Genomic DNA, 124,106 nt, shown 5'->3' on the forward strand with positions numbered 1-124,106 from the left:
CTCAATACCACTAATCCCTCTATTATTGGCAATCTTATCAGCATAACTCCTTCAACCAGTACTCAGAGCTTTGTCACAAAGGAAGAGCTTGAAAAGTTGCTCGATCAAAAGAACAAGAGTCTTTAACTTTTTAAAGTTGGACCTGAAGTTACCTTTTCCTGCCAAAGTAGTGGGCAAGTTGTCTCCTAAGGGCTACACCAACCCAGAATTGAAACAATTCAAAGGCAAGGTTGATGATGCTAAGGAACATGTCATGAAGTTTGTGAAAACCTTGGGAGTAATAGGTTTAAATGACAATTTAAAGTTGAAAGAGTTCTCTAAGTCCCTCATTGAGAAAGTTTACAACTTGTTTGTCAATCTCACTCCTGGTTAAATTGACCTTTGGAACTAAATGTGCAAGATGTTTAGGGAAAATTTTTTCTCTACCCAAGAGAATATGACTTTCATTTATTTAGGAAGAAAACATCAAAAGTCAAGAAAAGATCTTATGGAATACGTTCAATGATTTAAAGAACGAGTACTAGACATACAAGATTCTCATAATGAAAAAAATCTAGTCAAAGTCTACGTCGAGGATATGTTCGATGAATACAAAGTGCATTTGGAAAGCTTACCTCTTTCTATTTTTTCCACTTTAGTCGAAGCTGCATAACGGACCAATAATATGATCTTTGGGCAAAAAAAAGCCAATCGTTTCAATAGAAAGAACATCTTGACTATGAACGTAATTGAAATAGGAGGTAAGGAAAGAAAAGGTCCTTAAGAAAACCTAAAGCCAAGGTGGGACAACTTCGAAAGAAAACAAGATAAAGAGATTGACGCACCCCCTGCATTCTTTATTCCACTTAACAGAGTAAGGGTACTCATTTAATAATGGATTAGATATGGATAGGTAAATTTACCTTAAGTATCGTGACCACTAATGACAAAAGAGAAGTCCAGCCAGAGGTATTGCAATTATCATCACACGATTGGTCATCCATTTGCTGAATGCATAAACCTACATAAGATATTTCACAGGAGAACACAAGTAGAAGAAGTCCTAATTAGAAATAACAAATTCAAAATAACCCATTCCTTACTTATCCAAATGCCCGAGGGCATGTAAGTATAGTTATCAATGTTCAGGAAAAGCCTTCCCCTTCCTCCAATCAAGAAAAGGACACGTGTAGCTACTATGGTTACCTTTTTCATTGTCAGCTCACTCATGAAAATGCCTAACTTCAAGCATTTCTTTGATTTACTTCACTTTTTGAAAGATTCAAAGAGGAAAACAGCCACATTGTTAGTACAAATAGCCAGAGCGTAACATGGGGAGTGTATCTTGTTAGGACTACCTATGAGAAAAATGGCAAGTGGATAAGGGAAAGCCATAGTATTCACAAAAGTAGACATGTGTGCATCACACCCCTATCACAACAAGCCACTCTATGTGAAGAGCAATGTCAATGGATACCCAATGCGAAGGACATTCATTTATGATAGATCCTTGGTAAACCTCATGCCATTGTCTACTTTGAAAGCTATGAAGATAAACCTAGAAAGCCTGCACCATCCCATGACTATTACATATTTCGACAATAAAAAAATTACAACTATAGGACAAGTCATAGTGAGTTTCAATATGGGACCTATTCAAGACTGGACTTGCTTTCATGTTATTGAAACTAATGTGGCCTATCATCTCTTCATAGAAAGAAAGTTCCTACACACTCATAATATCATTCCCTTTTCGCGACACCAATGCCTTAAAGGCTACTAAAAAGGGAAAGAAATCTTCATTTTAGTGACCAAGACAACATTTGAGCGCCATGAATTAAGTTACATTGAAGCTTCTTTCTCTAAGGAGCTAACAGAGGGAGGTAAAACCACCATACTAGGCTTATAAACGTTCCACTTCCATAATAGAATGAGTACTTTTAAAAAAAGGGAGAAATCATATCAAAGAGGAAGAAGCATGGAGGAAAGAGAAAACGTTGAAAAAAAAAAGAAGAAAAACTTAACTGGAATAAGCTTCTATACCCACGAAGATGGGAAGATGGTTCACTGCTTATGATGGGGTATAGGGTTTAGAAAAGTATCCTCTCCTGATCGCATATCACATGAACTACTTGATTTATCATCATCTTATCTTCAAGTGGAAAAAATAGTTAAGACACATAAAGCATCACTTGTAGGGGAACAACTACAAGAACAACCAAAGCCACAAGGTGATGAGTTTGAGGACTTAAACTTAGTTGAAGAAGGAGAAACTCTAAAACCACTCTTTATAAGTAAAAGCCTTTCGGAAGAATAGAGAATACCAATGGTTCAGCTATTAAAGGAATTCCAAGATGTGTTCACTTTGACATATGAACAAATGCTCGGATTGGATGAGAAACCCATCACTTATTAGTTGTAAATCTTTCTTAGAACCGAGCCAATGAAGCAACATGCACGAGTATTCCACCATGAAGTAGAAAACTAGATAAACGAAAAAATCAACAAACTTTTTAAAAGCTTGGTTCATCAAGTCAATGCATCACCTAACTTAGTTAGCTAATGTCATTCTCGTAAATAAGAAGAATGGAGTAATTCGAGCGTGTGTGCACTTTAGAGATCTAAATAAAGCTTGTCTTAAGAACAATTTCTCACTTTTGAACATTTATACTCTTGTGGATGCTACAACTAGCCATGAAATATTCTCATTCATGGATAGGTTCAGCAGATATAACCATATAAAAATGGCACCTAGTGATGTAGAGAAGATAGCCTTTAAAACCCCATTTGATAACTTTTACTATACAATCATGCCATTCGAAGTAAAGAATGCAAGTGCAATTTATTAGCATGTCATGACAACAATTTTCCATGACATGATGCATGATTGCATGAAAGACTATGTGGATGATATAGTGGTGAAGTCTAAGAAGGTTTTAAATCATCTTGGAGACTTTAGAAGAGTGTTCAAGTGATGTTGAAAATATATGTTACACATAAATCCCTTGAAGAATGCCTTTGGAGTAACAGTTGTTAAGTTTATGGGTTTTGTGGTTCACAAGAAAGGCATAGATGTAAACCTTGCAAAAATAATAGCTATTTAGTCTATGCCACCCTCATTGAATCAAAAGCAACTCAAAAGCTTGTTGGAGAAGGTTTTTTACATCTAGAGGTTTATTATAGCCCTAAAGGAGACCATTATACCTTTCCAAGCTCTTATCAAGAAAGGAGTTCCATTTTCATTGGGTGAAAAGCAACAACAAGCCTACGAGAAAATCAAAGGTATTCTTCTCCCATGACAATGACCGTACCAATCCAAGGGGAACCAATGATGATATACCTCACTTCAACTCCACATTCAATCGGTGCTCTACATGTGCAAAAAGTGGAAGGGCAAGAACAACCTGTGTATTACCTGAGTAGATGTTTGAATGGGAGTGAATTGAACTACCCATCGATGGAGAAGTATTGTCTTGCATTGTTGTATGCAACTTAAAAGCGCCGCCATTACTTCCTGGCTCACAAACTTAAAATAGTAACCAAGCTAGATCCCATCAAATTCTTGCTTTCCTAGCTAGCTTATTTGGGAGAATAGTAAAGTGGCTCTTCTTACTCGGAGAGTTTGACATTTCAGTTGTGCAACTTAAGGCAATCAAGTCTCAAGCTCCCTCAGATTTGTTGGTGCATTTCCCATCTTAATTTGAAAAGTAATACTTAATTCTATTCCAAGAGAACTTCATATGTTTTGTTAACTTAAAAAAAAAAAAAGAGAATGGGACTTGTATTTTGATGGTTTTTTCACTAAATTTGCTGGAAATTCTGGGATAGTCTTAATTCCCCTCAGGAAAGCTCACTCGAAGAAGGAGTCATCCTTTAATTCTCATAACAATCAAACCCATTCAGAAGAAATGGACAAGGTAAGCATACAAGGCAGAGAAAAAGATATTTTCAATCTAAAAATAGAGCTTCACACTCTACAATTAGGAATGAGACCTCTTTCTTTAGCCTTCAAGTTGGATTTCCCATGCACCAACAGCCAAATAAAGTATGAAACATAAATCCTAAGTTTGTATGCGACCACTATTGCGGGAGTCAATAAATTTTGTATCCATGGAGACTCCAATCTCATTGTAAAATAGAAAAATGGTGAGTTTTGCTTTAAAGAGCCTATGCTCACATCTTACCTAAATATTGTCCAATCTTTTTTATAGAAATTCCAAAACATGAAATACGAACATAATTCAAGATCGAATAATAGACATGCAGATGCATTTATTACCCTAGCTTCCAAGATACAGATACGGGTAGAAGATCAAAGTACTATTTCAGTGTTGAAGAGAAAACTCTCATGCCCATCTAGTGAGCTATTATAACCTCTCACTTATGAAGAAGAAGAAGACTGACGTGCACCCATCATAAGAGATCTACTCAATCCAAGGTCCATCGTGAGACTAAAGCATTTCATCCTTATCCATGTTGTGTTATACTGCAAGAGAAGCAATGAAGTGTTAGCTAGATGCATTCCAAGCATGAAGCAGAAGAAGAATTAAAAACAGTACATGGACAATAGTGTGGAGAAAAAGGACCACCATTGCACTGATTACTTCAAAGAGTAAGGTATTTTTAGCCGACAATGTCCAAAGATGTGCTTCAACTTCAACAGTCATGTCTCATGTGTCCTGAACCTAGACCTGACAATTCGTATTTTTGTGTCTTAAACATGTTAGACAATATTGACACGAAACACGTTAAGGTTAAACATGAACACGACATAGATATTATTCGTGTCTTAAATCTAAAACAGTACATGTATACATTTAATAACTGTGTAACACGATACGACATGATTAACACGTTTGTTAAATATGTCAATATATGACACGACACAATTAATAACACGTTTAACACAATTAAATAAAAATATTTATAATTAAATATAATTTTATTATTTAAATTTAAAATCAATAATTATAAAAATAATTATAACAAAAAAAAATAACAATAACATCAAATATAACACAACAAAATTTAAAATTAAGGTTTGGGCATGACATAATTACATTATTATCTTTATAAAATTTAAAAATCTTATTAAAATAATTATTTAAAATTATTTAAGTAAGGTTAAAATAGTATTTGACTATTAATTTTTAACAAGTTGATAAACGAGTTATGTATACACATTTTAACACAATAACATGATTAAACACGTTTATACGTTTAAACATGATTAACACAATCAATTAAACATGTTTAAACATGTTACTCATGTCTGACACATTAAGACACGAAAATTTTCATGTCTTAAACGTGTCAGACACGATTAGACATGAAACACGTTAAGGTTAAATCCAAACCTGTGTCGTGTTAACGTATTGTGTCTAAAATTGCCAAGTCTACCGGAACCTCCAAATGTGCATGAATGTCATTTTGTAGGAAGTGGTGGCAATTGGCGTAAACCCTACATCAATTTCCTTTCAAATGGAATTTTTCCAACAAATTTAAAAAACGTAAGACAATTAAAGAGAAAAGTCCAACGTTTTTTCCTTAAAGGGAATGAATTGTTTCAAGTATCATTTGCAGGATGTCCACTAAAGTGTGTTTCTCCTATGATGTAAATCACTTATAGGAAGAAGTTCATGCCGGAAGAAATGGAAAACATGAAGGGGGAGGAAACTTTATTAAAAGTTATTTGATCTTAGATACTATTGCCCTACCATCAAAGTGGATACGGTTAATTATGCAAGGAAATGCCATGAATGTCAAGTCCATGGAAACATCATACATGTTCCAACTATAGTACTCTATAGCATCATCACTCATTGGTTTTTCCACACTTGAGCATTCAACTTGGTTTGGCCTATCAGTCTCCATTCTAGAGGACATACATGGATACTTGCAATAACGAAATGCCTCACCAAATGGGTAGAGGTTGTTCCTTTGAAGAATGCAACTAGCCTAGCCATGGCTAATTTCATTAAAAAAAGCATCATATGCAAATTTAGAATACCCAACCGTATTTTGTCAAACAATGGCATTCCATTTATTAACTTTAACATAGAGGAACTGTTAGCCTTTTATGACATCAACCATTTGAAGTCAACCCCTTAAAGGGAACGGTCATGCTAAAGCTACCAACAAGACTCTGCTCAAGGTTCTAAGTAGAATGGTACAGGACAATCCTAAGATCTAGCATGATGTTATTCTAATGGCTATATATATAAAGAACTTCTAAGCAAAGACCTACCAATGCTACTCCTTTTTCTTTAGTATACGGGAATAGAAGTTATTCTGTTAGTGGAAATCTTAGTTCCATCAGCAAGATTGGCCTTGGATGCTGAAATGGACAATGATGCTTTACGAATGATGGAATTAGAAACATTAGAAGAAATGAGGGATAGAGTTAAGAACTTTTCCACATATTAAAGAAGATTGAGCAACACATATGACAAGCTAGTAAAGAAAAAAAGTTTTGAAGAATGTGACATAATAATCCATGCAGTAAGGCACATTAGAAGAAGAACATCAGCAGCTAAGTTTAGTCCAAAATGGGAAAGATCACACATTGTTAATGAGGTGAATGACAATGGATATTACAAGTTAAGACCAATGTTGTTATAAAACCAATCAATTTTCAATACATTAAGAAGCATCATGTATGAGAATATGATCCACTATTTGTCTCTTTACGAATGACTTCTCAAAGTCAATTTTCACTTAATTGTCTTGTGATATTTTAAAGTAGATGCATTTTTTGCAACTTTATCTTTCGATCTCTTAGTGAAGCCATGTGTGAGTCAATCTCTTTTATCTCAGCCTCCATGCTAGGTTTGTCAACCCTTGTCATAATGTACTTTTTGGCCTTGGCTATACAAACGTCAAGATATGTAATTTGGCAACCGAATTTGAGGACATCTTCCATATAGCACACCATCTGCTTCAATTCCTCGAAAGAAATGTCTACTCATGGGAAGGAAGCAATCTTTAAGACATTACCCAAGATGTCCATGATAGTTGTATTCAAGATTCTATTATCAAAAGGCCAAAATTCACCTTCTGTGTTATAGATACGCTCCAAAAACTCCAAGTTTTGTGGCATGACTAAAATGAGTGTCAGAAGCATTATCTCTATGTTTTATCATTGGAAAGAACGCCACACGATGAGTAGCAAAAAGAGTCATAACAATACTTAAAGAAATAATACTTGAGTTATTCAGAATACCTCTAGGAAAAGAATGAGCATTACAAGCAGTATTCGAAACACCCTCAAAAGAAAAAGAAGCATTCTGAGTTATATTTGAAACACCTCTAAAAGAAGCAAAAACATTGCGAGTAGTATTTGGAACATTTCCAAGAAAAGAACAAGCATTGTGAGTAGTATTCAAAACACCCCCCAAGAAAAGAAACATTATAAGTACTATTTGGAATACCTTCAAGAGATGAAGAAGAGTTGCGAAAAGTATTTTTGCTGCCATAATGAGTAAAAGAAATGTTACAAGTAGCACCAACTCTAAAGTTGTTTTGAATGCAAGTAACTCTAAAGGTTCCACCCGAAATGGTACTTGCATTGTTATGCTAAGTCATTCCAAAGCCAATATGAGAATTCATGTTACTTTGAATGGCCCCAAGAACACTCTGATCAACTCTAGTAGTGGCATTCACATCACCAACATTTTGCATAGTAAGAGGTAGAAAATTAATCATATCTATTAGATCATAAATACCCTTTGGTATAGTATTACCTTCCACCCTTTTTCCCAAGCTTAGATAATCATGGGAAGCCTCTCCTCAATTGACTCATTGTTCAACTCATAATCATTCACATAATCACATGACTCTTCTTCACCCTCAAAATTTGAGATATCTTGTCCCTCCACCTTTACACTCGGAGTTGACTCTCTTAAAAAAAAAAGTGAAAGAGTTCAATAACAGAGTAGGAATGTAATGAAATACGATAAAGAGAATAAGGAATAAGCTTACCTAACAAGAGGTTTTAATCCTTTTAGGAGGAATCAAGTCAAGTGACACATCATTACTACTAACAAAAAGAGCACACAATTACATCTTAGGATCAAGTATAACAAATGAGATCCATTCTTGAAGACAATCTCCCTGATAAGCAAACCAACTAGTAGTGTAGATACTTATTCTATCAAAGGTTAGGACAATGCAGTTTTGAAACTTATTCACATCATGATTAAGCACCCCCAATAAGAAATAAAAAAGTACAAATAGAGAAATTTTCAAGTAAAAGGAATCTAGATGGAGTTGGCTGATCATATCCCAATTGGCACGCCACTCTATAAAGAGAATATACCTCAACAGACAATGAGTCCCTATTAGCACCTGAACCAATCATCTTAATCATAAAAGGTAATTGAGAAGTAAGAATCCATAATAAGAAGTTCAATCCATGCGAGCTCAATTTTCTAGTTTCAATGGTTTCCTATAATAATAAATAGTAGGATCACCAAAGCTATTGTTTGATCGCACATAAGGCTTTGGAGTAAATTGATCAACTTCATCCAACACCTTAAGAATGTTGTCCTTGGAAGTTTGATCATGCCATGCCCAAGCCCTATAATCATCCCTTAAGGCTTCACTTATAGAGGAAGACATAGAAGGTTGATATATGTTAAATGTAGGGGCCGAACTTTGGAATCTCTCTCACAAACACATTTAAATGAATGATAAATCCACATAAGTCAAGACTCTATAGTGACTAACTGGTTTTACAGTCTTAGAGTGATACAAGTCTAACTTCTTTCAAATGCATAATGTATAAAGATGTTCCTAAGTGTGTAACGCATGGGACGTTCTCAAATGTGTAACGCATAAAGATGTTCTTAAGTGCATAACGCATAGGTACATTCTCAAGTGCATAATGTATTAATGGCATTCCAAGTGTGCAATGCATAAGGACGATCTCAAGTGCGTAACACATAAGTAATTTCTCAAGTTTGTAACACACTAGGGACGTTCCAAGTGCGTAACGCATTAGTGGCATTCTCAAGTACATAATGCATTAGTGACATTCGAAGTGCATAATACCCAAGTGATGTTCCCAAGTGCATAACACATAGAGATGTTTTCAAATGTGTAACGCCCAAATGACATTTCCAAGTGCATAGCACCTAAGTGACGTTCTCACATAGTGCTCAAATGACCTTCCCAAGTGCATAACACTCCAAGTGGAAGTTCCTAACCACACACAAATTTTGTAACTATAACAATAACAACAACGATAATAATAAAGGTATAAATTTGAAACATTGCATGTTTCCAAGTTTCTAAGAATGTACACAGGATTTGAAGCCTAGTTCAAAAGCAGTAAACGTTCTAATTAAAGAAGATATCACTTTAAAGGGGAATAAGTGCAAAAATGTGTTCTGACATTGCTTTATTGGCTATTCTTTCTTTTGAAGAAAAAAAACATGCCTTGCATTACTTATTCTTATTTTATGTGCATGACTTAAATTGCACCTTCTTATTTTATGCATAAAATTTTTAATAAGAATTCTTCTGCAATGGGCAAAATGTAGATGTCCAATTTTGGCTAATTATTATTTCTTTAAGTATTATCTAACAGAATAAGAACAAACATTGAATTGTCATGTCACACAAGAAAGTGAAAGTAACTCAGAACGAGTAATAGGATTCACGAGTTATTTTCACATTTGGAATGTTTAGAGAGTTTGGCTTGGTGATCAGATATAAAGGTAGTTAAGAGGACTTTCTCTTAACCTTTTTCTCAAAATACATGTGCTTGACCTTTTCCTTCTTTCTTAAAAGAGCACATGGCACATTATTAAGTGTCATTACTCCACTACCCAAAACTTATGCGCATTATCCAATTACGTACTCATTCTCTTAACATCCAATTAGCTATTCTTTAATGTGCTTTTCCCATAAGACTTTCTTCTCATAATAAATGTGTTTTTCCCATAACAAGCACGTTTTGCATTGTAGAACGTGTTCTTCTAAAAGTGTTCTTCTTTTATCAACTGTTTCTAAGAAAGTGCTCCTGTTTAGTATAAATATGAGAGTTTGAAAATTTGGGAGACATTAGAAAATCATCAAACTACTCTCAAAACTTTCTCAATGCTTTTCCAAATCTTCTCTCTACTCAGCTTTTTCCATTTGCCATACTTTGCCACTTTCATTACTTATTTTTTTATTTTTTATGCCTCATCAATTGCCATAAAAGCACTTACGCTTCAAAGACTACGCCAATATTCCTCTTTGTCACCTTAGTGCATTCCATTTTACTTGTTGTAACACGTCTTTTTTCCCTATCAAAAGAACCCTCCATAACTTTCTAGCTACTTTTAAATCATTGAACCACTTTTCTTGGATTTTTTTTTTTTTTTTGAAAAACCACCTTTCTTAAGAATTGTTAGTGCTTTGGAGAAGAGAGCACTAAAAAAAAGAGAAGAGACAATTTTCTGAATTTTTGAGGTGTGGAAAAATGTGAAATGAAAAGGTTATGTATAGTTAAGAGAGGATGGAATGACACGGTCAAGATCGAAGGCAACAAACAACTCATATTTGAAGAAAAATAAAAGATTTATCATTTGAAAATGATAATTTCGAAAGAAATTATTATGACAAGATAAATTATCAAGTAATTTGAGAAAAATAAAAAAGAAACTTATAATGCAAAAACTGAGTGTCAAATACTTCAAATTTTGACAAATTCATTGATTCTCAACATTTCAGATGAATTCATCTTTATCTCAAAAATTGAATCCGGGTTTATCAACAATGTGAAGTGTCAATCAACAAATATGAGTTTTCCAAATTCATTAATTTACAAGATTTAAGTTAGATTCATTTTTATCTCAAGTATCAGTTAATTTGTTGATCAACACACAAAAGTGACTATTGGTACAAAGAAGTGTTGGTTGATCATTCCTTTTATTTGGCATAATATCTAAAAAAGCTCTTAAATTATTTAGAAAAATTCAAATGAGCCCTTATATTTTTATTGTGTTCAATCAAGCCGTTGTACTTTTATTTTGAGCTAAATAAGCCCTTGTACTTTTATTTTGAGTCCAATAAGCCCTTATGATTTATGATTAAGTTAATCAAAATGTCCTTTGTCATTCTATATTGCATGGCACTAACGTGAAATGTTAACATATTATAATTGATGATGATATAACATGTTAATTTAGAATGGAAACATGATCATATGACATTTTTCACCCTCCACATCAACACCATGTCAATGCCATCTAGATATATAATGACAAGTGGTATTTTAATTAATAACAATTAATTAATCATTAGTTATAAAGGCTTATTTGATCAAAAATAAAAGTGCAGGAGCTTGATTGAGCATAATAAAAGAATAAGGGCTTCTTTCAATTTTCTGAATAGCTTAGGGACTTATTTGAACATTATGCCTTTTTGTTTTTATAAAAATTTCATTTTATTTCACAAAAAGTACATATTTTTTATTACCAATTCAAAGTGCAAAATTTGATACTTACATATCCCATATTTCACATTTAATAGAAAGGCCTTAAATAAACTATATGAAGAAGACAACCCTCTAATCTTTAATACTTGGACCAATTGAGATGGATGAGGCCTAGTGCATTGTGTTACACCAAGCTTTTCCAAGGAAGTAGGTAGGGTGCTTCAATCCTATATTAGGCAAGTAGGGGAATTTTGGAAAGCTTATAAGTATGGGAGCTGCACACCCTATCAAGTTAGCCTTTTGGAAAGAGGGTAATGACCTTGTGACAAAATAGTATTAGAACGGACACGACCTAGACTTGACCCACGCCAAGCACCTCTAAAGGGGAGGCAAGCAGGGTGTCCATTAGTGGCGAGGGCGTTGTAAGATAGATTATGGGAGAATGTCATGCCAATCACTTCAAAAGAAGTATACATAGTGCTTCAATCCCATATCGGATAAGTAGGGAGATTTTGAAAAGCTTATAAGTGTGGGTGTTGCACACCTTATGAGCTTAACATTTTGAGGAGAGATAATAATTTCGTGACATATTGAGCTTATTAGGACTATCCTAGTGGCCCAATATTGAAAATTTATTATTAAAGATGAGCACACTCGTGCCTTGGGCTTATTTGGTGAATGCATTTAATATTTTAATATTAAACTTTATTTTTGGAATTTCAATAAAATTAATCTAATTGATTTTATTTGACAGAAACAACTGTTTATAGTAATTGTATAACAAAAAAATTTATGTTTATACAACAGAAACTTATGTCTATGATCAATTATTTAAGGTTTTTTTTCAAAACCATTTTTACTAATTCTGTTTGGAGAATTTTGAGACTTTATTGTATTCTAAAGGCATAATATATAGCCTTTAAAAAAGTGATCTTCACATCTCAAAGCCAAATTTGTTTTGTTCTTCCTACTTCTTATATCTCGTATTTTCTAACATGGGATGAATACACGATTTGCGTAAAAATCTTGATAAGCTAAGTTCGAGTGTTGCTAGCACTTTTCTGTTATACAAAGGGAAAAAAAAAAGAATGAAGAATTTATATGTGTTCAATGAAAAGTTTATCCTACGTAAAAGTTCACTTAAGCGAATCATATATGCGATACAACCAATTAATCATTTTAGAAGTTTAGTAATATTTCCTCACATAAGTCTTGAATAATATTGGGGTTTGGTATGAAGGTGAGTGAGTAGGTAACAGAGATGAAAACAGATTATTTCTTACCGTATTATAACCAAACCAAGATAATTAATGCAGCTAAATACATTAACCATATAGAATTCAAGTACTGGATGCTTCCATCGCTTCTTCTTTCTTTTTGGCTCATGGATTATTCCATTGCTTATCTATAAAGGAGAAAAAAGAAAGGGAAAAAGAAAGAGGATTTTTTAAAACAATGCTAGCTAGCATAGAAAGGAATTGTAGATCCACTTGTTCAGTTGTTAATGCGGAAGTGTTGTGGTTTGAATACCGTAAAACAGTAGTGAGCTGTGAATTATGACAGCATTATAACAAGAAACGAAAAGGAGAGAATTAGGTCGAAAGGGGTTGGGGTTGGTGATAAGAAAGTACATAACAAAGGAAAAAGAAAGCTGCAGCAGAGAAAAGGGGTTGGTAACTTTGGGTTTCTGCAAAAATATGAGAAATGAAATTGACCTTTTCTCTTTTATCATCCTTGTATATAATGTGCCCATCACTATTTTCCCAGACACCAAAGCATATATATCTATATGAGTACGTTGAACCCTTTGTGGGTAATACTTAAAGCGCATGCAGCAGGTGCATGATTCATGATTCTCCTACGCCAATCATGCCTTAAAAGAGCAACCAGATTATTTTGGATCCTCTCTTTCATTTTTATTATTTATATTCTTGGTGGTCCAAAGTTCAACAAACTACTAAAGCTAGCTAGATAAGGCCTAAGATCCTACTCAAACTGTTCTCGTCCTCAGATTTCTTCAAATTTACTAAAAAAGAAAATCATAAACTGTTAATTTTTGGTGCAATTTCAGAATAAAAAGGTAATATGTTATTTCCCCTTTATACAACGCAAACTAAATCGACCCCAAGTCTTTCCATACGAAGTTTACACTTGTTGTAGCACAACAACCATTTAAATTAAAAAATCAGTTGTTGTGTATAAGTATGATGATAGTTGATATTAATTATGTAAAAATTTATTAAAATAAAATTTAATTTAATTTTGAGTAATATGACATTAAACCATTAATGGCAAAATATTTGGAAAAAATTTTTAATTATTCAACAAAATTTAAATAATTAGTCTTTATTCTATTACGTTCAATCAAGCCTATATTTTTATTTTGGATCAAATAAATTTTTATAACTAACGATTGATTAATTACCGTTAGTCAAAATGTCACTTATCATTTTATACCAATGTGACGCTGACATGAAGAGTGAAAATGCCATATGTTTGAATCATCATTCGACATAAGTATGTCATATTGTTATCCATTATATCATATTATGGTCATATTTATATAAAGTCTAATTTTAATTTATATTCAAAAAAATTCAAATAAATATATTTATATATGCATTTGATTTATAGTTATAAAGTTTAATTTGATAAATTTTATTTAATTAAATCTTAAAAGCGTATCTTTAAAAAAAAATCGCAAAAACGTATAAGAACTTGCTCTTACAAATTGAGCAAACTGATTATATTCATCATGTTGTTGCATGTTGGATTGTTGGTCGTAAAGATGAAGCTGAGCTTTTCAATCACAATCAAACATTTTAAGTTTTATATTAAGGCATTTCAAATTGCACTTTAATTCCTAGAGGAATTAACTCCATAAACAGACGTTGGAGTACAAAATTTCACCTAACTTTGTAGCCTCCTCTCCATTTTTACTGCTTGGTTAATTTTTGTATACGAGACCCAGTGCACGGTTAAAAGCTAGGTTATTACACAAGCCATAGTAACATTTCCACTAGTCAATTGTAATTACTGAACAGGGTAAGCCGGTGAGGTTAGGTAAAAATCGTAGGGTGTATAAATTTTTGCTGTTCGGTTCTGTGTACAAGACCCCTTTCAAGCCAAAGTTTTGCAAGCATCACAATACATGGTAAACTTCTTACTGTCAGATAAAGTTTACTGGGTGAGATTCATGCCTGAACTTCCCAATTGAAAATAATTAAATAAAATATAAATTTATTAATTAAACCGATGAAATTGAATACGCATACAAAACATTGCCAAAAAAAAAAAAAGACACACAAACAAATGCTTCTAGGCAAATCATCAATTCAGTGCATTTCATGAATATTCGATTTATCATTTTCTTTTAAAATAGTTGATTGGGAGGTTAGAAAATTTCATTTTAAGGTAATTATGTCTTAGTCGCTATCATAATTCACTTAAGTAAGATGTGATTTTTCTAATTGACTAACTGCGTTAGTCAAAACACTATTTGTAATTTTTTTATGTCTACATAATATTGATTTAGAATGTGAAAATATCACATTGTGATATCATCATATAACATAAATATGTCTCGTTTGTATTTATTAGGATATTTCAATATGTCACGTCAACATCGCATGATATGAAAATGATAATTAATTAATCGACTGTTAATTATAATGATTTATTTAATTAAAATAAAAATATAAGAGTTTAATTGATTATAATAAAAAAATAAATACTTATTTAAAAAATTTTAAATAATTCAAAAAAAAAATTAAAATATTTTGTCAGTTTAATTCTCTTATATTGATAATTATTTATTATCCATCAAAAATCATTTTACAAAATGGTGTATATATATATAAGCCGTCAAAAGTACCATGTGAAGATTTTTCAAGCAATGATCATAGCAGTTGCAATGATAAAGATTTATTCGCTTTTCTAATAATAATAAAAAAAAAGGTTCATTTAGTAAATGACTGAGTCAACGTGGGTGCATCAATTCTTCCAACTTGAAGAAATCCAAGACAACCATCCAATGGTGTGTATTTATTAATTCAGCATAAAATTTTACGACGAACATGGATAAGACATACAATATATATTTTCTTATCCTACCCACCCAAAAAAAAATGTATTTAAATCCAATATATCATAGTCAAAAAAATAAATGAAAAGGTTGAGGGGAGCTACATATATATCGGCATCAAAAGTAGCAGTAATAGTATAAGACGAATGAGAAGTTGACTCAATTAATAAAATCATCAATCTCGAGTATTAATAATTTTAATTTTGAGTTTAATCAATAGTTTGTTTTAATATTATATTTGTGAGAGAAGTAATTCTCAATATTTGTACCAATGTTTATTGTTTTACTATTACTTTTATCTCCAAAAGTAAAGTATTGACATAAGAAAAATGGTAATATTAGAAGTAAAGTATCAAAATTGACGCCCAAACCTGAAGTTGGAGTAGCTATTCTCCTCTCTCTATGTATATAAATATATAAAGTAGCAGCAAGGCGTGGGTTACTTATGCATAAGCATAGTTATTTATGGTTCGGGAGGGTGGCTAAACAGGGTGGTGGGAAAGGCATACAAGACGTTGAGTTCAAATATTCAAAAAGGTAGCCAGCTATATAAGACAAACCCTCCGCCCCCTCCTCCAAAAGGCAAGTCTGCCACTTCTTCTCTGTTTTCTTTCTCTCTTATTCTCTCTCTTTCCCGCGACCGTCCATTTTAATTCCCTTTCCTCTCCCAAAAAAAAAAAAGCCCTAGCAAATTTAATCAAGTTTGTTAAATCTAAATTCTAATTCTATAACCTAAGTTAACAATTCCCCCTCTTTTCAATAGAAAAAGAAAAACTGTCACCTTTTTCTCTGTCGTTTTCCCCAAGCAAAAGAATACAACCCTAACTGCCCTTGAAAAAGGGTCTCTTCGATTATATATATGCGTGACCGTGAGTGTTTTGCTATCTGAATTATGGTTTTTAGTTCTTTGGCTTGTTTAAACTTCGGGGTTTCTGTTTTTCTCTTTTGATGGTTCTGTTCTTTGTTTATTGCTCCATATTCTGAGTTGCCCAAAGTTCGTTTTTTTTGAAGCAAAGGTTTTCGTTTCAGTTTGAACTATCAAGTTCTCTTCTTGGTATGTTTTGTTTTCATGAAAACTTTTGTGTGGGCTTTAGTTTTTTTTATTTTTTATTTTTGATAATAAAGTATAATTCTAAGCAAGTTTCATCATGTTTGATTTGTACGAAGTCTTAGCGGCCGTTTTTATGTGCTTTGATTTGATTTTTTTCTCAATTATGTAATTATATTTGATACTACAATCGGTTGTTTTTGCTATCTGAATTCTGCAGTTGTTAAATTAATGATTCAGCTCTGATTTTGTTGTTTTTTTTTTTTGTTTAATGTTCGGTAACCTTGAAAGAAAATCTTTTGCTCATATCTTTCACTGAATTTTTGTTTTCGAAGTTTGCATTACAAATTGTTGTATTACTAACACAAAGTGTAAATTGTTTTGAGTTTTATTTTTCCCTTACTGCCTTTTCGCAGAAGCCATGAGTACTAATTTTGGAGGCAAGAAAGCTGAAGTGAATGGGAGGGATGATCTTAATAGGCCTTTGCTGGAGCCCCGGGATAGTGTTTCCATAAGTATACCTGAACCTGTTGATAAGTTGGATAGGAAGAGAACAGTGATGTTCAGAATAGGGAATATCAAGTGTGCATCTTGTGTGACTTCCATAGAATCCGTGCTTGGAGGGCTCAAGGGTGTTGAGAGTGTCTCGGTGTCACCAATTCAAGGTCAAGCCGCAATTGAATACGTTCCAAAGCTCATAAATGTAAGTTTTAAGAAATTCATTGAACCTTTGTCATATTAATGTGGATTATGATCTAACTTTAAAAAAAAATGTGGATTATGATTTATGATTACAGTAGACAACTTGACTACAGGGTCCTGTTAACTGCTTCCCTTTCCTGTTTTCCAATGTATTTATGGATTTCTTGCAATTTGTTGGAGCTATTGTAACATAATGTTGCTTGGATTTTGTTTCTTAACAGACAATTCTTAAATTTTTGTCTCTCCTCTTGCTAATAAATTCATTCTATAGCAAGCAGACCTATGCTTTAATTTGTGATACAAAGTTGGATCATAAACATTCTCTTTTGACTCCATTTTTCTTTTGGGGTTTTCCATTAAGTTGCTGAAATGAAAAAGGAAGAGAGAGGATATGTGAATCTTAATATTAATTTAGAAGAGGGTTTATGATAGAGTTGTCTTGTCCTACTCTGTGTGTGTCATGCACCCATGGCTATAAAATGCTGACAAAAATGTAGATAACTTGTATTACTGCACCCCATACTGCCACCACCATGGCACCAGACAGACAAACAAAGGTTGTGTGGGAAAACTAGTGCCAAATCATGGGCCTTATTCTATCTTTCTCTCATAGGATTGAACACTTCATACAGAGTTTAATGAAACTCTGGCAGGTTTATCTTCATTGTCTTAAATGGTAAATTATTTTGTGTTTTGTATTTCTTCTTTTATTTCATTAAAATTAGTTTATTTCACTTCATAATTGGGAATTCAAAGCATTTCCTTGTAACTTATTTTAGACAAAAAAGATTAAAGAGACCATAGAGGATGCTGGTTTCCCCGTTACTGAGTTTCCAGAGCAAGAAATAGCAGTCTGTAGGCTCAGGATTAAGGGAATGGCATGTACAAGCTGTTCTGAGTCCCTTGAACGTGCTCTACAATTGTTGGATGGAGTTAAAAAAGCAGTGGTTGGTCTAGCTCTTGAAGAAGCTAAGGTTCACTTTGATCGAAATGTTACCGATCCGGATCGCATCATTGAAGCAATAGAAGATGCTGGCTTTGGAGCTGATCTCATTAATTCTGGAAATGAAGTGAACAAAGTACATCTAAAACTTGAGGGAGTGTCCTCAGGGGAGGAGATGAACACTATTCAATCCTACCTTGAGTCAGCCATAGGTGTTAATCACATTGAAATGGATTTGGAAGAAAATAAGTTCGCTGTCACCTATGATCCAGACCTAACTGGTCCAAGATCTCTCATAGAAGGCATACAAAAAGTTGGTCATGGCTCATACAAGGCAAGCTTGTATATACCCCCCAGACAAAGAGAAGCTGAGCAACAGCATGAAATTAGTATGTATAGGGATCAGTTCCTTTCAAGCTGCCTGTTCTCTGTTCCGGTATTTATATTCTCCATGGTACTTCCAATGCTTCCTCCTTTTGGAAATTGGTTAGAATACAAGATCTACAACATGTTTACTGTTGGATTGCTTCTGAGATGGATTCTTTGCACACCAGTACAGTTCATTGTTGGCCGAAGGTAATGAGTTGATATTCATTTTTCCCTTTACAATAAATATTGGTTTCAGCATTTCCATTCCTCAGAAGTAGCATATACTGATTATAGACCAGTTGTTGCTGCGTAATAGTTCTTTGCCTCTTGATATCTCTGCCAGGTTTTATACAGGATCATACCATGCATTGAGACGAAAATCTGCTAATATGGATGTTTTAGTTGCCATGGGCACCAATGCTGCATATTTTTACTCTGTTTACATAGCAATTAAGGCTCTGAGCTCAGATACATTTGAAGGGCAAGATTTTTTTGAGACAAGTGCAATGTTGATATCCTTTATTCTCTTGGGAAAATATTTAGAGGTGGTGGCTAAAGGGAAAACATCAGATGCTTTAGCCAAGCTGATGGACCTTGCTCCTGATACTGCTCGTTTGCTAACATTAGATGATGATGGAAATGTTGTCTCAGAAGTGGAAATCAGCACCCAACTGATACAAAGGAATGATATAATCAAGATCATTCCTGGGGAGAAAGTTCCCGTTGATGGCATTGTGACTGATGGTCAAAGCTATGTGAATGAGAGTATGATCACAGGGGAGGCACGGCCTATTGCTAAAAAGCCTGGTGACAAGGTATTATTTTCTTGCCTATTTTTTACTTTTGATGTATGCCTAAATGTTTTAAATGCTGATTTTTTTTTCGATTGCCATGATTAGGTTATTGGTGGAACTATGAATGAGAATGGATGTTTACTGATCAAGGCCACTCATGTTGGGTCAGAAACTGCGCTTTCTCAAATTGTTCAGCTTGTTGAAGCTGCTCAGCTTGCCAGAGCACCTGTTCAGAAAATTGCAGACCAGATTTCTAGGTTTTTTGTTCCTGCAGTAAGTTCTTTTTTACTTCCTCAAATTTTTGTTTATTGCTTTTTCATAAAGCTGATGAACTTCTTTTTCTTGATTTTCTTTAGTTGAAATGTTTCTTTTCTTCTTTTTATCTTTTCAAAATATTAAAAACTTTTAAATTATTATCTGGAAATTTGAATGTATCAAATAGCTTTAAACATCCACTTCCCCATGTCAGGCTCTCAGCTGGAGTTTGGAAACTCTGACTTCTGTAACACAAATTTTTTTTTTCATCTAGAGCTTTGTCACAGATAATTGCGGACAGTTGAATTGTTTGTCAGATAGTTTACTCATTTGAACCTTTAACGAATCTGCTTGGTTAAGCCAAAATTACAAATTATTTTCTGCAGAATTTGGAAAAAATCAGAGAAAAAAATCTAGTGCTTTATGTGGTAGAATTTTATTTATTTGTGCACATTTATGGTCTATGGAGACTATTTCTGAGAGGGAGCCACTGATTTGTGCTTTTCAAGTGCTTGGGTGGAGTTCCAGACAATAAAACCGATATATTATTGACTGTTGCATAATACTGAAATGATCTTAGAGAAATATGCTGAATGCATAATTATTTCGTATTTGACAAGCAATAGGGACTGAGGTTATGGATGCTATTATATATGATGAGTTATTTTCTATATGGCACACAACTGTACTCATACTGCTTGATGAAGAGGCCAACATGGAAAAATGAATTTGTCTGGTTACATCACAGTTAGGAACGAGCAACTTTTTTTTATTATTATTATTTTTAACATGTTTTTACTTTGTTTATAATAGTTTAGGCTCACAAGTTATGCTGTATATATGGCTTTCATTTACTGCCCGCTTTCTCTCGTACTCTATTTGCCTTCACCAATGTGGGCTGAGAGAGTGTAGAACTTGTGCACCATGTCAATTCTTATGTGATTCTAACCATGGCACTCATTCTGCTGTTTTACAGGACTGTTCGATTTGTTACTTAATGTTCTATGTAAATTGCTGATAGAATGTACCATGTTGTTTTTTGTCCAATATTAGGTTGTTCTCTGCGCTCTCATAACTTATTTGGGATGGTTGATTCCTGGAGTTATTGGTTTTTATCCTAAACATTGGATTCCGAAAGGCATGGATAAATTTGAACTTGCACTGCAGTTTGGTATTTCAGTGCTTGTGGTTGCTTGCCCATGTGCTCTAGGGCTAGCGACCCCTACAGCAGTCATGGTTGCCACAGGGAAGGGTGCTTCACTTGGTGTGCTTATTAAGGGTGGAAATGCACTTGAGAAGGCACACAAGGTAAAACCAATTTTGTTTTGGAAACAGCTAGAATGGGACAGGATTGAAGTTGAGTTGATTATTTGGTATATATGAGCTTCATAATAATGGTTGAGCATCATTAGCAACTTGATATCTCTTAGTGCAGAATTTGTTTCTAGTGATTATTATACTTGGATAACAAAACAAATGAACTGAAATCTCAATATTGTTGTTACAAGAATCACAAATCCTTGAATTTCCAATTTTGAGTGACATTCATTTCAGTTTGAAAGTTATCTACTATAGGTTCATTCTAAGATATTATTTTTTCTTAGGAAAATAGCAATTTTTACTCATCAAAGTAGCAACTCAGCATTTGCTAAAAACGTAATTTCTTTAAAATAGCATCACCCTTTTAAATTTTAATTTTTATGATTGGTTGTTTGTATTGGAAGGTCACTTCTTGTTCATTTTATTCATTTCAAATAACCGGCATATCAGATCAAAAGGCCTCTTTCACACTGTTATTTACATCACAATCACAGATGTCTTGTTCGGAAGTATTCTTTATTTCCTTATGGTTTTGCATCTTTTAACAATAATACAAGGTGTACTTAAGTCTTGGAAGTTGGATATATTCAATGTCACAAGTTCCCTTTGCAGATGAGTGTTGTGACCTGAACTACCTTTTCCCTTGTATCCTATAGGTGACAGCAATTGTGTTTGATAAGACGGGGACGTTGACAATTGGGAAACCAGAGGTTGTAAGTGTCATGCTCTTTTCAAGTATGTCAATGGAAGACTTCTGTGATATGGCTATTGCTGCAGAGGTACGTGTCTATTTTCTGTCCTGTTCTGATAGTATTCAGTGAAGTTGCTATGGAAACCGATACCTAAAAAGCTTGGTGAGAAATTTGGAGAACCTGAATTATGCACCTGGATTTTTTGTTTTTGAGTTTTGGGGGAATTATTAAACCAAAGCTTATTTTGACAGAACATGCAATTCAATATATTAGATTTAACCTAAATGGAAATGTATTTTAGCTATAACTTCTTGAAAGGTGCAATATTGTTTAATGCCACTGAATGACTCAAGCTAGTTTTGTGAGCTTTTTACCATTAAATTTCCAGGCAAACAGCGAGCACCCAATTGCCAAAGCTTTCCTGGAGCATGCTAGAAAGTTGCATCAGAAGATAGAATCTAACAATCAACCCAACAATCAACATCTCAAAGAGGCTAGGGACTTTGAGGTGCACCCCGGCACTGGGGTCAGTGGAAAAGTTGGTGACAAAATGGTCTTGGTTGGAAACAAGAGGCTTATGCAGACTTATAATGTCACAGTTGGTCCTGAGATTGAGGACTACATTTCAGAAAACGAGCAACTGGCTCGAACTTGTGTCTTAGTTGCCATTGATGGAAAGGTTGTTGGAGCTTTTGCAGTAACTGATCCAGTGAAGCCAGAAGCTAAGCAAGTTATATTATATCTTCGCTCAATGGGCATTTCAAGCATCATGGTAACTGGTGATAACTGGGCTACTGCAACTGCCATTGCAAAGGAGGTTGGAATAGAGAAGGTGATTGCTGAGACAGATCCAGTGGGAAAAGCTGATAGGATCAAAGAATTGCAGGTAAGCTTCTTATCTTCTTCCTTTATCTTTTTCTTTATTACATGGCTTGATTCTGTAAAATGCATTATGAAATGCTATTCATTTGAAAGTAGAAACTACATAATTTCCAATATAATAACCGAATTCCAAGGTGGGGGGGGTGAGAAAGACGGCTTGATGTCCAGTTTGGCAAAGTAAAAATGTGCCCAGGTGTTTGAATGTAGATTCTTGTTTAACCTATCAGGCTCTCCATACGTTACGTGCATAAAATCTGATTAAATGTTTTTCTTGAATACGAAATGCAGATGAAAGGCTTGACTGTTGCTATGGTGGGAGATGGAATAAATGACTCACCTGCTTTAGTCGCAGCTGATGTAGGCATGGCAATTGGTGCTGGTACTGATGTAGCAATAGAAGCAGCCGACATAGTACTCATCAAAAGCAACTTGCAAGATGTAGTTACAGCAATAGACCTGTCCAGAAAGACCATTTCCCGCATTTGGCTTAACTATGTGTGGGCCCTTGGTTATAACATTCTTGGCGTGCCAGTTGCTGCTGGAATCTTATATCCCTTCACTGGAATTCGGTTACCACCTTGGCTAGCTGGTGCATGCATGGCCGCCTCGTCTCTGAGTGTAGTTTGTTCTTCTCTCTTGTTGCAGTTTTACAGGAAGCCTTTAGTAGTCCAAGATACAAAAGGACAAAGTCACTACTCCATATCCACCTGATGGGTTACATTTTGGTAATTCATATCTAACTGCATAATATCTGCTGTTCCCACTGCGGCAGTTATTAACCATGCAAACGAGGAAGGTCCTTAGATTATTCCACCAGATCCTAGCTTCTGAATAGGTTGATGTTATTGCTAAAGATTTCATGCGATTATCGCTCCATTAGAAAGGCTAATTTAACGTTCTCTCTAAAATGGTACTTGAGAGAGATGGACTACCATATAGTTATATTTCTTGTATAACTAAAAGTGTAAAGTTTGTCATTTGGGATAATGGATCATTTCCAATGAGAAGATTAGCTTAGTTTAAAGATCATGGATGTAAATCTCTATTAGATGGCATGAGTGGTTTCATCCCAATTTTGCTTTAGAGTGCTTCAGGAATCGCAAATGCATAATGCTACAAGTTTCCGGCATTTCATTAGATGTCCAAAAGCATTCGGGTAGCAAAGAAGCATGAGCAAGAAACTGAAGGCTGCTTCTCCATCTCTTTTCTAACGAAGCAACAAACAAAATAGGATCAATGGGCCAGGCTGAATCAAACCAATCATCCTGTAGCTTGGTGGAATCTTCCTCAACAAATTAAGGTGTGTCAATACATATCAAAAAATAAAACAAGGATCCTTCTCAACAAGTATCGATGTATTACACATTTTTTTGTGGACGATTTTAATGGTGAACGCTGCAGTAAGTAACCTTACTGTAAGGTCAATAAATAAAATTTTAAAAAAATAATAAAAACCTGTTCAACAGGTTAACTAGTAAACAATATATATAATTTTTAATTTATTCATTTTAGGATAATAACGTAGATAATTTTTAAATTTATTTAGTTTATTTTAAAAGTTATTTAACTTTTAATTTTATTTTATTTTTTACTTTAAACTATAAGAATATTTTTTTAATATTAAAATTATATTTAATTAATTAATTTAATAAAAATTATTATTATCACTTGTTACGTTAACTATCACACATTTACCTTAAGATTTTAAATTTGCTTATTCCACTTTTATAAGATTTTACATTAGTTCTTACAACTTTACACCAAACCTTTTCAATAACAACTTTTAACTATAATTATCTTTATCTTTATTATTCTTTATTTAAAATAAAAATTTAAATATCGTTACATACTTTTAGCCCGATAATATAAATATAAATGCTTATTTTTCATTAAAATTAGACTTTTTTACTTAATTAACTTATTATGTTAACTCTCACATATTTACGTTAAGATTTAAAATTTAGTTATTCCACCTTTATAAGTTTTTATGTTAATTGTTACAGTTTTACGTTAAAATTTATCTATACCAATTTTGAACTATAATTATTTTTATTATTATTATTATTATTATTTATTTAAAAATTAAAATTTATATATCGTTAAACACTTTTAACCAGAGAATATATTTTTGAATATTTATTTTTCACTAAAATTAGATTTATTTTTTTTTTACTTAATTGACTTGTTACGTTAACTCTCACACATTTACGTTAAAATTTTAAATTTGCTTATTCCACTTTTAAAAGATTTTACGTTAATTCTTACAATTTTATGTCAAGCTTTTTCAATAGTAACTTTTAATTATAATTATCTTTATCTTTATTATTCTTTATTTAAAATAAAAATTTGAATATCGTTACATACTTTTAGCTCGATAATATAAATATAAATGCTTATTTTTTATTAAAATTAGACTTTTTTACTTAATTAACTTATTACGTTAACTCTCACAAATTTATGTTAAGATTTAAAATTTAGTTATTCCACTTTTATAAGTTTTTACTTCAGTTCTTACAGTTTTACATTAGGGCTTATCTATGTCAATTTTAAACTATAATTATTTTTATCCTTATTATTTTTATTTAAAAATTATAATTTGTATATCGTTAAATACTTTTATTCTGAGAATATAAATTTAAATATTTGTTTTTTAATTAAATTAAATTTTTTTACTTAATTAACTTATTATGTTAACTCTCACACATTTATGTTAAGATTTAAAATTTAGATATTTTACCTTTATAAATCTTTACGTCAATTCTTATAGTTTTACTTCAAGATTTTTCTACGTCCATTTTGAACTATAATTATTTTTATCTTTATTATTTTTTATTTAAAAATTAAAATTTGTATATCGTTGAACACTTTTAGTCTAAAAATATAAATTTAAATATTTATTTTTTACTAAAATTAGATTTTTTTTACTTAATTGATATGTTACGTTAACTCTCACACATTTATGTTAAGATTTAAAATTTAGTTATTTCACATTTATAAGTTTTTACATCAATTCTTACAATTTTACGTCAAGACATATCTATGTTAATTTTCAACTATAATTATTTTTATCCTTATTATTTTTATTTAAAAATTAAAATTTGTATATTGTTACATACTTTTAATCCGATAATACAAATATAAATGCTTATTTTCATTAAAATTTGATTTTTTTACTTAATTAACTTATTACGTTAACTCTCACACATTTACGTTAAGATTTAAAATTTAGTTATTTCACCTTTATAAGTTTTTAAGTCAATTGTTACAGATTTACGTCAAAATTTTTTATGTTAATTTTGAACTATAATTATTTTTATCCTTATTATTTTTTATTTAAAAGTAAAAATTTGAATATCATTACATACTTTTAGCTCGATAATATAAATATAAATATTTATTTTTCATTAAAATTAATTTTTTTACTTAATTAACTTATTACGTTAACTTTCAAATATTTATATTAAGATTTAAAATTTATTTATTCCACCTTTATAAGTTTTTACGTTAATTCTTGTAGTTTTACGTCAAGATTTATTTATGTTAATTTTGAATTATAATTTTTTTCATTATTATTCTTTATTTAAAAATTAAAATTTATATATCGTTAATCACTTTTAACCCAAAAATATAAATTTAAATGTTATTTTCACTAGAATTAGATTTTTTATTTAATTAACTTGTTACGTTAACTCTCACACATTTACGTTAAGATTTAAAATTTAATTATTTCATCTTTATAAGTTTTTACATCAATTGTTACAGATTTACGTCAAAACTTAAAAATTAAATTTGTATATCGTTAAAAACTTTTAGTACAAGAATATAAATTTAAATATTTGTTTTTAACTAAAATTAGATTTTTTTTTATTTAATTAACTTATTACGTTAACTTTCACACGTTTACGTTAAGATTAAAAATTTAGTTATTCCATCTTTATAAGTTTTTACGTCAATTCTCACAGTTTAACGTTAAGATTTTTTTATGTTAATTTGGAATTATAATTATTTTTATCTTTATTATTGTTTATTTAAAAATTAAAATTTGTATATTGTTAAACACTTTTAATTCAAGAATATAAATATAAATGTTTATTTTTCATTAAAATTAGATTTTTGTACTTAATTAACTTGTTATGTTAACTTTCACACATTTACGTTAAGATTTAAAATTTAGATATTCTACCTTTATAAGTTTGTACGTCAATTATTACAGTTTTACGTCAAGGCTTATTCATGTTAATTTTAAACTATAATTATTTTTATTATTTAAAAATTAAAATTTCTATATTGTTAAACAATTTTAGTCCGAAAATATAAATTTAAATATTATTTTTCATTAAAATTAATTTTTTTTCTTTAATTGACTTATTACGTTAACTTTTACGCATTTATGTTAAGATTTTAAATTTAGTTATTCTACTTTTACGAGTTTTTTTGTCAATTTTTATTGTTTTATGTTAAGGATTTTTAATCATAACTTTTAAAAACTTTATGTTTAGGTTTTTTAATGACAATTTTAAATTACATGTGTTTTTATTTTTATTATTATACATTTTTAATTTTGACTTTTTGATTTATTATAGTGATAATCCTACTTATAATATGAAATTTCAGCCATTAAATAATAGAAATGAAAATAAATAGTTTCTATTAATAAGGCATAAAAAGAGTCCATCAAAAAGAGGATTTTTTGTTTACCAGTTTCTTTATGGGTTTTAAATCAATGACTGTAATTTAATTTCATTGATCAGATGGTCATTATTTTTAACCTTACTGTAAAGTCAGTTAATAAACACCGTTCAATTTATGAGATTAAATTGTGATCATTAATTTAAAATTGATAGAGAAACCTGTAAACCAATTCAACAGGTTAATAAAAAATAAAATTAAAAAAAATTAAAAAGTTAAGAGAGATGAGAACACTCTCTGATAGAGGAGTCAGGAGAGATAAGGACTCTCCTCGACAGACTGTGTTCTCTCTTACTGGATGAATTTTTTTGAATTATTTTATTGTGAGTTTCCTGTTCAAGTTTATTTTCCTTCACTCTCAATTAGCGGGCAATTTTGTTACAGCAAGTTTACAATAGCAAGCCATCCTTGGTCTGAAAGTTTCCAAGACAAGAGACTCTACCAAGGGCTACTTCTAAGGCAACGCCTACAGGTATGATATATTGCTTGTTGTGCCTCATGAACTGCCTTTTGTTTTTTCTGTTAAAAGAGTGTAAATTTGCATAGAGAAAGGACGTCCTGCAAATGCATCTAATTTAATGCCATTACTAGATTTTTGTTTCCACAGATACTTGCAAAGACAAAGTACTTCCCTCTTGTACTTTAGAAAGAACACAAATTGAATCAATCAATAGCAAAATTTTGTATTGAAAAGGTTAACTGTCGCGACCTCTAGTTTGAAGCACTTTAAGCAAGTGATGAAGATTCTCAGGTGGTCGAGTGGCAGCTACATCTTTAGTGAATGATATATGGCTTGCATTTGATTCACTAAACGTTTAAATACCCAAGTTCAACATGCCCAGGAATATTTGAAAGAAAAGAAAAGCTGAATCACTTGCTCAAGCCAGGTTCACAATTAATTGGAATTTAGTGTGACTGACTAGTTAGAAATCTGGTTCTGATTGTGCATCATTTATCACAACTACTTCCCTCTTGTACTTTGGACTTTCAACCTATTTTCTCTTTTTTGCAACCGTGTTTATCAAGGATATTTGTTCTCCAAGTTTGGGTGAGTAGTCTAAGCTACTTGATTTTTACTTAGTTGGTATGCTAATCTTTTTTACTATAATTGTCTCTCTTTTTTTGTTTCGTACAGGCAACACTAGGCATATTTGGACAATTTTTGGAGCACATTTAAATGACACATTTGCTTTAACTTTGGTACATCCTGGCGTTTACATTTTATTGATATTGGAGTTCAGTGAATATAATGCAATCTTAGTAGATGCACTTAGTAAATGCACAAAAGAAATGATACAATGTTCATGTTAGCAAGTTTAGAACCTTATAATTATACTTCAAAGTTGAAACGGAAAAACCTTGACGTAAAACTGGAAGAATTGAAGTAAAAATTTGTAAAGGTAGAATAACTAAATTTTAAATTTGAACGTAAGTGTGTAAGAGTTAACATAACAAATCAATTAAGTAAAAACAATCTAAATTTAATGAAAAATAAATATTTAAATTTATATTCTCGGGTTAAAAATGTTTAATGATATACAGATTTTAATTTTTAAATAAAGAATAATAAAGATAAAAATAATTATAGTTCAAAGTTGACATGGAAAAGTCTTGACATAAAACTATGATTGACGTAAAATTTTGTAAAGATGGAATAATTAAATTTTAAATCTTAACGTAAATATGTGAGAGTTAATGTAACAAGTCAATTAAGTAAAAATAATTTAAATTTAATAAAAAATAAATATTTAAATTTATATTATCGAATTAAAAGTGTTTAACGATATACAAATTTTAATTTTTAAATAAAAAATAATAAGCATAAAAATAATTATAAATCAAAGTTGACATGGAAAACTTTAGACGTAAAACTATAAGAATTGATATAAAAACTTGTAAAGGTGAAATAACTAAATTTAAAATCTTAACGTAAATGTGTGAAAGTTAACGTAATAAGTCAATTAAGTAAAAACAATCTAAATTTAATGAAAAATAAATATTTAAATTTATATTATCGGGTTAAAAGTGTTTAACGATATACAGATTTTAATTTTTAAATAAAGAATAATAAGGATAAAAATAATTATAATTCAAAGTTAACATGGAAAAGTCTTGCCATAAAACTATAAAAATTAACCTAAAAATTTGTAAAGGTGGAATAACTAAATTTTAAATCTTAACATAAGTGTGTGATAGTTAACGTAACAAGTTAATTAAGTAAAAACAAGTTAAATTTAATGAAAAATAAATATTTAAATTTATATTTTTGAGTTAAAAGTGTTTAACGATATACAAATTTTAATTTTTAAATAAAAATAATAAGGATAAAAATAATTATAATTTAAAGTTGAAACGGAAAAGCCTTGACGTAAAACTAGAAGAATTAGTGTAAAAACTTGTGAAGGTGGTATAACTAAATTTTAAATCTTAACGTAAGTGTATAAGTGCTAACATAATAAGTCAATTAAGTAAAAACAATATAAATTTCATGAAAAATAAATATTTAAATTTATATTTTTAGATTAAAAGTTTTTAACAATATACAAGTTTTAATTTTTAAATAAAGAATAATAAGGATAAAAATAATTATAATTCAAAATTGACATGGAAAAATCTTATCGTAAAACTATAAGAATTGACGTAAAAACTTATAAAGGTGGAATAATTAAATTTTAAATCTTAACGTAAGTGTGTAAAAGTTAACGTTACAAGTCAATTAAGTAAAAACAATCTCAATTTAATGAAAAATAAATATTTAAATTTATATTTTCAGATTAAAAGTGTTTAACGATGTGCAAATTTTAATTTTTAAATAAAGAATAATAAGGATAAAAATAATTATAATTCAAAATTGACATGGAAAAATCTTATCGTAAAACTATAAGAATTGACGTAAAAACTTATAAAGGTGGAATAATTAAATTTTAAATCTTAACGTAAGTGTGTAAAAGTTAACGTTACAAGTCAATTAAGTAAAAACAATCTAAATTTAATGAAAAATAAATATTTAAATTTATATTTTCGGATTAAAAGTGTTTAATGATATGTAGATTTTAATTTTTATATAAAGAATAATAAAGATGAAAATAATTATAATTTACAGTTACTATCAGAAGGGTTGGTTGTAAAATTGTAAAAATTGACGTAAAATCTTATGAAGGTGTAATAAATAGATTTAAAATTTTAACGTAAATATGTAAGAGTTAATATAAATAAATTTTATTGAATTAAATTAATAAAAATAATTTTAATATTAAAAATAATAGTATTTTTATAATTTATAATAAAAAATAAAATAAAATTAAAAGTTACATAACTTAAAATAAACTAAATAAGTTTAAAAATTATCTACGTTATTATCTTAAAATAGATAAGTTTAAAAATTAAATATGTTGTTTACCTGTTAACCTGTTATACAAATTTTTATTATTTTTTTAAAATTTTGTTAATTGACCTTACAATAAGGTTAAAGTTACTGTAGTATTCACCCACTTAAATAAGTATTTCATTAATTAGTAATTAAGGAACATTTAAGCCTAACCTGTTGTCTGTAAATAAGTATTTCAATTTATCCAAAAAAAAAAAGCATTTCAAGGCCAATACCAACCCAACACGTTGCTGCAATCAAGTTTTTTCTTTAACCGATTTGCCAGATTCCCATGCTTTCTACTCTTTTAACTTAAGCCCAAAACTCAACTCTCCCTCTCTCCTTTTCAAACAAATAACTCTTACCTCTCGGAGGAATTTCTCCATTTTTGATCATTCTCAAAGGTAATCCTTTCATGACATCTTCTCCTTCAATATTATGATGAAAACCTTTGTTTAATTTTCTGAACTTTCGCATTGTTATTCCAGTGATTGTCCAACAGTACAAGAAAAGTTTAAAAAGTTTCTCTTTTTGGATCTTGTTAATGCTTTTAATTGATTTTATGGGTCTTGACTGAATTTGAGTTTTGATCAGATGTGGGATTTTTTGGACGATTTCAGGATTATTGATATGATAGGTTGCACATAAATCTTTTAGTGGGTTCAATTGTTTCCTAAGCTTCTCAGTCACCCTTTTGTTTGGTGTTTTGGTTACATAGAAGATGGGGGAAATGTAAAAATTTAGAATTTAGTGTTTTTTCTGGTTGATTTGTGTCTATCAGTATAGAAGAAACTTGGTTTGACTGACTGCAACTAGTTGAATCAGGGTCAGTGAAGTTGGGTTTCTGTTATATTGAATATTCCAGTAGTTAAAAGTATTGGAACTTTAAGTTGTTATCCGGTGTTTTTCCTGCACCCAAACAGTGTATTAAGGGGTTTGGACTGTAGAGTTGATGGAAAATTCAGGTTTGGGAGGTGGGTTTTTATCAGGTCCAAATGGGGGGTTGTTTGACCTTGAGTCATCCATTAATAGACAGCAAAAGCCCCAGTTGGGTCAACCTTCATTGATACCACACCATAATATGGTCTTGATGAGTGAAAATGACCACCGTTCCACTGGAGTAATGGAGGCAAAGGGCTGTAACCCTAAGGGCTTTCCTATGAACTTTGGTAAAGGGAAGGGGGTTAGTCCCATTAGTGCTATGAATAATGGAAGCATGAGTGAAGAAGATGAGCCAAGTTATATTGAAGATGGAAATGGTGAGAACTCCATTGGGGGTAAAGGCAAGAAAGGATCACCATGGCAGAGAATGAAATGGACTGATAATGTGGTTAGACTTCTAATAGGAGTGGTTGCTTGTGTGGGTGATGATGGTATGATTGAGGGTGTGGAGGGGCCTAAGAGAAAATCTGGGATTTTGCAAAAGAAGGGCAAGTGGAAAACAGTTTCAAAGATAATGATTAGTAAAGGCTGTCATGTTTCACCTCAACAATGTGAGGATAAATTTAATGACTTGAACAAGAGATATAAGAAATTGAATGATATTCTTGGGAGAGGAACTAGTTGTAGGGTGGTTGAGAACCCTTCTCTTATGGACTCTATGCCTCACCTCTCAGCTAAGGCAAAGGATGATGTAAAGAAAATTTTGAGCTCTAAACATTTATTTTACCCTGAAATGTGTGCTTACCATAATGGACAGAGAATACCCAATTGCCAGGATCTTGATCTTCAGGGCTGTTTTGTACCTCTTGACAGATGCTTGAAAGACAATAATGGGTCGGATGAGGAAGAAGCTGAGGGAAATGATGATAGTGAGGATGATGATGAAATGGACAATGAAGATGATAATAATGCTGATGGGGATGATGAAAGGATTGGTGAGCTCAATAAGAGGAAGAAGGCAAGTGCTGAGGAAGGCCACTTCTGGTCACAATCTGCCGAACAGGATAGTCTCAAGGTGGAGATGGCTGGAATATTTCACGATCCAACAAGGTCATCATTGGAGCGGAAGGAGTGGATTAAGAGACAGATTTTGCAACTTCAGGAGGAAAGAGTAAACTTGCAGGTGGAAGGTTTTGAGCTTGAAAAACAACGTTTTAAATGGCTGAGATACTGCAACAAGAAAGGCAGAGAACTAGAGAGGCTAAGGTTGGAGAATGAAAGAATGAGGCTTGAGAATGAGCGGAGTTTATTGCAACTGAGGCAGAAAGAATTGGAGGTAGGTTTCAGGAGCTCTGATGCATCTTTAGACCCCACTTCACTTGGCATTGACAGACTGCAAAGCAGAGATCAGATTGATTTGGGCAGGCATCAATAGCTTATGCAAAGAGTTGTCAGTTTACTGCTGATTCTTGTGTCATTTAAATCCATTTGGCAATAAGACTTATATAGCTTAAAGCATACTAGGTAGGGTTATTCTTTTTGCCATGTAAATAAATAGAAGCACACCAAATTTGAGAGATAAGATAGCTTGGGATCAAATTATTAGCAAATGTATTTTTTCCACTTCCCTTCTTCCTAACAAACTTGACAATTTTCCCTCCTGAACTTCTCTTCATATACAGACCATAAAATAACTATCACTGCCATCATCCTTTTGAAGAAGACTTCATCATGTCATTTCCCTTCATGTGCACATTGTTCTAAGAATCCAAGGTTATGGATTGTATCATCTGTCCGGGGACAATCATGCAAGGTTTTTGCAGTTAAAAGGACAACAACAATTTGGCTAGGTAGAAAGAAAGCATGCCATGCATCTGTACTTGCCTCGGTTAATTCTTTTTTTCATTTCCGCATATTATGCTACATTGGTTCCAATTGTTTCGTATGTAATTATGCGCACACAATGTTTTTTTACCTTTGCGTTTGCATTAAAATGCTCTGGGAGAGGTGTGCATGGAATGTCAAACATGTTTGTATGTTTGTGGGACGAAATGACTCTTGTATGCCTGCGGGCATGGTTGTTCTGTATGCCAAATATTGTTGAAGATGATGACACCAAGTGCTAAAACTGTGTTTGCTGTTCGTGTTTATTAGAAGTGGTGCACCCTCTTGTTAGAGCAATATCGTAGTTCAACTTTCCTTCGTCTCCCCAAATCAGTGAAAATTAATCTATTTATGTTTTACTTGTCTCATCTTCGGGATGATTGGGTGACCTACAGCACTTTAACCAAGTTGTAGGGAGGTGTGCACAATGTTAAAAGTAGCTCATGCAAACCTGAGTTAAGCTTAGACTCACAACTACAGGGTGGGGGCTGGGTAGATTCCTACTTGACTGAGATTAAAAATGAATTGTATCTGCAAGCCCTTAATAAGCAACATCTCTTAATTGTTTTTAATAAATGAAAGACTGGGGACAATGAAACCAGATATCATGAAAGCTACGTAGTCAGAGCTGTTCTTGTTCTTTCTGACGTTGGCTATTCCACACGTGCATATCACATGACTGGCATGCAATTTCTTGGAATTAGGCTATCATGTGAAATATTGTCACACACTCTTCTTTGACTTGTCAAAATTTATGGTGCAAGCTTATAGTATTTATTAAGAAAAATGATTTGGTATCAATGGAAAAAAAATCACATCTTCAATTAATCATATGTTATTAATTAAAGTGATGCCAACACTATCACGTGTCAAAATATAACATAATCTTAATCAATACTTAAAAATTAGAAGGCATAATACTTCAAAAAAAACCGTTTAAACTGTTGAGAAAAATTCAAATAAATTTTTATACTTTTATTGCTTTCAATCAAGTCTTTACTTTTATTTCGAGTCAAATAAGCTATTTGATTTTTTTATTTTGTATCAAATAAACTTAATGATTAACTTAGTCAAAATATTATTTGTTATTTTATGTCTTGTGGCATCAACGTGGCATGCTAACATATCATAATTGATAATGATATGGCACCTTGACATATAATTATTGATGATAATATAACATGCTAATTTGACATGATAACATAATCATGTAATTAGCGATAACAACGGGTAGGGTACTTATTAATTTTGAGGTACCCAAACCCAAACCTATAAAAAGTAAACTACATGAATGTTTTTTAAAATTACTACCCTAACCCTAATCCTAATACATCCCTATTATCCTATAATTATTCTAATCCGTTTAAAATCCCGATTATGTAAAAAAATTATTAAAATACTATTCATAAGTATCCAATTACCCGAATCTGAATTCGTATCCATATACAATAATATTTCTCTTGCATATTTCATATAATTTACTAATAATTAAATTAATTAAAACACACAAATAATAAAATTTAAATTTAAGTAATCAAAAACAAATATCTCAAACATAATTAATAAATTTATTAGTTATAATTTTTGTAATGTTAGCACAATATAGAAAGTAAATATAAATAAATATATTTATATTTAAAGTGTATATATACTAAAAATATTTTAATATATATCATAGTAATTATATTTCTTATAACTGAACCTAATATATATAAAGTATATATATTAAAAGACATTACAAGTCAATTAATAATCATAGTTTCATTAATTAATTTAATTAACTATATGAGTTTATCCTTAATTACAAAAAATTAAAAAAAAAAAACTAAGTTTCCAAACTATTCTAATCTCACAACTTCCTTTTAGGTTTATATATTATAAGTTTATATAACCAAAGCTATATATATTATTAATAACTAACAATCTAATAATTTTTTAATTTAAATAATTAATATCATCATGTTAATAATTAGAGTAACAATACCTTTCATATATTTGTTAGTTTTTAACAAAAAAAATTACTTGTAAAGTTAGTAAAAATTGTATATTTTTAATTTAATTATTAAAATATTTATAAATAGTAATCGGGTTCGGGTAATGAGCACTCAAGAGGTGATATCGAAACCCTACCTAAACCCTATTCGGGTAGTGAAATCACTACCCAAACTCGTCCCAAACCCGATTATAAGATATCTTAACTCTATATAACCGGATTGGGTATCCATGGATATCTTGTAATAAGGTACTCATTGTCATCCCTACATGTAATATTTATTATTTTTCATATTAACGTCATTTCAGTGCCATATAAATATAAAATTATAAGTGAAATTTTGATTAATGGTAATTAGTTAATCATTTATTATAAGAACTTATTTGACTGAAAATAAAATATTAAGGCTTAACTGAACGCAATAAAAAAATTTTTTATTTGAACTTTTTTTATTAGTTTAAAGACTTATTTGAGTATTATGTCAAATTATAAATATTAAGGTAAAATATCCTCTTCGTAAATTTTAATCGAAATTTTAAACGAGTCCATTAAATTTTAAAATGGATATTTTGCTCTAAAAAAAAAATCTTTCACAAGACACATAGGTCCAACCGTTAATCAAGCATTAGTGTTTCTGTTAATCTGATAACGTGGTAATATTGAAAAACAAGTTTACCGTTTATTAATTTTAAAAATTATTATTATATGCTTTTTTTTTTTTGTAAAAAAAAAATAGGTGGGAGCCCCAGAGGGGTGCAGAAGCACCAGCTCGGTGTTCCTTTGGAGAGGGCTCGTTGCTCTCCTCCTTCCCTTGATGCTCTTTTCTCTTGGAAAGCACTGGATCCTTCCTTACGGAGTTGTAATAATAATTTTTTAAATTAATAAATAAGAAAGGATATTTTAATTTTTTCATATTATTTGTTAATGATGTTTATACTTTTGAAATGGACTGTTTATTTCTAACACTAATATACTCATGTAAATTATGTCTAAAAATTAAGAGATAGAAGTATTTTACTTTACATACTATTACCCGAACTCAAAACAAATTAAAAAAAAAGGCATAGAGGCAAACTTGGTCAAATTCCATTTTGGTTGTCTTTAAAGTAGAACGGTTGGCACCACTAATTTGAAACCAGAAATGATTGTCAAATTGAACTCTCCAAAATAATAGCAGCATATGTCAAGAGAAAATTCTATTCAAAAAGAGAAGTTTTGAAAGTTGTGGTAGCATTCACATTTCCTACCAACCCAAGCTAAAGTGATTAGTTGTCAAAATTGGACTCCCCCATTGATCAAGGACGAGGATCATGCACCACAAAACAAAATTCCCAGTAATGCGGCTGCTACCCATACATATACAAGATACCATTCTAATGTCCCCTCACAATTCCATGACAACTTTCCTTTCGTAAAATATTTTTAATATATAACTCTTATAGAATCTTTTTAAACTAATTTGATTTAATATTTAAAAAATTTAAATGAATTCGTGTTTTTCAATTATATTCAATTAAATTATCATATTTTTTTATTTTTAATTAAATAAACTCTTATTATGATTAATGGATGATTAATTGTTATTAATCAAAATACTATTTATTATTGTATACACACGTGATGCAAATATGAAAGTGAAAATATCATATAACCATATCACACCAGATCAATTTATCACATTACCATCTATTATGAGATTAACATACTATGTTAATGTCATGTGGTATAAAATAATATGTGATATTTTAACTAATAATTAATTTATCATTAATTGAACGTCATAAAAAAATAAAAATTTATTTAAAATTTTTTAAATAGTTTAGAAGTCCTTTTTTAGATATTATACTAATTAATTTTCTCTATAACCACTTAATTTACATGCCTTTCCTATCACAAAGGCAAATTTCCTTTGTATTATTTTTTTTTTCCTTTGTGATACATATAACTGAAGAGGGAAATTGATGGAGAGATCATGGATTCGATCATTTGAGACTTGAATCTATTGTTGTGCAAAAATCAAATACTAATTGTTTTGCAAAAATGGTAATACAAGTAATGAAGGGAAGTACATTCTCTAATTTGGCAAGGCCAATTGTACTCCTTTAACACACCACAAAAAGGCATCCCACAGTGGAAGCCTTTATAACCAACGACTCCGTCTCACGTGAAGTCTCTGTCAAAACTCCCAACTCCAAACTTCTACGTTTTGTGTTGCTTGCCTCCCTCATTTCTCTCTCGTCTAGTCTCTCCACATTTCAAGGTTGGCTTTTTATCTCTTTCTTTCTTTTCCTTTTCCTATGAAATCTGCTAACATTTCTCCTCCACTTACATCATTACGTGATGTGTGATTGTTTCACTGATAACTGTTTTATATTTGTTGGGGGGTGTGGTTTGGTTTTATGGGTGTGCTTTCATTTCGGCTTACATTTTGCTCTTGATTGGAACTCTACCTTCTTTTTCTTATAAACCCATTTCAGGGCTCTTTTACTATTTGCTTCTATTTTAGATCTTGTTTTCTTTATCTTTCTCTGCTCTCTTTGTTTCATATCCTTTTACAGGTCAGTCAGTTTTTAATCTGACATAGCATCTTTTTCTCTGTATAATGTATTTGTTTGGTTATTTATATGTTGTCTTTATTGTGTATATGTCTCATGTTCGATCTGGGGTCGGATTGAAGTCTGATATATAGGATTTTTGTTTCACTTGGGTGGAGGGTTATTTTCTGTTGTGTGTTTTTCTGGTGTCTTTTAGATCTGATTATGATAGGGAGTCTGGTATATTGGGTTTTTTAAAAGATCAAATAAGTATGTGGTCTTTTTTTTCTCTTAAAAAAAATGCAATTTTGAATGAGAACTCTATTAATATCATACTTGAGCCTCTGGCCGTTGGTTTGGCGTGAATTGATAGATGAAGCTTTTGGGGAATGTACCCATGGTTTAAATTCCATTTTAGACCAGAATCTGTGCGTTCGTAGTAGATTAATTTTGGTGCTTTTGGTTGACAGTTGACAGCTGAGCTTAAAATCTATGTGATGTAACTTTGCTTTCACTCTGTCCTCATGAATCTTCTATTATATTATTAACCTACTTGAATTTTTGTATATTAAACATTGATCTCATCAAAAAGATTAAATTGGTTTTTATCGTCAAACTCATTTCCTTATTAATTGTTCTTATTTTCAACTCAATCCACTCTTATGGATATGTGAAATTCAAGTTGGTTTTAAGTGCATGAATTTTAAGGGTATCTTTCTCAAAAAAAAAAAATAAAGAGAAAATTTTATGCTTATTAGATATTTGCTACATCTGTCGGTTTCCTATCCTCTCTGTTATAGTGTTGTTTGCTTGTATCTGAGCAATTTTCATTTATTATTTTAAAATTTTTGGGTCGAAATATTCATGTTCCAGCTATGCCCTTATGTTTCAGGTGGATGATATTGTTTAAAATTAGTCAGTGATAATAAGGAGAAAAGTTTTAGCTTGTAGATAGTGCAACCATGCAAAATGAAATAGAAAAAGATTATGAACCTTAGTGGCAAGAAAAGCCTCTACTTGTGAGCTGGGGGACAAATGCTCATTTTATTGAAATGGTTTTTATTCCAATTGAATTTGTATACATCTGGAAGCTAAGTGGGTTCTTGTTTATAATTATATAGGGCCACAAATTGTTGTCCTTTTTGAAGTTTTGTTTCTTTTGTTTTTTGTTTTTCTTCTAATTTTACTTGTCATCTTGATTTGGTGTGGTTTCACAATTTGAGGCATCAGGGTCATGCTTTGGTTTTCTCCAGCTCATTATAATCATAATATTTGGTTTTGTTGTGTAGGGTATTTTTCGTGAGAAGTGATGGCTGATAGGCACCAACACCCTTCTGTCATGCAAAAGGTAGCTGGACAACTCCATCTTACTCCCAGCCTTTCACAAGATGTTCAATATCGCTATGGAGGTTTCCAAAGGCCTGCGCTGCATCAGAGGCGTTTTGCATCTGGAAGTTGCAATGCAGCACTACGGTATCCCATGGCACAGGCATGCCCAGCAAATTATGATCTGTCAATGGTCGGTTCAAGTTCATCACCTATATGTGTCCAGGCTCCATCAGAGAAAAGCTTTTCTAGTTTTGCTGTTGATTTTCTTATGGGTGGAGTTTCTGCTGCTGTGTCCAAAACTGCTGCTGCTCCCATTGAACGTGTGAAGCTCTTAATTCAAAACCAGGATGAGATGATTAGGGCTGGTCGGCTCTCTGAACCTTACAAGGGAATTGGTGATTGTTTCAAAAGAACAATCCAAGATGAGGGCATGGTGTCATTGTGGAGAGGAAATACAGCCAATGTTATCCGTTATTTCCCCACTCAGGTTAGTCGTATCTTCATAGAAATAGCCCTATGTTCATTCTTATTTAGAGCTGTCTGCTCATTTATCATTTTTTGAATTTTTTGGTGCTTCAGGCCTTGAACTTTGCCTTCAAAGATTACTTTAAAAAACTGTTCAACTTCAAGAAGGACCGTGATGGCTACTGGAAGTGGTTTGCTGGCAACTTGGCATCTGGTGGCGCAGCTGGTGCCTCTTCCCTTCTCTTTGTCTATTCCCTGGATTATGCCCGAACTCGTCTTGCCAATGATGCTAAAGCTGCAAAGAAAGGAGGTGAGAGGCAATTCAATGGCTTGGTTGATGTATATCGGAAGACTCTCAAGTCAGATGGTATTGCTGGCCTTTACCGTGGCTTCAACATTTCATGTGTTGGCATTATTGTTTACCGTGGTCTTTACTTTGGAATGTATGACTCTTTGAAGCCAGTGGTTCTTGTCGGAAAGTTGCAGGTTAGTAGATTTTTGGGCTAGAATTTCTAATTTATTTTTGGCTTTTTGCGTCAACTAATATTCATACTGTCTAATGACAATAAGATCACTGCTGTTGTGCTTTCTGGATGTTGGTTAGATTTCTTCCCTGGCTAGAGGATTGTGCTCACGTGCATTTTTATTTTGGATAATATCAGGATAGCTTCTTTGCTAGCTTTGCTCTTGGTTGGGTTATTACCAACGGTGCTGGTCTTGCCTCCTACCCAATTGATACTGTCCGTAGAAGGATGATGATGACATCAGGTGAAGCTGTCAAGTACAAGAGCTCACTTGATGCATTCTCTCAGATCCTTAAGAATGAGGGTGCCAAGTCTCTCTTTAAGGGTGCTGGTGCGAACATCCTCCGTGCAGTTGCCGGTGCTGGTGTGCTTGCAGGCTATGATAAGCTCCAGATGATTGTATTAGGAAAGAAGTATGGTTCTGGCGGGGCATAATCATGCCAACTATCTTTTCTACATAAATACAGATGGTGATGAAAATCATTTGCAATTTCATTTGATTCAAGATTTTGCTAAGGGTGATTTTTTCTCATTTGAATAACTTAGTTTAGAGGGGTTTGTCTCCTATAACATTGATCCTTGGGAGGAAATTTTTACCCCATTTAATCCTCATTATTTGAGTTGTTGCAGCCTTGCATCTTGATTTTATTTTTTGGAATTTTACCCCTTTATAAGATTCCCCCTTTGCTTTCCTATTAATGGTTTATGGTTGCCTTGTTACACTGGAAATTGCTAAGAGACTGCAGAGCTTATAATTTTGGAAACTCCGAGGATCATTTCATTATCCTCTCAACGACTATATTGTAGTAGTCTTGGAGGATGAAGCTTCCATTCGCTGGTTTAAATTTTTTACACCTATTCGTTTAACGTTGAACGAACTTGAAACAAATGGAGATCTGTCTGACTAAATCCTTTGAGAAGCTAGACCAAATAATACATCAAAGCAATTCACTGGACTGTTCGGCTTTAATCAGCAAAGCATTCAACCACTCTGTCGGAACTAGCCGTCCTTCTTTCATTGGGAGGAGAGCTATACAATTGTTTTGATTCCATGGGCTCCCAGAAATCTCTCTCTTTTAAATTGTGCTAGATCTTTCCCGCCTTTCCTTCTACTCATTGCACAAACCGGCAAACCTCTATGCCGCTGTACACAAAAATCTGATGAGCCTTATTTATTCTTTATGTTATCATCAAATCTCAGATTGCTGCATTTCATTTCTAAACCTCTCTTCTTATTAGACCCTTCTCTGCTTTCTTCTTCTTATTGCTCTCTTCACGCACGTTCTCTTCCTCCTCTCAAAGGAAGAAAACCACCCGCCAACGGTAACAAAACCCATGCCCTGCTTCTCAGCAACCCAGTTCTCTCAATCCTACAAATATGCAAATCCTTGCCCCAGCTGAAACAAATCCAAGCCCAAATGACCATCAAAGGCTCAATGTCAGATTGGTTCTTTTCCAGCCGCCTTATCGCCTTTTGCGCCTTGTCGGAACACAAAAATCTTGATCATTGCATTAAAATTTTGTACAATTTGCAAAGTCCAAATGTTTTTTCATGGAATGTTACTATTAGAGGCTGTGCAGAGAGTGAAAACCCCAAAGAAGCAATTTTTCTTTATAAGCAAATGCTTAGAAATAATGGGTTTATTAGGCCGGATAATTACACTTACCCTTCTTTGCTTAAAGTTTGTGCCTTTTTAATGTTGAAATATTTGGGATTTGAAATTCTTGATCATGTTTTGAAATTGGGTTTTGATGCAGATTTATATGTTCACAATGGGGTAATTCACTTTTTGGTTTCATGTGGTGAATTGGAGTTGGCATATAAGGTGTTTGATGAAAGTTGTGTGAGAGATTTGGTTTCTTGGAATTCTTTGATTAATGGCTATGTTAGGAGTGGGAGAGCAAACGAGGCAATAGGGGTTTATAGGAAAATGCGGGAGGAGGGAGTTGAGCTGGATGAGGTGACGATGATTGGGTTGGTTTCTTCGTGTGCACAGTTGGAAGAGTTGAAACTTGGGAGAGATTTTCATAAGTATATTGAAGAGCATGGAGTGAATTTGACAATTCCATTAGCTAATGCACTCATGGACATGTATGTTAAGTGTGGAAATCTTGAGGAAGCACAAAGGATATTTGATAACATGGAGAAGAAAACCATTGTTTCTTGTACTACAATGGTAGTTGGTTATGCTAGATTAGGGCATTTGGATGCTGCTCGAAAGCTTTTTGATGAGATGCCCGAGAAGGATGTTGTACCATGGAATGCGATAATTGGAGGTTATGTTCAAGCCAAGTGTAGTAAGGAGGCTTTGACTTTGTTTCATGAAATGCAAGCTGGTGGTATAAAGCCTGATGAGGTGACCATGGTTTATTGTTTATCTGCATGCTCACAACTTGGAGCCCTTGATGTTGGAATTTGGATTCATCATTATATTGAAACACACAAACTTTATTTGAATGTTGCGCTGGGAACTGCTCTAGTTGACATGTATGCTAAGTGTGGGAACATCACAAGGGCTATTCGGGTTTTCCATGAGATGCCATCTAGAAATTCTTTGACTTGGACATCAATTATTGGAGGTTTAGCTCTTCATGGAAATGCACATGATGCCCTATCTTATTTCTCAGAGATGATTGATGTTGGGTTGAGGCCAGATGAGGTCACTTTTCTTGGGGTTTTATCAGCTTGTTGTCATGGTGGTTTGGTGGAAGAGGGTCGCAAACTTTTTTCGCAAATGACATCTAAGTTTGGTCTGTCTCCTCAGCTCAAGCACTATTCGTGCATGGTGGACCTTCTTGGTAGGGCTGGGCTTTTAGATGAAGCAGAAGAGCTTATCAATGGCATGGAAATTGAGCCTGATGCTGTGCTGTGGGGAGCATTGTTCTTTGCATGTAGAATGCATGGAAATTTTTTGATGGGAGAAAGAGCTGCTCTAAAACTTCTAGAACTGGACCCTCATGATAGTGGTATTTATGTACTGCTCGCCAATATGTATGGGGATGCAAATATGTGGGAGGAAGCAGGGAAGGTTAGGAAGATGATGAAAGAGAGAGGAGTAGGGAAGACCCCTGGTTGTAGCTCAATTGAGCTAAATGGCACTGTTTATGAGTTTATTGTTAGAGATAAGTCTCACCCTGAAACTCAACAGATATATGACTGCTTAATTCAGCTAACACGACATTTGGACTTTGTTGAATTTACTTATGGTCTTCCTAAATGTTACAATGACTTTCTCTTAGGCTTGGAACTTGAAACCCAACGATCTAATTCCATGCAAATTATTCAGTAAAGGCCTTTACCATATCAAAGGTATTCCAAGTTTCTAAGTTCTATAATTGGTTGTTTCAATTGCTCTTCCTAAGGTTTTCAAGCATCAAGTGGCAGAATGCTTTCCAATCAGGCTGTATTTTGCCGTTGAGTAACTGATGGTTAGAGCATCTGTGCTTGCCTCTGAAAATGGTTAAGATTATTCAATGTTTTCAAGGTTTAATTCAAAACTGGGATGAGACCTGGTCCCAAAATTGCAGATCTATTCACGATCTGAGCAAAATGATATGGGGTTTATTACTGTGGAGAGGGAACAGATTTGAACAAAATGATACTCCTTATATAATGTTCTTTAGTGTCTGAACTTTCCCTGGCTCCGAGTCTTACCAGGAGATATTTCACTTGCACAGAAGTTCAGGATTTCAAACAGGTGCCACAAATGTTCTTAATGGTAGTTTGGCATCTCTTGTGATGCTGCATTTGTTTTCTTGGTATGTATTTGTCTTGGACCGTGCTAAAAACATCAATAGCGGCTGCATGCTGTAATAGGTGGAAGAGGTAATTAGTTGACTCCTTGGATGCCTGCATGAAAACTACCAGTGGCCGGGTCTTACAGGGTTTGACCTTTGGATTTTGTGTTTCATGCAGAATTGTGAGATAATCTTAACCAATGATCCTTGTGTACTATGATGCGAAATTTTTTAAGAATTTTATTGGGACTAGTTACCGGGTCAATAAGCACTGATAATCTTTCTTGTCATCATTGTGCTTACGGGATTCATGGCAGAGCATGCATATGAAATTATTAGAGCAATCAGGAATCAGCACTACTCGTGGTTTAATATTTCACATTTCTATTATGGCATTGAAATAGCATGTCGATCTGTTGGCGGCTCGAAGGACATGGATTTCAAGCAAAAAGGTAATAAAAGCAATCAAAGATTGTTGATAGTATCCAGAAAAAGTGATGTATCGTAGTAGCTTTCAGACATGGCACCGAGGTGCAACCAAACGTTTTCAGTTGTGAAGGCCCTCGTCACAATTGAAGCAATTGATTGAATTCGAGAAACTTTTATTTCATTTATCAGTACACAAAATAGAAGTGTGGGTGTGGGTTAGTTGTCAATTTCAATAGGGGATGAAGGGGTTCTTTTTGTGTGCCTTAAGATTGGCTTTTGGTTGTATGTTCAAGTGTGCGAAGCACTTGCTTCTAAAAGAAATAAAAAAAGGAAAAATCTGAGTATAGCTCAAATTACATTTCAGATGTTATGTGAAGCAATTCAGCTTTCATATTTATCAGCCAATATTTGTTTGGAAGTTGATCAGGAATTATAAAATTAACAAATTAATCACCAATACTTACATTCCTAATCGAGAAATTGTCTCTATATGCAGCTATAAAAGGTGCATATATATGTTTATTTATGTTGCACTGATGCTAAGCTCTTCTGCATCTAATTATGTCTTGACTGCAACTTGAATGGAGATTTGCAATTCCAAACTCTGCAAATATAAGTCTCTCAGCAATGTGTGTCCCACATGTCGGTGCTGCCTGTCTATGTCTCAGGCAATGGAAAACTAAGCACTCTTGATCAAGTTTAGTTAAGGTGATATAAAATCTGACCCATGTTGTTGGGAGTTGAGACAGATTTCCTTTTCTAGGTGCCCTTATTGGTGTAGACTTATACTCCAGCTTTGTTGACCATATGTATCTTCCTTTTTTTCTTTTTATCTGGTGTATAGTAAGGATACATATGAAACACATTTGTGGATCATTGTAGGAATTGACAGATTGCAGCCCATCAATGGCACATAGTTTATCTTGGTTTTGATTGAGAAAGCCAAAGTTTATTCTTGAGCTGATGCATAAAGCGTGTTTATATGACTAGGCCTCCGTAAAGAAGCCAGAGTTGAGGGATGCTTTTATTTCTTCACAGGAAAGATGACATCGGCTTGCATCCTCATGGTATTTGAGACAACATCAATTTTCGGCTACCAGCCGAGCCAGGATTGATACTAACTGGCATCGTCATGGTCTTTGAGGACAACCTCAAGTTACTGCTAGCAGCAGAGGCAGAATTGGTTACTAACTGGGCATTTTATGATTTGAACAGAAAAACAAAATAAACATTTCGAGTTTGACATCTTGAGGAATGGAAGCACATGTTTTCATGAGTTTGGTTTTACTGTTGGAGCTTCTTTTTGGTTTACTTCGATGAATTTTGAATGACAAGTGTACAGACAAAAAGAATGTAGGAATATAATGATTCGTCCTTGCTTGCACGCTAGGTTTTGTTGGGTTTCACTCTCTCTCACTTATAATTCATGTATGCTTCTTTGCCATCTTTCTCTCTCTCCCACATGCCTTACAGCCTTTGCTCTTTTCATCAGGGCAGTGATTGCATCAGCCTAATTGGCTTTGGTAGATTGTGTTCTGAGTCACCTGTGATGCATGCAGCACACAACTTTTTTTGTGGGTCTGCCTGCTTTGTCATACTCATATGGATGAACCAGGAAAGCAAATCTCTTGTTTTTATTGGTTATATTCAATTTGTATAGAGCCTCACAAATTGAGCACCATTTCTTACTTTGGTGACCAAACTCAAGTAGTCTTTTTTGGTTTATAAATGATGCCTGCAAGGAGCGAACATTTATCCACAAATGTTGAAACCCATTTTGAGGATATCTTGGTCTAGCAGACTTGCCCAAAACAATCTAAATAGCACAATTTTGACAATTTTGGATTGGCATAAATACTTTCGTTAAACTCATCTTTCATCTGAGCATTAAGAAATGTGAAGAACTTAGGCAAGTTTCCTTTTTTTTAAGATGGAGAGAATAAAACTAATGTGAAGTTGTTGGGTAGATGATAAAACATGTCCTCCTCTTTTGCACCACATGGTAGGGAACCTAATAATAAACTAACCAGGGCCTTGCATGTCTTAGGAATGATATTCCTTGCTGCAAATCTTGATTCACAAGTCTGGGGTTGAATTCATTTTTGCAGGCCAACAACAAATGTAGGGGTCCCATTGAAGTAAATTCCAAAAAGTCTTGGATGATTATATTCTTTTTATGGTGTTTTCTTTTTGTTTTTAATACTAAAGATTAGGTGCTTAAGAATTTTTGAGATTATATGCTTCAACAATCTTCTTTTCCATCTTGATTCACAAACATTATGTAACATATTTACTTGCATTTGTTTTTACTGGTATTCCAAGTCCATTGCAACCAATGGATTAAGAAAAGAACAAAATCAATAGCCATAAACACATGTTTATCCATTTGAGGTTACAATTCACAGCTAAGCCAAATACCCGAAAGAAAGACTGTGTTGTATTATAGGTTGATTCCTAACTAACCTCAACTGACACCAACATCCTGAAGAGAGCATCAGATGGTTTTGGTGACCTCTCTTTTCCAACCAAATCACATGCTTCATTTTCTGCTCACAAGCCAACCACTAACTAGGAACCCCCTCCTCCCTTCACAACAGTCCCTAGGATCTGGCTGGGTCCATGGTTCAATTTTGGTGAGCCTAACTTTAAAAAATCAAAGTCATTTTTTGATTGTTGTTGCGTTCACCTGGAAAAAGATGAAAGCCTGGAATTGGCAAATGAACCAAAAAGCAACAAGTCCAGATCTGCCTGTTAGACAAAATTATCAGGTAGTTTTCACCAAATTGGATAGCGTTTAGCTTTATCTAAAAAGAGAGGCTTCAATCCGTGAATACCAAAAAAAGGTTTGGTGTACTTCAATACGTTTAGGATTTGATTCCATCCTATTGGGTTCCTGTGGAAAGTGACAGCACATTTTGTGCGTTTTAACATGGGATCAAATACTGCCAAGTAAGAGAGGGCGCGGGTTGGTTTCGATTGAGGTAACTGATCGCAACCGTTGATTATTTTTAATTGATGATTATAATTGATTGATTTCATTGGTCGATCCACTCGGTTATTGGAAGGATCCTCTCTCCTCTGAACCGATTGATAAATCGATAAATATATATATTTTGAGATAAAAATTATTTTATTTTTTATTAATCTCTTTTTAAACTAACAGTAATCAAATTTCTCTTTTATTCTCCTCTCAACAAAAACCTTAAATTTTCATTCCTCTCTCATACTAAACTCAAATCTCTCTTTTATTCTCCAATTAGTGCTTCATCATCACTCCAAAACCGATCAAACTAAAACCGATTAAAATCGATCAAAATTGATTTTTTACACGATTCAGTTCGAACGATTTAAAAGGTTATTTTTTTAATTGATTTAAAAAAAATTAAAAAAATCGAGCTGTACTCTCATTTACTATCGAGTGTCACTACACAAAATGTCTATTTCTTGATTTTAGAATAAGTTTAATAATAATAATAATAATAGGATTTACATTTATGCTAAATTAAGCTTTAAAAGTTGTTAAATAGACAAGAAAAGTAAACTAAATATTTAATTTACTCCTCGGGGGAAAATCCAAGGGCAAGTAGAGGCATTAAATTACCTTATCTGATACCGCGAGACACGCTATCATTTCCCCTCTAACGGAGTTCGCGTGTTCCTGAAACTACTGCATAAAGGCGCCATAAAAACGACTCACTAATTGCTAAATCAAAATTTAATTCCCCATTTTAAAAAAAAAATTTATTTTAAATTTTTTAAAAAATAGTTTATTTTGGAAAATTGATAAGTTCCTTTTTCTCATTATTTTTATTTTTATTTTTATAAAATTTAAATTCGAAATAAGATTCAAAATTTCAATTAAATTATGGATTAATAGAATAATAAAATAATTGGATTCGGCAGGCCTAGTAGTGTAGTTATTTGTTTAAAAGCGAAGGTGACTGTCGGCTCTTTAATCTCCCCTTTATTTCGCAAAGAATCTCTTCTCTCTTTCTTTACTTTTCTTTTTTATTTTCCTTTTAATAATTATTATTTTTATTATTTCCATCTGCGGTATATATTTCACTCTCTTCTTTATCACTCTCTTGATCCCCTCGATACATTTCTCACCCTCTCATTTTTCGGCTTTCCCGAGAAAATCTCGCATTTTCTCACCTGGAGATCCGAAGATCATCTAATGAGGTAGTTTAGTATTTCTCTCTCTCATTTTCCTGTTTGGTTGCTGAGAAAATTCTGGATGAAACGTGCTGGTAAGTAAGCTTATCAGTGGATTACTCATTGATCGGCTCAAACTAAGCTTAACGTTAATTTTCTTCTCTATTCTTCCTCATTTTCCTGCATTTTCTCGGTAACCAAACGGAAAAAATCAATCAATATGTTTTACACATTGTCATTTACTTGAAAATTTGCTAACACGTAACACGTTTTGTTGCAGTAACCCAATCTCATTGTTTCAGTTAACTTGTTCTTCTAAAGATATATAATTTAATTTTTTTTAATCTTTCTTTATCATATTTTTGTAGGAATCTTCCTTGAATGCCTGAATACTAAAATACGTAGCGGTTGGTGAAAATTTTGAGGAGATCAGGTTTACATTTGGGTTTCTTCTTTAATGATTTGTTTCAATTTCTCGTTGCAAATTCTGAAATGTAAAATGTAATGGCTTGTGGTGTTTTTGGTGTTTGTAGATTAGTCGGATTTTTGGAAATGAGCTGGAACCCACATATGGAGGTTCAATACATTAACAGTAGCTACCCTTATAATAGTGCTGGCAGCTTTATGGAATATTTCGAAGGTCTTACTTATCAACATGTCAATTTCATTTTTGACGGTGCTTCCCATGTTCAGGTACCATTTGTTTTCAAAATTATTGTTTTCTAATGTACTGAAATAATTTCCTTTGATGTCTATATGTGTTTAAGAATAATCAGATGAAAAATATGCTGATTTTAGAGGTGAGTTGATTGAGTTGATCCATTGGTTCATTGAGATATCTGCTTCACGAAGCTTGAAAGAATGTGTCTCTGGGTGTCTTTGAAGTCGTTGAATGTATAATATCTCGTATTCTATTTTTGTGTATTAGATGTTTTGTTGTAAATGAGTTGCTGCTATTGATCACAGCATAAATGGATTTTCTGTTTGCAGGAGAGTGTGTATCCATCAATGACTTCAAGCTTTTACAAGTTTGGATTATCTGATTCTGGCAATATTTCATATTATGATCATGGTCATAATTACGAGGTGAATAACCATGAACTATGTGTTGATGAATATAGAAGGGCATCAGAGAATTCCTCATCAATGAGTAATGAACAGACTGCAGCAATGAATATGGAATGGGAAGGAAATGTAAATACAATGTCACGTGAAAACCCAGTAGATTGTAAGTTTTCACTTCTGCTTTGGTCTTTAGTTTCAAATCTGTGTTTAACGTAACGCTAAGCAGGTTTATAGTGATGTCTATATTATAACATGTTGAAAGTTAAAATTAGGCCAAAGATTATGTCAATGATATCTTTCAACATTGTTTAGCTGTCAAAATACCCTTAATGCATCACTTATATCCAGCCCGTTCCATCTCAAGATTGCTTTTGCTAACTAGTATTGGATACTATGATGATTTAAAATATTCCCCTGGTTTTTAAGTTTCTACAATAATCAATGGCAAATTGTTTTGCAAGTTTATGCTTTTTTGTAATTTTTATGATTGGGTGCTATGGTTTCTAACAATCAAGTTGTTGACTCCCGGTATATTACTCAGCATCCCTAACTTTAAACCAAAAATGATTGAAGATAAAATCAAGGATTTCAATGACCTTCTTGATTGTTTGTGTTTGTATTTCCTTTGATCCCAATTAAAGCCCCAGTCTAGCAAATTTTCAAAGCTATCCAAAGTGTTTCTCCTTGCTGATAGGTTTTGGCATTTTGAAAATATTGGTCATAGGTAGAGTTGGCTGTGTTTTACTTTTGAGGTGTCATTTACTCATGTTTTTTTTCATCATGAAGTTCAATCAAGTCCGTATCACTACATGACCAGACCTGGACCTGGTGATACAATAGTAACTGAGATTTCTCAATTGCAATAAGCTATTAGTTTTCTGCTTTCTCCTTTTCTTTGCCCCCAATGTTGCTTCAGGATCCTTCTTTAAGATATTTTCATGGTTTTAAAACCATGTGTCAACACTCACATGATGTGTAGTTTTCCTACCTGGAGGAGTCAGTGGGTTCAGCTGGGCAACTTCTGAGCTTGTATATTTTTAGTTTAGCCATGTTAGAAGTTTTGCAATACAACGCTGGCCCTGATCCTGACCATCACATCTTATATCAGAGTGATTCTCAACTATGTTTCTACATTTTCTTGTGCTTATTCCTTCTGTATCTTCTTCTGGCTCTGAACTACTGAAACACCAATACCACCACTAGAAGACCATCGGCATTGAGATCTGAGACCCAACATGACCAAACTAAGATGCCAATATGACCAGAAGACTATCAGCACTATAATGGTGCTGCCTCCAGATGACATCATCACTAAGGTGCCAGTAGCACTGGGAACCCATCAATAAGGCCAGGTTCACCACCACTACTTTGCCACACATAGCAACACTGATCTTGAATTGTATCAGCTGTAGAAAAATTGAGATTGATTGAATTGAACTTCTCAGGCTTCATTGAATTGAAATTTGACCTTGTTTACCAAAGCTTGAATTTTTGAATTTTGAGCTTTTGTTGCAAGCTCAGTACAAATGCCTAAGTTTGGTATGGCTTGGCTTGTATGGCACCCTAGCTAACTTAGGTGGGCTTCAACAGAAACAACAGCTACTCATAAATATGCTCTTCTGTGCATGTCTTTTAGTATAAGGTACATATATGTTAAAGAAATTGACCAAGGTGAATTTGTTGCACTTGAATCAGTTGGTATGATTTGTTAAAAATAGAAGTTGGTTTGGTGGGGCTTTATTAATTTAAACTTTATATATTTATTTAAATTAATCACATATTTACACTATCATTTGGTTGGATGGCACCCTATTCTTATAACAATATTTATCCAGGACTTTTTGAAAAATTTTCCTCATTTCGATGTTTTCTTTAACTTTGTAGGTCCACGAAGACAGCATAATGGTCTTGATTACCAGGTATCTCTCTCTCCACTTATTTTCTTTGTTGAACACGTGCACAATTCATACACACTCATGTGCGCACTTCATGGTTCATCCCCATACATGTCAGTAGATTATGTGTATCAGCATCAAATATTGATGACTTGAAATTTCTAAGTTATTATGCTTCTACTTGTTGAAGAGTGTTTGTGCTTTTCCAAGAATAAATACTTGTGGAGTTAAGAGTCTTAAATCCTAGTGTTATTCAGTTTCATGGGTCAAAAGATTAAATATTGCAAAACGTTGTTAAACCATACAGGTCGTTTGGCAAGACAGTGTTGATCCTGACAACATGACTTATGAGGTTAGAGCAAAAATCTCCTAATTCTTTTTTTCTTGCTTATAAGTTACATCATTTCTTTAGTTTTCCTCGTTAGCATTTCAATTAATTCTTATTGTTCATTTGGTGCAAATATGAATTTGATAAAAAGAAGAAAAACATGATGAAGTTATTGGCCCAAAGTTTGTCAAGATGCATTTGAAGATTATAACCTTGTGCAGGACCTATGGAAAAGTTGTCTGTTAGAAATGCTATTTTATTTTATGTTTATTAAAAAAAACATTTTCTGGTTAATGCAAGCTATAGATAACTTGACTTATAAGATATGAGATAGATTTATTGTAAATGCTAAATTAACTGTGTTAATAATGCTTCTTACTAAGATAGGCTCTGAAGAAGTAGTTGATTAGGCTTGAAAGAATTAGGTCTTAAGGTCTTGGAAAGAAAGTTTGTGAATTGACTGCTATGTTATTAAGACAGCAGCAAACAGGATGGAGTCAGAACTCATCTACCTGTTTAAGTTGTTTGGGTTGTTAGAGGACTTGTGTAAGGCTGTATATATTTTGGGGTTTAGAATATATATCAATTTTTTTGAGGTGTGGGGAAGAGTGAGGGTGCTAACGTATTTTGAAAAATATGCTTAAAAGTAAGAGTGAATAAAAGTATGGCATGAAGCATGTGGGCCACTGCCCTCCACCCCCAGATTATAAAAAAAAAAAGAAAAAAATAACAAAGAGAAAATGGGAGTGGTTATTATTGGCTCTACCCTGCAGAAAATGAATAAGCCAGGTGCAGAAGATTAAGGGAAGAAAGAAAGAAAGAGCATCATACATTCATGCCTTAACCACTAACTTACATTCATTTGGCTTGTAAGGACTTTGACTGCTGAGGAGAAAACTACCTAATAAAACTTGTGCGCCAAGAAGCTAGACCGAAAGTCATAAAATCTAACTCCTACAGTACCCTTAAGCTGACTAGATGTTTCCAGAGCAGAAGAATTAAAGAAATTACCTTCTGTTAAAATCATCTCTTTAAAAAAATATAAATTCTAATTTGCTAAAGCTAAAGAGTTACACAATTGATAGTAGGATTTAGGGGCACGATCAGGATCACAAATAGAATGTGCTGACTTTGTTTTGACCAGCCAGAAACTATCAATGGGCAACCCTGATAGGTTATCCAAATATGCAGCATAATAAGTCTATAATATCGTTTAGCTAAGAGTTTTATTAGAAACTTCCAAACATGTTAAGAGCAGATATATTAAGAAAGATTGGGAGACTCGCTTTTGGTTGAGGATATGTGTTGAGGTACATAATGGCTATTGCTTTTGAATACTTCTAAAATCTGATAGATGCAGTGTCTTCAAATGTGAACAGTTGACATTGTTTTATGCAAGATATACAATGAACCCTCTTAATTTAACCTTGAGATAAAAAATTCTAATCTCTTGCAACCATTTCAGTCGATAAAAAAAAAAGATCAACCAACACATTGATTTGAACTGAACTCAACTGCAGAACTGTTGTTATATGTTAAGTGCATCTTTTTCCCTGATTAACTCTTCTGAAATAACTGGAAAAGGATTTTATAACTGTGCTCTCAGTAGATTACTGGTAACTATTCTATGGTAACTTAAATTAGAAAAAGAAAAAGAACTAATTAGTATATAATTATTGGTATTTATGAAAATTAGCCAGATATAAAGTAGTAAAATCACTAAACCATCCTTGAAGTTTGAATAAATCTTGTAGAAATGGAATACTGTCTGCTCATGTTCTTAAGTTATCTAGTCTAGTGTTATTTTAATAGACACTTTTTTTTTCTAGTTATGCCTGACTCACTGTGCTTCTGAGCAAAGAACTTTCTTCCCTCCAAAGGGCATATTTTTGATCCTTAGAACTCTAATTTTATTGGCATTATTTCAAAGTGCAGCTAGAAATACTGCATTAGTTGTCTTGGAAATCATGTAGGCAACATGCTGCATTATTTTGATTGTGCTCACTTAGAGACAGCTAAGGAAGCTGTCAGCAACTAGGTTATGGCACGGTATTCTAGCTGAAATTGTTGCTCAATTTTAATGTTTTTAAAATACTATAGTTGAATCCTTGTTTCTTTTACGGTCTGCGGCAGCAAACATCCTTGCAAGAAGATTCCCATTGGTTTTAATGAAAACAACAAGTTCTATTGAATAAAATTCTATTCAGTCATATTCATACATTTCCCAGAAATTTTGGATTGTCTATCGATGAAAATTTTTTGTATTTCCTTTGTTTTATTTTTGATTAATCATTCCTGACTATATTTTATCTCTGTAGGAATTACTTGAACTAGGGGAGACTGTTGGAACTCAAAGTCGAGGTCTATCCCAAGAACTTATTTCTTTGCTCCCAGTTTCAAAATACAAGTGCAGCTTATTCTCAAGGAAGAAATCAAGGAATGAAAGGTACAATGTGTGCTTCTTCACTTTGTCTCTGTTAAATTTGATTTGCTTTACCCACTGCTGGTTATGTTCTTCAATATAAAAGTCTGTTAAATTTGATTTGCTTTACACATTGCTGGGTATGTTCTTCAACAGATTTTAAATTGAAATACACAACCCTAGCTCTTCTTTGTGGTGTTGTTGATGTAGAATTTTGCTGGGCTTGTAAGGTCTTGTTTACATTTGTTATGAATCTATCTGGATTTAAGATTTGTCCTAGGTTTCTGTGAACCAACTCACTCTGCTAATTTTTTTGGTCATATAATTTTTGTTTGTTCTTGTTAAAAGGCTTCATACTGAACCTGTTGATTTATTAGCAGTTATTTTTTAAGCAGAACACTAAGAGATGCTTGAAAATGGTTGGGTGATTATAATAGGGTGATTTATCTAACTGGAGGAAATGCTTTGAGAGTGTCTGTAAGTGTATTTGCTTTCAAGGCTAAGTATCAAAATCAATCTAAGCTCTCAGTTGAAAGAAAGGTAAAAGACTGAACACTACTTAGATTAATATGTGTTCTATTAATGGGTAAGACCATCTAGGATACTTCTAAGACATTCAGATCAGCAACTTCATTGGGCGGATTTGATGTTTGAGTTGCATCTCTTGAAGACAGCCTCTAATGCCACTGTATAGAAACCTAGTATTATCAGGATGTGTGGGTAGGTTAACTACATAACATGTAATCTACTGGCCATTGGGATTTTAGTTCTTGAGTCAAATCATTCTGCTTTTTCTTCCTAATGGGAAAAGTCCATTTACTTAATGGAATTGTAATAAATCTGAAATGTGTTAATATATTGAAATTGATAGTGGGCATATAGATGCATATATGTAGATAAATGTTTGGACAGTTGCCTCCTCTATGCATTAACAATATTAATATTCATTGAAACTCTCTTAAGATTACCTTGTAAAATGATTGTGGTGAATTGGTGAAAGGAAAGATAACAATCTGGATACATGACTGTTCCTTCTCGTTCTTTATGCCCTTCTTTGAGTACGTGTGCATGTTCTTTTCTTTTCCAAAAATAATTCTAAAGGTCCATTCTTTTGTGCTATGGTAGGCCTAGCATGTAATTTTATTTGCCTCTTGGCTTTTGACTGGTTGGATCAATGATAGTGATAGGGATATCAGCTGTTGGTGTAAGTCATTCTAAAGTTTTCAAAATCAATGTCAGGATTTGTTGGTAATGCATGGTTTTAGTTGTGTGAATAATAAACATGCCTAGCACATCCCCCTTATACTCGAGAGTAGCTCCTTTTTTTAATGAATTTCCCTCTCTGTCTCTATAGGGCAAGACTTTTTGCTGGTAAACTTAACCTCTTTTGCTTTTGTTTTTTTTCTTTGACTAGATGTGTAATTTGCCAGATGGAATATAAACGAGGTGAGAGACGGATTACCTTGCCTTGCAAACATGTCTACCATGCTGGGTGTGGCAGCAGATGGCTTAGCATCAACAAAGTAAGCAGTTGATTTTCTTTTCTTCCGTTGTTCTTTTTCCTGATTGAATCTATAAGAAATGAAGTCCAAAAAGAAAAAAATTAAAAACATATATCTTTATATATTTATTATTTTTATTTAGGCAGCAATTTAAAAGCTGCTAACTGCAGTTTTATCTCTTCAGGCTTGCCCCATATGTTACACTGAGGTGTTTGGTGATGCATCAAAACCTTGACGTAAAGAAATATTCATATGCTTGTTTCATTTTTATTTATTTTTGGCTTGGGTTTGGGTATTTTCCCCTAATACGAAGATGTTTTAATTTAGTTATTCCACTTTGTATAACGGAACAATTGATTAGCATTTGCAATAAGTGAAAGGTATGAACATGGTAGGAGATGGATGTGTTAATTAGAAAGGCCGGAGATTGTATAGAGTTTTGGATGATGTTTTTAGTCTTATTCCAAATGTTAATTCTGTTTAAATTTTGGTCTTTATAACACAGTATTGAGAAGCTAGTTAATGGCAGGGCAAACCGGTTGTAGGAAGAGAAGGATGTTTGATAAAATTTGCCTTGGTGTATCTGGAAAGGCGTTGGTATACTGCAGAATTTTACAGGTCGAATCTATTCCAACCCATTCCATCTTACCACTTCAATCAAAGCCTAGTCTTTGAGGTCAAGTGTGAAGGGATGTAAGGCGTTGGGATGTTCTTTTGGGCCTGCATTGAACGTTATCAACAGAAAGGTGGGTTTTATTCTCCTAGCCAATAATCGTAAATCCCAAATGAAAGAGTGTTATTATTATTATTCCATTTAGTCATGATGCTGACACGAATCATTTCACTCAATGATTTGAAGAAAAGGAAGACAAAATTATTCAGTGATGAATATGGGTGACGATTTGTTAAAAATGAATGAAACCCTATTTTCAAACTCTAAACTATTAGTTTAAGAAGCTTTTAAATTGAGTGGTGCCTTTGACGCAGGTTTTTTCACTTCACAATTTCTCTACTCTAATGCTAATAGCTTCAATCTCATTTGAATTGATTACAACGTGATCTCTTTCCTTATCACAAAAGAACCCTCGTCGCTAGATGCTCAGAACATTTCGAAATTAAGATATCTGTAGTTCTAGATTTATCCCGAGATCAATGATTTCCATTATATGAAAATGTCAACTACTACTATAGTGTCAGCACGTAAGATCCTTGGGTACTACTACAATATAGAAGAGATGATATGTTCAATTTCATGATTTACAGGACCAAAAATTCACGAGAGTCGATATCAGTATCTCAATTTGGTAGTTATACTTTTCCATAAGCAAAAGTTTAGACCATGTCTCAACTCTGAACTCAATAGCAGGAACCTGCATCATGGCTCTCCAATTAATGGATTATCCTGTTCTCGGCAAAGCTATATTCAACCGATGTTGTTTTTTTTTTTTTTTATTTAATCTAAAAAACAGATAAGTTTTATGATTCAAATTTCAATTTTCTCTCAAGTTGTTCCAGGGCAGCAAGACCTGCTGATTAGATTAGACAAACTAAACAAAAGCCGAGGGTGGCTGTGCCGATATAGCGTTTCTAGGTAAAACTAGGCGTTGTTAACTGTCCAATTCTTACTATCAATACCCAACACGTGCTGTTCTCATCAGGCATGGACGGTCGGGATTAGACAATGATTTTGCACTTTGCTACCTGTTGTTAGCAGCCAGCCTCATCCTTCTGTCTCAGTTTGACGAAATGTCCATTTTGACTAGCATACGTTTTTTATGTTCTTTTTGGTTTTTAAGCTTACTGTCAACGAAGACTATAACACCCTAATTGGAAATTTAAAATGATATATCATTTCTAAAATCTTATAACAATTCAAATAATTGAGGCACACATATAGTCGCCTCTTAGTTGCCTCTCACTGCTAATTTTCAATGTCACCGACGTTGTATCTAGACTTCAAACAAGGCACCCTGCAAGTGTATTGAACAGCTTGTGCCCAAATTCTACAAAAGAAAAACAGATGAAGAAGCAGAAAAAAGAGGTGCCGAATCCAACCTTGTACAGAATAAATCAGCCATTTGTATTTTTAAAATTGGAAACAAGACCTCGCCATTTTCTTGAATAAGCCAAGTCTTGCCAGCTACACATTATTTTATGGCAAGGTTTCACTGTTGACTTTCTATCTCTTTTCAGACTCCTCTCCCATATCACCTCCTTCATAAGGTTTTGGCTATGTCTACTTGGAGACGCGCTTTTACAGTGAACATGAAATTGCTTATCCAGCCATGCATACAGCATCTCAACCACTCTATATTCTGACTCGTTCTTGGCATGTCATGTACAAACTTGGGCCAATTAGTGGGAAGCAACCAAAACAAAATTTACAAGTGGGAATAAATTAATGTCAGAAGTGGATGTCTAGAGCAATATTTTCAAAGTTTTAATCCAGCCTGTTATGTTCATGGAGTGGAAAAGTCTTTTTCAGAAATGATTGAAGAGAACACTATAAAAGGGCTTTGCAACAAGACTATTAGGCAAGTGAAACAACAATAGTTCTTAGGTCTATCTTCTGGCAATAGAGTTTCTTTGCTAGACAAATGGAAACCCCCGGACAGCGGGGGCTATGGCCTCATCTGGTTTATGCAGTTGCATTTTGCTTTATAGCCACTGCTGCTGTAGCTGATTACCATCCTTATGAGTACACTTCACCTCCACCACCAAGCCAGTACAAATCACCACCACATTTTAAGCGCATTTGGCACCCACCTCCTAAGCATTCTCCTCCTCCACTATATTACTACAAATCTGCTCCTCCTCCATATGTTTACAAGTCTCCACCACCTCCATCTCCATCACCCCCTCCACCTTATGTTTACAAATCTCCACCTCCTCCATCTCCATCCCCACCACCTCCTTATGTTTATAAATCTCCGCCACCACCATCACCTTCACCACCTCCTCCGTATGTTTACAAGTCTCCACCACCTCCATCTCCATCACCCCCACCACCTTATGTTTACAAATCTCCACCACCTCCATCTCCATCACCCCCACCACCTTATGTTTACAAATCTCCACCACCTCCATCCCCATCCCCACCTCCTCCATACTACTACAAGTCTCCACCACCACCAATACATTCACCACATCCACCTTATGTTTACAAATCTCCACCTCCTCCATCTCCATCACCACCACCTCCTTATGTTTACAAATCTCCACCTCCTCCATCTCCATCCCCACCACCTCTTTATGTTTATAAATCTCCACCACCACCATCACCTTCACCACCTCCTCCATATGTTTACAAGTCACCTCCACCTCCTCCATATAAGTATAAGTCACCACCTCCTCCTCCATATGTTTACAAGTCTCCACCTCCTCCATCTCCATCACCACCACCTCCTTATGTTTACAAATCTCCACCACCTCCATCGCCATCCCCACCACCTCCTTATGTTTATAAATCTCCACCACCACCATCACCTTCACCACCTCCTCCATATGTTTACAAGTCTCCACCTCCTCCATCTCCATCCCCACCACCTCTTTATGTTTATAAATCTCCACCACCACCATCGCCTTCACCACCTCCTCCATATGTTTACAAGTCTCCACCTCCTCCATCTCCATCCCCACCACCTCCTTATGTTTACAAATCTCCACCACCTCCATCGCCATCCCCACCACCTCCTTATGTTTATAAATATCCACCACCACCATCACCTTCGCCACCTCCTCCATATGTTTACAAGTCTCCACCTCCTCCATCTCCATCCCCACTACCTTCTTATGTTTATAAATCTCCACCACCACCATCACCTTCACCACCTTCTCCATATGTTTACAAGTCTCCACCACCTCCATCTCCATCACCCCCACCACCTTATGTTTACAAATCTCCACCTCCTCCATCTCCATCCCCACCACCTCTATATGTTTACAAATCTCCACCACCTCCATCTCCATCCCCACCACCTCCTTATGTTTATAAATCTCCACCACCTCCATCTTCATACATGTATAAGTCCCTTCCATCACGCTCACTCTCCCCTCCACCTCCATATTATTAAAAATTATCTCCTCCTCCTCATCATTACGAGTCTTCAGTACCTCCATCTCACCATGCACATCCTCCATACCTCTATAAATCATCTCTTTCGCCATCCAAGTCTCATATTCCTTATTATTACAAGTCACCGCCACCTCTTAAAGGTTACTAAGGTTGTGGTTATTCATCAATCTAGTTTCAATTCAAGCAAGAATAATAAATTGTTCATGACATTTTCTATGGATTTCTTGAACATATTTTTGTGAATAATGAGGGGTTTAAGAACCTTTTTGGAATTCAAATGTATGAGATATTTATTTGTATCATTTGTTGTAATTTCATTTTTGAAAGAATTTGTTGTTGTTCTAAATATGGTATAAAGCTACATAAGTGAAATTTTTTTTTGTAAATGGTGAATATTGAAATGTTGCTTGGTAAAATTTTTTAGAATCTATGAGTTGGTAGTACTAATCTATATTTACAAGTCATGCTAGTTCAAGGCATAAAGGAAGAAATGCCTTTGGAGTATACTTATATAGTAGAAAGACCTTAAGCGCCATCTACCTTTGAGCAACATTTAAAAGATACAATCACACACAACAAATTCTTCATATTAGACGACTTCAAAGATTTTGAATAAATAGGCTCCCAATTGATATGCATAGATCCCAATACCCACCTTAAAGCATTCAACTTAAGCCCACTAGCATCAAGGAAACACAATTCAAAATTAGCAACCTGCTTCAAATTAATTTTGCCAGAATGCACTTCAAGTGACCCATGCCCAACAGTTTATCAAATCTTCCAAACAAATACGAGAATTAACAACAACAACTTTCCTTTCTCCAAACACCATTATTCTTTTTTATTCAATCAGGTTAGTATTAAGTGGTAACGATGGGATGGGATTGACTAAAAATGAATCATTTGAGTTATAATTATTGTACAAACAAATAAATGAAGTAAACACCAAAAAGTAAAGTGCGACCAATATGATTGTAGAGATGTTACCAATTGAAAAAAGGAAAGTAACAAAAAATAAAACAAAGAAAAAAAGGATTATACTATCCACTACGTGAGTGAATTGAGTTTAACAACTCTAAAAGTGAAGTTTATATATATAGAAGTGGTAATAGGTAGGTTGGGTTGAGTTGTTTAGGGTTGAAAGGAATTCAAGTCGACTTTTTTTTCGAGTTGTTTTGAGTCGTTTTAGGTTTGTCAAATTTCATTCCAAGTCACTTTAGTTTCTAGTTATTTCAAGTTTGGATTATTTAAGTTTGATGCATGGATCATTCAAGATCAAGTTGTTCGGGTTGGGTTATTTTTGGTTTAAATTGGTGACTTTTATATTAAAATCAGATTGGATTTGGATAAATCCTTAAAGTTGAGTCAAATTTTATCAACCTTAATTAAGTTTTTTAAGGTTACATTTTTCCATATGATATATCTTTAATTTTGATTATTAATATAATGAAAACAATTTTTTAAAAAATCACTACAACAATTTTTATTTTTAACTATAGAAAAAATTATAACCATAGGCGAAAAATAAGTAACTTTAGGTTAAGGCTACATTTAAAAAAAGTGCAATCTTAGCTAATGTATGGAAAAGTTTAGATACAATTTTTTAATGGTATTTAACTGCAAAATTAATATGCAACCATATACTATTTGGCTGCAATCCTAAATCGTAGGACAACATTTAAAATGTGTAGCTAAAAAATATATGATAATTCCTAATGCTATATAACAAGACTGATGCATAATGCTGTACAAAAAGATCTAATCCATAATCAAAACACAATAAAACACTATTAAAACGCTTTGCATAGCAATCAACAAAAAATGTTACCAATTCCAAAAAATTTTGATATATGCCTCAATGAATCCATAATGTAATTCAGCACTGTACAAATGTAATCAAGTTATTGATAGTCAAAGAATCCAAATCTATACACTCTATGAATTCCATCTTCAAGAAATCTTCAATCATTTTAGTGATACCATACTTTGATTCTTTGTGAATTCCATCTGCTTCTGTAGAAGTCCACTTGGATACAGTGAATTGGAGTCTACAACATCAAATGACTAAAAAAATTACATAAAAATACTAAAACAATGCAGTTGCAAAAAAGAACATAGATTGTAACAATGAAGAATTGGACATTAGTTTCCAATACCAAAAACATGTAGGGAAAGAGTTACCAAGAAATACTAATTTCCAAAACATGATAGTAACTTTGCCATTCCTTTATAAAGTAAGGTTTTGAGAGAAGAAAATGAGCTAAAAGATCCAAAATTTAAGTCACTTATTATATGTGGAACTTAAAATTTTTATGTGGCTTCATATTATAACTAGAGTAATAATCCACAGGAATATGTAAGATGTAACAAAAGTGAGAAGGAAATTGCTGTCCAATGAATTGAAGAACTAGCCAAGTCTTGTCATTAGGTGGGTGCGGGAATGAGGACCTTTAAACTTCTAGTTAGCTTCATCCAATGATTTAACTTTTTGTTGAGTGCAGCCATCAAATTAGATTTTAGAATTACAAATGTAGACAACAACTTTCATATGTACTCTCTGCCATAAAGAGAGAGAGTATCATATTGTTTCGCCAATCATCTCGCCACCCTTCCATTCCATTGTGTCAATAAGCAAGAGCATTAGTGATATGATGAAAAACCTAATAAAATGATTGCAAAATCTTGAAATTCAATTCTGCTATTGATCATTACCAATTTTCTCAATCTATTGTGCTTTATTAAAATGACCTTTTTTAGTACTATTTGCTGCATGAGAAACCAACCTTGATGTATACTGATTTAGACCAACCTTAACATATATTGATTTAAACTAACCTTGACATATGAATAAAATATTTTAAGTAAGTAGATACCTTAATTGATAAATATTTGAGGCTTTTCAAAGTTGTGCCTTTATTCTTTAAACAAGTCGAGGAACACTTACTTCCACCATCTAAAAAAAAAAAAAAAGAATGACATCACAAATCATAAATCTTAAACCATATTGCAAATTATAACCTTAAAATTATAAATACTCTTAAAGTGTTTGCAAGCTGCTAACCCTACAAATATAAATAAGAGATGTATTATCAAATATTTGATGTTTGATAATTTGTTCCATTTCTTGGCAATCGATCAATAATGATTCATTAAGTTGCAAATTACTATAAGCAAAGAAGCTTGGGAATAAAAAGAAAAGAAAAAATAGTTACAATAGATGATACCATTTGCAAAAAAGTTGATGGCTGGTCATTTGTGGTTGAAATTGTTGGCCTAGTTATTTCCTTAGCGTTTCCCTTATTAACTTTCTATATTGATATCAAATAAAGTAAATTATTAACAAAATAACATACAAGTTAATAGCATCATTAATAAAAACTACTTGGTATATAATGGACGAGAAGGGGAAAGATGTAAAGGAAAATCAACATTATAGATCAATCACAAGGTTGTATTCATTTGGATCATATTATCAAAACAAGTTAGCAGTAATATAACCCTTAATGTTCTATTCTTTCCCTACCTTTTTGTTTCCATTTTAACATTCTAGTTATATTACCTAAACCAAAGTCACTTCATAATATACCAAGTAAAACAAGGCAATAGCTAATATCAAACTCACGTTGGAAATAAGGTTTCAAATGAGTAATTCTTTTAACATGCTCCATACTTATAATTGAGAATTAATCAAATAATGGAAATGCAAATAATAGTACCTAAAATATTTTGTGCTTTCCTTACACAAATCCTGCAAACAATTGGGCTTCCAATAACTCCTTAAACGTCATTGCAATTAGCTCATCCTCCTTCATTGAGACCCTCGAATTAACAACTTGCAATAGCTTATTGGCTTCAATAGTAGAGAAGATATCAAAATTTGATGGTACCTGCCATATTGACACAAAAATTTTAACAATTCCATATAGTGTATATCAAAATGAAACTAAAATGACTTTTCCTTAATTAACTTCTCTTCCTGCATATAGGCATTGAATATCCTCATTCCTTTAGGTCCATTAGTATTTATGATCTTTGCAAAATGAAGATCAACAAAATAATCTCTAGGAAGAAAATCATTGAACCGATAGTGAAAACTCTCGAATCTCGCTGGCTAATAAATGAATGGACAATCTCTAGCCTTAGCTATATGCTCATTAGTTTGCATAACATTTCCTCTTTTAAACTATCTCTCAGAAATTTCATATTAGAATTTGCTTCATTCAAAGCCTCACTTCACCATTTATAAACATCATAATTTCATTTGTAAATTATATGAAAAAACCAGAAAAACTTACAACCTCAGTTGAATTATATTAGATCCCCCCATTAGGAACTAAAAAATAAAGCTAAAAAAGTAAAATTTAAATTACCCCTTAGCTTTAATCAAATAATTCAATACTAAAACATTGAAAATGACATGCCAAACCCTATTTCCACTTTAGCTTTAATCAAATAAGAGGTAATAGAAAAATGAAAAGCAGTAAAAAAAAATTTACGAAGATATGACAAACAATATTTAAGAAACAAAGCAAAGTGTAAAGCAAGTTGCTAATAGATGGAGCAGCCTAAAATTATTTGCTTATGAAAATTTATATATATACAGCCAAGACCTTAGCCACACCCTTTACCTCCCCCAATCCCCACAAAGTTTTGCATATAATATGCAAATACAAACATAGGAATACATGATGCATGGTTTGTATTATAGAAGATAGCATCGTAAAACCCATCATTCAAACTTCAATAGCCATGCTTGGTTGTTACTAGGTCAGTTACGAAATTTTGAATTGTAAAACATTGCAAGGTTCAAAATTACAACATTTACAACTTGAATTACCATTATTAATAATGAAGTAAGTAACTAGAACCTAAAAGAATAGAGGTACTTTAAATCAACACCTATAAGCCTATTATAAAAATGTAAAATGCAAAAAAAAGAAACCTAAATAGTAAAATTACAATAAAAAATGACGTAAAATGCTAAATAATATTAAATTTTCAAAGAACTTCAATTTAGAATCCAAATGGATTTCTCTTAGCAAACAAAGCAACAAAATGAAAATGACTAAAACACAAAAGAACGCAAAAGACAAAAGCACCACAAACTTACCTTCAATAGATTCTCAAGAAATCAAAGTCATCTCACTCCTGCAATATAAGAAACAAAATAGAAAATGTTAACTACCATCAAGTAGAAAATGAAAAAAAAAGAGAAAAATTAATGAAAAAGAAAAATAGAGACAAAAAGAACACAATTTAAAGTAAAGAAAATCCATAATCCGTAAAAATATATAGAGAGAGATGGGTAGAAAGATAGAGGGAAGAGAGAGGAGAAGAAAAGGGGGTCTTTAACAATGGCCAGCGACTTGAATGGAGGCGAGAGGAGATAAGGCAAATGTTCTTTCTTCATGTGATTGTCAATTTCTAGAAAAAGCCACATTTGATGTTTAAGGAACCTCACATCTTGCTCTAAAAAAGGAGAATTTTTGAAGGAATTGGGAATAGGGTTTTAATTATAGGGGAAGACAAACAATCAAAGAATTTTAGGTCAGAGTTTCAAAGGAGTTGAAGCTTTTTAAGGTTTAAATATTGAAAGATTTTGACTACATATTTTTGTTACATTTCAGGGGATTTCAAATTTAAGAGAAAGAGAGACTAGAGGAGGTAAGATGCGAGAGTGTTATATTTTAATTAAAAAAAAGAAACATAAAAGGTATTAATTTTTTATGAGTTGTAAAATAAAAAATGTATCTAAATTTTAAGGTCCAAATATTGTGACAAATTCTTTAAATGTCAAAATGAAAGTGCATCTAAAATAGTGTAGTTAAAACCCATTTATGTTGTGGTGAATATCTATAATATATATAAAAGTAGAATGGCTTGAGGATTGTTTCAATTTCCTTTAATTGAACCTTCAATTGAATGACAAGTGTCATTCAATTAAAGCCCCTCCCTATATATATATTTTTACCTTTGGTTCATTGAAACGATGTCGTTTAATGCCTTTTCACTTCTTTCTTTTTTGGCTTTGGTTATTCAAAGTGACGTTGTATTGATATTAGGCGTTTTGCATTCCTGTTATTGTCGATTGAGGTTTTTTTTTTTTGACTTGTCCTTATTTCTTAGATTAAGTTTGTTCTTCTCTTAGTGTTGGTTTTTGCCGTCCCCATTTTCTTATTCTCATTTTGTTGTTTTTGTTATCTTTGCTTTCGACGATCAACCTCCCAATTGTTGTTCGCCTCTTTTCTGCCCGTTGGTCAGCTTTCATCTCCTCCCTTGTGGCATCGGACTCTTTCTCTTCTGTTGGTACCTCCTTTCTCTATTTTCCCACTTAATTAGTTAAATGGTTTGAATAGCATCTACCAAATTAATCCTTTATTTGTAGCATTTCCTCTGTCCCTATTTTCTTTTCTCATTTTATAAGTCTCAGTCACGCGAGAAACTTTCGAGACTATAAACAAGCGTTTTGTTCATCCTTCTAGGAGAAATTGCCTAACAATTACAAAGGTGTGCCTTACAATACTTGGGACTTTAATGGTCAAAGTCTCAGTTTGACCTTTTATGTTTCTAATTTCTCTATTATTAACACTCTCTAACAATTTCATACTGTTTCCATTGTTTGGCTTATTCACTCAACCCAAGGCTCTATTTCTAGCAGGCTTTTCCTTTACCCAACTGATTTCTATTATAGCTTCCTTTGGTTTGTGGCAGTTATAATTCTTAATCACTTAACTTCCAATCCCTGTTGGCTTTTTACTTTGTTGTCTTCATAGATGGAATGTAGTCATTGTGATAATTAAATCTCCTTGATTTTTTAGCTATTTTTATGTGTTAATCTATTTACGATATTCAATTCAATAATTTTGTTAGACCAATTGCAAAGAATTATGGGGTGGGAGTTACACTTATTTACTTGAGTTTTTCAATTAAACTCAAATACATGCTTGGTCTGTTTTGGGCATGCATGAAACCCATGATAATTATATTATCTAGCTTTCACTTTTTCTGTGCTTTATATATTTTTTCCTTACAGTTACCTGTAACTGTTAGCTAAGTAAAGAGTTAATTGTTCTTTAATTGTATGCCCTCCCACCTCCACCTCTAAAAAAGAGTTAATATTTACATAGATGGGATTTTGATAATAAACTTTGGGTTATACAATAAATAGTAATCCTTTCAATTAGTTAAATGGTTTGAGTAGCATTTACCAAATTAATCCTTTATTTGTTTTATTTATCTCTAACTATGAAGAATATAATATTATTATTAAGTTATTTTATGAATGTCTAAATGAAAAGATATCTTCCCACCTTTTTTTCACATAAAATCTCTGTTTTGAATTTGTTATGATGAATTATGAGTTCTTGACTGAATAAATGACTACTTAAAAGATTTTATTTCAAAATTACTTCATTTGGCAAGAATAAATTGTGTTTTCTTACAAATTCTTGATGTGAGATTTAAAAACATTACACTTTTAAAGATAATATAGGAAGTAGGTTTATAAATGTTCTATTTTAATATTAATATATGTAATTTCAAAATTTAAGAAAAAAAATTTCGATCAATGAATTTTATTGGTATATAAGAGGATACTAATAGTGTTAGTAAGTAATTAGTTAAAGTTTTTCCATTGTTTTGCAATCTTTGTTGTTTTCTACGGAACAAAGTCATGTACTAACGAATGACAATATCATTTAAACTGTGAGCAATGTGACTATTGAAGGTAATTTTATTATTGAAAGAAATCTAAATGATGTATTTGTTATGGATTTACGTTTTACGCAGTTTGTTCCTTTAACGAGTTGTACGGAAAGAAGAATGAGTGTAGAAAGCCTTTATGATGTACCTGTTATGGATTTTTTATTTATATAGTTTGTTTCTTCAACCAGTAGTACAGAAGGAGGAAATGACTTAATTATATATTTTCCAGATTAGTTGTATGCCTGTTGATATCATGTTCCCTGAGTGAAAAATATGGAATCAATTTCTTCAACAAACAAATGGTGGCTTGCGTCTGGATGCATAGGATCAATCACATCCAATAGAGGTAAGGAATAATTAGTTTACTGATTAAGATATTGACTCATCTAAAATTCAAGCTGTTGTTTACCATATAGCTTTATTTTTGTGTCTACGTTTATGCTTATTCATTTTTAGAGCAATCTCTGTATATTTCCTAAAACTTAAAAAGCAATAAAATTTGATGTAAGTTATTAGTCCGTACTTAAATCAATAGGAATGTTTAAAGGCATTTAGCTAGCACAAGCAAGCTTCCCCTACTTCCACATAAGCGAAATATATCCTTCTTGATTAATCGGCATCTATCTAGGTGGAGATTCAACATGCTTATTCAGTTGATGAAATATTTGATGCTATCAGTTATAAAAATGGATCTGTTGTTATCAGGATGCTGCAAGGTTATCTTGGGGATGAGATATTCCAAGTGGGTTCACATTTGTTTTATGGAATGATGTTGATTTGTGGAGGACCATATAAAACTTCTTGCTTTTCTGTGCAATCGGATTGTGAAACACTATATATGTAAGATGCATGAACTAGGCCATTAACAAACTCGAATTGGAAAGTCTAAAAAGAAATATTTACTAAGCCATAGTTTTGCATTTTGTATCTTGAATTCTGATATGGCAATTTCTCTTATATTCTAGAAATCCTTAGGTTTATGCATTAAAAGATATGCTTAGAACAATGCAAAGACATGGGATTTATGAAATGTCCTTTAAGAGGAATCTGGCATTCAAGTAAACTCAATGATGGATAATTGGACAAAGCAAAAAGGATATCCAGCTGTTTCAGTGAAATACAAAGACCATATTTTAGAATTTGGGCAAGTAATCTGGGATTAGCATTCTCTTATTTATTTTCAACATTTTCATACAAGTGACAAGTATCTGATAATTCTTCTGGATTTGCAGGCATGATTGTATTCATATCTTCCAAGAATCAGCTACACTTTTCATGATTGCATTCATATTTTTCAAGAATCAGCTACATTTTTCATGATTGTATTCATATCTTCCAAGAATTTATTAAGGAGTTAATGGTATTTATCTCTTTACTGTCTTTATGGTGCTTAGTTCATTTTATGAATCAAGGATGTCAGGTTCAGGATGTGTTTAGTATCTATAATTTTGTGCGATTCACTACTGTTGTATGTCTCATTCCTTGAATAATGCATGTGGTTTGATTTGGTTTGTTCATCTTCTACTAAGTGTTTAGATGCATTTTAGATACAATGTAAGTTATGCCAATAGCATATGGAACATTGATGGTGGCACATATATTCTTTTTATTTTTGGTCATCTTTTGTTGAGTTTTTCTGCTATGGGGAGAACCAATTAACTTTGATCATTTTTACTCTTTTTCAAGGAAAATATATACAAGGATTGTGTTTATTTTAAAAGATTTAGCTATGCTTAATTGAAATTTTCAAAGCTTTAATTATAAAATCATTTATATGTAAAAGCACATTGTCTTGCCCTTTGCTAGAGAGCCTTTTCAATTAGAAAGCTCTATTAAAGTGCTTTTAAGTTCCAGCAAACAGTAGTTAAAGCATTTTTGTTTTTGCTACATAGTAATTAAAGCACTCGATTCTATTTTTTCCAAATCACTATCTTATTTTGCTGTTTATTTGTTGTTTTTGACTTAACTACAAATAAGGGAATATAACAAGCAGTTTTTGACAGCAAAACGGATTCCTAACCTTGATTACCTTGAGCCTTATTTTTAATTTACTTTATTAAGGTTGTGGGTATCCAATCAATTAGAAGACAATATCTTTGCACATGTAACATCCATGTCAAACCGATATGTTCTTTATAGTTTTCTCCTTTTCTCTAGATTATTCTGTTGACTTCTTATCACTAGTTTCTGATAAACAATGAATAAGTCAATTCAGAATTCATCTTTCAAGCTATGTTCAATTGATAATTAACTTGATTAGTCTTCAGAAGAAGAAAAAGGTTGGTGCTTTTTGCTTTAAAGTTTATTTCAAACAACTTTAAAGAGGTAAAAAAACCTATGGTTTTGTTTCTTTACTTTTAACAATGAATTTAAGTTCTTTCTAAGTGTTTCATTCTATTGTATATACAATATTACTTTTTTACTAATAAGTTTCTATGATATGACATTTGAATATTAACTGTTGTTTAATATTTGTTATTTGCATGTTCTATTCTCATGGATTGAGTTGTTGTAAAGGTGTACAAATATTTATTAGTTGATAAAATGCATAAAAAGGAGAATAGGTAAAATGCATCTTACCTGCAACAGTGCATACTAAATCTTGGGTTGTATTTTTTCAATTTTTTGTATGAATTATATTAGTAAATATTAAATGAAATTTCCATCGAATTTTTGAAATGGCCTCTTGGCTAAGATCAGATAAAGTCCTTTGAGAAAGCAACAAATTGATTGTTTATCCTTGCTTGATGATTACTTGCAGCTCCAGTTAGTGAAAAAGTCATAGTTATTGCTTGTTTCGTACAGCTCACATTTAGTTGCATAGAAAATATATAACTATTTATTGCATAATAAGCCGATAACAAGTAGCCATGCAAGTTGGTTAATTTTTGTTGATTTATCAAATCAACATGAGCAGCAACTTATAATGCTAATCCAATACACTAACCAGATGTTTAATAGATGGAGCAATTCTCATCATGACCAAGAGAATGATTCATTGCAGCATAAATCCAAGGTAATAAAGTTTGAGTAGTTAGTGAATTTGTATTTAACTATTGCAAAACCTTTGTGTTGTCTACTAAGATCTCTTTTTGCTGCTACTTATCTTGAAAAATATTGCACCAGTGAAAATGTGATCTACCTACTAATAGTATCAGTGAAAATTTATTTTATTCTATCTTTAGATTATGATCACTTTTAGGTTAATATTTCCTTTTACATAAAAATAAAAGTAGGTAAAGGAGCTTAGAGCTGCATCGGTGGCATATGTATAATATGACTTTTTAAGTTTTGTTTACACAATAACAATGATTTTGTAGTTTATTATTTGTGATTTTTTTTGTAATATAAAATTTAGGCAATTTCGTTTACACACATTTTGTGATTGTAATAAAAATAAGTCAATACTGATAAACAGTTTAAGGTTATATCGTACAAATAAACATATATTTCCTTATTATATGTCGAAGTAGGATGGCTATGTACTGTTAAGTTTCTGTGCAAGTAAATTTATTTCTCAAGTTGTACAATTAATAGATAACTAATCAACTTACTGTAAATCCTTCTTTATTGTAATTAGCATGTATAATGTATTGTATAGATAAATCAAATCAAAGGTTCGAATAGCTGACCTAATATAGCATATGGATTCTCCATAAAATAAGTCATCTTAAGGTAGATGACAATATGTAAATAACAATGTTCAATAGCTTTAGACATTTCTAGAAAGTTAGTTTCTTTCTGATACATATTCAAATATATATAAAAAAAACAGCATTGATAGCTGATTTGTATACCTAAGAAATAACGTTTAGTAAATGTCATTATTAAATTTTTCAGAATTCTTTGGTTTGCTTTTATTTATTTAAGTAAAAAATACTTGAAAAAAATAATTTCTAACTTCTAATACTTAAATGACATATTTATATAATAATTATTAGTTGCAATCTAATATTACTTACTATTTATATCCTCTTATTTTATTTGAACTTGAATATATAGTATTTAGACATCTCTTTTAACATTAATGTTTAAATTCCAAAAAAATCCATCCAATTCATTGAACAAAATAAAAAGGTCAAAAAGGTCTACTCATTTCTCAGTATGCATAACATACAGTCATCATTGAATAAACAAATGAATTGAATTTGACAACCTTTAGCCATTCATTTTATATATAAAAGATAGAAATTACTAGAAATTAGTAACTATTATTATTTTTTTTTGAATTCTTGGGTTTGCTTTAATTTATTTTAGCAAAAAATACTTAAAAATAATAATTTCTAACTTTTAATACTTAGAAGACAAATTCATATAATTCTTATCAATTGCAATTTAATATTATTTACTATTATACATGAATGTTTAAATTCTAACAAATATCCATCCAATTCTTTGAACAAAATAAAAAAATCAAGAAGGTTTACTCATTTCTCAGTATACATAGCAGACAGTCATAATTGAATAAACAAATATACTTAATTTAAAAACTTTTTGCCATTCATTTTATATAGAAAAGACAGATACTACTAAAAATTTGACAACCTTATCATTTTGTTGTTTTTGGCATCTTTGCTTTTGACGATCAGCCTCCCAATTGTCGTTATCTTCTTTTTTGCCTGCCGGCCAGCTTCCGTTACCTCTCTTATCGTGTCGGACTCTCTCTCCTATGATGGTTCATAAAGTAAAAGATTGCCTTTGTTTTTTTTTATGGTGAAGGAAAATGTTAATTTTTTCACATCTATTTTTTGAGGTGCAAATGAATATGAAAATTTTAATGAAAGATTATAATTTCCTTTTTCATGGCCACCTAAGAAAAGTTTTGTTTCCCCAATTGGAAGGAAAAAACACTACCAATAAGCAACAGGCAATATGCTTTAGATGACCCATTTGAAAGTAGAGTAGACTTAGGAGGAATGATTGCATCGATCACCCTATTTTTGTGTTGTAATTTAGCATGAGTAATTAGTAAAGAGTGGGTTGGTGAGAGGGCCTAATGTGTCTCAAAGTAGAAATCCATCACAATCAAGCCGGATTTGGGAACTTGATTAACCATTAGCTAAGAGGAGTCACAATCAGTGGCATGATAAAAAGTTGTTAAAGATGTTGAGTGGAGAGAGTCATAGTTAAGTGGGTGAACTAAAACCCGTTAAACATAACATTTTGGGGAAAATTTTTTGTTAGATCTTGACATAATCCACATCTTCAAAACCCCACAACCTCACTAACCTCACCAATGACCAATGTCACTTTAGTTAGGGAAAGTGTGTTTAACTAAATTATCTGGTATACTTTTTTAAACTTTTAGAATATAATAATGGTAAAAAAGGAAACACAAATGAGAGATACTCCAAAACTGAGAATCAAGCTGATACTCGATCTTTCCAAGTCAGAAACTATCAAGGCCAGATGATGATGCAACAGTTTACTTAATTTTGAATAAGTTGGCCTTTCTTTTTGTAAACTTATGTAAACATAAACCTACTGCAAAACAAGAGTTTGTGTAGTTCTTTTTTTTTTTTTTGTGCAGATTTCATTGTCTAAGTTTCTAACTTAGATTTGGTACTTAAATTCAAATGAACTAACTGCATGTTTGATGCTACTGCTTCATAAGATGTAGTTGTATAGATTAACTTAAACGCTGTTTATTTCATGGCCTTTCATTTATTGTCAAGTTGATGGCATATCACCAATAACCATTTAAATGAACTAGTGCGCTGAAAGCTGAGAAGTTGGTTATGTTTTTGTGAACTGTTTATCTTTAATTCTATCAAGTTCCTACCCGTTCTGGAATTAAAGCAATTTTAAGTGTTAAAACTTTCTGTGGTTAATATTATGCAGATTAATTATAGATTATATGTTCCAATTTGCCAATAGTACAGATTGTAAAAATGATTTACATCATGGTTTCAAAATTTAACTTATTTGCATTACATTATTTGTTCTTACTATATTTACATTATGCACTGGTAGATTAATCTTTTTAAAGTCTACCACAACAAGTAGAAATGGATTAGCAATAACTTAGTGACTTGGAATTGTACAAACCACCAAAACTAGTGAAGGTGAAGGTCATACGAATCTGGCAGTCAACAACACCGGATAATCCACAAACACTTTTGAGCTTTGATTTCATAGTTGTTGATGTCAAGGTAACTTATTAACAATAAAAACCTTTACTTAAATGTTTCTTACAATATACATTTTAAAAATATACTAAAATACAACTTTATTGTATTTATCTCTTATAGAAAAATGTTATGCAAGTAATGATAAGAAGCTCAAATGCACAATAATTCAAATCTATTCTAAAAGAAGGCTCTGTATACTTGATTGACAAATTTGGGTTATGAAAAGCAAAAACAACTACAATGCTTTGCCTAGCGATTTGATGATCGTATTTTCAAAAGCAACAAAAGTGAAGCATGTTCATGAAGATGGAATTGCATATCCTACTCATCATTTTAACTTTACTAACTGCATCAAACTTCATGACAGGATACACCAGAAGAACATCTTGACAAGTATTAAAAGAAAATATCCTACATAATCAAATGCATTCAATCATTTAACTTTTAACTTTTATACTATGTTGTTTCAATACCAAAATTGTAGATGTCATTGGATAGCTGACAACAATAATTATTGTAAACAAAGTCCAGCTGAATCATAGAAGCACTACTATTCTTAAAAGAGACATGTATATACTAATCTCAGGTAATTACTATGATAAATAAATAGTACATTTTTACGTCAATATTTCTGCATATGGAGATAGACATTTTAATATAAATACACTGCTTAACATACCATATTTCTTCATAGTAACAATACAATCAAAGTTGTGTTGTATGGAGAGTTGGCAGTGGAAATAAATGAAGACGAAATACTTCAAAATAGGCCAAACATTGTTCTTGCTATTGCTGGATTGATGATTAAGACCTATATGCGTAAATTGATCATTATAAATGTTTTTAACAATAACAATAACTATTTACCGTAAAAAACCTTGGTTATTTAACTAATTATACTTTGTAGGATCATTGTATGCATCTTCTTGTTCTGTAACCAGAGTTTATATTAATCTTGTTATTCCTCAAGTAGAAGAACTAAAAGCCAGGTAATGTCGTACAAATTGAACAATTACATTATTTAATTAAAAACAACCTTGAAAGCGTCTTACTTATCACTAACAAAAAAATTTACAAGTACCGACATGAACCAATTGAAGCCCAATTGCAAAAAAATGGAAAAGAGGAGTCTCCTACAAATTACTCAACCAACGTTGATCCAAAAAGCGACAGTTGGAGACTTGCTGGCAATAGAACGAAGGAAAACAATGGTAAAAATCTAACTATCTATACTCCATATTTTTAGCAATAAAGATTACTTTACTTAGAATCATTTATAAAAAATACAGCTCTTAACTACAATAACATGAAATGTAACAATAACATTTACAACCTCCTACAGAACAAAAATTTTGAGGTCACAACAACGATAGTCAATATAAAAGCAGCAAATGGAGGGTACTACAATGCATGAAACTAATGTGCAAAAGGATTGAAATATTTATCTGACAGATTTTGGTGTAGTACTCATGATGAGAAAGTACTAGTACTGATGTAAGAAAACTAAAACTTCATCATCAAATTCACAAACAAATTATTATTCTATAACATAACAATAATAAAATTTTTGTTTATTTTTAACAGGATGATTTTGGAGCTAACAATACAAGATACAACTGGTGAAATTCAATTGCTAATCTTTGGTTAGCAAGCAGAAAAGTTTATTGGAGCAATCATAGCAAAGCTTGCTGCCATCAAGGAAATTGAGAAAATGATTCTTCCAGCTCCTGTCAAAGCCATGATAAATACAGAGACAACATTTAAGGTAAGACTGATAGCAAAAGCTATTGACAAGGAATTCTTGAAATTCAAGTTTTTGATTGCAACGTTGTTAAAGAAACCTTGCTTGATAGTTGGGAAGTAGAAAAATGTACAACTAGAAATACTACTCATGTCTTAGCAATTGAGAACCCATAACTCACAAAATGAAAAGTCTGAAATTGAAGTGTCTCCATCACCAATAAATTCACAAATAACTGAGGAATTAATCCTAAAAGAACCACCAGCAAAAAAACCAAAAATTATGTATGTTAATTACATTAATTTACAAATCTTTTATTATTTCAACTTAAAAGCCTATAAGAAATTAGACGCTAAACAAATTTTATCTTCTTTTGTATAATTGGTCCAGTAGAAGCAACACAACAATAGAAACTAAACAAATAGGAAGAAATGTGTATGGCAAAAGAAACAAGAAACTAACACCATAGTTAAACATATCTGACGGTAGTCTAACAGTGTGATCATTTTGTGTGACTAAAATAAGAACTTTTTTTTTGACAATTCGATTTGCTTATGCGGTTTTTTTCCAATTATTTTATTATCTTTTTTACTTAAGGAACTGTTGCTGTTCTATATACTATTGCATAAATTTATCTTCTACCAACTTTTTCGTGATTGAAACCAAATTAAATAACTATCTGCAATTAATACCAGTTTATCTTTTTCTCTATCAATAATTTATCTTTTGAAGGTACCAAATTGAAATCCAATATAACACAATATATATTTCCTGTGGCTTTTTTCGTAACATAGCTACGGGCACCATTTTAGTTTATATAAAATGACGAAAGCAAGTAAATCCAAAGTCATTCACTAATTATTTAAAATTATTCTATATTAGATTTTAACAATTTGCTCCCTTTAAAAAAATAGTGTTGATATTTTATTTTCAGTTTTGTTGCACTGATTATTAAATTATTTATTCAGAATTACATTTACGACTTACATGGTCAACAATATATAACACCTATTACATGTGAAATAAAATAGCAATATGTTTAAAGACCAAGTATCCAATTAGCATTTTTGTTAATTATTTTTTCTGGTTTATGGGTTACTTTTTAATCCATTTTAATAGTTTATTTATTCGGTAGGAATGAAAAATAAAGGAAACATAGAAATGAAATATTTTATGTATGATGTATAATTATAAAAAAATGAATTTAATTTATAATAATAGAAAGAATTTATTTTTTACTCGTTTTTAATCACAATAAGGATATTGAAACAAAACATTTTTTTTAAAAAAAATAGAAATATGAGTAGAGAAAAGAGATTTTGTATTTTTATTATTTTCTTGATTTACTCATAGAATATAGTTATATATTATATTTACTATTTTAATTAAATTAAGATGTATATGACAGAAATTTTATATTTTTATTATCTCTTAAAGTTACTAATAGAGTTAGGGCAGAACAAAAAAACCAAGAAAAACAAAAATTAATTCGAACCTAGTTTTCAGTTCAGTTTTTTATTGTATTTGATTAAGATACTAAGCATATGTATTAGGTTCAGTTGTTTTTAGTCCGTAAATAATCCAAAAAATTATCAGAAGCAAATCAAATTGTATTATATATTTTATATTCAATGTTATATTATTTTTATTTTTTGTAGCTGAAAAAAATTTATTTTATTTGAAAAATATGTAAATAAACTAAAAATAATATCAAACATTAAAAGTTTGAAAATTTAAAATAAAAAATTAAACCGGTGGAATTTGTTCCGGGTAGCTTTGATTTTATGAAATATTTAGTTGGATTTTTGAAAAAACTATAGGTTAATTGAAAATCTTATCGAAAACTGAATCTACCTAATCATATGCAACAATAAATAGAGTAATAGATTGTGTTAAAATTATTAATTTTAATCAAATTAATATTAAAATATAAAAAATAAAATTATAGTACTAAATTTATTTTCAGGTCTTTTAATGTTAGTTTTTTGGGTCTTTTAGGTTTGAGTCGTTTTGAGTTCGGGTTGGTTTGGGTTCGAGTCAATTCGGATACTTATCAATTTGTGCCTGAGTTAATTATATAATAATAGAAAGAATTCTTTTAATTTTTTTAAAAATCAGAATAAGGATATTGAAATAATCAAAGTTATATATAAGTTAAAAATATGGAGTAAAGAAAGGATATTTTAAATATTTTATTATTTTTTTAGATTACTTAGACTAATTTTTTATGTGATATTTATTATTTTAAATTAAATAACATTTAAAAGATAAATATGGAAGAGATGATATTTTTGTAATTTGCGAAGGTTTTTTTTTTTTTTATGAAAAGTGAATTCCATTCAATGAACACCACCGAAGCATTACAATATGAATCATCACCGAAATATAATGATAGTCCCTCGTATTATAAGTGCCTATTGCATGAAGATAGAACTTCGTTAAAAACCTTCTCGTAGGAAAATTCAGTGGGACAAAACCTATGAAAAAGAAAAAAAAGTACCCATCTAACATGCTACGCAAATCTAATCCCCAAACTATCGAAGTATTGCCAGCATTTCGAATAGCCTTTTGTGCACTAATAGGAAGAGAATTAAACTTCTTCCATACTAACTGGCCAGTGCCCAAACCTTTAATTACTTTAGCTAATTCATGACCAACAACATTAGCATCCCTTCTACGGTACTCCACAGAAGAGCAATTCAGTTGACGCATCAGTATGCAACAGTCTTCAACCACATGTCCCACTTCTTTATGAAATCGCTTCCCCTGTAGCCAACTCACAACGTGCTTGCAATCCATTTCAATCTTTGTAATAGCAACGTTTTCTCGGCAGCAAATCAAGCGGGACTGCAGCGCAGCTCGCAACTCGGCCACTGCCACACTTGGTATGTATGCTATTTTTGCTCCCCCCAGCTAGAATAAACTCTCCATTAGAGTCTCTAACAACAAAGCCCGCACCCATCCACTTTTCATTGTTAACTACAAAAATAGCAGCATCACAATTAAATTTTATACCCACTGGAAATCTCCACCGAACTCTTTCGGGCTCAAGTGGCATTATATTGGGCCTTCCTGCAGTAACCGCATTTCGATATTGATAACACATCCAATCCCATCTCAACTTCTTTCGGATCTTTCCTCTCTTGCTTGAAACTACTGCATTTTTTGTTTTCCAAATTGCCCACATAACTGAAAAAATCGCCCCAACTTCAATTTTACGAACCTATTTGAGAAGCATCATAATCCACACTCCAGTAGATGAGAAATTTCGATTAATGTCTTTAAAGCCCCATCTGGATACTGTCCAGACAGCTCTAGCAAATGGACATCTGCATAGGATATGAAATTCTGTTTCCAACTGAACATCACAAAGTGGACATTCCTGAACAACATTAACTTTGCGCCTAACCAGCGCTTCCCTTGTAGGAAGACAAGAATGAAGCACGATCCATATGAATATGATAATCTTACTCGGTAGTTGCAGACTCCAAAGCGTCCTTGATGAAATTTCAAAAATAAAGTGGAGGAAAGTGAAGGAAAGTAAAGAAAATGCTTAAGAGCAGCAACGTGGAGAAAAACAGAACAACATCTTCATTTCATATCAGTTTTCTGCTTAAAGCTTAAGTACAGGAAATAGAAAAACCATAAAACAAGAAATTAGAAACTGACAACTAGCCTCTAAGTGAACTCAATAAATAATTGATCCATAATTCTACATGGTAGACTAACATGTGCAAAGTAAGAAAACCAACAATAGCTGACTGCAAAATAAAAAATAAGACTAAGAGCCTGTTTGGTCTGGCTTTTTTCTAACTTAAAAGCTATTATGAAGCTCTTATGAAAAATAATTGTTTTTAAAATTAAGCTAAAATTGTTTGGTAAATTTTTTTTTATAAGTTATAATTTTTGTTAACATTATCATAGAAGGTATTTTTTTGAAAGGATAATATTGTAATTATTTTTAATAAATGAGGATATTTTTGAAAAAAAAATAAAAATTCTCTTATATTTTTAAAAATAGAGAAGAAAAAGCTCCTCCTTGGAGCTTTTTTTAAGTTCTTTTTTAAAAATTTTATTCTTAAAAAAAAGTTACTTTTTTTTAAGTGCTTCTAAAAAAATCATGTTTGGCCTGACTTTTGCTTTTAAAAAGTAAATTAGCCGAAAAAAATTAGGCCAAACATGCACTAAACTTAAATGAGTCTCATGCACTAGCATGTAGTATCTGCTAGCTGCTCACATAAACAGCATCAACAATTAAAGAGATGAATTCCAACTTCAATACACCTCCTTGGAATGTATCTCACACACAACAAGTATAGTCCTAAGATAAACAAATCTTTCCTTACTCAAACTCTTAGTCAAAATATATGCTAGCTGTTCAAAAGAATTTGCAGTGATACACAACAATTTCTTTTTCTTTGATGGCATCTCGAATAGCATGATATTTCACCCTTATGTGTTTTGTTCTCCCATGATGCACTGGATTGTTGGCAATATCAATTGCAGATTGATTGTCAATCTAGAGAGTTGTTTCTTCTCTATGCTTAAATCCAATATCTTTAAGCTTTTTTCTCAACCACAAGGAGTGATTAGTAGCAGTAATAGCAGCTATATACTCGGCCTCTGCGGTAGACTGTGCAACTACATCTTGCTTCTTGCAATTCCAAGTAAACACAACGTTACCAAAAGAATAACAAAAACCTGTGTTGCTTTGAACAGTTCTGACTTATGTTTGAGAAAAAATACCTAACTATACTTGGTAAAGTTATTATTGAAAATCAGATAGTACAAGCTTCCATTTAGTGATTCAGTTTTCATTGGTCCCCTAACTTCTGAGTATACAAGCTCTGCTTTGGTAATGGAGTCCTACTTTGCTTTCCCATTTGACATATTCCACAAAGATGTTTAGTGTGCTTAATGCTTAGAAGCCCTTCTACAATTTGTGATAAGGATATCAACTCCAAGGTATTATAATTAACATGTCCAAAACGTCTGTGCCATAGCTCAGCATCACTAGAGATACATTGATAAGCTTGATATCTATTCTTCATGAAGTCAAGAGAAAAACATTTATTCCTCATTCCAACAGTAATCACCTCTTTACCCAAGGGATCAAAAATTATGCAAGACTTATCTTTAAACCACAAGGAATAGTTGTCTTCCAAGAGCTAATCAACACTCAAGAGGTTATGGCTAACTTGTCAAGAATAAAATACATGAGAAATAGTTTTGATACTTGTTGGTGTTTGAACTCCCACAGTTCTTTTCCCTTGTATCTTCAAGTACTTGCCATCACTAATTCCCATTTGAGTCTTAAAGTCTCTATTTAGCTTCAAGAAGTTATCTTCATTACTTATTATGTGGTTATAACAACCACTGTTTATCAACTACTCTGCTTTTCTATCTCTCAAATCAGTGTTTTTTTATCATAAACAGTGCTTCCTCTGCAACCACTTTTTCTTCCACTACAGCTACCTTTTCTTCCCCTCGGATTCCTTTGGCTTTGCAAACTTTTTCAATGTGACCTAACTGATTACAAAACCTGCATCTCACATCTGGTCTATACTAACCAAAACGATTAGCATGGCCTATTTTTTACAATGACTACAAATAGGAAACTTACATTTATTTTTCTTTTGTGTACCATCATTCATTATCTTATCTTTATCTTTCTTTTCACCTTCATTTCTTCTCCTATTACTACTTGGATTCTTGTTTTTATTCTTAACCAACATAGCTCTTTCCACATTATCCTCATGCCTTATAGCCCTTCTTTGCTCTTGGGCTTGCAAGGCATTCACCAACTTTGTAACAGTGAGTTGAGAGAGTTCCTTTGAGTATTCCAAAAATGATATTTTAGAGTCAAAATTTTCTGGAAGACTTATAAGTTAACAATTCTCCATTCGATTAAGTCCTCTCCAAGTAGTCTTAATTGATTGGCAAGCTTTATAATCTTGTCTAAATTTTCCTTTATTGTTTCATTCTCCTTCATCCTTAGAATTTCGAACTCCTTGTGTAGATTGAGAGCTTGCATCTATCTCGTCCTCTCATTTCCATGGAACTCATCCTTGAGTTGATCCTATGCTTCTTTTAGGTTATCACAAGTCATAATTCTTGTGAAAATGGCATCCGACACAGCAGATTGGATAAACTGATCATCCGACACACTGATAATCGAATATAAACTCACTCACCTTTGTCAAATTATTCACCATTGCACTACAAGAAATAACTTGTCGAGGAGTTCCATAAAGAATCCAATTATGCTGTTTAACCAATATATTACTCACATTATTTACCTGCCACATAGATCCTCTTCTAATTAGTTCTTGACTTTCTTTAATACTACACCATAATAATATATGACATCGGACACCTAAATTCTACCATTTGATTTGTTGTTGTAAGGAATTGGAGGATTATCAAAGCAAAAATATCTAGAAAAACAAAGAATGAAGAAGAGGATTTTTTTAATATTTGAACTGTAAAACTAACTTGTTCATTTCCAACTGAGTATTAATACAAGCATTTGAAATTCAAAAGAAACTACCCTCAACTTAGATGTAGCCTCGGAATCGACACATAATAAACTCAACTGACATTGCTGAAATCGGATAAGCTAAACATTTCAGACAACGGTAACAACAAAAACAAAGATGTTGAACCAAAATGACGAGTTAATAAGTCATTTAGAACCAAGAAACTAAAACGACAAAGACTCAAGTCATATAGAAACTAAGAAAAGAAACATTAACATAAAACGACTTTTAACTCATGCATTTCACAATTCTTGGTTTAATGATTGTGAAACGATGATGTTTTAACTTTCTACTTAAAACTTCTTCAACTAGCCATTGCTTCTTTCTTAGCTCCCAACTGCGTTGGCTTGCTTCACTAATTTTGATATCATTCTTTCAACACACCTCATTGATTTGGAATTTGATGAACTCCCAACTTTGCTCGAAGTAACTCAAACCTTCTCTTGGTAAGACCCTCAGTAAATATATCTGCTAATTGATCACTAGTCTAACAGTAAGCAAGTTCAATTTCTTGATCCTTAACAGACTCTTTGATAGAATGAAACTTCACTCGAATGTGCTTAGTACGATCATGATGAACAGGGTTCTTAGCTATTGCAATAGCTGACTGGTTGTCCACATGTAGAACAGTTTTTTTCCTTTGAATGAATCCCATATCTAACAACACCTTTCTTAACCACTTAGCTTGATTAGCAGCTACTGAAACTGCTATATACTCTGCCTTAGTAGAGGACTGAGCTACAATTTCTTGTTTCTTTGAAGCCCAAGTAAAAACAACACTTTTTAGTGAAAAACAGAATTCTTCTGTACTCTTATAATCATCCACAAATCCTGCCCAATCACTATCAGTGTACCCTTGAAGACCACTACTCTCATCCTTCAAGTAAATCAATCCAAAATCAGAAGTACCTTTCACATACTTTAAGATTCATTTTGCAACTTTGAAGTGAATCATTGAAGGAGCTTGCATAAATCTAGATAGCAAACAAGGAGCAAACATAATATTTGGTCTTGTTGCTGACAAATACAACAAAGAACCAATTATACTCCTATATAGTGAACCATCTACCTTAGTTAAACCATCATCCTTGCTTAACTGAATTCCAACAGTTAGTGGAGTGTCTACAGCTTTACAACCCTCCATATTGAACTTTTTCAGTAAGTCTCTAACATATTTCGACTGATGCAAACAAATCTGTCCTGGTTCTTGTAGAATTTCCATCCCCAAAAAGTATGACATTTCCCCCATATCTATCATCTCAAACACCAACATCATCTGTGCTTTAAATTCTTGTAAACACACTGCATCTGGACATGTAATCAACAGATCATCCACATATAAGGCCACTATCAACTGAACTGAATCACTAGTGCCCTTGACATATAAAGTAGGCTTTGTAAGACTTCTTTTGAACCCATGGTTTATGAAATACTCATCTATCCTTTCATACCATGCTCTAGGAGCCTGTTTGAGTCCATATAAAGCTTTAACAGGCTTGTAGATTTTATGTTCAAAAGTTTGCACTTCATAACCTTCAGGTTGAGAAATGTGGATATCCTGCTTCAATATTCCATTTAGAAAGGTTGATTTGACATCTAAATGAAATATTCTCCAAGCTCCTTTAGCTGATAAAGCTACTAGAAGTCTGATTATATCGAGCCTGACCACTAGTGCCAAGGTTTCAAAGAAATCAGTACCATAAGTCTGTGCATACCCTTTCACCACTAATCTTGCTTTATATTTGTTAATTGAGCCATCAAGATTTAAATTGGTTCTGAAAACCCATCTAACTCCAATTACATTCTGTCCACTTGGTCTGTTAACTAATTCCTAAGTTTCATTCTTCCAAATCATATTCATTTCTAAATCCATAGCTTTTCTTTAGTTTTCATAAGATTAAGCTTCTGCAAAGCTAACTGGATTAGTAAAGGCTAAATTACATCTTTCATAGATGTTTGCAAGTGATCTAGTCCCTCTTACAACTAAACTTTCATCATCCAAGTCAAGTGTTTCATCATCACCTTCTTGTTTCTGCTCATCAACATCAGCAAATACAACATCAGAATCTTGCACAGTTTTACTATCCCAATTCCACTTTTACCCTTCATCAAACTTCACATCTTTGCTGATAAAAATCTTTTTGACTTCACATCATAAAGCTTATAACCTTTCGACACATCACTGTAACCAATAAAAATAGCCAAAATAGACTTAGGATCAAGCTTTGACCTTTTTTCATCTACTACTTTGGCATAACATATATAACCAAAAACTCTCATATGTGAAACATTAGCCTTCTGTTCATACCACAGTTCATAAGCTGTTATATTAGGAAGTACCCTTAAGTAAGTCAGTTTCAAAATATAATTTGCTATATTCACAGCTTCTGCCTATACAACTTTAGGCATATCTTTCTGAAACATTAAACAGCTAGCCATTTCCATCAGGATTCTAGTCTTCCTTTCTGAAACTCCATTTTGATGAGGATTATAAGCTACAGTTAGCTGATGCTTCACCCCCAACTTAGCCAGTAAATTTTCAAACTCAAGAGCTGTATACTCAGAACCATTGTCATTTCTAAGTATTTTAATCCTCTTCTCAAAAAAGTGTTCTGCCTGAGCCTTAAACCTCATAAATTTACTTAGTGCTTCTGACTTCATTTTCAGAAAATAAACCCAACTGAACTTAGTCAGATCATCTATGAACACTATATAATATCTACTATGACTCAGAAAAGATGTTTTCATAGGACCACACAAATCTATAGGTACCAACTCAAGTTTTTGTTTTGCAAACCAGCTTCTGTGCTTGGGATGAGATCCTCTACTCTACTATCCAAGTTGATAAATCTGACATAGCTTCTCTACTTTGCTAATATCAGATAAGCCTTTAACTAGTTTATTACTAGCCATCCTCATGAGTGACTTATAGTTAACATGGCCTAACCTTCTATGCCACAATTTAACAACATTATCCTCACTTACAAAAGTAGCCTGCTCAACATTCATTAGGTTTAGAGGACAATAGTTATTTTTCATTTTAACAGTTAATAATTCATCACTAGATGGATCAAAAACAGTGCATATCTCATCTTTGAAAAACAAAGCATAGTGTTTTTTTGCCAACTAGCCAACACTAAGTAAATTCTGATCTAATTTAAGAGCCAAATAAACATCAGTGATGTATTTCATGCTTGAGAGTGTCTCAACAGCCACAGTTCCTCTGCCAAGTATTTTCAAGAATACTCTAGTCCTTATCTTGATCTGAGCTGAAAAACTTCGATCAATCTTTGAAAATAGTTCCTCATTGCTAATCAGATGATGTGAGCATCCACTGTCTAGTAAGTAAACACTTTTCTTAGTTGACTCAGCTTCTAAGTTAGCCATGAATAGTACTTCATCAGCTTCCTCAGCCTACTCAACCACTGCTGCTTTTTCTTCACTACCTCTCTTGACTTTGCAGACCTTTTGACCATGACCAAGCTTATCACATATTCTGCACTTCACATTAGGCCTAAACCAATAGTATTTGGGAGTGTGATTATTTTTTTTACAATAAGGACATGGAGAAAACTTCTACTGCTTCTTTCCTTGCTTTTCTTCACCAGAATTGCTTCCTTTGCCTTTGAGCTTCTTTGCACTCTCATTTTTGACCCTTAAGCCTTTGGTTTTTGCAACCAGAGCATTTTCAAGGGTTTCATTACTCAAAAGTGATCTTCTCTGCTCTAAAGCAAGTAAAGCACGTAACAATTCATTGACAGTGATCTTAGTTAAATTCTTGGAGTCTTCTTGAGATGATGTTTTTGCTTCAAATATCTTTGGAATACTCATAAGACTCTTATTCACCACTCTTTTATCACTAACCTCCTCTCCCAATTGCTTGAGCTAATTCACAAGATTAATTAGCTTATTAGTATACTCTTGAATGTTTTCATCCTCCTTCATCTTCATTAACTCAAATTGTTTGGAAATATTCAACACACGCATGGCTTTAGTTCTGTCAATGCCTTGATATTCCTTTTTCTGACTATCCCACACTTGCTTGGGATCTTCATAGTTCATAATCTTCACAAAGATCGTCTTTGAAACTACTGATTGAAGGTAGATAAAAGCCTTATATCTCTTAGCAACTTTTTCACTGTGCTGCTTGATCTGAGCTAAGGTTGGATTAGCATGTCGTTGTACTGGAATATCGCCCGTCTCAACTACATCTCAGAGATCGAAAGCCTTAAGATACGATCTCATTTTGACTGCCCAAAAAGGATGGTTGATTCTAGAGAAAACTAGTGGAGCTATAACATTGAAGCCTGTAGTAGCCATCTTTGATGTTTGAAAGAAACAATTACAACAACAAAAAGGCTAAATCACATGTCTCTTAAGATTAAGAGCTTTGATACCATGTAGGGAATCGAAGGATTATTAAAGCAAAAATATCTAGAAAAACAAAGAATGAAAAAGAGGATTTTTTTAATATTTGAACTGTAAAACTAATTTGTTCATTTCTAGCTGAGTATTTATACAAGCATTTGAAATTCAAAAGAAACTACCCTCAACTTAGATATAGTCTCGGGATCTACACATAATAAACTCAGCTGACATTATTGAAATCGAAAAAGCTAAACATTCCAGACAACGGTCACAACAGAAACAAAGATGCTGAACCAAAACTACGAGTTTATAAGTCGTTTAGAACCAAGAAACTAAAACGACAAAGACTCAAGTCGTATAAAAACTAAGAAAAGAAACATTAACATAAAACGACTTTTAACTCATGTGTTTCACAATTCTTGATTTAATGATTGTGAAATGATGATATTTCAACTTTCTACTTAAAACTCCTTCAACTAGCCGTTGCTTCCTTCTCAGCTCCCAGCTGCTTTGGCCTGCTTCACAAATTTCAGATCATTCTTTCGACAGTTGTCTACTTAATGATATGACATAACTTTTATACCTATTTTACCACATTTTCTCTTTTCTCTCTCTTTCTTCTCTTTTTAGTCTTTCTCAAAAGCCAATCAGCTTTTCTAGAATCCAACGTGTGGCTGTCGCCAACATCTATCGTTGGACGGCAATCGACCATCGCTCGTCGGTGTCCAAAATTTTTCTCAAAAATCAAATGTCTAAAAACAACCCCACAAAATTTCTCTAAAAAACTAGAAAGTACACTAACTGCAAAAACTCACACCAAGAACAAACATTCACATAACATCCATATTATTCCAAAGATCTCATCATCTCAACAAAAGCGACACAAGCACCCCAAAAATATCAGAAACAAAAACAAAATATAGTGGCAGGAAAGGTAATAATTTGATTTTTTTACTTGAGTAAAAGCAGAGATGGTATTAAAGATAGTAAAAGTAGAAACAAAATATTGTAGAACTTGGAACCATTCACAACAACATAATTCTTTCTCATAAAAAAAATCCAATCTTTTACACGGAGACCCTGCAATAAAAAACAACTATCCATCATTCTGCATCTCCCCCAAACTTTACAAAAATATCAGCTATATACACAGCCGAAACACAATCACAAAAATCTGGGTAGGAGCAGAGAAGCAAGACAGTGAAAAGAGACACACTGCATGACACAGAAAGACAGACCGGTGTTCAACAGTCGGTCTGAAATTGCATCAGCATTGTTAAAATTGATTTTTTTTTTTTATCCAAAACAAAACTGGAACATCTCAATCATGTGGGTGTGGTTGAGCTTGAAAAAAATTTGGACTTGATTTGCAGTTATGAACAAAACAGATGAAGGAACTTTCAAAACAACCTAATCTAATTAAGGTCAATAAAAATCAGATTTAGAAAAACTGAATCTTGAAATGCAATGGCCTATAAATTTGATGGAAGAGACCCAAGTTCAAGAAAGACTAAGGAGGCTTAATGGGTTGAAAGTTTGAAACGGTTGAGACCCATTCTTTCTTTTTAAAAAACAAATCCAAATATTTCAAAAAAAAATCCAAACCCAAAAAGCAAACTACCCACTGTAGGAAGGAATTAAAATGAAATTAAAAGGCTGCTCGTTTCTGCTACCAATAAAGAGATTGAAGAAGAGAAAAAAAAAGAAGAGTTTGGTAGAAGAGCAAGATGTGTTTTTTTTTTCTTTGGAGGCTATTTATTTGAAGGGTATTTTAGTCATTTTATAAAATTCGTTAACGATATTTGAAGTTTTGAAATTGATTGTTCATTTTTAATACTAATGAATCAAGACTGAATTATGGTTAAAATTTAAACAAGGTAATTTACCCAAAATAAAATCATAGTACTAAATTTAAGTCATTTAGGGTTAGTTTTTTGGATTTTCAAGTTTGAATTATTTAATTTGGATTAAATCTGGTTGTTGACTTTTTTTGTCCAAATTACGTTGGGCTAGGCTCGAGTTTGGGTGAGTCGGGCAACTATTTCTGTTTTGGGTTGGTTTGGACATATCTAGTCACCTAATTCACCCGTAAATAAAGAAACCAAAATCAAATTATATAGTTAACACATTCCATTAGGAATTATAGACAAGTTTATGGAACGTTTACGCTTTTTAAGAGGTGCATTTCATTTTGCTCATAATATTATGAATAACTATTCCCTTTAAGGTCTAATGTTTGTCAAATTTTTTATTTTAGGACTCAACCTATTATTTTGTTGAAATTAAGATGTAACCTTTTGGATTTAACTATTTAAGACAAATCGATGACAAAAGTTGGTAAATACGATTAATAAAACTAATGGTGCTATGTGACGGTAATCCATGACAAATATAGATTTGAATTCTTTAATAGTCAAAATACTTGGGAAATCCTTGTACTAAGGTATTTTCTTCAATTTAATCCCTCTACTCAAAATTGTAACATTTTAATCTCTTTATTTTAAAAATTATTTCAATTTAATCCTTTTCAATTTTTTTGTTTAAATTAACCATTACGATGCTGATGTCAACGTTGATGTGGCTCTGACGTAGCACCAGATGATGACATAACACTACCATGAAAGTATGATAAGGGTGACATGGCATTGCCACATCATCACAAAAGTGACGTGGCATTGCCACTCCACACTTTGAGTTCAAGTGCTAACGTGTCAGTGCCACGTTATCCTACATGCTGAAGTGACACTGTCACGTCATAATTTGAATCCAAGATGCCACGTGGCACACCAAGATGTTGACACATGGTGCATTAAAAGGCTTATGCATGACATTTTTATTCTTCAAAACAATATGTCTTCTTACTCAAGTTCGAAACCAAGACTTTTAGTAAGTATACCAAAGCTTTTTACCACCACACCCATGCCCTTATAACTATGAATGAAACACAAGTAAAATTTAACTAAGAATAAGGTTTTGGGTGTGGTAGTGAAGGCTTTAGCATACTTGTTAGAGGTCTTGGTTCAAACTTTAGAAAGAGCACATTTTGTTTTGAAAAATAAAATGCCACATGTTTGCCTTTTAATGCACCATGTGTAAACATATTGGTAAGCCACGTGGCATCTTGGACCTAAATTGTGATGTGATAGTGCCACATCAACATGGTAGGGTGATGTGGTGCCACATCAACATGAACTCAAAGTGTGATGTGGTAATGCCATGTCATTTTTTTGTGATAATGTGGCAGTGCCACATCACCCTATCATGTTGACATGGCAATGCCACATCATCATCTAGTGCTACGTTAGCGTTACGTCAATACTAATGTCAGCACCGTAATGATTAATTTAAATGAAAAATATGAAAGAAACTAAATTGAAATAATTTTAAAAAATAAAGAGATTAAAATATTACGATTTTAAGTAGAAGAACTAAATTGAAGAAAATATTCTAGTATAAAGACTTCTCAAGTATTTTGACAAATTTTTAATCCTGTTAATGATAATTTACTAATTTTTTATCACCAAATTTCCTTAAATAGATAAAATCGACAAGATTGTATCCTAATTTGAACAAACTATTAAGTTGAATTCTAAAATGAAAAATTGACAAACATTAGACACCTCATGTCGTCTAGCCTTTCTTTTAATTATTATTAGCCGTTGTGATCTTCAGTTTATTGTATTGCCTTTAAAGTTAAAGCTTATTATTATTATTATTATTATTATTATTCTATATGCTTTGAACTTTTTTTATTTTGAATTACCAAGTTGGGCTGGAGCCCACGTGTCACACTAGGCTTAGGACCTAATGTGTAAGTGCCAATTTCGTGATTTTATTTATCAATAAAATAAGAGACATATAACAACTATCCCTAAGGGACATTAATCTAATGGTTTAGAAATTTTAATTTGAAAATCTTGAATTTAATTCTTAAGATGAAAGAGCTAAGGTTTATTTGATGCAAAAGGATTAAGAACTTCCAAATATATAGCATTACAACAGGAAATTATATGTAACATTAAAAAAACACATGATAATTTAAAAAACAAATTTGTTCACATTAATTTGGAATGGTACTCGTATGTTAATAAGAAAAGTATAAAATCATATCAATTTCCAACGATATGAGGACTGGAAATTATCTTTGTTGTGTGTTTTTTGGCATTTGGGCTATGGCAGAGTTTGTTTCCCATCCAAAATGGAAGAAACCACGGCAGGCTGCGCAATGGCAGAGAGAATAGAGGCTAGCAGGGGCTTCCCCTTTCTAAAAGTTTTAAAGTTTAATAGTATTTTTTTAAAAGAATTTATAATTTTACTCTTACAATTAATTTTTATTTAGTAAGATGTTTCACAGTAATTAATCAATAATTATTTTATGTAAATTTGAAAACTAAAGTAAAACTTATTATTATAGTAGAATTATTCTCAAACCCCTCTATTTCAAGATTTCATCACTAGTCCACCTCTTATTCACCCTTAATATGAAATTATGATTCTACTGCTGAAATTGCGTCCACGTGACAAAGCACGACAACCCAGCCTTTAGAACCAACGGCAAGAGAAGCACAGAACAACCGAAACTAAAAGCTGACTGGAGCAGGCAGGTCGTGTATGTTGCATTGCCCGTCTGTTTCCTGTTTCAATTTTAATTTGGCAGGGAGCTGACCCAACAACTATGGCTAGGGGTTCGGTGGCTCAACTTGCGTCTGCATCCATATGGGACTATACTTTATAAAAGTCTATGGCGAAGATAAGCGAAACTAAATAAGAAAAGAATTAATATATATGTCTTGAGCATATCGACATCTTGAATTTTGTTACCCGAAATTGTATTTAGTTTATTTCACTTTTGACATAACCTTCTTTTCGGATAATTTTTTTAGAATAGCTTAGATTAAACAATAAGAGATGACGATTTATATTATAATAAACAATATGTTTTACAGTTTGTAATAGTTTGTGATATTTTTCAAATATATATAATTTTTCATTTGATTAAATTTTGAGTAACTAGTTTTATTACTTATATTTAAATTATTATAATATGCATATAATTACAAAAAATATCATAATCTTATATATATATATATATATATTATTTTCCGATAATTTTCCAACCAAACTTTATCTGTTGAAAAATTTCGTTAAAAATGGATCGATAAGTTGTTGGAAAGGGCCGGATAATAAGTCCGTTGCTATTTTTCTGGAAATTCAATGCACTTTCTCCGTCGAAAAAAAATGGTTTTTTTTTTTCTGTAGTGGAACTTAACGGTACCTTAGTAGTTAAGGGAGTTATAGTATGTTCATGAAAAAGTTATGCATCGTGAAATATTAATATATATTAATGGAGCATTTATTTAAATGTAGATCAATGTATCTGTTCTTATATATATAACTTGATTTAGTAGAAATTTTCTGAAAACCTCTTTCAATAGTCGATTTTGAGAAATTCTTGAAGACTAATTAAAACGGAGAAGAAATTCTCTTCTTTTATAGTACGGCAACAGATCTCGATCCTTTTTGTATTGTATGAAGCTTTTATCATGCTTCTCGTCTGCACAACAAAGTTGCAATGTTGGTGTTGAGATCCCCAATAAAAGTTCATGGTCGGCTTTATTTTTTTCTCTTTATAATTATAAAAACATGATAAAAAAAATTGAAACCTGATTTACTAAACTCATTATTCAAAGAAATAGAAATATAATGAAGGTCCTTAATTGATTAAGAGCAAATCAAAGATTGTGATAAATAAGTCAACCTCATTTATCTAATTACAAGATGTTAGATTCTGTCTTACTAAGAGCAAAAATTATTCTATTTTCTAGAATGTTTTATATTGTAAAAATTATAGGGTTTTGCCCTTTGATCTTAATTTCTGCATTTCTTTACTTCCTTTGTTGATCTAGTGTGATGTGAATATATAAATGACCTTTGACAATTTGATTTATCGACATGTATTGTTTTAAATTTGTGTGTATATATAGTATATATATTCTAATATGAAAAGAAAATGGGACCACTATACATAAAAGAAAATTAATTCAATTCCTGGGCTGCGCGAAAGCGCTGCGATCAGGCCTCAAGTTTTACTATGCTTTGCTTCTTCCAATAAAAAAAAAAAAACTTTGATCCATAAAATAAAATAAATAATAAACTTTAACATTCTATCAGAAAAATTTAAGGAACGCTCTAACATCACTATGGTTTTCTTTACAACTAATATTAAATTTTAACTCCAAAATTTTTTAATTTTTTCCCTTTTTTCTTGATATTTTATTGACATCTTAGATGCAAATTAAGGTCACTATATCGCTTAAGATATATACAGTGAAATTTGATTAACGAAAATAAATAAGAGAGTAGTCGACCCAACGTCCAGGTACGGATATACCATATTGAGTCGTGGGGGTAGCTGTCCCCATTGAACTTTTGAAAATGTGTCGAAATAATATATATAAATTTAAAATTTTAATAAAAATATTCCTTTTGCCTCCACAAAATTTTTCATCTTGCTTAAATTTATGAGAAGGTACATGTAGAGGGACCGAGTCACATCTATATATATATATATATATAACACGGTTTCTCTGACTTTTTCATTACAAATCCATAAGCTAACATGGGCTAGCTAGTGGGAAAACACGAACGAAAAGATGAAATGAACGAACATGAAACAATATTTAAAGATTTACATCCAGCCTCTTAGGTTATTAAATAAGAACAATTATTCAGTAAATGATTATTGAAGAGAGCACTATAAATGGGGATAGCTACAATCTTAGTATCTCAGCAATCAATCGACAAAGCAATAGTTCTTACATCTATTTACCAGTGTAAGAGTTCAACTGCTAGCAATGAAATCGCCTGGACTGCCAGGGCTGGTTTATGCCTTGGCATTTTGCCTCATAGTCACCATTGTGGCAGCCACCTGCCCAACTTACAAGCATGCATCCCCTCCACCACCAAAGCACCCATACCACCCACCGGGCCACTAGAAGTCACCTCCACCTCCAAAGCATTCCCCTCCACCATATCAATACAAGTCACTGCCTCCTCCTGTAAAATCTGCACCTCCACCATACCTGTCACAGTCCAAATCCCGAGCCCTGACCGGCACATGGGCTCAATGAGTATAGCCCACTAAGCCCAAGTAAGTCTTTTTTTTTTATGCAATCCTGATTGTCATTTCAGCAATCATTCCTAAAGTCACATTTCATAACTCTCAACTATAAAATATTCAATGATATACTATGGCAATCAAATACTTATATTTATATAATTCAAAATAATGTCACCCATTGCCAACTCATAGTGGCATCATCAATCAAAATACATATATTGTTTATACTATGAATCTTAGTGATTTACATCACGAGTACGTATACGCAAGCAAAAGGCTCTTAACTATCAGCGGAGTGACTTTGGGTGAAGGTACAACTACTGAATGCCATGGTACCTACCAAAAGACGAATACAGGTGGACACCTCAATTTAGGTCCCAACTGTCTCCGACTCTGAAAACATAAAGTTTAAAAGAGTGAGTATAAACCCAGTGAGTGAACATAAGAAGGGAACAAGCAAACGATACGGAAAGTTTTAGAAAACATGATGCACTTATATAAAAAAAATACAATTTAGCTTAATTTCTTGTAAAGCCCCTTAATTCAACATTTGATTATTTAATCCCTTAGGGTGAAGGATCTAGGATCAACAACGAAGTTGAAAAGAGTGGAAACTACAACAAATATCCAAGCAAGACAAGTAAGACAGAGAATTTCTCGCTGCAATGAAAATCAATTTGGAAGCAATTAACAATTTCAACATTCAACATTCATTGTAATCACATAATATTTTCTTTAACTTCTTTACGATATGTGTAAACATGTATACAACCATCGGCTCATCAGCTCATGTGTACTACCATACCGCACAAGGCAATATCATCATGTACACTTGCACACCACATCATCACCGGCATGTGCACTCCCACACCGCACACCACCGGCACCGTCAGGTGCACTCCTACACCGCACATGCACGGTTATAGTTATCATACAACATTATCATTCAAGGCATAACATACATATCCACATAATATAGGAACACATGATTTCATTATATTACACATTTTGTCACGACCTGGTACTCCCCTCCAGCCCGTGACAACCACTGCGACGTCCCGATAGACATTTGTTGCCCAGAATGCCAATCGGAATCTCACAAGGCTTTAATATCAATTTTTGCACCTCCCCTGTGAGAAATAGTTGTCAAGTATCATGTTTTGAGAGATTATAAACTATTTTCAAATCAAAACAATAGAAAATAATTTTTTTCTCACAGCGGCATTTTGGTCATTTTTCCTCAAAAATCTCAAAACTAGCTAAAAATGTAGTATGTGAGTGGAAGACACATATTTCATAATAAAAAATAAGTTTAGATGTCTAAAACATTCATTTGAAATGAAATTATGACTATTTGAATATAATAAAAATATTTAATAAAATATTCTATTTTCTTATAAAACAATATTTATAGAGTTACCGGTAAATAATTTTTATAGTGTAAAAGCTAAATAAATTCATACATACTATAATACAGATAACTAAAGTATAAAATTTAATTTACAGTGACACGTGAGCCCACGAACGACCAAAAGTATCAAAAGCGGTAAACTTACAGTTTTTGAGGATGCAAGTCCAACTGTAGCCCTCAACAAAGTGAGCTATCTACTGACTATCCTGAGCCTGAAATGGGTGAAAAGAAGGGTGGTGAGATTATATAATCTCAGTGAGTAAACAAATACTATCTAAAATATCTAAAGTTGAGCAAATGGAGACAGATAAAATAGTTTAACATACTGTAATTCATCACCTTTCAACTCATTTCAACCAAATAAAATCAATTCATATAAATCGAGTAATCAACATGGCTTATGAATTTCTTAAAACTTTGGCTCGTGTCAAAATCATTCTCATACTCAGTTATCAGGGATACCTTGGTCGAGGGTTATCTCAATCGAGTCCGCCAAGGTTGTTAAAAAGTTATGTACGCATAAATCATGTTTTTATTTTGAAAATATAATCGTTCCTTATCGTTGGCTGAGTTCACCCTCACGTGGTGGTTTGACGTGAAGTGAACTCTAAAGTTTTAACCTCAAGAGTTATCCAACTATGCCTCTCATACTGAGGTATGAATATAATAGAGTTACCGTGCCCCTCTAAAAGGCTGTTCCACGAAACCCGTCCACTGCAGCGACCAATATATAACCCACAAATTCAATAAAATTCAACAGCATGACATGACAATTATTTTATTTACAGCCTCTCAAGGTAAATTAACAGTTCATACATTTTCAACACAAATACCAATTCAGCCATTCATGCCAATATTATCATAAGTCATTTAATTCAAATCATGATTTATAACACAGCAATTAGTCTCCAATTACTCCATTTTCAAAACCAAATTTCAATTTCAAGACAATTTTATAAAATCATTTTCATTTAATCACATTTTGCTTATAAAACATAAAGATTTACCATTTAAACTCATTTTCCATAAAATCACAAAATCGGATAAAAATCACTTTAGATAATTAAGACGATAGTAAGGTTACTCACTATAATCGGAATCGAATTCAGAGTACTTCGATTCTTGATCCTCGGGTACTATCTCTTGACTTTTGCCAAAATGCTCACCACCTAGACATAATGCACAATAAGCTATTTACTACATTTGTGCTAAACCATTGCAAAACCAATTCAGGCTTTATACTAATGCATGAAATGGGATGTGAAATACTCGGGTAACTATCTAAATATGGTGTTCAATATAAATTCAATTATGTACCTAAATAAAATGGTATTGGCCTAATTCGATCTATCACTCGATTAATTGGCCAATATGTCCAATTAACTCCAATTAACTCCATTTTTCTTCCAATTCTCCAAACCATCAAACACAAGTTAAATAACTTGAAATATGGCAAAATCATCCTCACATTTTCTCTTGAAAAATTCGACCATGGTGGGTGCATCAACACTATAATTTTTTCCACTTGATTTTCTTACCATAATTCATCATTTCCTAACCAATTCACTTGAAATAAAATCAAAATCATCATCAATATTCTACATGGAGAATTCGGCCAACGATGGGTGATGGAAGAACATGAATTTTTCTTATTTGATTTTCATGCTACACATCACCAATCAACTAAAAACATCCATATATCATAAAAATCCATCTAAATCATCGTCAAATTCTCTCTCCTAGGGTTTGATCAGCACACTATCCTTCATGATATCTTGTGATTCAACCATGAGAAATAAGAAAAAATGCTTAAGAAAGATAGATCACAAGCTTAATTGAAAAATCTTACCTTTTTTTTCACTTGTTTCCTTGAATTTTCACACTTTTCCCTTGAATTTTTCCACATAGGGCTTTGTTCTTCCTTTTCTTCCTTTGTTCTTGCTTTGGCCGGCCATAATGAAGAGAAATGGGCAGATTTTGTGCTAATTTATAAGGAAAATAATAAAGAAATAAAAGCTTGACACTTGTCACCTTACCATTGGTCCATTTTTAAATTCTTAACTATTAAGATTTTTTTTCTCCACCACATAAAATCCTTCAATTATCCATAATAATATTGGGTAAAATCCATGTGTTGGACAAGTGTTGGGTGGTGTAAAATTATAATTTTGCCCTTGGAATGGCAAAATGACTATTTTGCCCTTACGCTCAGAAAAATGCCGAAATTAAAATTTTTCACTTCTCAAACTCAAATTATGTTCTAAATAGTCAATCTTGATCAAAAACTTCTTCCAATATTCCAATTTTAACCTCAAGTGGCAAAATGACCATTTTACCCTAGGTCATGAAAATTCCAATTTGACTCCAAATCGGTCCTCAAACTCTAAATCACCATTTTAAGTCATTCTGGGATTTTAAAATTCTCAATTTCATCTTAAAATCTCTATTTGGACTAATTCGAGGCTTAATTCAACTTAATTGTACCATTTGGTACATTACCGTCCTTTAACGATTTTCGAGGTACCCAAGTAAGCAAACATGCATTCTTATGTAAGAATGGCATAATTAACATATTGTAGAGCTGGTCTTGGCACATTTCACAGCATAAAAACATTTCATCAAGGGCTTGTTTCAATGCATATTTTAAAGAAAAGATCAATAACATATTTCAAATGATTCAATCAAACACATATGCATTTATCCCAAAACATTTTAATGTAAGTTCACTCACCTATCTTTGTTGATTTTTTGATCAACTCCAACTTCGACTATTGCTCCAAATGGATATGTGGGGTCTCGTTGGAATCTATCACACACAACAGTATCACAACCAACCCAATTTACTTGAATATTATTCCAAAAGTTGTTTCCTAAATCAAACTTTACTAGTTATTCCTAACTAGTATCCAATTAACGTTTGACTAGTCATTAATTTGCACCATTCTAGTCACACTAGAAATAATTAAATATCCTTCAACAATAGAACAACCCACAAATCTAATTATTGGCCATCATCAACAACTTAAAAATCAACCCTAACTCATCACTCACCTTGGTGAACTTGTAGTTGAATCCTTTAGTTAGAATTTAAGAGAAAAAATTCTTTTAAGGGTTTTCTCAAGATACTTTGAAGAGTCTCTCTCTCTAAAATGTTCAAATAGTGAGAGAAAGTGCATAGGAAAAACTTTTTGAGGGTTTTTGAGGTGAAAAAGTGAAAGAGAACGAAAAACCCTATGAAAAAGTGTACTAAAAACATGAGATTTGAGGTTACTATGAGAAGGTTATGGAGGTTTTAAGGGTGGCCTCCATGGAAGATGGAAAACTTGAAATGGGGAAGAAGGATGGGAAGAAGAAGAAGAAGCTGCTGGAAGTGAGGAGAAACTGCTGGAACTTTAGATATTTATCTCTAAAGTTAGTCAAAGTTTCACATAATTTACAAAAATACCCTTTTTTGTTCTTTTAGTGCAGTGCTTTTAATTTGACAAAGATTTTGATCATCTTCGATTCAGTATTGGGCAAAGTAGTGAACATAAAAGTTGTAGTCCTGCCTCTTATCTTTCTAATGGTCAAAAAATCATGTCATTTGAACTTCTGTAGTGGGAGATATGCTTGAAAAACCGAAACACATGCAAAAAAAGTAACAGTCCATTATGCACCTTTCTTCACCAATTAAAATTATTTTTGATCCTACTCCCATAAAAACATAAAATAAATATAAATAACGTAAAACTAACATTATTAACTTAAAATAAATATTTAAACATAAATTAAATTAAACTAATAAAATAAATAAAAATACTTAAATTTGATCCTAAATCTAGTCTAACTTAGACTAATTAGGTATTTAATTTTTCATTAAATATATGAATTTGATGTACTCATCAATCTACCTGTAGTTATGCGCCTATGGAGGTCGAGGTTTCACAATACCACTATAAGTCCCCATCTCCATATGCGTAGAAGTCCCCACCTTCTCCATTTGTATATAAGTCTCCTCCACCACCAGTTCATTCACCACCACCACCTCTATATGTATATAAGTTTCCACCACCACCTGTTTACTCACCACCTCATTTTTATGTATACAAGTCCCCATTACCCCCAAAACACTCACCATCACCTCTTTATAAGTACAAGTCCCCACCACCACTAGTACATTCACCACCTCCTCTTTACCTATACAAGTCTCTTCCACCACTAGGGGTAGCTCAATAGCTATAAAGACCTAAAGCGTTTAAATATTTAAATAAAGCCCTTTTTTTTAAATAAAAAAAATTACCGTTAGTTGGAGATCATTAAAAATCATTGAAAATAGGAAAAATAATTGAAAATATTAATATTATGGGAATTGGAAAGTGATAAAACAATAAAAATTTATTAGGCACATAATTAAGAAAGTGAGAGAATATGTAATTTTATGAATTATTTTGACTTTTACATAAGTGAAGAAGTGAGATAAATAGTTGAAAATTAATAGGAGACAGAAAGTGAGAGAAAATAAATATATAATAGACACTTAATTTAAAAAATATTTTATTAATTATTTTTATTTTAATATATTTTTAATATAATTAATTATATTATATAAAATTATGGGACCTATAAAATTATGAGCCTAAAGCAAGAGCTTTGATGGCTTTATGCTAAAGTCGACCCTATCCACCACTTGTCCATTCTCCTCATTTTCCTTATGTCTACAAATTCCCACCACTTGCAAAACACTTACCATCACCTCCTTATGTATACAAATCCCCACCACCCCTAAAATAGTCACCACCACCTCTTTATATATACAAGTCCCCACCACCACCAGTACATTTACCACCTCCTTACTTATACAAGTCCCTTCCACCATCAGTCCATTAACCACCTTCTTCCTACATCTACAAGTCCCCTGCACCACTAATCCACTCTCCACCTCCCTCTTATGTCTATAAGTCCCCTCCTTCACATGTTCATTCACCATCTCCTCATATCTACAAATCTCCACCTCCACCATCACATCCTAAGCCCCATCCCCCTCATCCTCCACATCCTAAGACTCCTTAAGCACCACATTCGAAGTATCTTTATAAGTCACCATCACCTCTAAAGGCTTACTAAGTTAATGCTTTTTGTTTCGTCCATTTAAATTGGTGATAACATGTTCTTTCGTGACGATATATGTCATCAATTTGTTAACTAGCCTTATAATCTTGGAGAAGAATAAGAGTTTAAAAATATATATGTTTGTTCACTTTATTTTTATGTGCCAATTTGCCAATGGTTGTATCATTTCTCATACTTGAGCAACAAAGACAATAAATTATTTATTTCATGATGTTTATTTTTATTTTCTAATGGTAGATGCTGTTTTATTTGGACCTTAGTCCAAGTTACTTGGATTTTGAATTGCTCACTTTATTAATCTCTTAATAAAGCTAAAAGGAGAAAGAGATCTAAATTTAAAAGTATATTACAAGCAATGTGCATATCTTGGAATCTATATATTTTTCATGTTCATGTGCATGTCAAAGAAGACATTTTGTGCTAAAGATCTCAGCATGCCTTATAACTTTCAACAAATTTCCATTAAATTGCAATCTTTTTTTTCCTCAATCAAAGTGAGTTTTATTAAGAATTACTGAAGAGGTACAGTGAAATGGATCATCTATGGGGAGATCCATAAAGGAATAGGTTACAAGAAGTAAAAAAGCTACAGGAAAATAAAAGAGCAAGAACAGAGATTGGAAAAAAAACAGAACCAGAAAAAATCGCCTTATTATACAGAGTAGCAAGTGAACAGAATCACTACCAAGCTGAGAACATAGCTACTCTATCAATTCCAAATTTGACAAAAGAGTCAATAAGGGTGTTACCTTCACATGTTTTGTGGATTATTTTCATTATTTACTCATGTATCTAAGGTTTTTATTATTATGCGTTAGTTGCTCCTAAAAACTACAAAACATCCTTACTCAAATTTGGTTTAAGAAAAATGAGTAAGGTAAGGTAAAATTAGGATAAAGATTTTAAATTTGAGTCGTAATGCTCCCTTTTATATTAAAAAAATAGATTAAAAATAAGATAAAAGAGTTTATATGGGTTTGAGCTTCGATCCATGATGCATAAATCTTCACTTTAAATTACTTTGGATTGATTTCTTTAAACTAGAAGTGTCCATAGTTTGGGCTAAGCTAAGTTCAGTTGATACCTTAAAACACTAAGCACGAGGTCACGTAATTGTATTCATTATGCTTGATAAACTTTAAAACTCACAAGTAACTTTTTTCGACACCTCTTTCTTGAGCTCGACCTCTTAAGCCACTACTAGTTCAACTTCTTGATTATTGAGCAAAACATCCTCCACAGTCAGCTCTTTTTCCTTTGTTCTCACCTTTCTTTATGAGCTCTCTCCAACATCTTCGGAGTATAACGACGTCCATTCTGGATCATAGCCTTAACACCTGTTATGTTTGCAATATTGGCAACTTTTGTAGTGAGAGAGAATACTAGTACTTAGACTCAGATGCCAAATTTGCAATCGTAGTTCCATGAAATTTTCATGTTGTTTTTGTATTGAAACAGGTTTGGGTTCTCAATTGTAACCCTTGGTGAGGGCTTGTCATTCATAGATTTCAATTTTTATTCATATAAAATAATACCTGGTTTGGGCATAATTTGAGAAGACGTATTTGGTGTTGATTCCTCAATTATTGCATCTACCAACTTCTCATTGGATTCTTCATAAAACTTTATGAATGATCCATCCATCATTCTTTGCACTTCTTGGCAGAGCAAACTATAATCTTGCATAGAGTGCCCCATAAATCCCATACGATACTTGTAATAAGGGTTCGAGTTGTCTTTCGAACATCTAGCACCTGAATTCTTTGGCATCATGTTGATTGTACCAACCTTGACCAATGCCTCAAATAATTTCACCATTGATGTTTGTTTTTTTTTAAGGCAAATTGCTATATATTTCATTGAATTAGAGCAAAAATCTACCAATTGTTAGAGCTTCTAAGATATACTTGATAAGAATATGCAACGAAATTTAAAATTTTCTAAAACCCTAAACTATAGATCTCTTTAATTGAAAATAATCTAAGCATAGTAACAAGGAATTTATGGTTCACCTCTTGAAGTCGAAATTGCTAAGTGACTTCCTCCTTACCTTTCAATCCTTATTTCTTCACTAACAAGTGATTGTGTCATTCTTTAAAAAAAAAAAAGTGGTTGTGTCAAACCTTGAACAACACAAGTGTCCTACCTCTAATGATGATCCACAAAGCAACTATTAGGAATATTTTCTCTAAGATAGGAAAGATAAAAAATTGAATCTATGCTAGTAGACTTTCTACTTAAAGTTCTTTTGTTTTTCCCAAGTGTTTAAGATCCTAATCTTAGCATATGAGAAACTAGAAATCTCTTCTAAAGATTTCAAAAAGTTCTCTCTTAAAACTTATTTTCAAAAAGTAGTGATAACTCTATGAAATAGAGTTATTTGAGCTTAATTTTGATAGTAATTTAGCTTAGTTCTTATAGTAATGCATAGAAATTAATAGGTTTTATTTAAATTATTTTAAATTAATTAATTTAGGTGAGTCAATCTAATCTTAGTTATTTTTATGCTTAATTTGGTTTTAATGTGATTAAGATAGGTTGTTATTGATTTATTTATGCTTTTGTAGGTTTAATGAATGAAGAATTTTAATGAAAGAAAGAGAGCAATTTCGAGGTGCAAACTTCTATTGCATATGTCTTGGTATTTTGACCATAACTCTCTTTATAGAACTCCAAAATGAGATGATTTTTAGACTGTTGAAAAGATAAGAGAAAAAGCTACAACTTTTATGTTTACGAATTTCCCCAGTTTGGCATTAAAGGTAGTCAAAAATCTTGTCGAAGTTGGAGCACTACAGTTGTCCTAGAACAATTACGATTTTTGCTAGTTAAATGGTCAAGGTCGTGACTCACGTAGTCGGATGAGGAAATCCTAATTTGAATTGACTTATTTCTTCACCCAACTTGGCCCAACTTCAAAGCACTATATAAACAATCTTTCGGAGGATTTTTAAAAAAGGAGAACGAGACTCCAGATTGACAGTTGAGAATTAAGCCACAAAGTCATTGAAGTTGAAAAGAATTTGAAAGATTTAAGAAGATTTGGAAGATCAAGATTACAATTCTTGAGTTTTATCTTTTTGTTATTCTTTTATTTTCTTAGTTTGATTTTAATATTTAAACTTAATTTGATGACAATGTGTGACTTGATGGGGAGCTAAGTTATTTATCCAAGATTATGATTGAACTCAATATGTAGTTTGATTTATGTATCTCTTTTTTGCTTTTGTTTGGTGGATTTAAGTTGTTTATTTTATTTTGTTCTTAATGCTTTTGATTGATTGGCCACCAATTAGATTGAATTGGAGACTTAGGTTAAACTTTGACGAAGGAGATTTAGGTAAACCTTAAATAAAATAGCGTATGATCGAATGCACTTAGTTGATTAGGTGGTTTGATTTGCATATAAAGTAGATATACACCTATAAGCCATACGTAGTGTACAAACGTAATGAATTTGTCTTTAATTTAATTTGTATAGACATACAGTAAATTAATTGATAGAGATATTTTTATGAGAAACTCGACAAAGACTTGTAAATAATTTAGAACTCTAGGTTAGCAACTTAATCTATTAAACTAAGTTAAGAGAAAGAGATAATAATCAGATGAAGTATCGAGGGACATCATAATCTTAGGTCTAAAAGTTAATCAAGTTTAGAAAAGTAATATTGCTGAGTAAATTTATAGTAGTTTTAGTTTTTAAGTTTTGCTTTTTAATTCAATTTTTAGTGTTTGGATAAAATTAGAGTGTGTAATTTTAGCAATTAATAGTAAGAATTAATTCAATTCCCTATGAGATCGACACTCTAATCATCATTATATTAGCTTTGTGATACGTATACTTGTGTGGGTAGAAAATTGAACAACAAGCAGTTAATGATCAAAGAGGTCAAAGACTTGTAATCTAACTCTTAGATTAACTCTTAATCAAATTAGAATTTGCTCAATGCATTGGATTGCATTGGGCTGTAAGTCTTCTTGGGCCATTAGTAGCTGATTAGTCCATTAATTATTTAACTTAATTAAATAAAACAAGGTCTAATTATCTCTTAAAAAAATTAGCCCACATGTTGGACAATAAACTCCTCTATTTGAACTACTTGCAATAGCCTCAAAAACTCATAAATTGAACTCTTCAATTTATCTCTCTATGAAGTTTTTCAACTTCATCATTCAGATCCTATTTGATTGATTCGTAAATTAATTTCTAATAATTACCTTATGTGTGTGAGCCATTAGGATTTTTATCGTGTTAGCAATAAGTATAAATTGGAATTTCAAAACTCACAAGGAATTACATGAATTAAATCAAATTTGATTTCATCACTAATTCTCTAATTGGCCAATCATACTTATAAACCAAGATTGGCTTCAAGCAAAGCATCATGGCCACCCAAATGATAAAAGAATCATATGATTTGACTCAACCTTTCGTGTCTAGTTTACTTGTGTAATTCAATCCTATCATCATGTATCTTGGAATAGGTAAATAGCATGGTATACTCTTAATGCCTTCCATATTAGCTGTTAAGCCTTGATGTTGACTTTGGATGATACCTTAAGGAAACTCTTTTCCTTTTATCCTGCTTTGGTCAAAGACTTTATCAAGTCAATACGAGCTTAATCAGCATGTAGGATTTCTTTTCTAACAATTTTCACTTGAGGTGATGATTCCTTTCTAGACAATTCATATACCTCTATATGATTCATGCCATACCCAACTACATCCTTTTTGGGCATCCATGGTTAGGATGAGAAGGAAACAAAGTATAACACTCTTCATACAAGATAACAATGATGTCTCAAGCCTAAGGATTACTTACACGACTAACACATGAAAATTTAATCCATAGACACTTAAGTGAAATACCAAATAGAATTCTCATGTCGAGTAAAGTTCAATTAACTTGTTCTTGCTTGAACAAGTACTTATATGTTTGTTCTAAGTATCCCTAAACTATCAATCATATGAGATCGATTGCCCACTCATAGTGAGGAACATAACATGTGGCGGCCTTTAAGCATTATTGATGCCTTGTCTCAATAATACATTGGCCAGGAACATTTAGGATGTGTGCTTTGAGGCATTAGAATCTCATAATTGTAACTTTTTACAATTTCTATGCAAAGCACCAAATATCGAAATGCTTCATCCAAATTAGTTTTATGATAACTTATTATCCATAAAACTAATTTGATGAAGAGAAACCTTTTAAGGTTTTACGCATTTTTCGATAAGTATCCCTTGCCTAATTGATTGGCTCTAGGGCATACACTTACATTAATTTCATAGAATCACAACACATCATTGGTTACAAAAACATCTACTGTGTTTGCAGCCTTTACGAGCCAAACATCAATATTGCTAATGGGATCAAACAAGCTCCACTCACTCATAAGCAGCCAAAAAAAATCGAAGTATCATCACATAACAACCACAAAAGATGGCCTATATAGAAGATAATGAATATACAACTAAAGGCGGATGGTAATGACATGATTCACAAAGCAAACACAAAACGACCACATTCAATAACTATAATCGTGCACGTAAGAGCATTTGAAGAAGAACTAGTTGGCACCACAAGGGCAAAAAACATCTCACAACATAATAGAAGGAGGGAAGCACAACCGACATAATAAATAAGAGCAATAATATCATTATGTATGAATCAAGTACTTATCTCACAATTGCAGAGTTCATAGTAATGGATCAACTACCTCCTCTTCATCACAAAATAAGGTACAACATCTTTTGAAATTGCCTCACCATAAAGCAACTTGAGGGAAAGCTTATAGAGGAGCTAAATGAGGACTCATATCATCTAGAACAGCAATGTTGGAGATACCGACTTTTGCATCGACATTGATTAACAGTAGGTTATTAACAATCCATATCAAGTCATGTGTTTTGGAAACTCTCTCCTTAGCAAAAGCGTCAGTAGCTTCATTGGTTGAGTGTGGAATATGGTTGATAGCTCAATGAGACAATTTATCAAGCAACTTATAAATTTCAATTATAAGGCTTCTCATGCACCAAAGAGCTTTGGAAGGTTATTTGACCTATTTCACCATATTACATGAGTCAATTTTAAGCATAAGAAGGCAAGAGAGTCACCATATATAATTAGAATAAATTAGAACAACTTTTTTTATAACAAGGAGTTCAGCCATATTAAAATTCAATAGGCCAAAAGCCTTGGAGAAAAGAACAAGTTTTTCTTCATTTTCATTCTAGGTAAACCCCCGATTCCCGAGTCACCGAGGCATTCACGAAAGGAACCACTGTATTGAACTTGAGCCACCTTTCTTGAGCTTTTTCCTAGTCAATGTTTTTCTTAGGCATTCAACTTTTTTTTAAGAATAGTTCCCTCATTTAGAAATCTGGCAAGGTTTCGTATGGAGAGATCGTAGTCAAGCCATTTAGCGTTCAACCACCATGCAACTTTGACCTTCATAAGTTCAAAAATCTTTCTACCATCCCACTCCTTTGAAGACAACCTCATTCCTATTAATCCAAATATCCTATATAATGACATACCATGCCATTTTCCAAATCAATCCATTGCATAAGGAAAAGACAAAATGGAACCAAGAGAGGAAACAACCCATGAGATCCCGATGAGACACCTAATGAACACCCCATAAAGCTGCCCATTGTTGTCACAAAATCCAAGTATAATCACAGACAAAGAAAATGTGTCTAATGTTTTTAATTTGCCTTTTGCACAAAAAACAAGTTATTGATTGCATGTTGAGAATACCTTTACTAACTAGGATGTCTTTGATAGGGAGCCCCCCCTTTAACAAGCTACTAGCAAAATACTTCAACTTTAAATGAGGCAAGTTCGACCTAGATAAGCTTTCAGAAATCAACATTAATATTATTAGAACGTATCATCAAAGTTAGAGGAATACTTACCACTGGGGCTTTGTTTCCAAATTAGCATATCATCAAAGTTTCTACCAATGACTTGGCTCTCTAAAATGGCACCAAATCTCTCCTATTGCTCCTTTTCCTGTCCCAATTTACTTATTATAGTTGCACTTTCCAATGCCACTCGTTGTCTATCCATTCTCCATAATCCTCGATGCTTCCATCCTTTTTTACTGCCAAGGCATAAATTCTAGGGAAGTTAAATTTAAGGATCGATCCATTCACCCATTCATCGTCCCAAAATTAGATTATGTTTTCATTACCCAAGGAAAAGCCATCGTATCAATGACCATAGAGCTAAACTGATAATTGCTAGTAAAAGGCTTAAAAATGTTTTTCCACATACTTTACATCTTATTAGAATTGTTAAGGCTCAAGATTGAGCTTATTTGACAACTACACGCCTCCATAAACTCTTCGATTATTACCAAATCGCCATAACCACTTGTTTAAAAGGGCTTTATGTTTAAGGCATATATCAATGATCTCAAGTCTTCCTAAATCACGATAATTGCAAATAGAAGCCCAGTTAACAAGATGGAGTTTACGTACAAGATTAGGCCCACCCCACAAGAATCTACGTTGAATTTTATCAATTGTGTCTTGCACTCTAGCACGCATATGAAAAGCGACATGTAAAAGAATGGCAGACTACTCAAAACTGACATTAAAAGAGTAATGCGTCCACCCATGGAAAGAGTCTTGGCCTTACATGATGCAAATTTACCTTTCAGTCATTGGATAACCGACTACCACATAGACATAGAACCAGAAATGGCTCTTAAGGGAAGTGCAAGTTAGGTTGAAGGGAGCTTACCAACTCTGCATTTAATCATGTTAACCCAGCGAACCACATTTGTTTCATCCAAACCAACTCTATAAAGCTAGCTCTTTTGAAAGTTAATCTTCAAACTGGAAGCAACCTGAAAACATCTCAAAACTTTTTTAATATTCAAAATATATTATAAATTAGGCTCACAAAAAATTACCGTGTCATCCGCGTATTGAAGGTGGAAAATTAAGTCATTAGCTGAAGCAACCTCTACTCATTTTTGTGAGCTACTTATCAATTGCCTTATTCATAAATGCATTTAAAACTTCAACAACTTGGTTAAATAGCATCGGGGATAAGGGGCAACCTTGTCTAAGTTTTTTTTTTTCATTCGAAACTCTCTAGTGAGTGAACCATTAACAAGAACAAAGACCGACCATTGATGTCTTAACCTCATATACGCCCTTTTCTATGTGAGTAGCCTTTTCTTTGTTCACAACATTTATTGATTCCCCCTTGTGATTGGGTAATGGGTACCCAGTAATACTTGCTTTATATTTTTTTCCAACTTTAACAAATTCAATTCTTCACCCAACTTGGCCTAACTTCAAAGCATTATAAAAATAACCTTTCGAAGGACTTTTAAATGAGAGAATGAAGACACCAGATTGACAGCTGAGATTCAAGCCACAAAATCGTTGAAAGAAAAAGTCTTATCAGAGCTGAAAAGAAATTGAAGGATTCAAGAAAATTTAAAGATCAAGAGTTTCACTCTTGGAGTTTCTTTATTCTTTATTTTTCTTGGTTTAGTTTCAATGTTTAAACTTTATTTGATGATGATGTGTGACTTGATAGGGAACTAAATTATTTATCTAAGATTATGATTGAACTCAATATGTAGTCTAATTTATTTATCTCTCTTTTGCTTATATTTGATGGAATTAAGTTGTTTATTTTATTCTGTTCTTAATGCTTCTAATTGGCTTATCACTAGTTAGATTAAATTGGAAACCAAGGTTAAACCTTGACATAGGAGATTTAGGTAGATCTTGAATAGAATAGTGTATGATCGAATACACTTAGTTGATTAGGTGATTTAGTTTGCATGTAGGGTAGACACACACCTGTAAGCCATATGTAACCAAAATTAGAGTATGAACTTAATAAATTTATCTTTAATTTAATTTGCATAGACATATAATAAGTTAATTGGGAGAGATATTTTTATAAAAAACTTGACAGAGACTTGTAAATAAATTAGAGCTCTAGGTTAAGAATTTAATCCATTAAACTAAGTTAAGAGAAATAGACAATAATTAGAAAAAGTATTGAGGGATATCATAATCTTAGATTTGGTAGTCACTTGAATTTAATAAAATAATTTTGTTGATAGATTTTAGATTAGTTTTAGTTATTAGTTTCAATTTTTCTTTTTAATAATTAGATTGTTTGGATAAGATTAAGGTATTATAATTTTAGTAGTTAGCAATTAGGAATTAATTCAATTCTCCGTGGGAACGAATTCTACTTGCTATTATATTACTTGTTAACAATACGTGCACTTGTGTAAGAAATCAACAACAAAGACACTTTCATTTATGCAATCGATTTCCAAGATTATCAAAAATTTGGATTATTTTGATAATGATGGAGGATTGTTGGACGTTTTTAACAATAACAAATATGGGACACAATCTCACATTAGAAAAATAAAAGAAATGAGAGTTCTTGATATAAAGAAGAGAAATAGCACTTAATAATTGGACTGAAGTGGGCTGAAGTGCAAGATGGACCATGGATGGGCTTTCTAGGCCTTGGTTGATTTTGAAATTAATTAAATTAATAATATTTAATTATTATATTATAATGACACGTGACACTTGGGCATATGGCATTTGCAGGTACAAGAGCAAGCAATCAAATAATAATTTTTAATTTATTTTTTAATTACCAACAAAACTGTCAACCAATAATTTGACTATTAAAAACAAATTGTTACGTCTATTTAAAAATCAATAATCACGTTTGTTGAAAACCAACAATTATTATTATTGGAAACAAGCAGTTGTATTTGTTTGAAACAAATACAATTTGTGTCTATTGAGAATTGTCATTTAAGCCTATAAATAAACTTTCCTCTAGGGCAAAAAAATACACTGAAAACAACAAACAACAATCTTTCTTTCCTTTTTCAATATTGTCTAGATTTCTCTTATATCATTTTGTTATAGAAAAATCTTATAAAAGTTAGGTAATATTGTCATACACTAGTGGATACTTAGTCGAATGATTTTGTCAGTTTGAAACGCAATCAATCATTAGACTTGATTATATTATTGAAGTTTATCGCTTATAATCCTTTTGCACACTATCAGCAGAAGTGAATAAAACTTTGAAGGATAGCGGCATTAATACACGAGAAATTATTTCCTTATTTTCTAGTTCTGTGTTATAACAATGCATCTCATATGAATTAGCTTTATTACTACCATAAATGGTAGTTTTTATAAAGTTATTTAAATAAATTAAGTATCATATTGCCTTTAAAAAAAACATAATTTTTGTTATCAAGGCAAGAGAGTTGTACTAGCCTACCCACTTTAAAATCCTACTTCTTTTGGTGCCAACTTCGTTATTTATTAGTCAATTAATTAATAGACACAAAGCACCTATCCCTAAGGGACATTAATCTAGTTAATGGTTTAGAAATTTTAATTTGAAAGTCTTGATTTTAATTCTTAGGATGAAAGAGATAGGGTTTATGTGACTAGAAAGGATTAAGTACATCCAAATGTATAGCCTTACAGCAGGACATATTTATATGTAACAAAAATAAACAAATGATCGCTTAAAAGGCAAACTTGTTCGCATTCTTTTGGAATGGTACTCGTATATCAATAAGAAAAGTATAAAATCATATAAATTGCCAACGATACGAGGACTGGAAATTATATTCGTGGTGTGTTTTTGGGGCATTTGGGCTAAGATAGAAGGTCGATTTGCCCATCCAAAATGGAAGAAACCGAGGAAGGCTGCGTCCACAAGACAAAGCACGACGACCCAAACCTTAGAACCAACGGCAATAGAAACTAAAAGCTGATTGGACCAGACATGCCGTGTATGTTGCATTGTTCATGTGTTTTCTGTTTCAATTTTAATTGTTTAGAGAGCTGACCCAACAACTATGGCTAGGGGTTCGGCTGCTCAAATTGCATCTGCAATGCATATGGGTCTATACTTTATAAATGACTTTTGTGAAGATAAGTGGAACTAAAAGAAGAAAAGAATTAATATATATATCTTGAGAATATCGACATCTTGAATGTTATTAACCCGAAATTGGATCAGTTCACTTCGCTCTTGACAAAACCTTCGTTTCGGATATATAATTTTTTAATATATTTCAGATTAAACAATAAGAAGTGATTTTTTATTTTATAATAAATTTTTATCGTTTTTCGTTTAAGAACAAAAATTTGAGACTTGGTAGTTGAACTCTTAAGTATGTTTTAGAGCTTGTAATATTTTTTTTATACTTTTCAAATATCATTTTTCATTGGATTAAATTTTGAGTAACTGGTTTCATTACTTACATTATTAGAATATGCATAGAATTACAACAATATCATAATATATAGAACATTAACTTTTCTTAAAACTTTTTATTTATATACATATATAGATATATACTCAAACATTAACTTGATTTACTAGAATTTTTCTTAAAACTTTTCTCAATAGTCGATTTTGAGAAATTCTTGAAGGCTAAAATGGAGAAAAAGTTCTCTTCTTTTATAGTACGGCAACAGATCTAGATCTCGATCCCTTTTGTATTCTATGAAGCTTTCATCATGCTTCTTGTCTGCACAATTGCAATGTTGGTGGGGAGATCCCCAATGAAAGTTCATGGTCGGCTTTATTTTTCTCTTTATAATTAAAAAAACATGATAAAAAAATTGAAACCTGATTTGTTGAACTCATTATTCGACGAAATATAAATAAAATGAAGGTCTCTAATTGATTAAGAGCAAATTAAAATTATGATAAATAAGTCAACCTCATTATTCTAATTAAAAGATGTTAGATTCTGTCTTCCTAATTAAGAGCAAATTATTCTATTTTCTAGAATGTTATATATTGTAAAAATTATAGGGTTTTGCCCTTTGATATTAATTTCTGCATTTCTTTTCCTTGTTGATCTAGTGTGACGTGCATACATAAATGAACTTTGACAATTTGGTTATCGATGTGCATTATTTTAATTTTGTGTGTACACATAAACACATATAACTGTACATCATCACATAAATTGGTAGTATATCTCATTCTTTAAAATAGTTAAAAAAAGTTTAGGCACTTTAAATCTTGACATGTGAATGCAGTCGTTAGTTAAAAGAATGAAGACCGTTATTTTATGTCATGTAATTAATAAGTCAAGCTCTCTATCCCATCCTTCATAATCTTACTTTACTCAGCCCAAAATTCAGATATAAGATTTTTAACTCTTAATTAGTTTTAAATTTTAACGGTTAAAATGTCTCGTTTGGAATGATAAAAAATTAGTATAATAATGAAAATATTGAAAATTAAAGAAAAAATTAAAACAAATAATTAAGTGCATAGCATTGCCTACTGAACGTGATCATTGTGATCAATACAGTTAACCGTGTACATCAGTTTTTGATCTTGTTTAAATTTATGCGAAGGTATGCAAGGGAACCAAGCCACGTCTGGTGGAAGTACTTAGTTTATGTGTGTATACGTATCACCGTTTCTCGGACTTTTTCATATTACAAATCATAAACTAACATGGGCTAGCTAGTGGTCAAACACGAATGGAAAGATGAAATGATCGAACGTGAGGCAATATTTAAAGATTGTATCCAGCCTGTTAGGTTCATTAAATAAGAACATCTATTCAATAAATGATTGAAGAGAGCACTATAAATGGGGATAGCTACAATCTCAGTATCTCAGCAATCAATCAACAAAGCAATAGTTCATACATCCATTTGCCGTTGATAGAGTTCAACTGCCAGCAATGAAATCGCCTGGACTGCCGGGGTTGGCTTATGCCTTGGCATTTTGCCTCATAGTCACCACTGTGGCAGCCACCGACCCAACTTACAAGTATGCATCCCCTCCACCACCAAACCACCCATACCACCCACCAAGCCCCTACAAGTCGCCATCACCTCTTAAGCATTCCCTTCCACCACTTTATCAATACAAGTCACCGCCTCCTCCCGTAAAATATCCACCTCCACAATATCACTACAAGTCCCCACCTCCTCCATCTAAATCACCAAGACCTCCATATGCATACAAGTCCCCACCACCACCAAAGCACACATCTCCTCCTCCATATGTAGATAAGTCTCCTCCACCACCTCCATATGTATACAAATCTCCACCACCACCTGTTCACTCACCACTTCCTCCTTACGTATACAAATCCCCACCACCACCTCCTTATATATACAAGTCCCCATCACCACCTACTTACCTATACAAGTCCCCTCCACCACCAGTCCACTCTCCTCCTCCTCCTTATGTGTACAAGTCCCCACTACCTCCTTATCTCTATAAGTCCCCACCACCACCAATACATTCATCACCTCTTCCTTACCATTACAAGTCCCCACCACTTCCTTATGTATACAAGTCTCCACCACCACCAACACATTCACCACCTCATCCTTATCTATACAAGTCCCCTCCACCACCAGTCCACTTTCCTCCTCTTCCTTATGTCTATAAGTCCCCACCACCTCCAAAACACTCACCACCACCTACTTATGTGTACAAGTCTCCACCACCACCAACACATTCACCACCTCCTACTTACCTATACAAGTCCCCTCCACCACCAATCCACTCTCCTCTTCCTCTTTATGTGTACAAGTTCCCACCACCTCCAAAATACTCACCGCCACCTCCTTATGTATACAAGTCCCCACCACCACCAATGCATTCACCACCTCCTCCTTACATATACAAGTCACCTCCACCACCTATTCATTCACCGCCTCCTCCTTACTTATATAAGTCCCCTCCTTCACCGGTCCACTCTCCTCCTCCTCCTTCTCCTTATGTTTACAAGTCCCCACCACCTCCAAAACATTCACCACCACCTCTTTATGTATACAAGTCTCCACCACCACCAGTACATTCACCACCTCCTCCTTATCTATACAAGTCCCCTCCACCACCAGTCCATTCTCCTCCTTCTCCTTATGTCTATAAGTCCCCACCGCCTCCAAAACACTCACCACCACCTCCTTATGTATACAAGTCTCCACCACCACCACCTATTTATTCACCACCTCCTCCTTACCTATACAAGTCTCCACCACCACCAATACATTCACCACATCCACCTTATGTTTACAAATCTCCACCTCCACCATCACATCCTAAGCCTCATCCCTCTCATCCCCCTCATCCTAAACCCCATCCCCCGCATCCTAAGACCCCTTCAACGCCACACCCGAAGTATCTTTACAAGTCACCACCACCTCCAAAGGCTTACTAAGTCGATGCTTTCTCTTAAGACCATTTAAATTAGTGATAACACGTTCTATCGTGACAATATTTGTTATCAATTTGTTAAGCAGCCTTATAATCTTGGAAAAGAATAAAAGTTTAAAAATATAGATGTTTGTTCACTTTACTCTTATGTGTCAATCTGCTAATAGTTGTATCATTTCTCGTATTTGAGCAATAAAGACAATATATTATTTATTTCATAAAGTTTATTTTTGTTTCCTAATGGTATATGTTTTTTTATTGGGTAAAATACCATTATCCCCTTAAGTTTTGATCAAAATTACATGAAGGTTCATTAGTTTTCGAAATAAACACCCCACCCCAAAAAATATTTTTTGTTGGGCACGTAGGTCTAGCCATTAGTCAACCGTTAGTATTTTCATCAACTTGTTGACGTGATAAGGGTAAAAAGATAATTTTACCCTTGATTAATTTTTAAAATTACTATTATATGATTTTATTTTTTTTATTTTTTTTATTAATTCAAAAAAACCTCTCAAAATAGGGAGCCCCATTTGGGGCTCTCTAGGGGGCACCTAGTGCTTCCCTAGGGAGCCCGATCGAGACTACAAAAAGAGCACCTAGTGCTCCCCTCCATTGGGAGCACAGATCTGGTGTTCCCCAAGAAAATTAGTGCTTTTTTTTAAATTTTTTTAAAATTTAAAAATAATTTTTTAAATTAATAAAAAATAAAAGGACAGATTAGTCTTTTCTTAATCTTTGTTAATGGTATTTGTATTTTTGGAGTACAATGTCTATTTCGAAAATTAATGAACCCATTTAAAATTTTGACTAAAACTTAAGGGGTTAGGGTATTTTACCCTTTTTTATTTCAACCTTAATCTAAATTACTTGGAATTTGGATTGCTCACACCAAGGTGTTTAATTGCTTACAAAAGCTAAAACTAAAAAGAGATATAAATTTAGAAGGACAATACGAACAACATGCATTGCTTGGAATCTATACATTCTTCAAGTCCATGTGAATGTTAAAGATGACATTTCATATTAAAGATTTAAGCATGTCGTATAACTTTCAACAAATCTTCCATTATGTAGGGCACTCTTTTTTTCTTCAATTAAAGTGAGTTTTATTAAGAATCATTGAAGAGGTACAATGAAATGCATAATCCCTAAGGAGATCCATAAGAAAAGAGGTTAGTAGACATAAAAAAGCTGTAGCAAAATAAAAGTGCATGAATAAAAATATAAAAATAAACAAAACTAGAAAACATGGTCTGATTACAGAGTAGCAAGAGAAACGAATCATTATCAAGCTGAAAACATTACTACTCTATCAACTGCAAATTTAGCAAGAGAGTTAGAAAAGGTGTTACCACCACGTTGCATGTGGATTATTTTGACTATTTACACATAGCTAAAGTTTTTATTATTATGCGTTAGTTGCTCAATAAAACTCTAAAAAATGCTTATTCAAATTCTGTTTGAATAAATTGAGAAAGCTAGGATAAAATTAAGATATAGATTTTAAATGGGTTATAGTGCTCCCTTTTATATTAAAAAATTAAATTAAAAACAAGATAAAAGAAGTTATATGTGTTGGTGCAAATGAGGTTTAGATAGAATTCAAATAACTAGCAAAATTGACTTCAATGTGAACTTTTCAATAAACGTATCTTTAAGACTTATTTCATACCACCACTTGGTATGCAAAAGAGAAATTATGTGAATAGCCTTAGAGATACAATGAAACCAATGTCTAACTTCGTCTTTGCACTTTATAATAGTAGATCGCTAGATACACCTGAGAGTTTGCAAAGTTGTTTGGCCTTAGAGCCTACTTTCTATCGCATGTCGACTATAAGAAATTTGGATTCATTTGATAAATGATGAGAACTCAAGTCTTTATGTTTAATTTCAAAACACTTGTTTTGCTCTTGATTATTTTGCTAATATCTTACTTGTTTTTGGTGTGTCAAAATGATTGGCAGCAAGTCTTTTATATAGACTTGCAAATGTCTTTTTTCAAGGACACAACCCTTTCATTAAGGCACATCTTTGTCTTAAAGATGCCTTTGCATTTTGTAAGACACAATGCTTGGATAAAGGTATTGTTTCAATAATCACCTTATTGAAGGACAACCATTCATCTATAGAACATAATCTTTGAGTTATAATATGAAAATATAACTTTTCCTATCCAAATTTTTCAGCTGTGGTGTTTTTCAATTGTCTCATAACCTTTAGATTCAGAAGCTTTTTTTCAATATGTCACTTTACCAAGAAACATAACTATTCACATGAAAAACCCATCTATAATCCAATAGTTACACTATGTCACTTTATATGACATAACATTTGAGTTAAGATAGCTTTTCATTATGAGACATAACCTTTTTATTTTAAAAATGCACCAACAATCCCCCACCATTTTCAAAATTTTCAAATACCAACAACTTTGGGAATCTTGTGAATAAATGAAGGTATCCCTTAGATTTGAACCTTCACTTAGTGAGTGTGGTTGGTTCTAGTTTGAATTGAGTGGTTGACCAAGAATTGAACCATTAATTCTTTATTTGACTAGTCAAGCCACTAAACACACACAAGCTTCCTTGCTCACTTTGTATCTAGTTTTGCCAACACATTTTATGGTATTGTGTTTTGCATCCATTCATGAGTGCTTGTTAGAGTCAAGTTTTTAGCTTCTAAAAGTGGCCACACTTCCACTCATATACGTAACCCTCATCAGAAGTACCCCATAATTATAATACTTGAACATATACATGTTATTGATTTATTAAGAACTTTTATTCAACCTTACCTTACACATTTACGGAAACCAAGCACTATACACCTCGGGATGGAAATATAAATTAGTCCTTGCAATCACTATTTGGTAGAATGGTCAGTATCCAAGACTTGCAGGTCAGTTGCAAGCATCGAGGTGAGCTCCCACCATTGAAGATTTAGTTGATAAGATTAAGGCCCATCCTTTTTAAGGTATTTATTACCAAGTCCTTTTTTAGACCTTTAACAAACGGATCCACTAAATTTTCACAAGACCTCACATAAGTTATAGTGACTATACCATCACTAATTCTTTGTCTTACAATGCTATATGTGTCAAAGTCCAATATATTGACTCTTTTCATTGTATTTTTTTTTTATAATTTGGGAAATAGGGATTTGAACCCTACTCTATAAGCAGGGAGATCATGTACCAACCAATGAGCCAAATGCTCGGATGCCTTTTCATTGTATGCTTGATTATATGCCTTTGATATCGTTGCTTTACTATCATAATGTATCAAGATTGATGCCATTGGTTTAGGCCATAACAAAATTTCGTAAAGTAAATCCCGCAACCATTTCGCTTCTTAAATGGCAGATGATAAGGCTATAAATTCAACCATCATGGTGGAGTTCGTTTGACAAGATTGTTTCTTAAAACCCAAAGAAATAACACCCCTACCAATTGTAAAATCCAACCAATCGTAGAGGTATGATCCATTCATTTGAGTACTAACTAGCATCTTTATATCCTTCTAAAACCAAAAGAAAACCTAAATAACAAATGCCATAAGTCATTGTATTGTTTAAGTACCTTAAAACTCTATGAACAGCATACTAATGTTCTTCACATGGATTACTTGCAAACCAAGTTAGCATCCCAACCACAAATGTAATATCTGACCTTGTACACATCATTGCTTACATTAGGCATCCAATCATGCTTGCATATTCATTTTATGTTATTGACCTTTCTTTGTTGGGTACTAACCTTATATTAGAATCATAAGACATAAACATTGGTGTACAATTTAACTTACCATGCTTCATTACAATCTTTTGAATGTAATGAAATTAAGACAACGTTAGGCTATTATTATCTCTTATTATTCTTATAACAAGAATAACATCAGCTTCACCTATATCTTTTATGTTAAAATTCTTTGACAAGAATCTTTTTGTGTCTTCCACTTGTTCCAAAATTGGTACCAAGGTTAACATGTCATCCACATATACACAAACGATGACACTTGAAACTTACTATAGACACATTTGTCAATTTGATTGATTTTGTAGTCATTAGCTACCATAACCTCATCAATTTTAATGCCATTGTTTAAGTTCTTGTTCTGATCCATACAAAGACTTTACAAACTTATACGACCCTTTTTTTTCAATTGACACCATTGTACCTTAATGTACAATTGAAATGTCAAATTAACACATCAAGGTATGTTCACACAAGTACCATTGTACCTTTATTGCACAAAAAGAATGCTATCTCAAAGATGTCGAATATCTATATTGCACCATTATGCCTTCGATGATAAAATAAGAATGCACAATATACCAAAATGTTAAATTTATATATTGGCACCATTTTATCTTCATGTATAATAGGAATGCCAAATGCCCACCTATCGCATAGACCTTGATGGTATTTACATATTGGCATCATTACACCTTAATGTATAATAGGAATGCCACATGCCTACCTATCACATGGATCATGATGATATTTATCTATTGACATCATTTTACCTTAATATATAATAAGAATGCCACATGCCCACACCTTATGTCTTCCATCACATAGACCTTCATCAACTCAAGATGGTTTACTTTAAGATTTTTATCCTTCTCATCTTGTTTGTGAATTCATCTTGGTTGCAACAATCTTCTTTTGTTCAAAGATGATTATCAAGACCCTCGAGAGACATCTTATCTTTCTTATGTTTTAGAGTTTTCTTAGTGTCTCTCCATAATGAGAGAAGTATGTCAATTATAGAAGACGCGACAATAATCTTATCCATATCAAGATCATATATGCATATAACAAATTCCTTCTTTCCAACCAATATACATTTTCCTTGCATATCAAATACAATATCATGCATATCAAGTATAGAAAGAAATCTTATCTTGTAATCCGATAAGGAACCATTTTGTCACTTTCCTTGTCACCATCATATCAATCCATCTTTTGCCAACGAATAAAGTTTCCTCCTTCAAAGTGGTCTAGCTTGACAATGTTGGTATATCTCTTTTAGTGAAGTCATTTTGAATTCCAATTCCACAAAAAGTTTAAAAATTATTGGTGCAAATGGGGCTTAGATGAAATTCAAATAATCGGCAAAATTGACTTGAAGGATAGCCTTTCAATAAACATTATCTTTAAGACTTATTTCGTCATTGCCACTCGGTGTGCAAAAGGGAAATTGTGCAAATAGCCTTAGGGATACAATGAAGCCAACGTCTAACTTCATCTTTGCACTTTACGAAAGTAAACTGCTAGATACACCTGAAGGTTTGCAAAGTTGTTTGACCTTAAAGCTTACTTTCTACAATAAGTAGATATAAGGAATTTAGATTCCCTTGATAAATGATGGGAACTCGAGTGTTTATTTTTTATTTCAGAACATAACACTTGTATTGCTCTTGATTTTTCTGCTAATATCTTATTTGTTTTTGGTGTGTCAAAATGATTGGCAACAAATCCTTTATATAGGTTTATAAGTGTCTTTTCTTAAGGACACAATCCTTTCATTAAGGCACCTATTTGTTTTAAAGATACCTTTGTATTTGGTAAAACACAATCCTTGGATAAAGGTGTTGTTTCAATAATCATTTTATGAAAAGACAACCATTCATTCCATAAAATATAATCTTTGGGCTATAATATGAAAAGATAACTTTTCATATCTAAACTTTCTAATTGTGGTGTTTTTCAATTGTCTCTTAACCTTTAGATTCAAAGGTGCTTTTTTCAATATGTCATTTTACTAAAAGACATAACTATTTACATGAAAAACCTACGTATAATCTAATAGTTACACTATGTCACTTCATATAACATAATTTTTGAGTTAAGATAGCTTTTCATTATATGACATAACTTTTTATTTTGAAAATACACCAACAATATGGACTCGAGCTTCAATCCATATGATGCATAAATCTTCACTTTGAATTACTTTGGATTATCTTTTTTAAACTTGAAGTGTCCATAGCTTGAGTTGAGCAAAATCCAGCAAACATCTTAAAACCCAAAACTCGAGTCCATCTTGCTCATTTAAGCTATATTTATTATTAAAATATTAAAAATATTTTTATATTTATAAATATATTTAAAAATTAAATTTTAATTAAATATAATATTTTTATATAATAATATTCATGAATTAAGTCGGGCAAAACCCGAACCTTAAAAATGATATCCACAATCCAACTTGAGTGAAGTCAAGCTTATAAATCTAATGAGTTATGGTTGGCTCATGGATACCTTTACTTTAAACCAACCTTTTAGAGAAAATTTCTTCAATACCAACCACTTAAGTATGAATATTATTTTAAAACCAAATTAACTAATTAATTAAATTTGGTATAAATTTCGGTTAAATTGTTATTTGATCTATTCAAAAACTTCTTTTAATTATTTTAGAAATAAATTTTTGTTGCTAAACTCTGAAATCCAATCATGTAATAAATATTTGAAATAAATTTCCTATTATTATTATTATTATTATTATTATTATTATTATTACTATTATTATTATTATTATTACAAAAACTTATAAAATTAAAGGGCGCGCAATTGATTACATGTTGGTGAAGTTGGACTGGTTAAGGACTTGGCTCTTGAAGACTTTTCTCACTCTCTAACCTCCATTTTCCACAATTGAACCTATTCTTCAAACATTCTTTGGTTTCTATCTATTAAACTTGATTAGTTAAGGAAAACCTTTCACATATTAATCTTCAACCTTAAATTGTTAATTTCAGAGTAGCCATCAACCAATTTCGTTGACTCTTCTATCATTGCTTTATTTAAACTGCATAAACGGCATATTTTATGAAATTTTTTTATAATTAATTTTTGTTTAAAAATTAATTAAAATAAAATAGTGACAAAATTCAATAAAATTGAATTACAATTGCAAATTTAATAATTCTCCTTTTATTACTGAAATTAAAAAGGAAAAAGGTATGTTTGGATGAAAAATAAATTAAAAAATTAGATTATATTTTGAATCCCACAAATAGTGAGAGAAAGTTGCCACATTTTTCATTAAGTTGAGGCATCCATGGCTTAGGCCAAGCCTATCGGGCCTCTTTTTTTAAAAGTCAACCTCCAGCTTCGTTCAACTCAATCATTTTACATTTTATTTTATTATTAACATGTATTATATTAATATTTTAATACATTTTGTCGTAACGTGCGGATTCGAGAACCCGACCGCTAGACGCGATGAAAACACTAAGAGTCGTCACCAATCTTTTTTCCTAAGTGTGATTGACCTATTGACTCAATTCTAATCGACGGAATCTTAAATTGATTTCAAATTCGTCGAGAGAATTTTAAACTGGTCTACATATTTTAAGACTAGATTCGAGAGTGCGGTTACGCCCGGGGAAGGATTAGCACCCCCGTGACGCCCGTTCTATGAACGATACCATTTGATTTTAGATTATCCTATTGGGGCCTTAATCTTTAAATTTATTATGTTTCCTTAGTTATTATTTATTTATTTCATTTTTTACTGGTTTAACATGCACATGATGCAATTGTGAAATGCAAGGCATAAAATCGAGATAATGCCAACGAAAATCTTTTATTGAGAGTACTTTCCGAATCCGCCCATCATACTGGTGGGATCTGGAAGTATGCTCTCACCTAGAGAAATACCTTAAAAACTCGCCTTCACAAGTTTACTAGGTAAATCCCATCATCAAGACAATCGTTAACGAGTAAAAACAATATTTTCATGAATGCAAATCCTAATGCCGACAAAAGCTTTTTATCAAAGATATCTTTCCGAACCCTTCCATCATACTGGTGGGATCTGAGGGTACCTTATCACCTATGAAGTTTACCGGAGAAACTCGCCTTCGCAGGCTATCTCAGAAAGTCCCATCATCGGGCTTATGCTCGCATACATAATATATCTATATGCCAGGACATTTAACAATACGGCAATAGTACGTGATACACCTACGAATTCAATGCTCATTTCTTTTATGAAATTTACTACTTTTCTTTGTGTGCGTTTTTTTATCATGAACAAATATTTTATATTTATTTATTATTCCGTTTTTATTTCGTTATGTATTTTGCTATATAAGTACTTATTTATTTTACTATATGAATTTTTCAAAACCACATTTTAGACCGAATATTTTTTATTATCCGTAGTTATTATTATTCATGCATATGTGTTTTCCATTTTTGTATTATTATGATTAACAAATTTATTGTTATCATTCGTCTTCTATTTCTTTTATTGGTATATCAATTGGTAATTAAGTATGCATAGTTTTTTATTTATTAAAATTAGGAACATCGGAATTCAAAATTAAGACCCTCCCATCATTCTGGTGGAGCCTCGATTTATTTGGGAGTGTTGACTCTTCACCTTTCCCAAATTGATTAATTAGTTATATTTTAATTGATTTAATTTTTTGTACTTTTCATTGTCTATCATTATATGTGTTTTTTTTATATATTTTCTCCTAAGTCATTGTACTATATTTTATTTACTATGTGCTATCATTATTATTTTTTATATCTAATCTTATGGTAAATTCTTACTAACATGTTTCTTTAATAAACTACCTATTCTATTTATTGTGTTTATTAAAGGCATACATTTTTTAATTTTTAAATTTTCGAATGCATCTATCTATTTTAATATTGTTAATGCATATATTCTTTATATCTTCTAAATCTCTATTCCTACATTCTTTCCTAATGAAAACCACTAATAATCTAGACTAAACAAAATAAAAGCAAATACATAAGCCAACCCAATAGACAATGAGCCGAAAAGAAAAGACCCATACCTGCTCAGGGTCCACTAGGATCAAGCCAACAATCACTGAAGTCCACAGGAAGAACTGGGTCCGTGTTGGTCTAAGAATCCAGCAATAGCAGCCCAAACCTTCTTCCACCCATGTGCAACTTCACCAAGCGCAACATGTGGTGTGCTACATCGGATTCCTCTCCTTATAACACCAAAACGACGCTGTTTAGCATCCACTAACCTAGGTATAAAAACTTTTTTTTCACCCTTTCTCTCCATTTTTTCCTTTCATTTTCTCTTTCTAGCCGCCGGTTCTCCTTCCTCTCTCTAAGGTGCAGCTCTTTTCTCCCTCTCTCTAAACCAAGCCTTCGCCCTTCTTTCTTCCTTCTTCTCTACCTTCCGCCGGTGTCCTCTCTGTCGCTGATCTCTTTCCTTTCGCCGACCACCCAAGTGCCTTCCCTTTCCTGGCACTTTTCGAATCTCTCTCCTCTCCCTCTCCTTCCTTTCGCCAGCCACCCGAAAGCTTTTCCTTTCCCGACAGCACTAAGACCCAAGCTTTGACACCTCCACCGGCGACACAAAGCCCCCAAAATCTGTTTCCTAACCGGCGGCAGCAACCCCTAAAGCTTTCCTATCCGGCAGCAGCTAAAACCCCCAAAAATTAAAATCTACCCCAAAAAAATAACTAAAAATCCCCCAAAAACACAGCTACTCTCTTTCTCTCATTGTGTATTTTTTTTATTTTTTTTGTATTATTTTGGTTGTGAATTTGTATTGCGGCTAGGTAGAATGGTTGTTGGTTCTTGCTAGGGATTTTAGGTTTTTTGATTGTTTGGTTCTCCGCTCCTGTAGCTACTACTTGTAGCACTTTATACCTGATCACAATTTCGGGGAGTGCCATCTCCACCACCTAGACGCCAATTTATCGCGTCTGGCACAATATATTGTGCCGGGCAGTCGTACATTTTTTCTTTTTTCATTTTTTTGTTTCTTCTTTTTTTTTTCTTTTCTTTTCTTTTTTCTCTTTTTTTTCATTTTTTTTGTTATTATTATTTTGTCTTTTGTAAGGTTTAATTAACACCAAAAACATGGTGTCTACACATTTAATATATTTTATAATTAAATTAGATAAGTATATTATTTATTAACAAATAAATTAATTAGATTAAGCTGAGCCAAGTT

The 124,106-nt window shown here is 32.5% G+C and overlaps 7 protein-coding genes and 3 long non-coding RNA genes across 16 annotated transcripts; 7 read left to right on the top strand and 3 right to left on the bottom strand.

The window, feature by feature from the left end:
- LOC18589796 (probable copper-transporting ATPase HMA5) lies at window positions 16,066-23,611 on the top strand. Of its 2 annotated transcripts, none has more exons than XM_007014929.2 (9): window positions 16,066-16,357; window positions 16,953-17,239; window positions 18,018-18,757; window positions 18,894-19,365; window positions 19,450-19,617; window positions 20,653-20,907; window positions 21,576-21,698; window positions 22,000-22,497; window positions 22,782-23,611. In XM_007014929.2, exons 1-9 carry the CDS (start codon window positions 16,348-16,350, stop codon window positions 23,202-23,204), a joined length of 2,976 nt encoding a protein of 991 aa, XP_007014991.2. In that variant the 5' UTR covers window positions 16,066-16,347; the 3' UTR covers window positions 23,205-23,611. The 2 variants fall into 2 exon arrangements, with proteins under 2 accessions (XP_007014991.2, XP_007014992.2); XM_007014930.2 differs by having other exon boundaries at window positions 16,342-16,542.
- Window positions 30,838-33,092, top strand: LOC18589797. Its single transcript, XM_018126548.1, has 2 exons — window positions 30,838-30,953; window positions 31,170-33,092. The coding sequence occupies exon 2, from the start codon at window positions 31,502-31,504 to the stop codon at window positions 32,864-32,866; it is 1,365 nt and encodes a 454-aa protein (XP_017982037.1). The 5' UTR covers window positions 30,838-30,953; window positions 31,170-31,501; the 3' UTR covers window positions 32,867-33,092.
- Window positions 37,458-40,855, top strand: LOC18589798 (ADP,ATP carrier protein 1, mitochondrial). 2 transcript variants are annotated; one of them, XM_007014933.2, is made up of 4 exons: window positions 37,458-37,568; window positions 39,132-39,658; window positions 39,751-40,122; window positions 40,299-40,855. In XM_007014933.2, the coding sequence occupies exons 2-4, from the start codon at window positions 39,152-39,154 to the stop codon at window positions 40,593-40,595; spliced, it is 1,176 nt and encodes a 391-aa protein (XP_007014995.1). In that variant the 5' UTR covers window positions 37,458-37,568; window positions 39,132-39,151; the 3' UTR covers window positions 40,596-40,855. The 2 variants fall into 2 exon arrangements, with proteins under 2 accessions (XP_007014995.1, XP_017983391.1); XM_018127902.1 differs by lacking the exon at window positions 37,458-37,568 and adding an exon at window positions 37,666-37,866.
- LOC18589799 (pentatricopeptide repeat-containing protein At2g22410, mitochondrial) lies at window positions 40,859-43,482 on the top strand. Its single transcript, XM_007014934.2, has 2 exons — window positions 40,859-40,876; window positions 41,165-43,482. Exons 1-2 carry the CDS (start codon window positions 40,859-40,861, stop codon window positions 43,448-43,450), a joined length of 2,304 nt encoding a protein of 767 aa, XP_007014996.2. The 3' UTR covers window positions 43,451-43,482.
- LOC18589800 (E3 ubiquitin ligase BIG BROTHER) lies at window positions 48,257-57,543 on the top strand. 4 transcript variants are annotated; one of them, XM_018128350.1, is made up of 10 exons: window positions 48,257-48,509; window positions 48,851-48,915; window positions 49,016-49,175; window positions 49,473-49,710; window positions 51,432-51,466; window positions 51,750-51,794; window positions 54,089-54,216; window positions 55,607-55,715; window positions 56,224-56,440; window positions 56,958-57,543. In XM_018128350.1, exons 3-9 carry the CDS (start codon window positions 49,035-49,037, stop codon window positions 56,389-56,391), a joined length of 864 nt encoding a protein of 287 aa, XP_017983839.1. In that variant the 5' UTR covers window positions 48,257-48,509; window positions 48,851-48,915; window positions 49,016-49,034; the 3' UTR covers window positions 56,392-56,440; window positions 56,958-57,543. The 4 variants fall into 4 exon arrangements, with proteins under 4 accessions (XP_017983839.1, XP_017983838.1, XP_007014997.1 ...); XM_018128349.1 differs by lacking the exon at window positions 56,958-57,543 and having other exon boundaries at window positions 56,224-56,502; XM_007014935.2 differs by lacking the exons at window positions 56,224-56,440; window positions 56,958-57,543 and adding an exon at window positions 55,879-56,179 and having other exon boundaries at window positions 48,261-48,509.
- LOC18589801 (extensin-2) lies at window positions 58,251-60,141 on the top strand. Its single transcript, XM_007014938.2, has one exon. The coding sequence runs from the start codon at window positions 58,292-58,294 to the stop codon at window positions 59,765-59,767; it is 1,476 nt and encodes a 491-aa protein (XP_007015000.2). The 5' UTR covers window positions 58,251-58,291; the 3' UTR covers window positions 59,768-60,141.
- LOC108663418 lies at window positions 62,997-64,911 on the bottom strand. Its single transcript, XR_001929400.1, has 3 exons — window positions 64,880-64,911; window positions 63,486-63,656; window positions 62,997-63,077 (listed from the first exon to the last, which is right to left on the bottom strand). It is a non-coding gene; the product is annotated as an uncharacterized LOC108663418 (long non-coding RNA).
- Window positions 92,912-94,965, bottom strand: LOC108663340. Its single transcript, XR_001929309.1, has 2 exons — window positions 94,929-94,965; window positions 92,912-93,765 (listed from the first exon to the last, which is right to left on the bottom strand). It is a non-coding gene; the product is annotated as an uncharacterized LOC108663340 (long non-coding RNA).
- Window positions 94,958-98,136, bottom strand: LOC108663339. 2 transcript variants are annotated; one of them, XR_001929307.1, is made up of 4 exons: window positions 97,835-98,136; window positions 97,515-97,589; window positions 95,872-95,952; window positions 94,958-94,995 (listed from the first exon to the last, which is right to left on the bottom strand). It is a non-coding gene; the product is annotated as an uncharacterized LOC108663339 (long non-coding RNA). The 2 variants fall into 2 exon arrangements; XR_001929308.1 differs by lacking the exons at window positions 97,515-97,589; window positions 97,835-98,136 and adding an exon at window positions 96,633-96,658.
- Window positions 112,557-114,348, top strand: LOC18589802 (extensin-1). Its single transcript, XM_018128009.1, has one exon. It carries the CDS (start codon window positions 112,646-112,648, stop codon window positions 114,137-114,139), a length of 1,494 nt encoding a protein of 497 aa, XP_017983498.1. The 5' UTR covers window positions 112,557-112,645; the 3' UTR covers window positions 114,140-114,348.

Source organism: Theobroma cacao, chromosome 9 (genome assembly GCF_000208745.1).
Source record: "Theobroma cacao cultivar B97-61/B2 chromosome 9, Criollo_cocoa_genome_V2, whole genome shotgun sequence".
Taxonomy (NCBI): Eukaryota; Viridiplantae; Streptophyta; class Magnoliopsida; order Malvales; family Malvaceae; genus Theobroma; species Theobroma cacao.

Coding starts and splice junctions, on each gene's coding strand:
- LOC18589796 (XM_007014929.2), top strand. Junction 17,240..18,017: donor ACGTTCCAAAGCTCATAAAT/GTAAGTTTTAAG, acceptor AACTTATTTTAG/ACAAAAAAGATTAAAGAGAC. Junction 20,908..21,575: donor CACTTGAGAAGGCACACAAG/GTAAAACCAATT, acceptor TGTATCCTATAG/GTGACAGCAATTGTGTTTGA.
- LOC18589797 (XM_018126548.1), top strand. CDS start 31,502: ATGGAAAATTCAGGTTTGGGAGGTGGGTTTTTATCAGGTCCAAATGGG.
- LOC18589798 (XM_007014933.2), top strand. CDS start 39,152: ATGGCTGATAGGCACCAACACCCTTCTGTCATGCAAAAGGTAGCTGGA. Junction 39,659..39,750: donor TCCGTTATTTCCCCACTCAG/GTTAGTCGTATC, acceptor TTGGTGCTTCAG/GCCTTGAACTTTGCCTTCAA. Junction 40,123..40,298: donor TTCTTGTCGGAAAGTTGCAG/GTTAGTAGATTT, acceptor GGATAATATCAG/GATAGCTTCTTTGCTAGCTT.
- LOC18589800 (XM_018128350.1), top strand. CDS start 49,035: ATGAGCTGGAACCCACATATGGAGGTTCAATACATTAACAGTAGCTAC. Junction 49,711..51,431: donor ACGTGAAAACCCAGTAGATT/GTAAGTTTTCAC, acceptor TTAACTTTGTAG/GTCCACGAAGACAGCATAAT. Junction 51,795..54,088: donor CTGACAACATGACTTATGAG/GTTAGAGCAAAA, acceptor TTATCTCTGTAG/GAATTACTTGAACTAGGGGA.
- LOC18589801 (XM_007014938.2), top strand. CDS start 58,292: ATGGAAACCCCCGGACAGCGGGGGCTATGGCCTCATCTGGTTTATGCA.
- LOC18589802 (XM_018128009.1), top strand. CDS start 112,646: ATGAAATCGCCTGGACTGCCGGGGTTGGCTTATGCCTTGGCATTTTGC.